The 120,962-nt window shown below is 42.0% G+C and overlaps 6 protein-coding genes and 1 long non-coding RNA gene across 60 annotated transcripts; 2 read left to right on the top strand and 5 right to left on the bottom strand.

Moving 5' to 3' along the window:
- Nucleotides 1-4,402: 4,402 nt before the first annotated feature.
- gucy1b2 (guanylate cyclase 1, soluble, beta 2) lies at nucleotides 4,403-31,447 on the bottom strand. The gene is made up of 17 exons (XM_051943355.1): nucleotides 31,257-31,447; nucleotides 30,028-30,101; nucleotides 29,824-29,918; nucleotides 27,265-27,425; nucleotides 26,989-27,088; nucleotides 24,403-24,587; nucleotides 24,142-24,253; nucleotides 23,290-23,393; nucleotides 23,048-23,149; nucleotides 17,974-18,064; nucleotides 17,315-17,511; nucleotides 14,613-14,736; nucleotides 13,860-14,008; nucleotides 13,288-13,434; nucleotides 12,824-12,978; nucleotides 11,802-11,983; nucleotides 4,403-7,604 (listed from the first exon to the last, which is right to left on the bottom strand). The coding sequence occupies exons 1-17, from the start codon at nucleotides 31,257-31,259 to the stop codon at nucleotides 7,432-7,434; spliced, it is 2,154 nt and encodes a 717-aa protein (XP_051799315.1). The 5' UTR covers nucleotides 31,260-31,447; the 3' UTR covers nucleotides 4,403-7,431.
- A 1,425-nt stretch (nucleotides 31,448-32,872) lies between these two features.
- LOC110957779 (protein SON) lies at nucleotides 32,873-51,387 on the bottom strand. Of its 50 annotated transcripts, none has more exons than XM_051943312.1 (25): nucleotides 51,252-51,387; nucleotides 50,155-50,361; nucleotides 48,091-48,125; nucleotides 47,404-47,603; nucleotides 47,082-47,236; nucleotides 46,701-46,891; nucleotides 45,706-45,955; nucleotides 44,840-45,033; nucleotides 44,248-44,400; nucleotides 43,787-43,962; nucleotides 43,358-43,492; nucleotides 43,119-43,205; nucleotides 42,667-42,876; nucleotides 41,484-41,594; nucleotides 40,883-40,999; nucleotides 39,875-40,022; nucleotides 39,404-39,472; nucleotides 36,502-37,536; nucleotides 36,097-36,402; nucleotides 35,859-36,028; nucleotides 35,655-35,756; nucleotides 35,386-35,521; nucleotides 34,981-35,252; nucleotides 34,524-34,946; nucleotides 32,873-33,996 (listed from the first exon to the last, which is right to left on the bottom strand). In XM_051943312.1, the coding sequence occupies exons 1-18, from the start codon at nucleotides 51,335-51,337 to the stop codon at nucleotides 37,397-37,399; spliced, it is 2,664 nt and encodes an 887-aa protein (XP_051799272.1). In that variant the 5' UTR covers nucleotides 51,338-51,387; the 3' UTR covers nucleotides 32,873-33,996; nucleotides 34,524-34,946; nucleotides 34,981-35,252; nucleotides 35,386-35,521; nucleotides 35,655-35,756; nucleotides 35,859-36,028; nucleotides 36,097-36,402; nucleotides 36,502-37,396. The 50 variants fall into 50 exon arrangements, with proteins under 50 accessions (XP_051799272.1, XP_051799276.1, XP_051799273.1 ...); XM_051943316.1 differs by having other exon boundaries at nucleotides 35,893-36,028; XM_051943313.1 differs by lacking the exon at nucleotides 35,655-35,756 and having other exon boundaries at nucleotides 35,386-35,589; nucleotides 35,791-36,028; nucleotides 36,097-36,266; nucleotides 36,301-36,402.
- LOC127532188 (uncharacterized) lies at nucleotides 48,153-49,139 on the top strand. 2 transcript variants are annotated; one of them, XR_007939579.1, is made up of 3 exons: nucleotides 48,153-48,573; nucleotides 48,649-48,693; nucleotides 48,844-49,139. It is a non-coding gene; the product is annotated as an uncharacterized LOC127532188 (long non-coding RNA). The 2 variants fall into 2 exon arrangements; XR_007939578.1 differs by lacking the exon at nucleotides 48,844-49,139 and adding an exon at nucleotides 48,724-48,780.
- Nucleotides 51,388-61,213: 9,826 nt separating the features above from the next.
- Nucleotides 61,214-67,458, bottom strand: LOC110957780 (NACHT, LRR and PYD domains-containing protein 12-like). 4 transcript variants are annotated; one of them, XM_051943389.1, is made up of 7 exons: nucleotides 67,307-67,447; nucleotides 66,355-66,430; nucleotides 64,506-64,651; nucleotides 64,093-64,266; nucleotides 63,560-63,733; nucleotides 62,634-62,807; nucleotides 61,214-61,860 (listed from the first exon to the last, which is right to left on the bottom strand). In XM_051943389.1, exons 3-7 carry the CDS (start codon nucleotides 64,619-64,621, stop codon nucleotides 61,842-61,844), a joined length of 657 nt encoding a protein of 218 aa, XP_051799349.1. In that variant the 5' UTR covers nucleotides 64,622-64,651; nucleotides 66,355-66,430; nucleotides 67,307-67,447; the 3' UTR covers nucleotides 61,214-61,841. The 4 variants fall into 4 exon arrangements, with proteins under 4 accessions (XP_051799349.1, XP_051799347.1, XP_051799348.1 ...); XM_051943387.1 differs by lacking the exon at nucleotides 66,355-66,430 and having other exon boundaries at nucleotides 67,307-67,458; XM_051943388.1 differs by lacking the exon at nucleotides 66,355-66,430 and having other exon boundaries at nucleotides 67,319-67,449.
- A 6,688-nt stretch (nucleotides 67,459-74,146) lies between these two features.
- On the bottom strand, nucleotides 74,147-84,915 carry LOC110957771 (NLR family CARD domain-containing protein 3-like). Its single transcript, XM_051942364.1, has 8 exons — nucleotides 84,908-84,915; nucleotides 79,296-79,368; nucleotides 78,914-79,133; nucleotides 76,974-78,759; nucleotides 76,699-76,872; nucleotides 75,551-75,724; nucleotides 75,239-75,285; nucleotides 74,147-75,118 (listed from the first exon to the last, which is right to left on the bottom strand). Exons 1-8 carry the CDS (start codon nucleotides 84,913-84,915, stop codon nucleotides 74,523-74,525), a joined length of 3,078 nt encoding a protein of 1,025 aa, XP_051798324.1. The 3' UTR covers nucleotides 74,147-74,522.
- Nucleotides 84,916-86,666: 1,751 nt separating this feature from the next.
- Nucleotides 86,667-90,994, top strand: LOC110957783 (dynein light chain Tctex-type 1-like). Its single transcript, XM_022203984.2, has 5 exons — nucleotides 86,667-86,843; nucleotides 87,357-87,398; nucleotides 88,543-88,666; nucleotides 88,884-88,961; nucleotides 90,563-90,994. The coding sequence occupies exons 1-5, from the start codon at nucleotides 86,808-86,810 to the stop codon at nucleotides 90,634-90,636; spliced, it is 354 nt and encodes a 117-aa protein (XP_022059676.1). The 5' UTR covers nucleotides 86,667-86,807; the 3' UTR covers nucleotides 90,637-90,994.
- Nucleotides 90,995-90,996: 2 nt separating this feature from the next.
- Nucleotides 90,997-110,333, bottom strand: LOC110957784 (cytochrome b-245 heavy chain). Its single transcript, XM_022203985.2, has 13 exons — nucleotides 110,192-110,333; nucleotides 109,392-109,484; nucleotides 106,485-106,595; nucleotides 105,691-105,775; nucleotides 104,658-104,806; nucleotides 102,953-103,134; nucleotides 102,141-102,273; nucleotides 101,977-102,069; nucleotides 101,100-101,353; nucleotides 99,378-99,540; nucleotides 97,297-97,443; nucleotides 95,613-95,737; nucleotides 90,997-94,637 (listed from the first exon to the last, which is right to left on the bottom strand). The coding sequence occupies exons 1-13, from the start codon at nucleotides 110,234-110,236 to the stop codon at nucleotides 94,520-94,522; spliced, it is 1,698 nt and encodes a 565-aa protein (XP_022059677.1). The 5' UTR covers nucleotides 110,237-110,333; the 3' UTR covers nucleotides 90,997-94,519.
- Between the last annotated feature and the right edge of the window lie 10,629 nt (nucleotides 110,334-120,962).

The raw sequence follows: 120,962 nt of genomic DNA, 5'->3' as shown, positions 1-120,962 counted from the left end.
AGGAAAACTAGGATCATTCTGCAGTTACTGTCCTCAACAAGCAGCAGGTGCTGCTGTGAGCTTCTCCCCCTCCCAGAGCACAGGCTGTCAGTCCAGTAACCTGCAGCAGTCCCAGTGTCTGATTAGAGGACTCATCACTCTGCAGCCAGACGGCAGGTGAATCACGCATATTTTTGCATATTTCTCAATTATTCGCATACTTTGCAACTTTCCACAATTTCCCCGCATAAAATGGCATAAAAACCCCGCATATTTATTTGCATAATCAAGGATTTTTGTCTGCGTTTTTCTGGAGGGTCTATAATGTGGATCCTGCTGCTGTCTGAAGCTGCAGGTTTTTAATAAACTCAGACTACAAACATCTGGAACAAACTAAACGCCCACTCCTGTTAACATTTTGTCTAAACTGGATAACATTTATTATTAGTGAGTCTCATTAATCTGACCTGTTAGTCTGTTTTCATCACAGGAACATTTAATTTTATGTGCATTACAGTTTGTGATAATTCAATTCTCCGTAGTGATTCTGGATCCCTATTGTTGCAGAAATCTGGAAAACTCCTTCCCCAGATGTACACCTTCTAGTACATAGCTTTTGACTACATTTCATTCCAGATGTTCACAGATCTACTATACAACTTTTACGGACTAGTAAGCCTCATTCAGACTGCAGGCAACCCGACACATTTGGATGCCGTCAGATTCATGGAAAACAGTGCACGTCTGAAAGTGGCTTAAGTATTCCTGGGAGATTTAGTTAATGAGTTCTGTGACTGTAGAAAATGTCTGCATTCTGGTTTCATTGGTATCAGACTGACCTCAGTTTCCTTGTCTCTGGAACTCTTTATTTGCCGATGCAACGGCATTGTTGGAGGCGTGCTGAGCTTTCTCCGAGTGCAGTTTAACAGCAACATCTCTCGTCTACCTCAGGATGGTGTGAGATAGAAGGACAGTCAAACAGCTGATAGAAAGAAGTCTGGTCAGACACAACATGGTGAAGAGAAATCCTAATATCCAAGAAGATGAAGCTGGAAACTTGGTGACAGTCACTCCTGGTGTTCTTAGTTACCTGGATATTATGTTAAATGAACACGTGACATTGATGTAAATACACTCATACACTTTCCTGCTGAAATTCAGATTAGAAGATTGATTCTGCTCTCATGACTGATGTTTTACAAGCAGATTATTTTACTTTGCACATAGAGAAGAGATAGCCCCTACCTACCCCTCTGAAAAAATAAGTTTATTTTAAATTTTTGTAACGGGCACAACATGCTACTTGGTGAACTATGCAGATGTTGATGGGGCTGTTTTGTACTGACATTCTACTACCTCTGTTTCTAGTTTTTATGCTAACATAATAGACAAATACATCTGAAATGGACCAATACTCATGTAGCTCAAACTTGCCCATCCTGCGCAACACTGACATCCATTACATTAAAATAAAAATCTTTCAGAGAACTACAAAATACAGTAATAACTCATTTAAGGCCACTGCATTAGCTCATGAGCAGCTGGTACCAACAAAACAGGGAAGTCTGGTGTATTTCTGAACACTTGTTAGCCAGCTAACACGATTAGCATTAGTGAATGTGGATTTGCACTACAACAATTAGCCACTTTGCTAGCGCCATTAGCTCGCTAACGTCATTAGCACAAGTCAACTGGATTAATAATGCTGCAGTTTAGCATAACGGCTAGCATTGTTGGGCTGGAACCGAATTCTTGTCTACTTTCTTAATATGCCACTGTTCTGTCATGTTTATAGTCCACTAAGGTTCACATATTAGAGCGCTATTAAATATTTTCAGGTTAATCTGTGGCTACATTTTATTATTTGGAATTATTTGGATTTCTTGGGTTTCTATCACACTGTAAAATCTCTTGACCCTGAGATGACTCATGTTGTGAATTTTCATCTTTTAAATACGACTCAACTAAATTCTTCTCTGAAAGTGTTTTTTTTTTTTTTTGCTGTGGCTTTGAGGAATTTTCAGGCAAAAAATAAACATGATTTTAATTTTTCTAAATTGGAGATGTTGTTTTTCTGTTTCCCACTCATCTGCTTTAAGTCCTCAGCTGTGTAAAAACAGAGCATTTATTGTACTGTAGTGTTTATCTCAGAAATATTCTACAGCATTTCATCATTTACATGTACAGTATTAGATATGGTACCCATTAGTTAGTTTTTAAGCGTTTATAACCAGTTTATTCAAATTCCTTAAGCAAAAGGGAGAGCGGTTGTGTGAACATCTTCTACATATAATTTTCTATTATTGTATTACATAGTTTAAATAGCATTATTTCTCCCTCTTTGTCATTAAATCCCAATTAAAATGAATCACTATCGCTTATGTTGTGGGAACTGGGATTGTTTACGAGTTTCCTCAGGCAGTAATAATAATTTAATCATGCTGCATGTATTCAGTCCAACAGCATATTGCCAGCTGTAGTTCAGAGACACAGAAGGATATAGTTTGAACACTTGACCCATCTGAGCACTTCGCTAAAGGATGAATTAAAGTTTGTCCACCCGTTGCCATGCCAACTTTACCAAGAATTTAAAAAATCCAATGGACTGCACAGCTCTAATAAGACCTTGCTTAAAGGCATGAAGGCTCAAATAACCATTTCTGCTGCCAGATTAGTGTTCTGATACATACCACTAAGTGTCTTAACAAAGCTGTGCAACTACACAAAACATTTCAGCAACCAAAATACAAACTGAAGTTAAACTAAAGGGTTTACACCAGCAGCAGGCCTCCTTAAACTACACAATTACTATGAAATCATAAAACCAAAAGACTTTTAAACTCCAAATAACTTGAACATTTTGCACAACCCACCTCATTTGCAGTTTTTCCACTTTATCTTGATTGTTGAGTGTTCTTTTTTTTTTTTTTTGCACTGTTGTTGGGAATGAGAGATGCAAGCATTTCACTGCCAGTAATTGCTTCATGTAATTTCTAGTATGTGACAATAAAACTCTTGAAATCTTGAATCCTGAAATCTTGAAACTCTTGAAATCATCAGAAAACACAACTACAACCAAGCTCCATACATCAAACCACATGAAGTGTGAACTACAGCATTAAAAATGACTCGGTGCATAATTTACCTCACTGTAGATTATTTTAAATTCATTCAGGTTAGAAACATAACATGCTGCCTTTAAAATAGGAGTTAACTGCAGTTCAAGAAGTCATCTTATAAGTTGGGGAAAAGTAAAACTGACGTGGAGTTAAAGGAACTGAACTTGAGAAAACAAGTTAAACTGACCTAAGACATAAAATTGAATCAACCGATTACATATGTAGGGCCTTCTTTGCTGGCCTAAACTCTATCAAAATCACTTATGTACATTTTTATATTTTCACATAAACCTTTTCACATTATTCCCAGTAATTTATTCTTCATTGTTTCTGAGATGTGGCGCTTCCAGGAGTGTATGTTTATATTTGAGGTTTTATCCAATCATGTTTCAGCTGTCATTTGTTGCCATGGTCAAAGAAATCTGCCCCGAGGCGCCTGCGGTTTACAATACCTCACAACGAAACTGTTGCTTTAGCCAATCACGTTTGGAGTTGGTGACTTCAGGGTCATCCAGCAGACGTGCGGTAACGTCAACATTTTCTCTGATTGGATGGACGGTCAGACAGTTAGCCAAAGCTAGCGATTCCTACCTGTAGCGGCCTAAAGTTAAAACTTTATCGTAAAAGTATTAATAACTGTTTTTAAAAAATCCCACAGTGGCTGACAGAGAAGATACTGTTTTTGTCACAGATATACTTAGAAAGCCATTTTTTTTTAATTGGCGGACATTCCAAGAAAAGCTGGACATTGTGAGAACAATTCGCCCAAGCCTGAAGCTAGTAAGCTAACAGGAGTCGGGAAAAGGGTTGTCCGTTACTTCCGGTTACTTCCGGTTGCTTCCACCTCAGTAACTGGGAGGCACTTTGGCTTAATTTATGTCAGAAATACAACTGGACAGACCAGACTTTCAGCTTTAGCCACGGCTGTCTGCATATCGGAGTGACTGAACTCTTCCTGAGCAAAGAAAGGAGGGATTTTGTGTTCAAATAATCACAAGTTTTGGTGAGTAAAATCAGTAATATATACATTTATGTCATTTTATTGGGTTAAGAATGATGCTCCTGCTTGTTTTAATTGGGTTTCTTGCTTTGGAAACGATGCACTGTCCTGTTATTCTGCCTTTCCGTATAATATTAATGATTTTTATTAAACATGGCGTCATAATGAGGGTATTTGGAGGTGGTCTGACTCTGGTAGGACTCCACTATCTGTGTACAATCCACAGCACACTACTGGTTATAACTTAATGAGCTGAGTGAACTCACATTTTTTAGTTTAGTTTATTTGAAAGGGGACACTGCAATTTCATAAAACACATGATCACACATGGTTAAAAAAGCCAGAATTAGCCAGGAGGCTAGTTTTCATCTGTAGTCCCCTGGCCATGACATAAAAGAGCAGTAAAATACATTTATAAGAGAGAGATGTGTTTATTTAATGAACGCATCATTCTAAGAAGTCATGTTTAAAATTTTAATGCGATCTGAAAACAAAAATGTTGACATTTTAAGTGAAAAAAAACTAGAAATGAGCAGAACGCATGTATTTAGATTTAGTAAGCTAAACTGATGAAGCTATTTAAGAGGTTTTACAGTTGAGATTTTACATCTACACTGAGTAACTGCACAAAGAAGGAGAGACTTTATGACCACATCACATTAAAGGAACAAACCTTGCAAAAAGAAACCAAATCTTAGAGACAAATACCAAAACTGAGTCATCAGATCTCTGATCTGTGTTGTCAGACCATTCTGCTTTACAGAATAGTCTGACAACACGTCATTATCATTCATCCATAGGTGACAAAAAACACTTTATAGTAGTATGTAGTAGTTCTTTCAACCAATCAAAGATGAGGAGAGAACTGACGTTGACACTGACGTTTAATTCAGAATCTGAATCTGAATTAAAATGGATAGAAACCAGTAGGGCTGCCTACTGGACAAACGAAAACTTTAAATGTTCAGCGTGGGAGGTTACTGAAGGGGATTTTAAATGGAAGTGAAGGAGAAAGAAGTGAAGCAGATGACAGGTTTAAACCTTCAGTCCTCTGAGTCAGACTATCAGATCAGGAACAGTTCATCCTAGAGAAACCAACATAAAGATCTATCTATCTATCTATCTATCTGTCTATCTATCTATCTATCTGTCTGTCTGTCTGTCTGTCTGTCTGTCTGTCTATCAGCTCAAACAGTGAATAATATCTCATTAAAGTCCTTCCTCTGGGCTTTCAGTCATCGACGTAAAACTAATCTCAACGACGTCTGACGTTCCTCCTGAATATTGTGCAAGCATTTCCTGGAAGTCATTAAATCCAACACCAGGACTGTTTCATTTAGTTTTTAGTTAAAGCTTCATATCTAATTTTAAATGGTGTGTTTGTGTTACAGTTTGTGTGTTGTGAGTTTAACCCCGTAAAGCCTGAGGCTGTTTTTTCAAACTTCCTCCTATAAAGTTGAGTCAGTATCAGAACAACAACCAGGGGCTCCACGGAGAACAGACACCAGGGACAATTTAGAAACGCAATTAGTCTCCTCATCGTCATCAACAATGAGTCAATAAACAGGGATGTATTAAATCTGTAACTTCACCACATTAGCCTTTCTCTGGTTGTAAGTGAGATGAAAGATCACATTTAAATACAGAAAATCAGAAAATAGTGTTTTCATGGTGTTTGCTGCCAGTTTGTTGTTTTGTTATTCAGATCCACAGCCCTTCACTACTGTATATTATTATCTCAGTACTTTATTAATTACAGATTATATTCAGACAAACACAGCATAAATCTGACTAGTTTCTGTATTTATAAAGCAGGATGAACATGTGTTTGTGTGTGTTTGATCCAACAGCTTACATAAGAACTCTACCTCATCTCTGACACTAACAGTGTGTCATTATGGGCTGGAGTGGACTGATTTTGGATCAGCCATTATCTTCTTACACAACCCACTACAGTGAAGAGAGTCTCGGTGTGTGCTCCTATCTGTGTGTGCACACACTCGCATTACTCATGTGCTTTTATGGCGTTGAAGTCATTTCTAAAAGCAGCCACTAATAAAGCAGAATGCTCTCTGTCAGCAGCTTTACCGTGAAAAGTCTGTTTCACAACAACTATTCTGACTGTGAAATGGAAGAAGCTCTGAAGAAAAGCTGATGTTCAGCAGCTCTCTGTGTAGACTGGAGTTAGTTATATTAAAATAAGACACGTTTAAAGATGATTATCTGAATGTAAGCAGTGGTTTATTTCTGGTGTAGTTCTGCTGTATGTAGTCCAGTCAGCCACATGGGGGTGTAATAACCTAAAGGAATGCAGGTACAGACTCCAGCATGGGTACAGTTATTATAAAGATCAGATGATGGAGAATAGATTACGTTAATTAAGCTCAGTGAATTCACATCAGTTTAGAAACATCCGTGTTTTTATCTCCGTCACAGTAAAATCTGTTTGGCTGCAGCTGGAAAAAGGACAAAGCTCCAGAGATCTGATGGTTTCAGACTGAACCGTGTTTTTTATCGAGACGTTCCAAGTGTGTGGATGCAGACATCATCTTCATTCCGTTCAGACAGCCCTCCCAGTCTGTCCACTGTTACTGAGCTCTGGTGTCGCTGGACTGCAGTCAGAGAGGCTGCATTAGTTTTAATGAAAGGATGGAAGCAGCGTCTGCATGTCCAACAGTCTGAGCTGTTGTTGTTAATCTGATCCCTGACTGCATCAGAGGGACTGCTGGACAAACTCGTTTAACTCTTTATTCATGTTGAGGGTAGATGTTAACATCCTTGTAAAGCTCAAGTAAACTTCTCATCTGCAGAAGTTCTTCTTGTCTTGGCCGTCTGCTCGCCCCACTGAGCTGGACTTACCTGCGTGCCACTGTAAAACTAAGATAAGCTGTTTAGTTTTAACCCTAAAACTAAGATAAACTGTTTAGTTTTAACCCTAAAACTAAGATAAACTGTTTAGTTTTAACCCTAAAACTAAGATAAACTGTTCTCAGATCTGTATCCAACTAATGGGGAGACAGATAGACAGATGGATTATGGGTTGGTGTCATCTCTCTGTGTTTGAGGTTAATTACTCAGAATGATGCAGCTTTGGTAAGTGGACATAATTAAAGGTTATTTTACCTCTTCGGTCTGCACATGTTCCATTTAGTCATCATGTGTTTCTGAATTACAGCTCTGATCTGACAGATGAACCTACAGAGCTGCTGTTTGTGCTGCTAACTGCCTTTAGTTCCATAGTAAACCCTACAGATGTAGTCACATTTAGAACTAAAACTAGTCTGTCTCTTTTCTCTGTGTTGTTGGAGGAGCAGAGTCCTACAGCAGCAGCAGTTAAAGTAAGACACAGAGTTTGCTGTTATTGTGTGTCTGTTTGTTGTAGCTGCTCTCATTGGTGTCGTATGGGGGGGTGATATCCCAGGAAAACGGGGTGATTCCATCTGAGCCAGAGTTGTCCGGGGCGATAGATGAGCCTCTGCACTCAGCATCAGGTTTCAGATCAGGCTCTGAAAGCAAAACACATTGAAGGTTTGATGTTTAATGAACCAAAGTACTGCAGATAAAGTCTGTAGCACAACGAGTTCAGCTTCAGTGCTTCTTCTAAAAACAGATCACTGATGTTAAATAAGGACATCAGAGTTATCAGTTAAGAGCAGCAAAGAGTCACGTAGGTGAACAGAACTTTTTGTTTTTACTCGGCAGAAACAACAAAGGCATCATTTCACTGAGACCATGACCACCGATGTTCCACTGGTTCCCACAGTGGATGTACTGGTTTTCCACAGTGGGTGTACTGGTTCCCACAGTGGGTGTACTGGTTCCCACAGTGGGTGTACTGGTTCCCACAGTGGGTGTACTGGTTCCCACACTGGGTGTACTGGTTCCCACACTGAGTGTACTGGTTCCCACAGTGGGTGTACTGGTTCCCACAGTGGGCGTAATGGTTCCCACAGTGGGTGTACTGGTTCCCACAGTGGGTGTACTGGTTCCCACACTGGGTGTACTGGTTCCCACAGTGGATGTACTGGTTCCCACAGTGGGTGTACTGGTTCCCACAGTGGATGTACTGGTTTTCCACAGTGGGTGTACTGGTTCCCACAGTGGGTGTACTGGTTCCCACAGTGGGCGTAATGGTTCCCACAGTGGGCGTACTGGTTCCCACAGTGGGCGTACTGGTTCCCACAGTGGGCGTACTGGTTCCCACAGTGGATGTACTGGTTCCCACAGTGGATGTACTGGTTTTCCACAGTGGGTGTACTGGTTCCCACAGTGGGTGTACTGGTTACCACAGTGGATGTACTGGTTACCACAGTGGGTGTACTGGTTCCCACAGTGGGTGTACTGGTTACCACAGTGGATGTAATGGTTCCCACAGTGGGTGTACTGGTTCCCACAGTGGGCGTAATGGTTCCCACAGTGGGTGTACTGGTTCCCACAGTGGGTGTACTGGTTACCACAGTGGGTGTACTGGTTCCCACACTGGGTGTACTGGTTCCCACAGTGGGCGTAATGGTTCCCACAGTGGGTGTACTGGTTCCCACAGTGGGTGTACTGGTTCCCACAGTGGGTGTACTGGTTCCCACACTGAGTGTACTGGTTCCCACAGTGGGTGTACTGGTTCCCACAGTGGGTGTACTGGTTCCCACAGTGGGCGTAATGGTTCCCACAGTGGGTGTAATGGTTCCCACAGTGGGTGTACTGGTTCCCACACTGAGTGTACTGGTTCCCACTGTGGGCGTAATGGTTCCCACAGTGGGTGTACTGGTTCCCACACTGAGTGTACTGGTTCCCACAGTGGATGTACTGGTTCCCACAGTGGGTGTACTGGTTCCCACAGTGGGCGTAATGGTTCCCACAGTGGGTGTAATGGTTCCCACAGTGGGCGTAATGGTTCCCACAGTGGGCGTAATGGTTCCCACAGTGGGTGTACTGGTTCCCACACTGAGTGTACTGGTTCCCACAGTGGATGTACTGGTTCCCACAGTGGGTGTACTGGTTCCCACACTGAGTGTACTGGTTCCCACAGTGGGCGTAATGGTTCCCACAGTGGGTGTAATGGTTCCCACAGTGGGCGTAATGGTTCCCACAGTGGGCGTAATGGTTCCCACAGTGGGTGTACTGGTTCCCACACTGAGTGTACTGGTTCCCACAGTGGGTGTACTGGTTCCCACAGTGGGTGTACTGGTTCCCACAGTGGATGTACTGGTTCCCACAGTGGATGTACTGGTTCCCACAGTGGGTGTACTGGTTCCCACACTGAGTGTACTGGTTCCCACAGTGGATGTACTGGTTCCCACAGTGGGTGTAATGGTTCCCACAGTGGGTGTACTGGTTCCCACACTGAGTGTACTGGTTCCCACAGTGGGCGTAATGGTTCCCACAGTGGGTGTAATGGTTCCCACAGTGGGCGTAATGGTTCCCACAGTGGGTGTAATGGTTCCCACAGTGGGTGTAATGGTTCCCACAGTGGGTGTACTGGTTCCCACACTGAGTGTACTGGTTCCCACAGTGGGTGTAATGGTTCCCACAGTGGGTGTACTGGTTCCCACAGTGGATGTACTGGTTCCCACAGTGGGTGTAATGGTTCCCACAGTGGGCGTACTGGTTCCCACAGTGGGTGTAATGGTTCCCACAGTGGGTGTACTGGTTCCCACAGTGGGTGTAATGGTTCCCACAGTGGGTGTACTGGTTCCCACAGTGGGTGTACTGGTTCTCACACTGGGTGTACTGGTTCCCTAGGCTTCCCTGAGGACAGGTTACTCTACCTGCTGTTTCTTTAGTCTACATTTATGACATCGTGTTGTGGACCAGCTAGCACCAACATCCCTGCATAAAGCTGTTAATGAGCCGTTTATGCTGCTGGACCACTGATGCCTGTTGCCATGGTAACACACCAGCATACCTGATTTAGAGAGTTTGAGGAGCTCATCACTGGGAGAGAGGGATAGTTTCAGAGTGAGGAATGAAGCGTTAGTCATGTAAAAAACACAGTGTGTTCTGTGAAAACTGTTGGTTTTATTTGGAATCATTTGATCCTGTTTGAAACTCAGAAAAAAGTGGAACATCTGAGTAATAAAAACTGCAGGTTAATTATCTTTAGGGAACACATCACCAGAGGGAGACATGATGTTTAACAAACAACCCACAAGTTCATCTATGGCCCCGTAGTCCACCCGTATGGAGTTATTTTATTTCCTGGTTGTGACATTTTTCTTGACTACATTCATATTTTGCAGTGTTTTCCCTCCAAACCCTGCCTTCTCTCTGTTAGCCTCTGCTTGGCTGTAGATCTGCATTAGATCTCCTGTTTCTGCAGTAAAACGTCCTGAGCTTCAGGTTGGAACATCTCTTCCTGTTTCAAACTTCTGCTGTAGATCTGTGTGGAACAATCCCCGACCATCAGAATGTCTGATAAGGTGTTGACCAACGAAATCCTCACCGCCTCCTCACTGATACGCTCACTTTGCTTCTTATACATCCCATAATTAGTGTTTAACGGGGTTCAGCAGATCACTGGCAGCATGAGGACCTCAGCTAAGTGTTTTCTGTCTCCAGACTTAATTGGTCGGGTTGTTTGGGAATCCGTTCTTTGTAATTATGATGTGTGATCTGCTGAACCCCGTTAAACACAAACCGCCCATCAGGGAGGCCGTTATAAACCTGCCTGACCTCATTTTCTACTCCAGCGAGGCGATGAGGAGCAGCTATTATGTGGAGCTGTTAGGCTAAAAAGAACAAACACTGGGAGATGTTTTGGAACCAAAAGTCCTACAAGAAAACAAGTGGAGCAGATAGAAGAAGGTCTGGAGGTTAAACTCGAGGAGATCTGGTTTCTGTTGATTTCGGACCTTTTCCAGGAAGATGTGAAAAAGCAAACATCTACCAAAGATCTGAATGTCTGAGTGCAGATAAACAGTCTGAGTAGTTTTTTATGCAAAGCAGAATGAAAAACAAAGAAATCAGGCTCTCAAATAGATTTTCCTGAATAATAAGTGAATAAAAATGTTGTAGAAGTCCAAGAAAAGAAGAAATAAGCTCTCTGTATTCAACAGCATCCCTAACTAAACTGATATAATTGTGTGTTGATCACCCTTTAAGAAAACAGATTGCATCTCTTATTAAATTCTCCATTTCTTTCTTGAAGCAGCATTATAAATATGTAGATTAATGAAGTGAATTAATCATTCCTCATTACATTGTGGGATGAAGGCCACAAAAGATGTTGATAAAAACATGAAATAATAATAACTGGACCCAGAACTATTTCTGCCATCTTCATTAGGAGATAAACCACACACTGCTGTGTAAAGTTATTTCATTATTAAGGAATACCACAGGCTGGTATAAATCAGTATTTATTTCTGGACACACAGAGAGTCCTCTAGAGAATCATAAACTATACGTTTGCTTGTTAAAGCTGATGTTTCTGTGGGATTTTCATTGTGTTCATTGGTCATAATCGTTCATCAGACTATAGAAGTAAGTCACAATTTATCTTCTTCTGTGGGATTCTGTTTATTGTAAGGGAACATATTTATTTTAAAATCAGAGCCGGTTCTGCTGTTGAGATGTGTTTTTTGAGTGGTTGTATTGTAGAAATGCTCAGCCGTCCTGTTCATCCCTGTGCTCAGACGGGGGTTACACCGTGCTGTCCGGGCAGCTTTAACAGTGATTTTTACACTATTATATATTATTTTTGTTACCTTTACTGCTCTGACCATGAAGCTCCTCCCTGTAAAGTCGGTTCCCTCCGTCCTCTATTCCCATGATGCCGTTTTCCGACAGCAGCGGGTTCCCCAGCAGGAAGTAGGTGTTCATCTGGCCTTTCCCCTTCACCTCCACCTGCCCTCGCTCCTCAATGTGGAACCCTGCATCCTTTAGCTCTCTGAACATGGGATCAGGTGGTGAACAGAGAGTTAGGATGACTAGAGAATACCTTCCTTACTTCAGCAGAATGATTTGTACCAGAGCAGCAGCTTCCTGAGCAAACAGAGGGATTTAGTGAGTTTAATGAGCCGCAGCTGAGTCTGAAGCAGGAAATCTCAGTGATCTCCATAACATTATTTACACTAAAGCTGCTCAAAGACAGATGGAGCATCAGTTACACCACATGGCATCACTAAATCTTATCTGCTTTAATTCATGCCCTCCTAATCATTTTTAGGATACCTCATAGATGATCACCACTTAATGCCGGTTAGATTTCTGTTTGAATTTATAGGCAAACATCATGACTGCTGCTTTTTAAGCAGAATTCATTGAATATGGACCACAGACCGATCACAGACTACCTTAATGTCATTTTGGAAACTGAAAACTGTGAATTTTTAGGATGTGGACATTCATCTCAGTGGACTGTGATGCCTGCAGTGGAGCTACAAGGAGCTGGGAGAGTCACTGAAAGTTGAATATGATAAGCAATTAGGTCACATGAACAATAAATAAACTTTGGAATAACTTGGAATAAGCAATACTTTTAAAGAACCCTTTTGCTGGAACATTTGTCTGGATTCATATCACGTCATAAACTCCAGCACCACCAGCTGCAAGGTAAAACCCACAAACCCTAACCCATTCCTGCTCAGCCTTTCACAACAGTTCCTGTTATGGCAAAATCTGTCCATTTCAGATTACTGCTACTAACCTTCATCTACCGTAGATAATAATAATAAGAGAGATTTAAACTAGTACAAACTCAGCAGCTGTCTGGGCTTTAGACACTCACCTGTACGTGGAGGAGCTCAGGTGAATGTGGTCAGGGAGTCCGTGACTCTCCATCCTGGAGGCGGTGTTGACGGTGTCTCCAAACAGGCAGTAGCGAGGCATCTTCTGGCCCACCACCCCGGCTAACACAGGGCCGGTGTGAAGACCAACTCTGATCTGAAACACAGCACGTAGATGTGAGCTAAATGAACACAATAGTGGTCGAAATATTACCAGATTCACCTCAGAGGGTGGACAGAGTCAAATAAAAGTAATACTGGGAAACAGTAGTGGAGGAACCTGACTTCTGATTTTAGATTTCCCGGCAGACTGCTTCCTTTCACTGACTTCCTACTTGTTAACTATAAACTATTACACAGAACACAACCTGGCATCTCCAACCAGAAGCAGCAGTCATGATGTTTGCCTAGTCCTAGAAGATAATCCTTCTCCAGGTCTTATCATCAGTGGTTGGTGAGTCCTGACCTGTATGGGTTTTCCTGTTACGGGGTTGGTGACTTCTCTGGCAGCGATCCTCATCCCCAGAGCGAAGTTGGCCACTCTGTGAGCATGAGTCTCTGTGGGGACTGGAACGCCACCAACCACCATGTAGGCATCACCGATAGTCTCAACCTTTAAACCGTTTACCACGAGGACATTCAGACAGGATTAGACTGAACAATGAAAAATACAAATGTACAAAGATCCTGACCATCTACTATATACAGCATCTGACTGAACTAAACACTGAAGCAGATATGCAAATACACCTGCTGTTCATCTCTAAACCACCATAACTGCTTCAGGTTTCACTAGATCTGATGACAAGTTCATCAAATCTTAAATTCACTTGGATGTGTCACTAATGGATCTGAGATGTTTCAGATTCAAAAAGAACGTTTAATGTAGATCCATATTTAGTAGAAATACCACTGAGCCTCAGGTTTAACTGCTTCACTGGTCAGTCATGATCATTTATAAATCTGAACAGGGTTTTTAGATTGTGAATGTGGAGCTCAGTACAGCAAACCTGTAGTGGAGCTGAGAAATGACAGTACCTTGTAGATGTCATGTATGTTGGTGAGTCTGTCAAACTTGGAGTACATGGAGTTGAGCATGTGAACGATGTGGATGGGCTCACAGGCAGCACAGATGTTAGTGAAGGTCACCACATCACTGAACAAGATAGTGCAGACCTCAAACTCCCCTGGAAAAGACACACTTGAAGTAACTTTCAGTAGACTCTGTTTGGTTTTTGTTCTTGGAGACTTTATCCATCTCATCCCAGAGTCTTTATCAGTTCTGTCTGACTGGTGGGGAGTCTGAGGTCTGTTTTCCACCCCCAGATCACATGACTGTGCCACATTAACCACTCATGAGTGAAAGCTTGTGAAACTATCTAGAATAGATGTCAGGACTGTGTTATGAATGACTGCTGAGGTGTCATAGACTCCGTCAAATCTTACGGACGATTGTTCCAGTTTGGCTTCCTTGAGTTGTTTAGTCTCCCCGACATATATATTCTTGTGTCTCAGAGTGTTGCTGGGCTCTAAAGGATGTGTATTTGAAAGTTTCTCAGACTTGTTTCTGACTTAATGAAGGTCCAGTTAGGAGAGCTACAGGTTTAATGTCTTGGGTCATTGATGGGTAGAAGGGAGGAAGACTCTTGGATGAGAAGTGAAACATCCAGAACCAGAAAGAGACGTTCAGTAGCTTTTAACTGGAGCACAAAGGATTACCATGATGACTGAATCTACACTGTGACAGATCAACAGACACATGCAGACAGCTGGGTTAGTAAACAGACAGACCTGCTTCGACTCGCTTCCCGTCTTTAAGCTGATTAGCGATGTGGCGTGGAAGCATGGCATACAGAAGAGTCTCCGTCTTCTGTTTCTCAGCCTCCAGGTGCTGCGACAAGATCCTCAGTTCTTCCTACACTCATACAGAAGACCTTGGAGTGAACCATCCATCCATCTATACATCCGTCCATCTATCCATACATCTGTCCATCTATACATCCCTCCGTCCATTCGTCCATCCATCCATCATCATCCACCCATCATCCATCCAGTCATCCATCCATCCATCCCTCCATCTATACACAGCTTCTTATACACCAATGCAGACGTGCACTAGCTTCAGAGAATTAGTCTCACTTCTAATCCTTTATCATGTCTTTGTATTTTGAAGATTAATTTTTCACCCAAACTTTTCATTAAAGTTGTTTTATGGGTTATTCTAGTTTGACAAATGACACGCTTTTCCTTATAGTCCCTGCTATGATTAATAAATGTTTGTAGATAACTCATTTTCTTTAAAAATGCTATTCAGACAAGTTATTTTATTTTAGAAGTCAGTTTTTTGCAAATATTTCCTTCTTACTTAAATGTAGTCAGACTTCAGGCTGACATGTAGATTTATCGTTAGAGATGTCTGACTTCCTCTGGGTATGTTTCTCTGGTTGTGTTTTCTTGTATGTATTTGACCTTTTGTGTTGTATAACCACTTTTTTTTTTCCTCTTTCTGCTGTGCTTGGGCTTCATTTTCATTTCAGTTCGGTCAGGGTTAGGGTTAGGCTGCAGCGTATTAATGCATCCACTGCACAAAGCTGTATTTATGAATATTTTATTGGGGAAAATTCTGCAACAAGTGGAACCAATGAGGAGCCTCCAGCAGGGTAAAATGTCAGCACAGTGCCTCCAGAAAAGCTGAGATGTTGTGACTTATTGGTGTTCTGCTGAGTCCATAAGGCTCTGAGGGTGGAACGGACGTAGATTTCATCATCTCTACACGGACACTTCTGCATAATTTATGTCTACGTGGACAGTCCGACTACAGTAAACAGGCAGTAGTGTGAACGCTCATCGTTAAAGTGTTTGTGCTGAAAATGTACATACAGCCTGTACCATATGTATACTCTGTAGACTTCCACAGCCAAGAAGAGCAGTATGAAAACAACGACGCATTTTAGTTCCTGTAGGTGTGCACGTCTGCGTCGGTGTATAATCAGGCTCAATATGGCAGCCATCTGTAGACAGTCAGGTTCAGGATGACCTCTTTGGATGAATGTAGGAGCTGAATAAACAGCAAATGTGGCGTAGATGTCGTGACGTCACCCACATTTATCATTTTGAAGCCTTTAGTTTGAAATTTGGCCATATCATTTTAAACCAGCAGTAATGATCAAGTGTTAGGTTTGTCTGACAGTAGAGACCTGTAAATCACAAGGTAGCCCCGCCTTGAAACATACCCTGCGTTATCCTCTGTTTTACTCCAGATGGGACCTTAATTAAGTAAATGAACATCATGCTATAGTCAAGGAGGCTTAACAGCAGTGGATGAGGGCATAAACTCATCAGGAAAATGTTTATTCAGGTAATAAATCAAGGGAAAAGTCGAGTTACTTTCCAATAGACTGAGCCGGAGCAGTCGCCCCGTGCTGGCTGTTTGACAGAATACAGGTTTATTGGACTTAGAACTACATCTTTTCTATGCAGTGGGTGGTCAATTTCCTGCTTTATTTTAATTGTTGTAATTGTATCCATAGAAAGGCAGCAGCAGTGCACGAGTTAAACTTCACCATGAGAGTCTTTAGTCAGAAGAAGCAGCCTATGATAGAGGTTGATGGAAGTGAAAGTCCTGACAGAACATCTCATGTCTGCTGGCTGCAGGATTTCTACCTGAACACCTTTCCTCTCCTAGCCTAGCCGCGCTAGACAACCCACAGCAACGAATTTAATTCTCTGCCAGGGTGGGTCTAGTTACCCTCCATAAGGCTCGAGGCTGGATTCTCCTAAAACTGGCCGGACCAATCACCATGAAGTGTAGAGTCAGAAGGCGGGCGTTACTAAGTGACGACAGAGGCGTGACGATTCTGACAGAAACAACCGGAAACAATAAACAGTTATCTTTGGACTCGGCTTTGGCCACAGCCCTTAAAGATTTGAAGCTAAAATTCAACTTGAAAGATAAACAAAGGACGGCACTGAAGTGTTTCATTGAGAAGAAAGACGTATTTGGACTTATGCCGACGGGATATGGCAAATCCTTAATATACCAGTTGGCTCCGCTGGTTGGGAAGCTAATGGGACTTAGCCACAATTCGCCGGTGCTCTCGGAACCTCGGAACTACGTCAGCCTAGTCGTTGCGTTGATTGGTTGTATACCTACCCAATTGCTGCAGAGGGATTTGATAGACAGCCTTTTAGCCCGCCTCCCTCCCTGTCGAGCTTCCCTAGACCCTTGTGCCGTCAGAAACATGGGTCTAGCGTGGCTAGGCTATTCCTCTCCCTGACTGTGTGCTGTTTCCACACCACGGTGACACACAAATGCATTAAAATGTGAGTTCCAGGTAAAATAACTCCAAACTAAAGCAGGCTGGTAGAAGGTTTTAGATGTTGGCTTCCTGACAGATTTACTGAACTGACACTCAGCAGGGGGGTGTATAGTATATCTGATATTTTGGTACCAGAATCGATTGGAGATCTAAATAAACTAAAAGCTGCTCTACCTTCTTCCTCTCCAGCTGGTTGGTGAGCTCCATCTCAGCCAGACGTTGCTGGTTGAGAAGAACCAGGTCTCTGGTGACGTCGTGCTGAGCGAGGTCAGCCAGGTGAAGGCCGACATCCTGAAGCTCCTGGAGGCTTCTGAGCTTTGGAGAACAGAGATACAACATACAGCCAAGAGACTCCATCCACAGCATCTGACCTGCAGGTAAATGGAACACGGGCGAGTTAAAAACAGAACTCATTTCAGATCTTTTTCTTGGTTCCTGACCTTCCTCTCCACAGCTTTGCTCATTTTTCTACTTTTATTTAATCACCTACACATAAAGTCAATGAGCTCCTCTGTCACCAAGTGGAAGTTTTGGTTTGATTCAGAAGATATTTTAACAAGTAGCTCTTCAGTTCTGAGGACCTCCTAAGGCTCGACCTCCTCACAGACAGATCCTGCAGGTAATTTGCTCATTCACACAAGTGTTTTTGAAAAATTCCGCAATCATGAGGTTATTTAATTATTTATATTTTGTTATTTTTTTTCTAAACATGACCTCTCTCAAAAAGTGTTTTTACTAAGATAAAGCTGATGTTCTTAGTTCACTTCTTTTCATATTGAGCCTCACAGTGGAGTTCGTGTTTCTGAAAGGTGATGCTGTTCATTAGAACCCACCTCTCAGTTTGAGCGTCTGTCTGTCGCTGGAGCTCTTCAACACAAACTGACTGTTGATGAATTTCCTGATGCTTTCAATGGTCAAAGTCACCTGGAGGACAGGTAGAGGCCATGCAGCAGAGGTTTAGTGTTCCTGACCCATAGCTTTAGGAAGGAGAACCGTCTCAGCTGAAGAATTTTAAAAACTCCACACATGTGATGCCATCTGTGTCACAGTGCAGAATATTTATTTGAATAAACCACAAGCAGGTTATTAAAAGACATTGGTTAGGAACACCAGACCCTTCTCAGGTTTGGACCTGTTGGTTGTGTCCATCTGTAAATCTGCATCACGGCTCATTGTAAAGAAAAAGAATGTCAGAACTACAAAAAATCTGATTGTGAGATTTCTTAAAGATGGAAAAGAAACCAGGAAGGTCAGCTGAGATGGTTCTCCTTCCTAAAATCAGTGAAAGAATCAGGAGGATCCACTAATCAGACCTACAGCGTCCTAAAGAAGACTAAGTGGACATTTATCAGTGGAAATCAAAGATTGTGTGAAGAACAGTGTATAATGCCAACCAATGGATGTCAACCAAAGGAAAAAACAACAACTGTAAAATGAAACCTTTCATTAGAACATGAACAGAAGCCTGGTGATTCACTGGGAGCAGATTTGTCAGTTTGTTGGGACCAAGATAAATGAGTTTGTCTCTGATGGAGTCCAGTTGTTTGGTGTGAACCTGACCAGGACTGAAACAGTGAATGCATGGAGGTGGAGCTGTGACTGGATGGGGCTGTGACTGGATGGGGCCGTGACTGGATGGGGCCGTGACTGGATGGGGCCGTGACTGGATGGGGCCGTGACTGGATGGGGCCGTGACTGGATGAATGGAGCTGTGACTGGATGGAGCCGTGACTGGATGGGGCTGTGACTGGATGGGGCCGTGACTGGATGGGGCCGTGACTGGATGGGGCTGTGACTGGATGGGGCTGTGACTGGATGGAGCTGTGACTGGATGGAGCTGTGACTGGATGGAGCTGTGACTGGATGGGGCTGTGACTGGATGGAGCCGTGACTGGATGAATGGAGCTGTGACTGGATGGAGCCGTGACTGGATGAATGGAGCTGTGACTGGATGGAGCCGTGACTGGATGGGGCTGTGACTGGATGAATGGAGCTGTGACTGGATGGAGCTGTGACTGGATGGAGCTGTGACTGGATGGGGCTGTGACTGGATGGAGCTGTGACTGGATGGAGCTGTGACTGGATGGGGCTGTGACTGGATGGGGCCGTGACTGGATGAATGGAGCTGTGACTGGATGGAGCCGTGACTGGATGGGGCTGTGACTGGATGAATGGAGCTGTGACTGGATGGAGCTGTGACTGGATGGAGCTGTGACTGGATGGGGCTGTGACTGGATGGGGCTGTGACTGGATGGAGCCGTGACTGGATGGGGCTGTGACTGGATGAATGGAGCTGTGACTGGATGGGGCTGTGACTGGATGGAGCCGTGACTGGATGGGGCTGTGACTGGATGGGACTGTGACTGGATGGGACTGTGACTGGATGGGGCCGTGACTGGATGAATGGAGCTGTGACTGGATGGAGCTGTGACTGGATGGAGCTGTGACTGGATGGGGCTGTGACTGGATGGAGCTGTGACTGGATGGAGCTGTGACTGGATGGGGCTGTGACTGGATGGGGCCGTGACTGGATGAATGGAGCTGTGACTGGATGGAGCCGTGACTGGATGGGGCTGTGACTGGATGAATGGAGCTGTGACTGGATGGAGCTGTGACTGGATGGAGCTGTGACTGGATGGAGCTGTGACTGGATGGGGCTGTGACTGGATGGGGCTGTGACTGGATGGAGCCGTGACTGGATGGGGCTGTGACTGGATGGGGCCGTGACTGGATGAATGGAGCTGTGACTGGATGGAGCCGTGACTGGATGGGGCTGTGACTGGATGAATGGAGCTGTGACTGGATGGAGCTGTGACTGGATGGAGCTGTGACTGGATGGGGCTGTGACTGGATGGGGCTGTGACTGGATGGAGCCGTGACTGGATGGGGCTGTGACTGGATGAATGGAGCTGTGACTGGATGGGGCTGTGACTGGATGGAGCCGTGACTGGATGGGGCTGTGACTGGATGGGACTGTGACTGGATGGGACTGTGACTGGATGGGGCCGTGACTGGATGAATGGAGCTGTGACTGGATGGAGCTGTGACTGGATGGAGCTGTGACTGGATGGGGCTGTGACTGGATGGAGCTGTGACTGGATGGAGCTGTGACTGGATGGGGCTGTGACTGGATGGGGCCGTGACTGGATGAATGGAGCTGTGACTGGATGGAGCCGTGACTGGATGGGGCTGTGACTGGATGAATGGAGCTGTGACTGGATGGAGCTGTGACTGGATGGAGCTGTGACTGGATGGGGCTGTGACTGGATGGGGCTGTGACTGGATGGAGCCGTGACTGGATGGGGCTGTGACTGGATGAATGGAGCTGTGACTGGATGGGGCTGTGACTGGATGGGGCCGTGACTGGATGAATGGAGCTGTGACTGGATGGAGCCGTGACTGGATGGGGCTGTGACTGGATGAATGGAGCTGTGACTGGATGGAGCTGTGACTGGATGGAGCTGTGACTGGATGGGGCTGTGACTGGATGGGGCTGTGACTGGATGGAGCCGTGACTGGATGGGGCTGTGACTGGATGAATGGAGCTGTGACTGGATGGGGCTGTGACTGGATGGAGCCGTGACTGGATGGGGCTGTGACTGGATGGGGCTGTGACTGGATGGAGCTGTGACTGGATGGAGCTGTGACTGGATGGGGCCGTGACTGGATGAATGGAGCTGTGACTGGATGGAGCTGTGACTGGATGGGGCTGTGACTGGATGGGGCTGTGACTGGATGGAGCTGTGACTGGATGGGGCCGTGACTGGATGAATGGAGCTGTGACTGGATGGGGCTGTGACTGGATGAATGGAGCTGTGACTGGATGGGGCTGTGACTGGATGGGGCCGTGACTGGATGGGGCCGTGACTGGATGAATGGAGCTGTGACTGGATGGGGCTGTGACTGGATGAATGGAGCTGTGACTGGATGGGGCTGTGACTGGATGGGGCCGTGACTGGATGGGGCCGTGACTGGATGAATGGAGCTGTGACTGGATGGAGCCGTGACTGGATGGGGCTGTGACTGGATGGGGCCGTGACTGGATGGGGCTGTGACTGGATGGAGCTGTGACTGGATGGAGCTGTGACTGGATGGAGCTGTGACTGGATGGGGCTGTGACTGGATGGAGCCGTGACTGGATGAATGGAGCTGTGACTGGATGGAGCCGTGACTGGATGAATGGAGCTGTGACTGGATGGAGCCGTGACTGGATGGGGCTGTGACTGGATGAATGGAGCTGTGACTGGATGGAGCTGTGACTGGATGGAGCTGTGACTGGATGGGGCTGTGACTGGATGGAGCTGTGACTGGATGGAGCTGTGACTGGATGGGGCTGTGACTGGATGGGGCCGTGACTGGATGAATGGAGCTGTGACTGGATGGAGCCGTGACTGGATGGGGCTGTGACTGGATGAATGGAGCTGTGACTGGATGGAGCTGTGACTGGATGGAGCTGTGACTGGATGGGGCTGTGACTGGATGGGGCCGTGACTGGATGAATGGAGCTGTGACTGGATGGAGCCGTGACTGGATGGGGCTGTGACTGGATGAATGGAGCTGTGACTGGATGGAGCTGTGACTGGATGGAGCTGTGACTGGATGGGGCTGTGACTGGATGGGGCTGTGACTGGATGGAGCCGTGACTGGATGGGGCTGTGACTGGATGAATGGAGCTGTGACTGGATGGGGCTGTGACTGGATGGAGCCGTGACTGGATGGGGCTGTGACTGGATGGGGCTGTGACTGGATGGAGCTGTGACTGGATGGAGCTGTGACTGGATGGGGCCGTGACTGGATGAATGGAGCTGTGACTGGATGGGGCTGTGACTGGATGGGGCCGTGACTGGATGAATGGAGCTGTGACTGGATGGGGCTGTGACTGGATGGGGCCGTGACTGGATGAATGGAGCTGTGACTGGATGGGGCTGTGACTGGATGAATGGAGCTGTGACTGGATGGGGCTGTGACTGGATGGAGCTGTGACTGGATGGGGCCGTGACTGGATGAATGGAGCTGTGACTGGATGGGGCTGTGACTGGATGAATGGAGCTGTGACTGGATGGGGCTGTGACTGGATGGAGCTGTGACTGGATGGGGCCGTGACTGGATGAATGGAGCTGTGACTGGATGGGGCTGTGACTGGATGGGGCTGTGACTGGATGGGGCCGTGACTGGATGAATGGAGCTGTGACTGGATGGAGCTGTGACTGGATGGGGCTGTGACTGGATGGGGCTGTGACTGGATGGGGCTGTGACTGGATGGGGCTGTGACTGGATGGGGCTGTGACTGGATGAATGGAGCTGTGACTGGATGGAGCTGTGACTGGATGGGGCTGTGACTGGATGGAGCCGTGACTGGATGGGGCCGCATGAGTATTAAAAGTGTTGGATAGATGACGTTTAGAAATGCTGCAATGAATATCAGTGGATGCACCCAGATACTGGTCTACTGGTGTCCTAGTCTCCCACTGAGTTCACTTCTGTTGTCCTAAAAGACAGGAAGAGGCTCTACACTGAGTTGGAGCTGTGAAGTTGTTCAGAGAATTACATGACAGTCTTCTTTAGTTTCTCCATCTTTTGTGAAGCTACTCACAGCGTCAGGTTGTTTCTATGCATGTTTATGTTGGATCTATTAAGGAACAGGAAATAAGGACAATTCTTCTTTTTGTTTATGCAAAAGTTGCGGGACACTTGGTTAAAGACTCGTTGGTGCTCTCATATCACTAGTACTAAGGTGTGTGTGTATATATATATATATATATATAATATTAGTAAGGTCAAGGTCCTACAGAATACATCTCTTATATATAAACTGCAGTAGCTGTGGTTCTGCTCTACATCACTCCTGCGTTTTCCTCTGCTGGTGTATTTGAATGGATTCTACCTACGTCTGTCTCTATGTCTGACCTGTGGGTGGAGAATGGAGAAGAACTGGTCCAGTTTGGCCCCTGGAGCCTTCAGACCTGGAACAAACTTCTGGATGTTCACTCCTGTCTGCTTTACCTTCAGCTAATAGGATAGATAGAAACTGAGGAAGACATTCAGGTGGCTGGAACACATTAAGAGTTTCCATATTTAAAATGTGCCAGTGAATTAAAAACAACAAACTCCCACATTCTTCTGATCTGCTGAAGGACATAAAGCCTTACATCTGCATCAAAGATGACGTGGAAAGGAAAAGCATTGCAGAAACATCGCTCTTCCATCCACAGTTTTTCTGGGTAGCATGGAGTGAAGGTTCTCTGGAGGATGTCTGAAGTAAATTAAGGACACAGCTGAAAAACATTCTGTGAAATGGTAGTTAAGGAACAGAATGTAGACATCTCCAGCAGTGCTTCCTTTTGGTTGTGTTCCAGCATCTGTTCTCCAGCAGACTTTTTTCCTGGTTTAATTACTGTTCTACACTGCAGTGTTCATCTGAAGAAAAGTCTGATCTTTTTTCTGCTGAAGAAGTGGATGCAGCATGGCCCCAAAAAAGTATTTGGAAAGTTAAACTATCGACAAACTTCCTTGAGGGTTTGTTTAAGAAAATGTGGTAGATGAGATATAGAAGTTAGAGGAAATTGCTAAATTTTATATATTGTATTTATAACACCCACAGTTCCTCTGCTAGAGACTCTGGGAGGTTTAGGATAACTGACCAACGCTTATTACTGTGGAGAAATCAGCAGAAATCAAAAAGACAAACGAAGTGAGGGTCAGCAGGAAGCTTGGTCTTCATTCTCCACAGTGGAGCTCAACTTCAAAAAGTTCTAAAATAGACGAGCCGAACAACATGCAGAGAAAGACAAGAACATGTTCAACCTGCATGGATGTGAAAAATTAGAATGAATTTAAATGAGAAAAAGACTTCCAGTCAGACTGAAGCTACCGTAGATGAACTTCTACCTGCTGATGGAAGGATGTGATCTAATATTATTACCAGCACTCCTGCATGGTTTTAGGTGAAGTTCTGGAACTGTTTCCTGATAAAGCTGATCTTCTTATGTAGAACCTCTGACCTCTCTGTGAGAGAACCACAGCTCTGATCAGCTTCCAGCCTCTCCTTTTCCCCGACAGGGATGAAGTCCTGACTCTCAGTTTCCTGTAGAATTCCTCCTGAGAAAAATCAAACTGGGACAAAAAAACACACACAGACAATAATAATGCAACAAAAAAACAGCAAAACAGACTGTATGAGGGGGTGGTTAAACACCGGTGGAGGAAACAGGATCCAGACTTGTAGAACAGAAACCGTTTGATGGTTTGATTTATGAACTTACTGGACATCCACCGACACCCACTACTGGTCCACTGGTCTTCTCCCGGTCGCTGGTCTTGCTGGTTTGTTTGACAAGAAATACAACGTGCTCCTTCTTCCCAGTGCGCTCATCTTCTTCACACTGGTTCAACACCTCCATGCTCACATTACTGTCGAAGAACTCTCTGGCAACCGCCTCCATGATTCCTGGAAGACGGTAAAACAGACACAAGGAAGTAGTGAGACATCAGTGTGTGGTCAGCTTAAATATGAATATTCAAATAAAAAACAATTAAAGAAGTCATCGAGCAACAATCGTATTCAGTTATTCTGATGAACGTTTCTGAAATTATGCACTTAAAACAACCTTCAAGTGACAGTTAGGGGAAAAATGAAGAGAAAAAATTAAATCTTGTTTTTTCGTCAGCTTTGCTAATGCTAACAGGCTACATATGAGGTTCAAACTGAGGCTACAGTTTGCAGTGTTGTGCTTATTTAGTTGTGGGTTTGGGGTCAGCATACAGTTCATACCAGCAGCTAGTATACCAATGTTCAACGTCATTTAGTAAATGACTCAAAATCACACAGCCTGTCAATACTTCATTATTTCTAAGTTGAACAGATGGGTACTACCTCCTATCAGCAATTATAAACAAAGACTTTAGGACCACTCTGTTGGAAACAAAGGCTCCAAAGTAGTGCAAATAAAATGCATACACGTGCAGTTCCTGAACAAAACTGAGCACGTATACTGCTGGTCAGAAGTTTTAGAACACTACAGTTTTGTTCAGTGAATATCTTGAAATGGTCCAAAGGTAAGCAGTGAACTTCCAGAGGTTAATAAAGGTCCGGTTACCCAGAACTGAACAATAATGAACATTTCAGAGTTACACAAAAAGGCCTTTTTCAGGGAACAGAAATGGGTTAACAACTTAAAGCTGTTCTGCAGTAATGGAGGTAGATGAAGCCTTGAAAGTTGAAGTTATCTTTTCTAGATTCCTTCCAACCCCCTCTGTCTGCAGAAAGTAGAGCTGGAACCCACCGTGGAAGCCTCCAGAACATTATTAGAACAGGAAGTACTACAGAAAGTAGTGTTTTTTAATTGGTCTTTCATTTCAGAGAACAGCGACGTTATCATGCAGAATTTACAGTAAAGACTGGAAACACTGGGGTGTTCTAAAACTTCTGACGTCGTTTGTCAGATGAGACCAAGATAAACGTGTTCAGCTCAGATGGAGTCCAGCAGGTTTGGTGTGAACCTGGCCAGGACCACAGTGAATCAATGAACAGTCCTGACAGTGAAGAGCAGAGGTGGGAGTGTGGTGATGTGGAGCTGAATGTCTGTAAACGGTGTTGGGGAGATTAACTTGATAGATGCAACATGAATGTCTGTAGATACACCAGAGTACTAGTAGACCAAAGACAGCCAGTCTAGATGTTTGGAAAACAGGAGAATTCCAGCATGATGACCTCCAGAATCCAAACGTTTCTCCCTAGAGTTTCTCAGGAGGAACATTAGATCAGAATGTCTTCACTGCATGGACATGTATGACTAAAAGGGTGTCTGAACATCAGGGTCTTCAGTTTGTCTTTTATAATTACTGCTAATCAAATTATACCATTCTGATGAGTCCTCATTATGACCACCCTCCACCTGTCCACCAGGTGTGCTGAGCTGAGGGAGGGAGGGTCATCAGCTGATTGATCCACACCTGGGATCCAGAGGCTCAGCTGATAAAACCTCCCTCATTCTCCATCCAGCTCTCTGACAGAAGCTGCTTTATGACTTCAGTTTGGGACTTTAAGGACGGTTTGGGTTGAGTTTATTTTCGGGTAAAGTCTGTCTGGATGTGGGGACCAGCTTCTAGTCCTGTAGCTCCTGGTTAGATAAACTTAACTTTCCAGGTGTGCATCAGGTGTCTGACCTGTGGTGTTTCCACAGCGTTAAGGAGAAGCTCGGTCTTCCATGCTACTCTGCTTTCACATGTTCCACCAACATCAGTCCCATGAAGGAGTCAAGTGTTCAGACTGAGCAGAATGTTGAACCAGGGTTGGCAGTAGAAGCCTGGGTTAGTTCTACAGTCCTTCTGCTGCACATTTAAGGCTCAGAAAACGTGGTGTCTGATGCCTGTTCCAGAGAAGCTGGGCTGTAAAATAGTGTTTATTAGATCTGAGTAGTCCTCTGGTCTCTGATCTGTCTCTTAAAGTTCTTCTCCAGCAGCAGGAAGGAGATGCTGGGTTGTTCCTTCACCTCCAGGAAGAACTGAGATGAATTCAGCTCAGTGCTTTATGAATACTGTTAGCAGGGTTAGCATGCTAACTCCTCCACCTGTCCACCAGGTGTCTCTGTCTTTTGTGTCCAGAGGTGAGGGAGGCTCATCAGCTGATTGATCCAGAGGCTCAGCTGATAAAACCTCCCTCATTCTCCACCCAGCTCTCTGCTTTATGGCTTCAGTTTGGGTTGATTTAGTTCAAATAAATCCATTTTATTTACCACACAGTCTCCCTGTTTTGTTACAGTTTTTGAGCCCAGCTGTAGTAATATTTACAACTTGTTAGCTGAAGTCCAGACAAAGCTTTAGAAAAAAATCAGTCTGTCAGCTTTTACCAGGTACGATGTAGAACAGGCCCCTCCGGTCAGAGTAGTAGTGAAGCAGCATCTCCCCGTCCTCTGTCGTCTCCACTCGAAAAGACGGTGCATTCATTTCCTTGAAAACAGGAGGTTTGATTCAGATAAAGAATAAAAACGATAAAGAGCTGCTGGTTAAACAGATGGTGGACTGGAGTAGTTTGCTGAGATAAAGAGGGAATATCTGTGTCAAAAATAAAACACTAAAGTGTTTGCTAAAGAAGGATAGTTTATTTCAGGGATGAGGTGTCCTACCTGATAGGACAGAGCCAGGTAACTATGGAGAGCGTCCAGATTTCCAATGAATTCAATGAGATTTCCTCCCAGTGTCCTCAGCATGGTGTCATAACCCGCTTCCTTACAGAAGTTAAAGAAATGTTCTCCAAAAAGCTTCAGAAACACATCAGCAGAGATTCCTACAACATCAGAACATGAATAGAAACGTGTCACGTAATGTTGGATTATAAACACATTAAATCCATATTTAATTATTTCATGTCTGGCCTCGTTGTCCACCTGTCAGCGGTCAGTTATAGATGGTTCCCAGCTTCAGACCACTGGGAAGGTCTTAGAATTCACTCCTGAACAAACAGTTCTTGACAGATATTGTTTTGTTTGTGCAGCTTGTCCCAGACTCCACTAGTTGTCACATAATCAGACCTCCCACTCCACCTGTTTGTCTTCTTACAGCAGCAAATATTCAATTAGCGCTCATTCCCAGCAGTCTGTAGAGTGGAGATAATCAGACCTTAGGGAAGACCTGTACCATGTGGACATCCTCTGGATAAACAATTCCTGTTCTGGTTAAAAGGGACCCAGTGGTTAAAATCTACTGATTTACCTCAGATATGATCAACAAGGCTGGCTAACCCTAACCCATGATTAGCTGTTGTAGAAACCATTTAGGCAGGAATACTACACCGTGATCCTCCAGATATTTCTGCTGCTGTTATACAGAGGAATGAAATTACAGAGAATTTACATTGAACTGCTTTTTTCTTCTCCAAGTATGATGATATGCGAGTTTAAATAGGTTACCTGTAAATCATTTTAGGGACATTTTTGACAACCTTTTCACCAATAAATGAGGTTTATACAAAAAATTGGCAACCATTATATCAATGGTTTTAACCCTAACCTAAATGCAACTGAACAATATTTTCTGTCCTCATAGTCAGAAAACATGGAGCATAAAAGCCATGGTACCATCTATAAATGTCATCTCCACGACGGTTGCACTCATTCAATCCATATTTATCGCACTCCCTCCTCTGTTCTTTACTGTCAGGACCATGAATTCAATGTGGTGGTCCTGGTCAGGTTCTCACCAAACACCTGGACTCCATCTGAGCCCAACAAATCTGTCTTGGTCTAATATGACCTAAGAATGTCCTCCTAACATTCATCACACTTCTTTTTTATTATTTATTTATTTTTAGCAGAGTTTAATTTTACAGTTTTATACTGAAGAACAAGGAATGTGTTTTTTTTTTTTCTTGGATGCCTTCTGCAGAGGATGACTTTATAAGCTGTCAGATTTCCATTTGTAGTTGATGTGTCTGAAGCTCCATCTGCTTTTCAGAGAAAGAAAACACGTGGAGCTCTGATTAGTGCTACTTTGACTCCTTCTAGACCTCCTGATCAGTGGAACTATGACTCCTAGACCTCCTGATTAGTGGAACTATGACTCCTTCTAGACCTCCTGATCAGTGGAACTGACTCCTTCTAGACCTCCTGATTAGTGGAACTATGACTCCTTCTAGACCTCCTGATCAGTGGAACTATGACTCCTTCTAGACCTCCTGATCAGTGGAACTGACTCCTTCTAGACCTCCTGATTAGTGGTACTATGACTCCTTCTAGACCTCCTGATTAGTGGGACTATGACTCCTTCTAGACCTCCTGATCAGTGGAACTGACTCCTTCTAGACCTCCTGATTAGTGGTACTTTGACTCCTTCTAGACCTCCTGATCAGTGGAACTGACTCCTTCTAGACCTCCTGATCAGTGGAACTATGACTCCTTCTAGACCTCCCGATCAGTGGAACTATGACTCCTTCTAGACCTCCTGATCAGTGGAACTGACTCCTTCTAGACCTCCTGATTAGTGGTACTATGACTCCTTCTAGACCTCCTGATCAGTGGAACTGACTCCTTCTAGACCTCCTGATTAGTGGAACTATGACTCCTTCTAGACCTCCTGATCAGTGGAACTGACTCCTTCTAGACCTCCTGATTAGTGGAATTATGACTCCTTCTAGACCTCCTGATCAGTGGAACTATGACTCCTTCTAGACCTCCTGATCAGTGGAACTGACTCCTTCTAGACCTCCTGATTAGTGGTACTATGACTCCTTCTAGACCTCCTGATTAGTGGTACTTTGACTCCTTCTAGACCTCCTGATCAGTGGAACTGACTCCTTCTAGACCTCCTGATCAGTGGAACTATGACTCCTCCTAGACCTCCTGATTAGTGGAACTATGACTCCTTCTAGACCTCCTGATTAGTGGAACTATGACTCCTTCTAGACCTCCTGATTAGTGGAACTATGACTCCTTCTAGACCTCCTGATTAGTGCTGACTCTGAACTGCACTAATCAGGAGGTCTAGAAGGATGGATGCATCCTTTCCATCTTTTAGAAGTCATACCGTGATGTTTTTCTGGTTCCATGTGGAACCCTGATACAGTCTATAGTCTGCAGGACCCATTACTATAGACCCAAACTCAGAGAGTTCTGGTGTTCACAACTCATTTTATAATCCTGTTTCTGCAGTTAGGTTGATTAAAGTCACATCTAGAAACTGGATCTTACCCAGCAGTGAGCAGACCTCCTGCACCAGGCTGATGGTGAGAACATCATCATAGACCGTATACGTCATGAAGGAATCCTGGACTCCTGGCAGAGAACTTCAGAAAAACAATGATCCTGAAGAAATCTTTGTGGTGTTTACACGACTGTAATCCTAATCTTTAACAACAGTTAGTTAATTACAGTTAGACGTGAATAAGAGCAAACCTGAGTTTGTCCCAGATCTCCTCACCAAACCTCTCTCTCACTAGAGACTGGAGGCAGCTGTTGATGAACCCATACTGCAGAAGAACAGACGTTTATCTGTTCAGCCATGTTCTAGTTCAGTTCAACAAGCATTTAACAGCTCAAAGTACATCCATGAGTTTAGATTTACTGACTCTTCTGTTCAGTTTAAACAGTCAAACATTAAATATAAACAGTCATACATAAACTGGCTTCTGGGGTCTGGAAAATGTAAAATACATGATCAACAAAATGAATTGTGTGATTTATGACATTCTAAGTATAAAAGTATTCATTCTCTTAGAATAAACTTCTGTGAGGATATTTAAGCAACGGCGTCTGCATGGAGAATTTACTGGGAGTTTATTTAAAGTTTAGTTTTTAGGACTTTTTGTCAACAGATCTGACTCTTTGAAATGCCAAAGATCTGTTTGTCTAAATGTTTAGATAAATATAGACTAACCCGAACCCTCCCCAAACTGTTGGAGCTGGTGAACGCCCACACTGACAGAATAACACGCGTGTTAAAATTCACTGTTTATCTCCTCTCAGATTTAACTGAAACAGACTGCAGACAGAATCAACAATCAATCCTTAACGGACTGCAGACATCTGAAATACGCCCACAGAGAAGATTTAAAGTCAACTTTCTGACCTTTTACTCGCCTACATTCTGTAGAAGCTGCCGGAAAAACCTGGAGAAAAACATCAGCGTGACGTTCACGAACATTAACAGAGATGGAGAAGCTCACGACTAAAACTACCGGCTTCAACAAATACCGTCGTTATCGGGGAGAACAGAAAAGCTCTCATCTTTGGGACGTAAAATGCTGTAAAATCCTGTGCAGCTTACAGAAACTCCATTTAACAGCTTTTTAATGCACAGAGATGAGATGAAACATGAACTGATAGCTCTAAAACCAGCAGATGTCACTGCTGCTGAGCTTCAGGTCACAGTGAACGTCTCCTTACCAGATGTTTTTCCTCTAACCCAGATGCTTCACAGCACTGATAATCTGACATCCACACCAATAAAAACAGAACTTAAAGTCTCACCTTTAATCCCTGCAGACTGTAAATATTGTTTTTAATATAATTTCTTGGACGTGGAACACGTTTATTTCACCCTTTTAAATTCTTTGTCAGTGTTTAATGCCACATTCCTCGCATATAAAAACCTGATTCTGACTAAAATAAGAAGACCAACTCACCATGTTTGATGTTCTCTCCCTGATGTCTTCAAACGTAATGATGTAAATGTAGAACAGACTTCACACCATCCTGCCTCGCTCTCTCTTTCTGTCTCTTGGGGTGAAGAAAACCCTCAGAGAGGAAAAACTGGAGGAAACCTCAGAGCAGCCGTGATCCTTCCTCCAGGATGGACTTTCAGTTCAGAGCAGATTTACAGTTTAGATGGGGGGGGGGAGGACAAAACTCTGGAAGTTTATTGGATGAATAATATGATAAATGAGGGAAAGAAGTGCATCCCAGGTTGAAAAATGACCAGTTCACCACCATTAAAACAGAGGCTAGCTACAGTAGATGTTTAACAAGCACATGAACACTCAGGACAGATGAACAGAACGCAGAACTTCCTGCAGGATGATCGTTACAAAAGCACCAGAAAGACGCCACTGTGAGGACTGAAACTGAGATGTTTTATCCCCAATTAATGAACGTATGTTTCAGGTAATAGAGCAGGTAAGCTAGCATGTTTCACACATTCTGAAATAGTTTATGTAGGAATCTTCCAAAGAGAGTGATAGTTTCTTCCTTCTGACCCGGTTGGTAATCCGTAAGTTTCTAAACTCACTCCATTTGACTGAACTGAGATCTGTTATAACTGAAGGTGCTGCAGCAGTAAGCTGCAGTCAATTCCAGCCATTTTCAGTACAAAAAATCACTAATATTCTATTTGTCAATAAAAATATGATGAGGAATACAGGGAATATTGGACGCGCATCGCGAGGTGCATTTCCTTGAAAACGACCAATTCGTGGATTTTATACCGACTTCAGGACATGTTTTGGACAAAATAGTTTACTGGCTTGTGTCATCTGATGTAAAAGGTTGGATTATGGCCGTTTTTTGTGGAATATTTTCATCTGTGTGTAATAATGAACCCGGAAATGTGAGTCGCTCTGTGTACGTTAAAGCCGTGTATAGAGAACGGATGGATGAATATTCGTTGTTTGTCGGACAAATGTGTTTTTCTCACCCGCTGTGGTAATCGCATCTGAAAGTGGTTTATACCGGCGGATTCATGAGAATCTAAGCTTTCCATCGGCGTATAGTGTTTGTATAATCGTGTTTGCAGTTTCAGACATTTAGCAAATTGCTTATGCAGATCTCAAAGTGTACCACAGGTGGGACACTGAAGCGCAACGGGTTAAAAGTCTTCTTCAACCTGAGCTTCTATAGCTGAGGAGCTGTAACAGATGACGGTGTTGGATCATGAAGGTCTGACATTATTGGGCTTCATCATAATTTCACAGCTCCTACTTAGAACATTGTTTGGTCAGACAAAGATAAGTCAGTTCAGATGTTTGGTGAGAACCTGACCAGAGCTGCCACAGTAGATGTATGGTCCTGATGGTGAAGAACAGAGCTGTGGTGATCTGGAGCTGTGAGAGCCAGATATGTTGGAGAATGACATTTATAGATCTGAGGAGAAACCAAATCCTGGCTGAGAACACCACTCTACTAAGAAACACCTAAACATCAGGGAAGAGTTCTGCTGAAAAAAACAAAAAACTGTAAAGAAAGAAAGTTCACATTCAGCTTCATCATCGATGCCAAGAAAGACGACGTGACTTTCTCTACTATATAACATAAATATACTCTTTATTTCTGTTTACATATCTTTAGGAGGCTGAACTTCACCAGCCTTGTTTTGAGGAACATCTCAGGCCACAAACGCATCAGGACCAACGGAGAACAAAACACTTTGATTTACAGAAAACTCTGCAGTTACCAGACCAGCTCTGCTGAGACCAACCACCAGAGAAACTAGTGTCTGAGAATAAAGTATTTATCAGCTAAAATGATGCTACCATATCAAACATGAGTCATATTTACATACATACATGGGTCATACAGACAGACAGTACATGCACACATTGTCCACTCTAAATGCACTGATCCTCTACCAGTCCCAACCACCTCCCCCGTCATAAACAAATGAACTCATCGCGTGTCTACAGTGTTTGTTCTGAGTGGAAATAATGGACGGACAAAAAAACGACAAAAACTAGGATCAAGAAGTTAAACTAAGCAGAAAAGGTGGTTTTCAGGGCAGATGTTTTGACCCCTGGCAGCTGGAGAGGCAGAGTTTGATTTATTAATGTCTCAGGAGAAGATCCACCAGAGCCTCAGAGATGCAGATTTATCATCTCCACAAGAATCTGAGCACCACCTAACTGAACACCATGATGGACTCCACTACACGGAGTAATAGTGTGGAATACTGGAACATGTATGAAGAGAAGCAGCAACAGCTCTGCAGTCAGTCCGTCCACCCTAACAAACAGAACAGGACCTTCATTAAGACGTGACGATACTCCTGGTAGACGTGGACACCGGTGGACACCGGTGGACACCGGTGGACACCGGTGAGGTCAAGTTGTTGCTGCTTCTGGAGTCCACTTGAAGGACTGTGATCCAGCAGATTGTAAACTCTCTACTGGCTGTAGAGCAGCCGCCACATGGACTCAGACTCTTCTAGAGATGATGAATCTGTTCCATGTGGACTCTCCTGGACCTTCAGATGTGTAAAGTCGACCGTGGCCATCACCACCACCACACCGGTGCTCTCCTGACTGACAAATCAAAATGTCTGCTGTGATAAAACCCTCTGGGCCAGTCCAGTGGTGTTCATGTGGAGAACAGAGGTCCAGTAGAAGCAGCTGTGAAGACAGGACCGGTGTAGAGTCCTGGTCCATCGACAGGAACCTTAGAGGAAATAAAACGCGTTAGAATGCAACCAGCTGATCAGTAAGCCGTCATCAGTAATTAACAATAAGCACATCGACCTCATTAAATACGGTAGAAAAATACAAGGATCCTAAATAAGCAACATAAATTCTGTGCATTCTGATCAGAACTTTAGTGCCGTTTCCTTTATTTTGCAGAGAAAAATCACCCAGAAGCTCCTCTGAGGGTTAAATTTGGCACCTTGTCTGGAGTTTAATCCACAGGTATTTATTACTAAAACTTCCTTTATAACTATAATTCAGTTGTTTGAGGAAGTATCACAACAATCAGGGCTGAATTTAAATCCAACATTAAGATATTCTGCATGTCTCAGAGTCATCAGGTCCCACAATTAAAAACCATCTGATCTCAGTGGATGATATTAGAGGAGGATGAGGAGTTGTTATTTAGGGATGGTGAGGATGAATTAGACTCATGAAAATAGACTTCATGGTGAGCTGTATTGTGTTCTTAAAGTACGGTGAATAAATGCTGGTCATTTCTACCTCTCCCAGAGCCTGCAGGGCCACAGTAGCTGCCATGGCCTTAGCATGCTTCTTATTGGGACTGGCTGTCTGAGGCTGGTAGTCCACTCCGTTCACCGTCACCTGGAAACAACCACGGATTCAGAAACAGCATGGAAGCATCAAAGAAAACAATAATAATAATAATAATGGATTAAATTACATAGTGCTTTTCTGTTCACCTAACCCGAATCCATCATTCATTCACTCACACATTCTCACTCGGGTGGTGGTAAACTACATTTGTGGACACAGCTGCCCTGGGGCAGCCTGACCTCCAACCACCACCAACGTTCATACACCAGTAGAGTAGCTGCAGTGGAAAACCTCAAACATTTACCCAAAAAGACTTAAATCTGCTTTAAAATGGGGCTGTGTCATTAAGTACTATGACTCCTCCTACACCTCCTGATTAGTGGAACTATGACTCCTTCTAGACCTCCTGATTAGTGGTACTATGACTCCTTCTAGACCTCCTGATTAGTGGTACTATGACTCCTTCTAGACCTCCTGATTAGTGGAACTATGACTCCTTCTAGACCTCCTGATTAGTGGAACTATGACTCCTTCTAGACCTCCTGATTAGTGGAACTATGACTCCTTCTAGACCTCCTGATTAGTGGTACTATGACTCCTTCTAGACCTCCTGATTAGTGGAACTATGACTCCTTCTAGACCTCCTGATTAGTGGAACTATGACTCCTTCTACACCTTCTGATTAGTGGAACTATGACTCCTAGATCTCCTGATTAGTGGTACTATGACTCCTTCTAGACCTTCTGATTAGTGGAACTATGACTCCTTCTACACCTTCTGATTAGTGGAACTATGACTCCTTCTACACCTTCTGATTAGTGGAACTATGACTCCTTCTAGACCTCCTGATTAGTGGAACTATGACTCCTTCTACACCTTCTGATTAGTGGAACTATGACTCCTTCTAGACCTCCTGATTAGTGGAACTATGACTCCTCCTAGACCTCCTGATTAGTGGTACTATGACTCCTTCTACACCTTCTGATTAGTGGAACTATGACTCCTTCTAGACCTCCTGATTAGTGGTTCTATGACTCCTAGACATCCTGATTAATGGTACTATGACTCCTTCTAGACCTCCTGATTAGTGGAACTATGACTCCTTCTAGACCTCCTGATTAGTGGAACTATGACTCCTTCTAGACCTCCTGATTAGTAGAACTATGACTCCTTCTAGACCTCCTGATAAGTGGAACTATGACTCCTTCTGGACCTCCTGATTAGTGGTACTATGACTCCTTCTAGACCTTCTGATTAGTGGAACTATGACTCCTTCTAGACCTCCTGATTAGTGGAACTATGACTCCTTCTAGACCTCCTGATTAGTGGAACTATGACTCCTTCTAGACCTCCTGATTAGTGGAACTATGACTCCTTCTACACCTTCTGATTAGTGGAACTATGACTCCTTCTAGACCTCCTGATTAGTGGTACTATGACTCCTTCTAGACCTTCTGATTAGTGGAATTATGACTCCTTCTACACCTTCTGATTAGTGGAACTATGACTCCTTCTAGACCTCCTGATTAGTGGAACTATGACTCCTTCTAGACCTCCTGATTAGTGGAACTATGACTCCTTCTACACCTTCTGATTAGTGGAACTATGACTCCTTCTAGACCTCCTGATTAGTGGAACTATGACTCCTTCTAGACCTTCTGATTAGTGGAACTATGACTCCTTCTAGACCTCCTGATTAGTGGAACTATGACTCCTTCTAGACCTCCTGATTAGTGGTACTATGACTCCTTCTAGACCTTCTGATTAGTGGAACTATGACTCCTTCTAGACCTCCTGATTAGTGGAACTATGACTCCTTCTAGACCTCCTGATTGGTGGGACTATGACTTCTTCTACACCTTCTGATTTGTGGTTCTATGACTCCTAGACCTCCTGATTAGTGGAACTATGACTCCTTCTAGACCTCTGATTAGTGGAACTATGACTCCTTCTAGACCTCCTGATTAGTGGAACTATGACTCCTTCTAGACCTCCTGATTAGTGGTACTATGACTCCTTCTAGACCTTCTGATTAGTGGAACTATGACTCCTTCTAGACCTCCTGATTAGTGGTACCCTATTCACCTGTTCTTCACCTGTTCCTGCAGACTCTAAAACATCTCAAACAAACGTTCTGCTGCAGGCGTGAACACAACAGTCTTCGTGCACAGCAGGAATTAGGTGGGATGATGCTGGTTTTAGAGGTAATCTAGTTCCTACACAGGCATATTGGCTAAAACTCTTTTCTGGATCTCGTTTTGGGGTCTAGAGGAGCTTTTATTTCGCTCCTCCAAGCTTTTCAGACAAACAGAACAATAAAAGTGGACTTTAAATAACTGGCTGCTGGTAATCTGTAGCTGATCCACACTCAGAATGAACAGGAAGATCTGAGATGAATTCAGCTTCAGCTCCATCAGCTTAGTGCTTTATGTATACTGTTAGCAGGGTTAGCATGCTAACTCCTCCACCTGTCCACCAGGTGTCTCTGTCTTTTGTGTCCAGAGGTGAGGGAGGCTCATCAGCTGATTGATCCAGAGGCTCAGCTGATAAAACCTCCCTCATTCTCCATCCAGCTCTCTGACAGCAGCTGCTTTATGGCTTCAGTTTGGGTTGATTTTGGTAAAATAAATCCAATTTCGTCACCACACAGTTGTTGTTTGATGTTTTTGAGCCCAGGTGGAAGAAGCAGAACACGTCATAGCTGCTTGTTTTTGTGGGTCTACTATCATGGTGATTTCAGTGTTGGTCCTGTCTCGGTTCAGGCGTACAGAGGAGCTGGTCTGAATCTTTAAGGAAGAAAGTAAAAATGAGTTTAGCCTTCAGAGAACATTTAAATGACCCACCTTGAACAGGAAGTTCTTGCGGTGGTCGGGTCCGCTGTGATGAACCATGACGAAGTCCGGCTGCATGATCCGCCTCTTATTACACAACTCAATGAGAGCAGAGACCGGGTGCTTCCCTGTGTGGATAGAAGACCAGAATGAGATGAAAGAGACCAACAAACAAAGTGTTGAACATTCATCCGGTTTGACTTTCCCATCCAGTGCTTCACTGTGTTTAGGAAGGATGATGATTCTATGTGTTTTTGTGGAATCTTTGCCTCTTTTAGTGTTGGTTCTGTATCTCTTTGTGGTGATTTTGTGTCTTTTTTTGGTAATGTTGCCTCTTTTTGTGGTGATTTTGTATTTTTGTTGTGATTTTGCTTCTCTTCATGATGATTTTTCATCTTTTAGTGTTATTTGTGGTGACGTTGCCTTTTTGTGCTGATTTTGTCTCTTTTAGTGTTGGTTCTGTGCTTTCATCAGACTGAAGGTAGAATCTGGAGGTCTGTGAAGCAGAGGGCTGAACCTTTACTACTAATGTGGGTCTGGGTCCAAATTATGAGACCTGAACTCAGCTGTTTGGAGGAACTTACACAGATAAAGAACATTCTAAAGCTGCACTGACGACTGTCAGACATGCAGAAGATCAAATTAAAACCTGACGTCCTGTCATTTTAAATGTCTGCAGCTCCTGCCTTGTATGTCATGAAGGAATGGAACATGATTGTGTTTTCATGTGGAACAGAACATTGATCAGTAATTCCCATCAACCTCCAGCTGACTCTGATGTACGGTTTCCAACAGAAGTGATGTGATCAGAATCTGCTCTGGTCAGAGGAAGGTGTTCTACTGGATTAAAGTCATTCTTTGTCAAAGTTTTCACCTTTTTCCTCTGAAAACTGGATTCAGAGGATGCAGTTTAGGCTGATCTTTGGTTTTCATGCTTCAGTATTCACCTCCTGTTAAACCTCTACAGACTGAGAACTTTCCAGTATTCTGGTTTATCTGCTGACATCAGTGGTTCCATCTATAGATGACGTCTTTTCCACTCATTCAGCTCCGTATCATCTCAGTCTGATGTTCTTCACTGTGACATGGACACTTCAAACATGCTGGGCTTTATCTGAGCTGCTTTAGTCACCATGTTCTTTTTCTATTCCTGGGCTTCGATTTTATTCTTTATCAATGTTTTGTCTTGTAATCTGATTCCCACCGATATTCCCTGAGCTGAATCTGATGCACCGACTAAAGGTTTAGACTTCTGGCTAAATAAATAATCTGTTGAAACTTAAGGGAATGATTTTAGTTTGTTTTAGTGAACAAACATCAAAGACATTTAAATGAGGGTTAGGTTTAAGGGTAGGATAGTTTACATCTGTGACCTTTAAGTCCTCCATCTTTACTTCTGTTATTTATAGATGCTCTAACAGTCACAGAAATCTCCATGAAGTTTAGTTCATAAAAGCAGCACAGCTCACATAAAATAATTTAAAGGATGCAGAACTGAATTAACATTAATGTGCTGCGTCATTTTCATCTTCTGATGTTCAGTCTCGCTTATGGATCAATTATAGAAGGACTGTACTCACTAAGAGTTTGAGGAGTCGATTTAATGTGAGATTAGACAAAGATCGACTGAAGTTACGGTGAGGAAAGATTCTATCTTTATAAAGACTGAGCTCTCTGGTTCCTGGTTTATGGATGCTGCTATCACAGCTTCAGTTTTATTTCATGATAAACTTTTCCTACTTTTAGTCACAGCGTTGAAACAACCACCGATCCAGTAAACTTACTGCTCTGAGCTTCCTAAAGGCCGAAATATCTCTAAATGTTGTCATAAACTCAGAAACCGTCTGAACATGTGCTCCAAAGCTGGCTGATAGATTTAGAAGAGGTGGAGTGTCGAGCAAAGTGCTAACGGTTAGCAGCGTAATCATCTAAAACTCTGTTCTGTTTTATCTCTACAGGACATCCAGGTGTGTGTTCATGCTGCCGACCCGTTACCCATTAGATCCTTGGTTACCACCAGTCCTCCGGTTTGTTTCTGTGGCTTTTCTCCTTCAGCAACCAGACCTGAAACATAGAAATCTTTATCAGCTTCACAACAACCATCACAGACAGGATTCTAATTATTCATACAGTCCTCTCCTTTATCAGTAGAACACGTCAGTCTTCCAGTGTCGGCCACCATCTGATGATAAATTTAGTGTTTTCCTAATTAGAACGTGTCGGTGAGGTGTTGATTCTGGATGTAAAGAAGCACATTTACAGTATCAACGCCCCCCCAAAATTTAAATTTAATTTGTTAATGGTTTGGAGTAACTCTGACCAGAGGAGCTTCCAGGAGGCTCATAGTGTTACTGGTCAACATGAAGGTTTCTGTTCTGCCCTCAGACCATCATCTCCTTCCAAAGCATGTTGTCCAGCTTCATTAATAGAATCTACATCACGGCTTGGCCTCAGTATTCTGCAGACCTTTGCGGTCCACCTTGAAGTCGATAACGATCGGTTCCACGGTGCCCTCGCGGTTCCTCCCAAGGCCCTCTCCGGTCTTCCAGCCCATCTTCCTCATCAGGAACTCCCCAACACCCCCCGATACCGGAGCCGCCTTGAGGAACTGGTCCTAATCAGAACACAGAAGCATATTAGATCATCCAGGACCTGAGGTTCCATGAGGAAGGAAATCCATTCAGCTTCTGTCAGACCTCAGGATCCACAGCGAGTGTTTGTGTGATGTGAACTCAAAGGGTTTGTGAGAAAACTCCACAGGAAAACATGAATTCTGAAGGTCGGGAAGTAAAGTTACATCAAGTCTAGAACTGAATCTGAAGTAAATCAGAGGTTGGTTTTCCTTGTTTATTTATGCATCAAACAGGAAACGACACTTTAAACAGACGTCAAACCAAAGATTATTATTATGACTGATAACACTTCTGTTTCTTTGCCTTCATTGGGCATCGGTTTGAACACGGAGAACATGATCATTCCTGACCAGAAGTAGAAAAACTCCAAGTCATCAGCTGCTCTGTTTGTGGTTGTTTCAGTGAGAGGAATACAAAGCTGCATTGGACTAACAGGTGAAGAAAGACTGACTGTTGATTTGTGGACCTCAAAGGACTAAACCTGGAATCTGACCCTGTGTCTCCCCCTGGAGGTGGTGAAGGTAACTACACACACAGTGGATGGAGGTTTTTCCACCAAACTAATAGTCTGTCTCTGTTGCTCCTCTTCAGGTTTAGAAGTCAGTCTTTGGTTGATGTTATTGGAGCTAAACTGACAGGTTTTAACATCACTGTTTAAAGGTAAGATTTATTTACTGCCTTCTAGCTCTGATGCTGCTTTTCTCTGGATTTTCTCTCGTTCTTCATTCCTGTTGGTATTTTGTCACTAACACCTGAAAAGTCCAGCTCTGTGTTTTTATGGGATGTTCAAGCTTCCATCAGTGACTTCATGGAGGTTTTATTGTGTCTGCTGGTGTCTCACCTTCTTCAGCCAGGCTTGAGGTCCGCTGGTGGAGAGCTCCTCAGAGCTGAGAACCTGAGCTCCAGTAGAACCAGTGAACAGACCAGGAACTGTGTTGGACTGAGCCCAGGCGTCCACCTGCAGGAACACACGGAGATCAGATAAAGATCGGATGTTCATCAGAGGATCTTCATCTAATCATCCAGCAGATCCTCGAACCCTGAAAGCATCCTGTGAAAAAAAGACTGAAAAACTAGAAGTAAAGAGTGTTCCAGCCTCACAGGATGAACTAAAAGTAAAAAATTATTTTAATATAAATCCACTGATCATAATATTCTCCCCTCAGGTTAACATTTTATTATAACACACTATTTTTGTTCTTTTATGTCATTTCAAATGGCACTACAGTACTTTATTATTATGTAAAATCACATCTATACAGTAATCTACATGTTTAAATCTGCTGTTTCTGTCATCAGCCTCATCTACACCGCAGTGACAGAACAGACAGCTTCAGGTTCTTCTAAGGATCTAAAGTTTTCTCATGATTTTCTAATCTGATGTTTTTTCCAATGGTTTTTCTAGTGATCTGATGATTTTTTTTAAAGGGTTTTTCTCCTACCTGCTCCTGAGCCCGGCTGAGCATGCAGATGGCGCTGATGTCATAGGGGTTCTCAGCCAATCGCCTCTGAGCTTTGATCCTCTCGGTCACAGCCTGAGTGATGTCTACCGGCTGCAGAGAAACAGGAAGTTACAGACGGCGTTACACCTCCTGGTGTCTGGGTTTATGTGGTGGATCTTTGTTGAGGAGATGAACCGCTGACTAAAGCTGACTGAGGAGCTCCACAGCTCACCTGTCTGACATCACAGACGATTCATTCTTCTCCTGCCTGAGTCAGAGGTAAGTCGTTCATGTTTAGAGATGTTAAACTGTGAGGCGCTGGTTCCTTTAGTTGATTGTTTACATGTTAGTTAACTCGGGCTGTTGCTGGTCTTTAAGTTTGGCTGAGGAGTTCAGTTGTTTTCTTCTATGTTGTCAACTCTGTCAGCCTTTGTTTGGTTTTATTAGTTTCTATTAGATTTACCATCCGTCTCATCACCTTTTCTTTGGTTCATAACCAGAAACAGCTGGGCTCATCTTAGCATCTTAGCTTAGCATAGACCCTCAGCAGTACTGAGTTTCTGCACATTGACCAGGTTCACCAGCACAGACCTGAGTCATCAGTAATCACAGATCAATCAATCAATCGCCGTAAAGCGCAGGTAATCACAGGTAACCAAGTCAGAGAAGCTTACTAAACTCTGAACACTGGTTGAACACTCATACATGTTCATCAGGAAGTTTAAATATTCCACATCCTGTCCACTACATAGAAACTTTATGGTTTTTACATTTAAATATGAACTAAAGTCCATGCAGTTTAAATCAGTGGGTTTATAGTTTTATCTGATGTGTCTCATCATTCTGCTCAGATGCTCTAAATGGACTTTTGTTGCCTTCATGTTGGATCAGATCAGAGGGATGGACTGTCCTCATCAGTTTTCAGCTCTTCTATATAATCTCCTGGGTTTGGGATCGTCGTCCTGCTAAGACCTTTTTATTCAGTGTTTGTGTATTTCTGCCCACCACCTTCCACAGACGTCTTTCTTCAGTTCCATGGGACCATCAGAGACACGTTACTGCTCAGAACTATCCAAACATTCACTTATACTTTCAGGATCAGGAGTAAAATCATCCTTTAAGCTCTCCAAACCAAAGAAAGACCTAAAACACTGAAACAGTCTAAGTTCAGGCTGATCCTCACCTGAACCAGAGGGTCTGGAAACACTTTGTCTGTGGTAAAGCCCGTCTGTTCAGCTTCTGGTAGAACGACTGCTTCTGCTGGGTCCGACGATGAGGAGGAGGTGGTCGTCATGGTAACGTTGGTCACAGCCTTCCTGGAGGAAACTGAAGCTTTCTCTGTGGTTTTGTCGATGGGAACCCATTCTCCATAGACGCCCAGACCTTCTCCCTCCTGGACAGAGGAACACAGAACATCTCATGAATCAGTCGTTGGTCTGCTCAGACTTTCTACTTATTCAGGAACTGGTGATTTTATTTTACTGTCAGTGGGGACGTTTTAGTTCCATCTAGTGGCCGCTTAGAGAACTGCACTGTAAACCAAAGCTGTTAGTTTAAATTCAGCTTCATCAGCGGTTTGTTGTCTGAAACTAAACTTTAAAACCTGCTATAAAATCCTCATGAACTAATTCTGACCTTCTTTCGATGCTGTGATCCTGAAGATACCGGAAACTCTTTGGCCATGCCGGCATCGCTGCGGACCGCTGGACGAACCGTCGTGTTCTGGAGGACAGAAACCGTGTTGGAGGGTTAGTCATCACTGTACCGCTGTAGAACACTGCAGTACTTCTATCATCTATACTACACGTGTGTCTTCTAGGAGGTAGAACGTCTCCATCATTCAGAACATCACAGTAGACTTAGAGGGACGTTACGTTGATGCTGAAGCTGATGACTTTCTGCTCTCTGAGGGCCGATCCTCCAAACGGTTTCCCATCATCCTCTTCATCTGAAACATGAGGCAGCGCCACGGGCAGCTCTCCGGTACTGTCCACGATCATCTGACACTTCTGCAAACACACAGGAAGTCACACGGCTGTAGGTTCTGGTAACCCTCAGAGTTTTGGTGAAAAAGCAGCTGGACTTCTGTTTGAGGTTCTTGCAGTTTTTGTTCTAACTCAGGTTTTATTCTGTTTTATTCTCAGGTGTTTTAGTAGATTTCTTTAGCAGATCCTCTAATTCTACTTCATCAGTGAGCAGAATTCTGTGCTGCAGTAAAAATTCTGCCTTTTAAATCTGAACCTACAGCTCTGACCATCACACAGCGAACTGAACGGTCGGTTCTGTCATCTGTCCAGCCTTACGTCAGTGAACTCCTTGATGCTGATGCTGTTGGCCTGCTTGGCTACTTTCCTCTTCACCTCCTCCAGAGCAGCGATGCTGGCCTGAGCCGGACCAGGAGGAGGTTTGTTGGTGATGGAAGGCAGGGGCAGCAGCGACGACAGAGTCCCCATGTTGGACAGAGCTGCCGTCACCGTGGCTGGAAAACAACCAGAGATAAGTGAATTAAAAACTGATTAACCTGCATAGTAACACTAAACAACCCATTTAAACTATATTACATCACAAAAGTGTGAATGATAAATGTCCTAATATCATGGAATAGACCAGTTTTCCAGGCAGCAGGACTCATCCCAGCCTCCTAAACGCCCTTCCAGCTGAATTACCAGATCTGTGACTCAGCTCCAAGTCAAACAGAGCAGAATAACTGAGGATGAACAGCCCAGCAGTTAATAATGGATAATAAAGGTAACAGAAGCCGTACCAGCAGTCATACTGGCCATGGCGGCGTTCATGGCCATGGTGGGCAGAGCCAGAGGAAGCACCGTGGACCTCAGGCTGGCAGGGATGGGCATCCCAGCTTTGGCACACATAGCAGCAGCATTAGCTTTGGCAATCTCCAGCAGCTGCTCTTTATCTGGGAACAAACACAGAATGAGCAGAAACATCAGGGAACTGATTTACAGACACATAAAATAAAACAAGAAGCACTACAAAGGACTGTATTAGATTAGTAACCACTTTAACAATCTGGAAGTGTTCCTGCAGAGGGTTTAAGGTGTTAGATGTTTAGTGGTGAACGCAAAGAGAAACTAGTGAGACTAAATTTATCAGAAAAATGATAAATCAAGGCAGAAGTCTGACTCCTTGCTGTAACCAGAGGAGTCGCCCCCTGCTGGCTGATGGACAGAATGCATCCATCTGTTTCCCTCTGAGGTCAGATTATTCTGGTTTATTATTCTGGTTTGCTTCCATTCAATTAAAGTTAAAGCAGACTAAATAAATATATTGTTTCACCACAGTGGGACAGAAAGGTCAAACAGTCAGTCTGACTTCCATCTCGGTGTTTTTCTGACCCAGGTCGCTGATGCGCTGAGGGCTGGTGCTGGAGCTGCCGTGTTTCCTGGAGGGGGATCTATTTTTCCGGAGGATGAGGACGGGGGAGTGACTCGGCTCTCGTTTCCAGCGGTCCCTCTGGCTGTACGCGACCCTCCTCCGACTGCGAGACGCCGACCGAGAACGAGACCTCCACGACTTCCGCCCTCCAGACCTGCACACGTTAAGTGATGGTAAACCCCGTTAGAGCCTCTGGTCACATACGTATTTATACAGGGGTAGGGTTAGGCCACGCCTCTCTCACCTGGACAGCTGTTCACTAATGAAGCTGATTACTGAGCAGTTCTACTGATTATAACCCAGAAATGATTCTACTCAGACCTACCAGGAAGAAAGTCACTGTTTGAGGATGAAAACACTGAAAACGACGTGCCTCGCCTTTAATCCCCAGAGTTTGTCGTTTGCTCTAAACAACTGGATTTGAAATGAAGAAATAAACGAAATAACAAAGGATTTGAAAAAGACTAAACAGTATAGTAGAGAATGGAAAAGTTTTCTGTGATCTCAGAGCAAAAACCTCAGAAATATCATTTAATTACTGAATGAGCATTATTTAACAGAAAACGGATTTTAAAACTGTAGTAGAGCAGATTTAAAAGAACTCATTCATACTTGGAGATCTGCATGATGATGTGAAAAACACAAAAACCTTTACCAGATGAGAAGAGTAACTAGAAAGAATGAGCTCTTCTGACATGATTTATTTGGGCAGGACCTCTCCACGGTGCATCTCTATGTTTGGTTTATGGGAGAGAACTCCACTCCTCTACCTGCTGTTTGAAGATCAGAGATTTTAAATCACTAATCAGATTCTAAATCACTCCACCTGGACCGGGATCTCTTCTTCAGGGAGGAGCTCCTGGATCTGGACCCCCTCCTGTAGCTCCGACACGGAGACCTGGACCTCTTCTGCTTCTTTGAGGACTTCCTGTTCCTCTGTGGAGACCTGGACTGTTTCCTCTTCTTCTTGGCTGCTGTTTTAACTTCGGCTGGAGGACACTTTGGACCTTCTGCTGGTTTACTCTGGAGGAAGCTGGGCTCTGTGGAGGTGGACTGGGAGGTTCCACAACCTGAGGCTTCAGGAAACACCACAGAGACATCAGAAGAACTGGGAGGTAAACAGCATCCTAACCCTAACCCATTCAGGCAGCTTTACAGAACACTGGGGTTTGATATGGTTCCTGTTTGGAGAAGGAATAGAATGAGAACACAACCAGCAGCATTTTAGACAGCGTTAGACAGCGTAACAGGTCGTTAGACAGCGTAACGGGTCGTTAGACAGCGAAACGGGCCGTTAGACAGCGTAACGGGCCGTTAGACAGCGAAACGGGCCGTTAGACAGCGAAACGGGCCGTTAGACAGCGTAACGGGTCGTTAGACAGCGAAACGGGCCGTTAGACAGCGTAACGGGCCGTTAGACAGCGTAACGGGCCGTTAGACAGCGTAACGGGCCGTTAGACAGCGTAACGGGCCGTTAGACAGCGTAACGGCCGTTAGACAGCGTAACGGGCCGTTAGACAGCGTAACGGGCCGTTAGACAGCGTAACGGGCCGTTAGACAGCGTAACGGGTCGTTACGCTGAAATGCGCTGGCGAGAGCCCTGTGGTTGTGTTCTCATTCTATTTTCTGTCCTGACAGGAGTTCCTGAGGCTCATAAAAGGTTCAAACCTCCAAGTTCCTGCAGCAGAAATGGCCCCGTGTCCTTTTAATCACGTCAGCACACGTCTGACGCTCTGATGCAGACGGCAGACGTGTCAGCAAAGTAAGACTTCTTTTCTTACTCGACTGCCGGTTCAAAAGTAATGCCAAACCAAGTCCTACCTGGTTGTTCTGCTGCTTCTCCTTTGCTCTCTCCTGGTTTTTCCGGCTGATCTTCTGTTCTGGACTCGGTCATCTCCTCCAGCCTGATGTTTGCTTCGGTGGGTCTGAGGTCCAGCTGAGGCTGAAGACGCTCTGAGGGACTCTTGGTGGACCGGAGAGCTTCATCCAGATCCCTCCTCTTTTCTGAGGAGCTACCAGCAGCAGCATGAAGTCAGGATGGAACATCAGAACAAGTTAAGCATGGAGAAGGTTTAAAAAGTCCTGGATGACAAGTTGAGATCATCACCATGAAAGTATTGTGTAAAAACATCTGAACATCCTGCAGGAACATGAGTGACCAAACCTATTAACTTTTCTCATTTCTCTCAGAAATCTCTCTACCTGGAGCGAGTCCTGCATCCCGGAGACCCGGATCTGGACCGAGTCCTGGACCTTCGGTGGAGGTGTTTGGAGTCGGAATGTGAGCGAGAGTTGGAATGTGACAGAGAGCGACGACCGAGTCTTTCCTCATCTGCTCTTCCTTGATTGGAGCTGTCCTGTTAGGGAAAGACAGAAAGACTAAAGGTAAAAGACTTTCTCCTGAACTGATCCAGATGAGCTCCTCCATGTTCTCACAAGCCTGATCCCAGACGTGTGTTGATACTGAAAGCAAAGGTGTAAACATGGAGGAGAGTATCTGAGGAACAACCTGAGGACATCTTACCTGTTTGGGGATGATGTCTGGAAGCTCCTCCTGTCGTCTCAGAGGTAAGCTTTGACCACATTTACTTTCTCTCTGCTTTGACACGAACGCCGAGTCAGAATCTGACGAGTTCTCTTCACCTTTCCTCCTTTTCTTCTTCTTCTTCTTCTTTCCTGTGGAGTGCTGCTTGTGGCATCTGGATTTACTCTCATGATCAGCGCCTACACAGACAGTTCATCAGTTTTAACAGGTTTATAACGGCATAATAAATAAACACACAGGTAGATGGAGCTCAGGAGGCTCCAACGTTTACAGAAACAGCTCCAATTATCGGCCTTTTCAGTCCGTTTGGTCCAACAGCGAGTCAAAACAACAAACAGTCAGTGGTCCAGAGGTAGAAGAGTCTACATTTATTATTTATCTATCTGCTGAACTTTATAGTAAACATGAAGACGTTAAAGAGAAGACCAGTGAGGACCAGAGAGCATCATTCCTCTCATACTTTAACCAATCAGCATCTGTCTTCACCAGTTTTAACCAATCAGCACTGAGACCTGCACAGGAGAGTTTTAGAGCTGCTCAGAGGTCCATAACCCTGGTGAGGCTTTCTCCTGCCCTGAAAGAGGATCTACAGCTGGATCACATTCAGAGGTTTGTTCTGTCCTGAAACGACCCTAATGATGCTCATAGAGACCTTAACGGACTTACCTCGCTCCTTTCTGGCTTCTGTCGGTGTTCCTCTTCTATGAGGCAAACATAAAACCTGAGTTAGGCACATTTGAAAAGTAGAAGTTAAAGGAGAATTCAGCTTTGTTTCAGTCTTTCATATTTCCCATTAATGTGACTCTAAGTTTGACGCTAACTTTGATCTCTTTGCTTCAGAGATTCAGGGAAATTAAGAGTTCCATGAAACAGCAGTTTAGCTCAAACTCCCAAACATCTGCTCAGTCTGACTCCGTGGAAACAGATTTTAGATGCTTTCTGGCTGTATGGAGAGCTGAGCATTCAGCCTGAACAGTATCTGTCTTTCCTCGGATGTTGGGACGACGACAGTGATTCCTGCAGCTCTAGATCCGTCAGCTGTAGATCCATCAGCTGTAGACTCATCAGCTGTAGACTCATCAGCTGTGGACCCATCAGCTGTAGATCCATCAGCTGTAGATCCATCAGCTGTAGATCCATCAGCTGTAGGTTCATCAGCTGTAGATCCATCAGCTGTAGATCCATCAGCTGTAGGTTCATCAGCTGTGGACCCATCAGCTGTAGATCCATCAGCTGTAGATCCATCAGCTGTAGATCCATCAGCTGTAGGTTCATCAGCTGTGGACCCATCAGCTGTAGATCCATCAGCTGTAGATCCATCAGCTGTGGACCCATCAGCTGTGGACCCATCAGCTGTAGGTTCATCAGCTGTGGACCCATCAGCTGTGGACCCATCAGCTGTGGACTCATCAGCTGTAGATCCATCAGCTGTAGATCCATCAGCTGTGGCTCCATCAGCTGTAGATCCATCAGCTGTGGCTCCATCAGCTGTAGACCCATCAGCTGTACATCCATCAGCTGTGGCTCCATCAGCTGTAGATTCATTAACTGGACTTCCACAGCTGATTTCTCTCTGGACACGTGGCGATTTTAAAGCCAGGCATCAACAGCAGAGCACAGAAACCCGATCAGCATCCAGAGGTATGATATCTCTCAGGACTTACTGTTGTCTCTCTGGCTCCATCCTGACTTCTGTTTGGTTTATCACCTCATAAAGTGACAGAAAGGACCCTCTGTCCTCCTCATAACGCCCGCTGTGTTCTAACCCTGTACTGTGTGCTCAGTCTGATCTAAACAAACCAGATAAATCAGCACACGTTAGATCATTCTATGTTTCTGAAGTCTGCGCTTTCCTTCAGTCAGACTGGAAACTCATCTTTAAAATGATTCATGTAAAAATCTCTTCAGGAAGCTCTCCTGATCCTCCTGCTGAAGACTGTTCTTTGTTGACAGCAGAGAGTAAAGTTAGCGAGACTCAGCAGCCACATAGACGTTAAATACGCAGACTGAAACAAGCTGAAATCCTGCTTTAATGGTAAAGAGGCAGTTAGTCACAGATTCCTGCTTTTAATGACAACATTTCCTCAGCTCTTCCTCTGTCTGTCTGCTGGTGTGTCTTCACACCCTGTTGGTGTTTTTGTAGAAGCATCAGCATCAAACCCAGAGTTTTGAGTCAACAGAAACCAGGACTCGGCCTGAAGGCTGCTAAAGTTCAGGACCAGCAGGAATCTGAATACAAACTTAATCTGAACTCTGATTTTAGGACATGAATATATTTCAGCAGTGGGAATAAATGCTGAAAGGATGACATTTTTAAACAACAACCTGCAGAATGGAGCTGAACAGAAGATTAAAGCAACAACAGAACATTTTCTAATGTTTACTGACAAAGATGGAAAAGAAAAGGCCTCAAATGTGTTTCCTTTGGGTTGAAGCAACACAAACTGTCCTGTTCAAAGTGATCGCTGTGAAGATAAATCCCTTCTGGTTGCACATAATGAACAAGTTATTATCCAGAAATATGTGATTAATTGTAATTTAACAGCGTTGCTACTGACTGGCCTGTATTTCTGTTAATATTCCACATATAACGTGTTTTCTGTTGATATTCTACAGATAAATAAGGTATTAATACTCTACAGATAACGTGTTTTCTCTGTGGGACAGGAGGAGATACGGAGGAACACTGGAAGTGTAGATGTTAATCTGATGGATGCTCTGAAGCTTCACCTGCTCTGACGTTTGCTTCCTCTCTCCACTTCAGCTCCAGACTCACAGCTGCTCTCTTTGTCACGATTCCTCTTTTTCTTTTTGCTTTTGTGCTTTTTGTGCTTCTTGTGCTTCTTCTGTGAGCCTCTGAAGTCTTCGTGTTTGTCTGAGGTGCTTTTATCTGCTGCTGCTGCTTTCATTTCCCCAGAAGGAACCGCCTCAGCACCGCTGGAGGACCATCAGACAGAAAAACACACGTTATTACTGCTGGTAGAACGCAGAAACATCCAGAAACACACGTTATTACTGTTAGTAGAATGCAGAAACATCCAGAAACACACGTTATTACTGCTGGTAGAACGCAGAAACATCCAGAAACACACGTTATTACTGCTGGTAGAATGCAGAAACATCCAGAAACACACGTTATTACTGTTAGTCCAACACACTAAAGCACTGCTAGAAGACTACCAGACAGAGAAACACACCATTACTGCTGGTAGAACACAGTAAACCTGCTGCTGGACCTGTTATTGGACAGAAACGTCCAGAACATACAGATCTAGGAGGACTCTGGCTTCTTCTAAATGAAACTAAGCAGAAAACATCTAATATTTTAAAAACAGCCTCCACACTTCTACTTTTACTCCAGAACAACAGCTTCATCTTTAACCGACTATTTCCAGCTGTTTCTGTGTTTCCACCTCAATAAGTCCCACTAATGTGTCTATTCCAGCTGATCTAATGTGTCTATTCCAGCTGATCTAATGTCTTTATTCTAGCTGATCTGATGTCTCTCCTCCAGGTTTCTGTCCTCCAGCTGATGGTTCAATCTGCTGTTTAACTAGCGGCTACCGTTAGCTCGCTGCTAAGTGCAGCTCCGGAGCTCAGGTTTTCTGTTCGTTTCTCTCCTCCAGGCTGTCCTACTCCTGCTGATGGATAACTGTGATGTTTAACTATAATACAGAACTATGAGACATGTCTGTAACAGGTTAGCTCGCTGCTAGCTGCAGGGCTAACCCTAACCCGGAGCTCCCGGAGGTTTTCTGGTCGTTTCTCTAAACAATCCTCAGAACTATGAGCGACTAGAACACAGACGGAAACAAACCACCACATACTTCGCTCTGTCTTCATTCTGGTCTTCAATCTCTCGGATTTTATTCAAAATAAAATCTTGGAAAATTTGCTCTATATTGGCCGCCATGTTTTGGTGTGCATCTCCTTAAAAGTCCGGGTAGAAACTGTTCACATGTCAAAGATTCCGGGTGTCAGTTAAACCACATACATGTATAAGGCATGTATAAGGCATGTGTATGACATGTATAACACAGATGGACGTAGCAACCGGTCCTGAATAATGAAGCCAACCCGGAAGTGTGTAAAACCTGCAGTACCACTGCTTTGACAGGTTCTGGATCCAAAAAACTCCAAACAACTAAAACATGAAACACAGCTTTTCTACAGCTCAGGATTTTTTCTTTTTGTTGGTTTTCATGGTTAAAACTAGAGATCAGGTGTCTGATCATAAAATAAATCAATATTGAATTTTATGAAAAGCAGCAAAGTTTTAGTGACATCAGAGGGTGAGAATACTTGATTGACAGGTGGTCTGGGATAAATTCTGATAAAATTGTTGGTTTGCTGGTATTTGATATAATAACTGTTAGTTTATTTACTGGTGGAGCAGCAGAACATTATCCAGACAGTTTTTCTGCCTCTTGACTGGTTATAACTAACTTTAACTAGTTTTCTACCAGCAAACACGGAAAAGACTCTGATAGTTTGGTAATACCATTAAACTGGACTCTGCATCACTGCGAGCTTCCAGACCTGAACCAGGACGCTAAACAGCTTCAGTTTCAACGTCAGCTCTTTAAAAACCAAAAAGGCTCAGTTCAAACTTCTGATTTCAGCATCTCATGGTTTCTTATTGCTGTGTTTCGTAGACAGAAACTAACATTTCATCTGTGCAGGATTTAATTAATGTCTCTGAAATTAATGAAATAAAATGCTGACCAGGTTGAAACATCTGGCATTTAAGGAACGTATAAAATAAGACATCTGGAAATCCGGCTTTTCCAGAGAATCTGTAGCTTTGTGTGCTACATCTCACCTTTTGGTTTCTTTTCTTTCCTTCTCAGAAATGTGCTCAAAGGTTCATATAACGCGCCCTAAAAGCTAAAACAGAGCTGCCTTGTGATACCTGAAGAAAATTCTGCAATCAGTTTTAGAATATAAAAGTAGCTCCATAAACGGGTCTGAAATGATGCTGAAATATCAGATTAATGTGTGAAAATAAAACTGAAGTAGTTTGGTAGTCCACAGTCAGACTGAGGTGGAAATAAAAACCATCTCCAGGAGTTGTGTGTGTTCTGACTTTTAACGTCAGGATATTTTATTTCACATGTGAGCCCACATCTGATCTGTGTGGGAGGTGTCAACAGGGCGACCAAAGCACCTGGTTGTTCTTTAGAAAGTGATGAAAATGTCCTGGTTCTCATAGTTTTTCTTTGTTCCACTAACCCAGGTAAACTTCAGCATCATCTGAGGATCTCATTGCTGGGCCAAGTGTCCTGGTTTTCACTTATTAAAATCTGGTCCTCCTGGGTAACGGTATCTTCACCGGCCTTTAGAAAGCTGTGTGGATAAAATCCTGAGTTTCCCAGTCATTGTTTGCCTTTTATACAGCCGCTGGCAGCACATGCTGATCAGAAATGGACTGTAAGTCTTTGGAAGTCTCTTCCATTGGAAGAGAGTTCCAAAGCTTAGGACCATACTTTTTATACCTTGCCCTGGGGACAACCAAGGAGGTGTGGCTAGACGAGCGTAGAGTCCTGGCAGGTTGGTAAATTGCCAACAGCTCTGAGATGTAGGCGGGGGGGCACACCCGTTTATGGCCATAAGTGCACCGGAAGCCAGTGGAGCGCTTGAAGGACCGGAGTGATGTGCGAGTATTTTGAGGAGTTGGAGATGAGACGTGCTGATATATTAAAGCAAAGGTCCAGAACACCATGATGTGTGGCCTGAATTAGTGTGATTTATGTTGATGTGACCTGGTAGTTTTATTAGAGTCTGCCTGTAATGAATAACTGACCGTCAAATAAATTCAGTACGGTTCAAAAACATTTATTAATAAATAATATTTGATATAACTGAAAATAAAGTGCAGAACTTCAAAAAATAATAATGACTGAACAACCTGAACCAACTTATGCACATCTTTAGCAATAAAAAATTAAATCTTTGGTCAAAAGATTTAAACAGTTGAACACTTTTGTATTTTTTTCTGTCTTCTATCACTCCCATTGTATCCCTGCTGCTTAATGGGAGAACTGAGCTGCCAGTATTCTGAATTTGTTCTGAACGGTGTTAGAGTTGGAGCTGATTGGTGAGTCTGGAACCAGATTTAGTTTCGATTATGTTCATAGTTGAGAAGCTGGCTTCCAGCTGTATGTTGATCCAGACATGGTCAGCATGTGCAGAGCGACTTTCCTCTGGGTGTAGCTTATTTGTCTTTCTATTTTGTCTGTCCTCCTCTTGTCTGTCTCTCTCCACTATTTTCTGAATGCAGAGCTTCGATGTTTAGCCGCTAAACTTTAGCAGCTGCCATGGAGAGACTTCATTGGCTGAGTAACATCGTATGGGATGTCTGAACTCGTATCTAATTGGTCTGTGTGTTTATTGAGCTGATAAAGTAAGGCCAGAATCACTGAAAAAGCTGCTGGTGAATTTAAAATCCCGTTACAATTTACTGATTACAGGTCCGGGGGAAGCTGTTGACCAGCGGCCCACCAGGACAGATGGACAGTCCCCCCCTGAACAGGATGAACATGTCTTGTTTCTGAGAGTTGGTATTGACAGTAAAACCACATGTGCAGCAAAAAAAAAAGAAATGTATTGATTTACATTAATTGAAAAATGTGCTGCTTTTACCGCTTGTGGACAAAGTCCCGCCTACAGGATTGTCTGATTGGCTACATGCCCCAGGTAATACCCAATCAAAGACACTGATGCTCATTCAATGGAGACATCTCTGGAAAGTCAGGAAAAACGCAGGAAAAATGCAGGAATAAAGCAGCAGCTATAAGAGCAATGTCATCTGTAAAACATCAGATTAATGGAGTTAAAGTACGATATTTATCTATGAGATGAAACTGGACAGAAAAACTCACCTTAGTTCAGGTTCCACATTCAGTCCAATTAGATCTGAAGAGAAGCGGACAGTAAAACGACTGAATAATAACCTATAAAAACATGACGCCTCACTTTAGAGCAATAAAGTTCCACCAAACCAAACTCTGTTGTCCTGAAGCTGCTGACTCACATTAAACTGCACAGTGTTCAAAGTCTTTAAATATCTCCACAATAAATACTCATTTTCACTCAGGAAGTTTAACACTAAGAATCCTGGGGCCGTATCGGACCCTCTGGTGGGCCGGTTTTGGCCCGCGGGCCGCATGTTTGACACCCAGCTGCTGGTGTTTCCTGTGTTTTGCTCCTCCTCCGACCACCAGGTGGCGCCTCCTGGTTTGGACTGAGGCTGTATGGGAGGAAGTGATGCTGATTGGTCGGATGGTTTGTGAATCCAGGTGAGCTGAATCAGGTGTGAACTAACTGGCAGAAAGTCAGAAAAAGTCAAATCTGAGAATAATGACAGAAAGTCAACAGCTGAGTCATTTCTGGTAGTTTGTTCAAGCAGAGACAAACTAATGCTGGTTTGTTCTGCATCGTCTCTGCGCTCCTTCATGCTGGAGTTGATCTAAACTAATGATTCCTGGGCTGCAGGTGTGTACAGCTTTACATATTTCTGATGAGAATATACTGTAATCCTGAAGCACTGTGAGAAGTTTAAAATGGAACAGAGTCTGAGAACAGCCAAAGACAGAAAGAAAAGCTGCAGGGACATCATTGATCTGCTCATCATCATCACTGTTTGTCCAGAAGCTGCTCAGATGTAGGAGTCACTTTATTTCTCATCATGTTTTCCTTTCATGCTGCTCATAAAAATACTGATTATTGGATGAATAAATAATCCAGTTGTCATGGTGATGTGGATGATGAATTCAGTAATCTCACATTACGTCTGATCCTTATGGCTGAAAGCACGTTTAGTTTTATTTATTAGTTTTATTCTTTCTGCTGCTGGGACAATTTTAGGAATAAAGAACAAACGTAAACTGACTTGAGATGATAAATAGGAGGTTTTAATCAGTGACACAAAGGCAGATAGAATAAAGGAAATGATTCTGAAATCACTGTAGCTGTAAAAGCTCAGATCTTCCTCTCACTGTCTGAGCTCCACAGGATCTTCTGATGCTGCTCTGGGGCCTCTGGACAGATGATCATGAACTCCACAGATTTTTATCTGAGATCATCAAAGTGTGACAAACGTCTGTTTTTTTCAAAACGACGGTGGAGTTGGAAAATAAAAGCCAGTCTAGAGCCAAAACTAGAAGCAGCTGGACGCAGATTAAAGAGAATTAAACTGAATGAAATGTTCTTCACTCATCAGCAAAGAGAAGAAGAAGAAGCTCTGCAGCCTGACGGTGAGTTTCACCATGTTCAAAACGACTGCAGCCAGATTTGGTGAGAAACAGTCGGTGTGATTATTTCACTGCAGCTGCTTCTCCAACCAGCTGACAGATCATCAGCAGAATTATCAGACATGAAACAAACAGATGTGTCAGAATCTGCACTATAAGATAACGAGTAAAATTAATGTCTGAATTCATCTTTAAACTGCCTGTTTGCATTCAGTAAGTTGTTATTGGTTTATTTTGAAGTTTGCTGGTTTGATTTCTGGTGTTTTTCCAGGCTTTGATGAGCTTCTCTGTAACAGGAAGAGAAATGTACAGTTTGTTCTGTAACTCTAAAAGTAAATGTGAATGAAATGTTCTTCACTCATCAGCAAAGATTGTAGCTGCACAAATCCACATTTAGCAGGTATTTCTATCTACGCTTTTACCAGGTTTAAGGTCAGACCACAAGCTAATCAGCTTCCACACTGAACTAAGCTGAACTCCAGAAGACAAATCAGCCTTTTAATGTGATTTCGTTGGACTGAACTTCTTGGATCTTGGTCTGGATTTTTCTCCAGAAGCTCTGAGACTAGTGAAGTCGTGTTAACCTGAGTTTCTGCTGACTGGTAATAAAACCACTCTGTTGTTTTAATGTTTTCTAATCATTCTGTAACCCTGGACTGTTAACTGCAGGAAGTAAAATTAGCTTAGACGTTCTGGACGTAAAGTGAACTCAGAAACAGACACAAAGACGAGCAGCAGCGCCCTCTGCAGGTCGTAAAGAGAAATAAAAGCTTCTATCCAGGAACGAACGAGGCCCGACCCTGCTGAGCTCCTGACATCACACGTTTTAGGATAAAACGACGTTAAATAATATTATAGAATAAATATATATAATTTCTGTCTCAGGGATGTTTTCATGCTGAAGGTGAAAGTTTAATAATAAGTTGTTGTGTAACAGCAGAGTTAGAAACTTAAAGTAAAATGAACCTGAATTATTGAGTTTTAAATGACAAGGACATTAAATTTAAACTGCTAACCATGAATCCAGCTAGATTACCTGTAGGGATGTTCAGACTTCTGTTTTCTGTGAGAACTGTAATCATGTTTTACCTTTAATGAGGAATTAAATGGATTAATCTAAGTGATCAACTCTGACCTGATCAGAGGAGGTTTTCATGGATCTGATAATGAGTCCTGCTGCTTTGGACAAAACTGGTTTTAATACAAAAACGCACAGAGACCAAGCTCATCAGCTCATACAGCATCATCGTGTTTTATTGGTTTAGCTTTTTGCTTTCAGATGATGAGTTGGTGAAAACAGCAGCAACCAGGTGGAGTTCATGCTGCTGCAGGGTTCTACCTTTATATGTCTATACTTGCATAGTGCACAGGTAAACCTCCTACACATGAAACATCAAAATGTTTTTTGCCGAGACGCTTTTCCTCATACTGACAGGGAGGTTTCTGTCCTTTCCCGGTTTTACATGCAATGACCTCAAATGGTTTAGGGCTCTTTATAGTAGCTCTATCTTTCTGTCCCTTACAAATGTTTTCAACATCACTCTCTTTAGCAAGGACGAATGAATTTTTTCTTTACACTTATCGCCAACATAGACCTTTCTCTCTTCTATCATTGCATCACATTTTTGATTAGGCCCGTCATAGATGTGCTGTCTTTTGAAATCCGCATAAGATGCTGCTTCTGTTTGTCCAGAGACGAGGAGCAGCGTCAGCATCAGCAGCAGCAGCATCCAGCAGGCAGACAGCATCTTCATGATTCCTCTGTAGAAGAGAAACAGGATCATTCTGAGAGGTTGAGGGTTTCATTCAGAAAAATTAATAACATTGAAGTGATGGACGTCTGATCTGCGCTGGCAGGAAGACGACAACATCTACAGAGCAACAAGTCCACCACATAAAGTCTGTGAACATCAGGCCTGCCTCAGAGGTACAGAGAAAAGGAAGTAGTTTTCAGGGTTTAGACGATGGGCTCTTGATTTGTAATTCCTACTTTAAGGATGTGATCATAGAGCGAGTTCAGTCTCAGGCTAGAATGCAGTAAAACTAAAGGAGAAGTTTGTTTTTTCTTTTTGTCGAGGGAAGTCATTAACATACAGAATAAATAAAATAGAACCTGGAGGGATCCCTGCTGGACAACCTCTGCAGATTGTTTCTTCTCATTTAGATCAGGACTTTGGTGAATTAATTTACAGAATTTTAAAATCTTAATGTTGTCAGAAGCTTCCTAAATGTAAAAACTCTGCTCCAGTAAACCCTCTTCATCAGTGAAACTTCTCATGTGTTAAATAATAGAAGGGTTTGCTGAAACCAGACTGCATCAGTGTAATTTTCCTCCATTTGAAGGAGAAACTGGCTGATCAGAGACTAATTGTGCCGTTTCAGAGGCTGTCAGGAGAAAACTAATGGATCTCTGATTGGATGAGTCGTCTCTTCTCCTGCCAGATGTTCTAATGTTCCGTCTGAGAGCAGCAGCTGGTCAGGTAACGTTTCTGCTGAACACATTCACATTTTCTGTTCATCTGCTCTAATCACAGACCTTCATTAACAGAGTTTTATATCCAGGACGCTGACAGATCGAATCAAAGTTCAGACAGAATGAAGGAGACCATCGACTACTTTAAACAGGAACTTTTACTGACCTGATTTCTTTGTCCAGTGATGAGAAGTCGGTCGAGCTCGCTGGATTTGTCTGTTGGAGGCAGCAGCCGGTGAAGAATCTTCAGTGAAGGAAGTTCTCTGAAGCTGCATCCTGGTTGTAGAGCCTTCATTATATGGAGTCCAGGTGGACGGACAACATCTGAAATTTGAATGAAGGTAAATGTTTATCTGAACACACATCAGTTCTACACTTTCTATGTCAGATATGTTAAATGGTTCATGCAAAGCAGACTGGTTAGGCAGGTTGGTGCAGTTTCCATTATTTAGTGTTCTTTATAGTCGTTGCCTTGACGACGGTAAAGATGCAGCTGTAAGGAAAACTGAAGTCTGAACACGGAAGGTGATCAGCGATAAAACTGGAAACCGTTTGACCGTTGGAGAAGGACTGATTTGAATACAGAAAAGACCTCATAAACTTCATATCTAACTGAGATAGGCAGCTCACTGTTCAAGATATGTAAAGTCAAGGACACGTTGACAAAACTCCAGTAACCCTACACTGATGAGCCGCCTGCATGTGAAAAACTACTTTGTCGTATTTATTTCAAACATGGGCAGTCAGAATACAGACCAGGTGTTCTGTTCTCTGCTGTGGAGATGTGTTGCTCTAAAAACGTCATAGTCGTTCTAATGTACACTTTTGGTGCAGCTTAGACACATCATCAGTGATGACTCCTGGGTTCATTGGGTGTTTGGGGTCTCACAACATCAGACACCCTCACCCAGGCGACCCAGCCGGGGTGATCAAGTCCCGGCTTGTGTCTAAGTAGCATACGTGGTCCACGGATCGCCCCGCTTGATCCACAGCCATCTGGACACCTTTCCTGCAGCGTCAGTGATGTTTCTGATGACTTTTCTGTTGTGCAGTCCCTTCACTCCCAGCATCTTGAGTGCCCTGATGAGAGACTGGCTGACGAACCCTCTGCACCCTACCTCCATGGGGTTACATCGGTTCCTCCATCCCCTGCTTTGGCATTCGCCTGCCAGCTCCTCGTACTTGGCCCTCTTCCTCTCAAAGGCCTGCTCCATCTGGTCTTCTGAGGGAACAGTCAACTCCAGCAGGACCATTTGCCTTGTTGTTTCTGACACCAGGACCATGTCTGGCCTGAGTGTGATCACTGCGAAGTTCTGTGGGAATTTGAGCTGCCTCTGGAGCTGCCTTGGGAGGACATCGTTTAGCGTGTCGCTCTAAAAACATCATATAGCATGTCACCTAAAAAAGCCATAGTATATATTTATATTAAACTATTATCATGGAACACAACTCATAGCTAACATTTGATCAACTGTGTTTTTGCTAAAAAATATATTTGACATCAGAAAAACGGCTGCATAGTGAAATAAATGAAGTACATCTGTTTATCATCATCACATTTATGTTCAAACTTGCCTTTTCTGTAGAGTCTGAAACTACTACTACTAATAATAGTACATTTTATTTGTAAGTGCCTTTCTGGACACACAAGGTCACTTTACAGTAAAAAACAAATATAACAAAGTAGATAAAAACCATACAAGAAGACAAAAACATACATAAAGATAAAAGCATACAGTACATAAAGAAAGAGGCAGCGACAGAGAATGAATCGTCCTGAACATACGAGTTTGGATTTGAAGAGAGACAGAGTCGATATTACGAATGACCGGTGGGAGTTTGGGAGCAGAGCGGCTGAAAATATAACAATGAAAATAATGCTAATTTTATCAATCAGTTAGAACAAGGTAGGCTGCACAGTGGGTAGTGGTTAGCACTTTGGCCTTGCAGCAAGAAGATCCCCGGTTCAAATCCCGGCCTTCCTGGGATCTTTCTGCATGGAGTTTGCATGTTCTCCCTGAGCATGCGTGGGTTTTCTCCGGGTACTCCGGCTTCCTCCCACAGTCCAAAAACATGCTGAGGTTAATTGGTTACTCTAAATTGTCCGTAGGTGTGAATGTGAGTGTGATTGTGTGTCTGTATATGTAGCCCTGTGACAGACTGGTGACCTGTCCAGGGTGTCCCCTGCCTTCACCAGAGTCAGCTGGGATAGACTCCAGCACCCCCCATGACCCTAGTGAGGATAAAGCGGTGTATAGAGGATGGATGGAGTTAGAACAAGGGCAGTGCCCCCCTGTGGCCACATGTGGTAACTGCAGCAACATTAAAGTTAGCGAAATTACAGATAAGCAACGTTTCCAGTTACTTCTGACAAAAATAAAATCCTCAAGTAGCTTTTAAAATAAATGAAGTTATCTGTAAGCTGTAGTCGAATTTTTTTTTTAAAAATGTAGTGTTTTACTACGAGATTGTGTTTAACTTGATCACTACTTAGGACTTGCTAACTAGCTAGCAACAGCAACAATATAAAGTAGATGAAATTACAGATAAGCTGCATTTCCTGCTCCTCCTTCAGAATAAAAGATTTTAAGTCTAATTAAACTTTAATTAAATCTATTACAATGTCATTTGTTTGATTGGTCGGCGGTGGATGCAGCGTTTCTGTGTAGGCCGATGTAGGAACTTGATCATGTTAAATAGGAAACAAGTGAAGTTTCTGGAGCTGCAGTTCTTTGAAGAACAACTATGACATGAGTGGAAGACTTTTACAGACTGACATTGTGAACAAAGTTGAAATTTGTGTCAGATAAACTTCTCCACTTGTCCTGATTGTGTTTTTTGCTGTCGTGTTTTTAAAGTTTAAACCATAAACCAGCCGCTCACCCGGAGAATCCTCCTCTGCTGAATGATGAAGTAAAACTCAGGATTTCTGCCCTCTGGTGGCTAAAGTGTGGAAGTAGAACAACATGTTTATAAAGCAACACAACTTCTCTATGATTCAAATACGACTGAAATGATTGTTATGAAAAGTGTTCAGTTTTTTCATGCAAGAAACAAAACTGACTGCTGTGAAGGAGTTTATTGGGAATGAACCAATGAAAACACACAATGAATTACACAAGATAAATACATGAATAAACAATGAAACTGGAAATGAGACTCCAAGTGGGCAGATATCAGTCAGAGAGTCTAAGATTTGGGTTTTCATCTCAGAATCTGAGTCTGTGTTCATGAACCAGCCTCTGTTTGCTGCATGGAGCTGGAATTACCGTAAACCTCAGACTCACCTGACTCTCGATTAGTTTGCTCTTTCGCCGTTTAGGAAGGCTTGAAAATTTTTGCACTATTTGAGGAAGTTTCTCCACAACACAGCTCCACCTAGAACCTAAAATATCTTCAAGTACAAACGATTCAAGAAGGAGCGGAACAGCCCGACATCTGAACAAGATCTGAACAGAGCAACGAAAACAGAGTTCATCTGAAGGTTTCCTGATGATCTTCATTTTGCACAAATCCTGTCTGGAGGAGCTGAGAGACTGCTGTCAAACATCTGCTTCCTCTTGTTGTTTGTGTTCTTCTGGTCTGAACTGAGGCTTTAGTTCTGCCCTCATGTCTCAGTTCAGACCAGAAGAACACGAACAACAAGATCTTCATATCTGGGAGAGTTCTGGGAGTGTGATGGACTGATGAGACTAAAAAGTGGACCTCCATCTGCAGAGAGAAGAAGAAAGAACAGAGGATATCAATGAGTTTGATCAACAGGACAAAGAGCAGCAGCTTCATGTTAACGTGTTGGAGTGAACACACTGTCAGCATCAGGTGTGTTTCTCTGCACATTTCACTGCAGTCCACAGTGGAAACAAACTGCTGACAGTCATCAAGCTTCATTAGGGTTAACCCTGACTCACTCATGGATTTACTGCTGCTCCAGCTAACTAGCTATCCCTGCTAACAGTCTCCGAGTGTCCATCAGCATCTCATCTGCTCCTCAAACATCAGCTGACAAACCAACATGGAGGCTTGTGTGGCAGACACAGGTCCAGATGTGAGTGCTGGACTTAGAGCTTCTGGTCTGCAGGCTTCAGTCTCACTGATCTCAGAGCTGTGACAAACATCACACTGATCAGCTGATCACTGTTGGAATGAGACAACAAACAGTGAGATCAGATCTGATGGACACTGATGAAGGAGGAGGACCACTGTCTCTGCACATCTGGAAGGCTGTCAGCTGGAATCAGCTTTATTTCCTCAACACATCAACACAACAACAACAGTCGGCTTCACATCCATCAAACACACCATGACAACAAGCTTGTGGCTCCTCTGATTGGCTGACTGCTGTCTCTGTGTTTCTGTCTCCATTCTGCTCTCACAGCTTCACTGAGAAGCTGCAGGTTTACAGGAGACACTGGCTGTGACTGTTTCCACTAAACACAGTGTTTGTCTGTTCACTCTGTCAGAGACTGATGGAACCTTCTACTGACCTCAGAGTCTGCAGGCTGCAGTCTGGACTCTCCACAAGATCAAGCAGCTCCTTCATATCTGAATCCTGCAGGTAGTTTCCTGTCAGGTCCAGATGTTCCAGATGTGAGGGGTTGGACTTCAGAGCTGAGACCAGAGAATCACAGCTGATCTCTGACAAACAGCAGCGCCACAGTCTGAATAAAGAATAAAACACGTGAGTTCAGGAGACAAGTTCCATCAGGAGACGAGTTTCATCATGAGTTCAGAGCTGAAGAAGCTTCAGAAGGTCCAAGTTAGGGTTAGTACAACCCTCCCAGCAGCTGAAGCCAACAGGATGCAGCTTCTAACAGTCCAACAGAAGCAGTGAAGAAGAGCTCTCATTAATGACATGTGAATTGTTGGGATCTCCAGGAAAAGACGGAGTGACTTCAGCTCTGAAACTCTGCAGCTCCACCAGTGGATCCATCCACACAAACTCATGCTCTGATTGGCTGAATAAAACTAGACGAGGAAAAACACTGATATTTATTTGACTTTCTGCTCAAAATGGTTCCAGTTTGTCCACTGTGAGAACGTTGAGTTTTCTCTCACAGTAAACAGAATATTTTGGTTTTTAGACTGAACAAAACCAGACATTTGAAGACGTCACTTTGAACATTCAGTTGATCCCGCTTTAGTTCGATGAACTAAACTATTGAAATAACTGACAGCTTCATCACGGTGAATTAATTTCTGGAGGATCTTTCTTGTTGTACTGAGCTTTGAAATGTGCAGCTCAGCATTTCTCTGCCACAGTCAAAGGAAGAGAAACAGACAAAAGAAAAGAAAACAGACGTTCCCATGAACATCCTCAGTAGAACATCAGCCTGATGGCTGCAGTTTAGAGTCACCACAACTTTACATCACATTCAGCATCTCAGCACACAAAGAAAACATGATGTCTGACCTCAGAGTCTTCAGGATGCAGTCTGGACTCTCCAGAAAACCACACAGATGCTTCACTCCTGAATCCTGCAGGTTGTTCTGACTCAGGTCCAGAAGTTCCAGATGGGAGGGGTTGGACTTCAGAGCTGAGCTCAGAGAATCACAGCTGATCTCTGACAAACAGCAGCGCTCCAGTCTGAATAAAATATGTGAGTAACAGAATGACTGCATTGATGATCCATCAGATGTGTTCAGGTTCTGAATGTGCAGCTCAAAGTGCTCTTCTTTAGTCACTTCAGCAGAGTGACTTTGTCCTTCTCTTATTGTGGATCATCATCATGTCAGCACAACATTCATCCACCTATTCATGTCCACGCTTCAATAACATCTGCTGACCTCAGTCCACTCTCTCGCCACAGGATCAACATCAAGCAGGACTGTGGATTAACCAGTAACCCTAACCCATTTCAGGTACTTACTGTAGATTTTCGGGAAATATCTGAACACCCTTACCCTGAAAACCAGGAACTGATTAGAAGATAGCCCTAAACTGACCTGAGCGTCTCCAGTTTACAGTTTGGACTCTGCAGTCCAGCAGAAAGATCTTTGACTCCTGAATCCAGCAGAATGTTAAAGCTCAGGTCCAGATGTTCCAGATGGGAGGGGTTGGACTTCAGAGCTGAGGACACCACTTCACAGTGCATCTCTGAGAGTCCACAGTTAGAAAGTCTGTCATGAAACATAGATGACAAAATACAGTATGAAAGAGGACATGCCAAACCAAAATGATCAAAAAATACTTCACTTGACAAGATGTACAGGCGTAAAGAAGTCGGGTCATCGGGGGATTTCTGCACAGTTCAACAAACTGAAGCATCTTCAGATTGTTTTCAAGAAATATCTGAAAACCCTTATCCCTGAAAACCAGGAAATGATTTGAAGATGTTGAACACAGTGAGAGAACTGACCTGAGAGTCTCCAGTTTACCGTCTGGACTCTGCAGTTCAGCAAAAAGAAGCTCCAGTAACGAATCTGGCAGGTTGTAGTTTCCACTCAGGTCCAGTTCTGTCAGAGCTGAGGCCATGACTTCTCTGAGAGTTCACGGTTAAAAAGCCTGTAATGACAGGTGACAAAATAAGTCCTTATGAAAGAGGACACTTTGATACACTTTGTCCTATCTGATGTGAAAATACTTTTCAAGACGTCCTGTTTGACGTATTCTTTACATCAGCTGATCTGTGTTTGAAACTGCATTCTCACCAACCTCTTTCACACTTTGAATCTTTGTTCTGTTTAATCTACAGATGAAGGAAGAACATGTCTCACTGACTACGTTTATATGCCATCAATATTCGGGTTAAGGTCAATATTCCGGTTTCTGAAACATTTGGAATAACCCGTTTACATGGATAAACAGACAGTTACTCCTGTTGTGTGACGCTGTGCTGCTGCGTGTGGGTTTCTCCGTGTCTGTTTACCTCTCCTTGTGTATTTCTGGTGAGTCGCGCACCAGACACGGATACAAGTCGTTGCTGTACTCAGAATACCAAGATTCCTTTCGGATGAAACATGCGCAGAACGCAAACTAATGTTTCTTTCTATGGGGATATTCCGATGCGCGTTTATGTGACGAGATATTCGGGTTAGAAAAGGAGTAACCCAGGGGTCTTATTCGGGTTTTTAAAGACCGGAAAATGAGCATATTCGGGTTTTTGCGGGTGTTTACATGGTCGTACGCGACCGAGTTATTGCTAGTATTCCAGTTAAGAAAGGGTTATTGACTGCATTTAAATGTAGCCTGTGTGATCTGGTCCCTCATCTGACTTCACAAGGTTATCAGGAGAACATCTTTTTATAAAAACATTTACTGTGACTCAGGATATTATGACTGAGTTGAGCTCAGTGAACTTTACAGATGATGAAGTCTCTGCTGTGGACCAGCCGCTGTCAGCTTCAGGGTTAGGGTTATATTCCCTAACCTCATGGGTTATATTCAGTCCCAGAGTCTGTTGTGTTCTAATTCTGGTTGTTACTGTCTGGAACAATAACACAGAAACACTCTCGCTTCACCTCCATCACTCAGTCTGCTGTCAAATGCTACACTAATGAAACTGATCACTGAACAACACCAGACCTGAACTCCATTAAATATGAACATCAGGAAATAGTCTGTGTGGACGACTGCTTGAACTTTTGTCGTGGGATGCTTTGACATCCTAGTTTTAGACACTTTAAATGTTGGTGTAACCCTGAAACAGAGACTGAAGCCTTCTACTTCTTGACTTTAGAAAACATGCAGGAAGTCTACTTATCAGTGTGATAAGCAAGTGAATAAATATTTAGCTTATGTTTATTCACTTGCTCCCAAAACCCTCAAACATCATGAAGTATCTGAAGGAATGAAATATTTTATTAGGGTTAGACATTCAATCACATTAGACAATTAGACTGACTGTGAGATGACCAAATTCATCCTCCACATCACCATAAAAATAGTTCTATTCGTATTAAACCACCCAGTTCTCCACTAAAACACTGAGTTCACTCATTCAGCCCAGTTCAAACAGAACACTCTGACCAGCAGAGACGTCAACAAGCACCACCATAAAAGTCCTGTCTAACCGCTGGCTGCCATATCAGGACGCTGTTTCATAACCATCGCTTTATTGACACTCCAAAGTTCAGATAAAACCGGGATGCCAAACAGGTTGTGTGAGGTGCTGAAAGCGAACAATTAAACTAATGAAAGACAAATGACTGTTGAGATTCTGAACATTCTGAGCAGCTTGTTTGTGACAAAGACAAAGGTTCACTTACTGAACTTCTTCGTTCAGAAAGGGCTTTCTGCTTCCTTCATGAGCTCAACGATCGTCCTTCTTTAGCTCCATGTCTTCTAACATTGAAACACCTCAAATCATAAACCAGTTTGAACCTGCACAGCTCAAAATCAGCTTTTTATGACTTTGATGTCAAACACAGAAACAGCAGCTCTTTAAAAACCACTTTGTTTCAGTGAGTATGAGCAGCAACGTCACAGAATTCAACAGACTTTTTTCTTTTTTCCCAGTCAGAGCCTGTTAGTGGAAGTGGTTAGCAGATCAGAACATCTTCTGTTAAAGATTGTTGCTTTGGTGCACCGTCCTGCTGATCCAGTCAAACAGAACTTTTTTAAAGAAAAGAGGTTAAACCTACTAGGGCTTGTAAAACTCATAAAACCAATCACTAAAAAACTAATTAAGAATTGAATGTAAAGCCAATTAAACGTTTGGGTGCAGGGGTCGGCAACCTTTAACACTCAAAGAGCCATTTCCACCTGTTTCCCACAGAAAAGAAAACACCGCAAAATCCTTTTGGCATTTAAAATGAAGACAACACTGCATATATCGCTTTTTACCTCTATACCCTTGTTAATCAGTCGTGATTTAATTAATTACAAAGCCTCTAATTAGATTCATTTTTTAATTATGTCCTTCCACTAATATTTATCTTACCTGGTTAATGTCATTTTTGCTCCTGGACCTCATATGTTGCGTAATGTTAGCTGGAAATCAATATTTTGCGAATGTCTATTTAACTTGTAAAATCTGTTTATCTTAAGCTAATAACTTTTCTCCGGTAAGTCGCTGCCCTATTTTCCAAGACGACACTCCTCTGACTCTCTGACCTGCTGCCTGGATTCTGTACGTCACATCGAGCCGTGTTCTTGCGAGTAACGTGTATTACCCTGTCAAAGAGTAGATACTGAGCAAGACAGTTATCCGGAGTTTACCTCAGTACTCACGAGTACTTTTGACTCAAAGACAAGACGTGTCTTTCTTGGAGTGGAGCTTTAAGGAATGAAACGTGTGGGAATCGGAAGCTCCGTCTCTGCATCAAGTTTGCGCTCTCATGTCCCAGGGGAAAACCGCAGCACATCCGGTGGAGTGACACGTCAAAATAAGAGCGGTAATTTCACAATAAAACTCTATATTAAAATGCATTGAAACGCGCCTGAAAGGCAGAACAATTTATTTTCCAAAGTTACAGGGAGCCACAACAGAGATCTGAAAGAGCCGCGGGTTGCCGACCCCTGGGTTAGGGGAACAGGTGCTGTTTTTGTTCCCTATTGGGTCCCTCTAAAAGACCAAAACATAAAACAACATAAGGATTAACGAGGATTAAAATGAGGACAAAAATGAGTCACCGGTGGAGCTTAAGATCATAGGGCAGGGCCCATATTTGGCAGGAGATTGTAACTGTGACTGTTCCTCTTTTTGTTTTACAGGTTCCGGGTCGTGCTGGACGGAGCAGGAGTACAACCAAGTACAACAAGGATTGGATGGATTCTATGTATGTAAAGTAAGTAACACACATATAATGTTTCCACTCCATCCGGATCAACCCCCCAACACTGGCTGTGGATTCCTGGTGAAGACGCCTTCCATTAAGGTCAGTATCTGTCCGAGAGACTTCAGGCACGTACCATCATGAAGACCAGACATGTCAAAATATAACAAAATATCAATCAAAGATCATGTAAGTGCCTTACAACATATTCAAGGTTAATGCTACACACATTTAAGTTCATAATCATGCAATAAAAACAAAACATTTGTTTGAAAAAATAGAAAAGTAAAAGCAATCCACTCAACATCCAAACACATTTCATTAAAATCAAGTGAACAAATAAACACATGAACACTCTCGCTTCACATCTGAGCAAATAGCAGTTGGTTAGAGTAGGATAACCAACTGACCCTGACCCTTCCCTGCCCATCTACACACTGTTTGAATTTTACTACCAGCTACTGTATATAATGCAGGTAGTCTATCAATCACTTTCAATGTTAGCAGGCAGTCTCTGTCTGATGTATCATCCATTTTATCCAGCTGTGTGTTATCTGTTCGTTGTCCTCCACCCCCTCTACCTCTTCTGTCCCTCTCAACTCCCCTTCCAACAGCAGATAAAGAGATCATTATACCATGATCGTTTTGGTACTAAGAAGATATCCCCCACATCATCACACAACCAGCAGCCTGAACCGTTGATACGAGGCAGGATGGATCCGTGCTTTATGGTGTTGGGGTTAGCAATCCACTCTGATCTGATCTGATCTGTGTTGTTTATCACAATGGAACCTGAAGACGTGTGTTGCTCATTTCAATGGAATGTGTGTTTCAGTCCGAGGAACCTCATGTAATGTTGATAAAGGGGCGCCAGTGTCTAGATTCTGATGGATAGGGCCTTTTGGGACCCACAGAGCCTAGGGGCTTGATCGGAGGGGATATCCTGTTTTTACCAAAGACTTTAAACACAAGTTGTGATCTCATAATATAAAACTGACTGATGGTCCATTGTCCAAAACTTATTATCAAGTCAGTCAGTGTCAACGGATGTATCCTGCACATCCCGGACGTCTCAGAGAAACCATGACACGTCTAATTCTGACCATCTGAATGGTCACATTGGAGATTCAATGGAGACTCATCAGACCAGCACCGTTTTTCCATCTTCTGTTGTCCAGTTTTGGTGAGTCTGTGTGAATTATGGCCTCAGTTTCCTTTTCCTAGCTGACAGGAACCCCCTGTGGTCTTATGCTGCTATTGCACATGGTCTACCTCTGTTATTGCTGCATTTTTTTCCTTTACATGCACATACCACTTATGTGCCATTACTGTTTCAACCTCATGTGTATAATATTCTTTAAAAAAGTAACTACTGTGTATATAGTGTTCTCTGCATTTTTGCACTGTGTGTTAATTTGTGCTAATTTCAAGCAGTAAACGTGTGAACACCCTAACCCTGAAACCCGTGGATTTATTATTATTTGAAGAGTTTATTTGCAAAAACGGATAACTCCATTTTTATACATTTTCAGAAAACTTCTTTTTTAATTTTGTACTTAAGATAATAATCAAACTAAAGCTGAGTGGATTTGACTCAGTAGAAAAATACATGACAAAGAGAAAAAATAAAATATTATTATTATTATGTCAAGTAAACAATAAAAAATAACTTTTCTGCAAATTTATAAAACAGAGTTATCTGTTTTTGCAAATACACTCTTCATTTATTCTTGTACTGCCTTTATACTTTTTCTCATTCAGAGTTGCTGTAACAGTGAACTTTCCCCACTGTGAGGTCAATAAAGTTTATCTTCTTCAAGGTTGGACGTGTTGTGATTCAGAGATGGCGTTCTGCCAGTGGTATTCAGAGATGGTTTAACCAGTGGTTATTTGAGTTCCTGTTGCCTTTCTATCGTCTCCAACCAGTCTGCCCATTCTCCTCTGACCTTCACATCAACAAGCTGCTCATTGGATGTTTTCACTTTTTTCAGACCGTTCTCTGTAAACCCTGGAAATGGTTGTTGGTGAAAATCCCAGCAGATCATCAGAAACTGACCCTAACAACCATGCCACCTTCAAAGTCCTTAAATCCCCTTTCTGTCCCATTCTGATGCTCCCTTTGAACTTCATGAATGAATGCACTGAGTTGTGGCCATGGCTGCACTTTCACTTTGCAGATAGAAGATCTCCCGGTTTGTGTCCCTCCTGGGCCTTCCTGGGATCTTTCTGCATGGAGTTTGCTTTGTGCGATTTATATTTTGTATTATATAACCATTTGTATGTTTGTCTCAGTGTGCAGCCCTGTGATAGACTGTTACCTGTCCAGGTGTACACTAACCCTTCACCCTCAGTGAGCTGGGATAGACTCCACCACCAATTGTAACCGTCATGGGAATTAAACAGTGTATAGATGATGGGCGGATGGATGGAGGTGCTGCCGTGGGATTGGCTAATTCGCAATTTTTGTTAGCAAACAATTGATCAGTAGTACCTAATAAAGTGGCCGATGAGTGTAGTTAACCCATCTAAGAACTTATTCGTGTGTGTTTTTTTTTTTTTTTGGTCTGTCTTACTTGCTGTATTTTACAGTTTATTTGGAGGTTTCTGGTTAAAATCTTAACATTTTGTGTTTAATCCGTGAAGTGAATTTGGTCTAAAGTCTGTATTAAGCACAAAAAGCAGTGTAGTAGTTTAACCCCTTAGTCCCTACAGCCCCCGCCGGCGGGGGCTGTAGGTGCCTCAAAAACAGGCTCAGGGACTAAAAGGTTAAAGAAAAGAATTCTGGGGGGTCAAACCAGTCTGTATAGTCTCTACAGATACAGTCTGTATCCATAGTTGGTATTTTTTTGTTGTCCATTTTAACTTTCTGTTGGATGCTGTTTCACCTTTAGGGCTGTACGTCATGTTCTATATTGAAGTCTGAACCTGCTGTTCATCTGTAGTTTTCTGTTATTCTACCAGTCGCTGTTCAGTTGTTGCTGCCGTCTGTCTTTGTCTTGTAGCTTTGCTGGAGTGTTGAATGTTCTGGTTTTGGTTCTTTGGCAGGAGTCTAATCAGTGTTGGCTCTTCAGGTTCCGTTGATGGACCGGGTCATATTCTTTCCTCTGCTTGTGAATCTCCTCAGACAGGTCGTAGTAGAATCTCACTGCAGGTTTTTGTATTTACTATCTCTGTTTCTAGCATAGACTACCTTCAGTTTGTCCGTGTGGTTGAGTGACTCCATTATTAGCATTCTTGGTAGGGAGTTAGCGTCTGTCTTTGGTCCGACCCGGTGTGTTTTCTAAGGAACTCCAGCGCTCTCTGTCGCTCCACACTATCCTTAACCCTAACCCAGGATCGATGCTGCTGCTCTCATGTGCAAATGTGGAGCAGATCAGAACATGTCACCTGTCTGCAGCTTCACTCTGCTCATTCTGGACCTCTGTGTTCTCTCCTCAGCCTGATGGACCAAGGAAGGACATCATGGAGAAAACAGAGGCAGATTGTCTCTGGCTGACACCAGACCTTCAAACCAGGTTTGAGCAGACTGGAGCAACCTAACGGTGCCAACAACTAGTCTGCTGGACCTGGCAGGTAAAATCCATTTATTCATGCTTGTTGTGTGTGTTGCTTCAGGTGGTCAACCTGTGATCTGATCTAGTTAAGGTGTTCACAAGATTTACGTTGACAAACAAATAAATAGACAAATAAGGAAACAGGCGAACAGGTGAGATGTTCCGATAAATGTATCGCAAATGTGTTGAGTCTCTGATAAATTTATAGATGTATAACGGATAGATAAATGAACATAACTGAATAAGTCATCAAATAAATGTAGGAACTACCTTGGTGAATCTCCCGTCTCGTCTGTTGACTGGGCAGTTTGATTGGGAAGTCAAAGGCAATGCAGTGGCCAGTACACATTATCAGTGCCTCTGTAGTCTGGTTTTAATATCGTCGTTCCCTTAAGGATTATGTTTCTGACTGTTTGGTTCCGTTTCTGATTTCATTTAGGAGGCTGGTTTGATTGTGGTTTAACTCTTTGTTTTTATTGTGCTCATATTGGCTGAGGGTTAGCTGGCTGAATTGGAGAAAGATGTAAGCAGTTTGGGTTAGAATGATACAAACTGGGCAGTCATTTTAGACAGCGTTCTTTGCTGGAGTTGGATCTTATCTGATAGCTTCAGGGGTTGGTGGATTATAGCTCATAAAAAGGGAAGTCCTGTTCAGTTTGCAATTAATGCAAGTAAACTAAAGTCTGCAGCAGAGGCTTGTTTCTGGGACTTGTCGGGCCCTTGATTTCCTGTTTTAGCCTAATAACAAACAGATCCTGAAAAAGTGCAGAGTTCTGGGTTGGTAAAACATCTAAAACAATTTCTTCTTCATTAGAACTTTGTTCTGGGCAAAACAAACCTTTACAGCTGTTTGGACAGAAAGTCATATTTTTGGGTGGACTAAACATTTAAAATGACAATTCAGTTGTTAGAAAATTGTTGTGAGTGGACTACACATTTAAAACTACAACTTGAATGATGAAAGTTTTTTTGAGTGGAATAAACCCTTCAAACTATATACATAGACAGAACGTAGTTTTTTGATGGAATAAAACGCCTGCAACTCTATACTTGGACAGGAACAAATAATTCTAGATGGAATAAACCTTTGAACAATACCAACTTGGACAGATGGTCGTATTTTTGCATCAAATAAACCTTTAAGACTATCTACATAGACAGGAAGTAGTATTTTTGGTGAACTAAACCTTTACAATTGGGCAGGAAGGACTATTTTTAGGTGGAATAAACCTTTCAAACACAAAGTACTTTTACAGAGTGTGTGTGTGTTTTTTGTTTTTTTTTAAAGTCAAATAAGCAGAGGCTCGTTTCCAGAACCACATTTCTAGGACCCTTGTTTGCCTTTTTTTCGGGCCAAATAACAGTTTGAGTTTTATCAATGGAGGAACTGAGAAAGTGTCAAGCCCTCATTCTCTACTATATAAAATAACAACCATAAATTATGAAACTATGAAATATATCTGAAAGTTGCTGTTACGATCCAACCTCTAGGGGTTGGCTGGATGCAACAAAATAACCAGATGGTGTTGGTTTAGGTTAAGGGATTTATTGCTTAGTAGCAAAAAGAACGAAAAAGTGACAATAAAACACAAGACTGGTGGGTGTTGCTAAAACAAAGAACGGAATAAAACATAACGAAGGCTAACAGAGTTTGTAACTAAGCTAACACAAAGAAAACAACTAAACTCCCTAGCCAAACCGAACTACAGAAGCAACACCCACCACCAGGAACAAAAACTAATACAAAAGGTGTGCAAAACAAACTAAACAAAACTGGTGCCTCTGAATAAGTGTACATACTGAGCACAGTTCACAAAAGCTCAAAATACGAAGTGGCTTCTACACACAGTTGGCAAACTACGAATTGGAGCCTCAGTCTCCACTGAGATGTAGGGCTCCACCCCAAAACTAAAGCCGCCAACAGAAGGTCAAAGTTGTCTGTAGCACCCACCACAAGTACTTCCAGACCGAAAGACCATACAGTGCAAAGAGGCACCAGAGTGGACTGGTCAAAGTACCACCCACCAAGACTAATGGCATGGTGGAAGCTTTATAGGTAGCAGGTGTGGTGCCTGGCTGCCTCTGATTGGTCCGAGGAGGAGGAGCTGGAGGGTGGCCCAATCCGGATGGTCGAAGGGCGGGGAGAACCAGACTGGAGTGCAGGTCGTCATCAGCTCTGTGTCATCAGCTGAAACGGCTGGCAGCTGGGCTTCCAAAGACTCTGCAAAAGCCACAGCTGAACCCACACACAAATTTCTCCCACACAAAGGCCCAATAAAACACCACCTCAAAACGAACGGCACACCAACACTGGTGGCCGTAACAGTTGCATAAAAAGTAGTAATAGTAAACAGTAAATTATGTAAGTAAAACAGAACAATGACACGATACAGACTTTAACCCTAAATGAAGCTTTTTTCATTCTGTTGTGTTTTCCACTACAAATAATGTGAAAATAGTTTCTGTACATGTGCTTTATTTAAGAGTTTTTGGGACGTTTTGCATTTTACAGATTGATAGTTTCAACAGTGTAGAAGCAGATAGGAGGGATGAGAAAGCAAAGTTCCTCCACGGTGCATTTACATGGTGTTTAATTTAAAATATAAGAAATATAAGAACCAAAGCTCTGAGAGCCTCTGAAGCATTTTCTGCTCAGAGGTTTTACTTCTTCATTCAGTTTTGGATCAACACAGTTTTAAATTAGTGAACTCTGATCTTCTCTGTTTCTGCCTCTGAAACTTGTATTTTCACCCAGACTCCTTTTAGCTGCAGTTCCACCCAAACATCAACCTCTGAACATTAATGTGGACTGCTGACGTCTAAATGTTGTTGTAAAGGATTATTTCATTCACATTTTGACATCACACACAGGTTACAGTCTCATTTGGTGATGATGTCACAAAGTGAAAAATAGAATCAGGATGAAGTCTGGATTGACACCAAACTCATGTTCACGGTTCATAAAGTCGTCTTTCCTTCTGTAGATCACTTTCTAACAGAAACTGATTTATTACGTGAATCTGAAAATGTGTTTTTAACCAACAGAGACTGAACTGTCTGTTCAGGGACAGTTTGTCTAACAGGAGGAGATTCTGTTTGTTAAACTCAACACAGAGAAACCCAGGAACCAAACAATGGTTTCTCAAAGTCATTGTTACTCCCAAACCTAAACCCAGGATACAGAGGTTCAGTGAATGTGGTGTTGAAGGTGTGGAGGTGGATCAGAGAGTCAGAGGAGACTCTGTAGAAGGACAGAGTTCCAGCAGGAACGTCCACATAGACAGCTACTCTGTCAGAGACTTCAGAAAGAAACACTTTCATTGCAATACGTAGACTGGAAAGCAAGGATGCAGAGGTGTGTGATATTCTTCTGTTGTTGTGCCAGACAGAGAAATCACCAAGATCAGTACAGTACAGACACCAGGACTGATCATTTCTTCCAAACCTACAGTATTCACCACCTCCTCTCCTTCTGATTCCTCTGTAACTCACAGCTACATCAATCTCTCCACTCCATTCGACCTCCCAGTAACAGCGACCAGTCAGACCAGTTGTACACAGCAGCTGACGCTGGACATCAAACCTGTCTGGATGATCAGGATACGACTGAACTTCTGCCACATATGTTGCCTTGTTCTTGTTCTTGGACAGTTTGAGGTTTGTGTTGACTGTGTTTGTGTCGACTGTCAGTTCACAGGAATCTGATGGAGAGAACAAACACAACAGCTGATTTTATTGATTTATTTATTGACGGATCATCTGATTATTACTGACACTTTGATGAGAAGACATTTTTAAGAACCACATGAAAACACACTTACACTTCCTCAGACCTGGTGTCATCCATCGGACTCCAGCAGGTTCCATCCTGAAGGAGGAGACAGTTTGAACTGATGAATAAACTTTCCTCATCATTGACTTTCCTCTTTTCATGGAGCTCAGCTAACAGTTGACTGTTGGTCCTGCAGATGTTCCACTAATATCTGCTGATTCTCTTCAGCCAGTGTGGATGTGATCAAAGCATAAAGGCTCCTACATGTAACATTGATATCCAGCATGAAGCACAAAGACACACTGATGGACAGAGGACATGTTGGCAGCTTGTTCCTCCTCTATCAGACGTCTGTCCATACCTGAGAGTCTCCAGTCTGCAGTGTGGATCCTCCAGAGCAGCAGACAGCATCTTCTTTCCTTTCTTTCCTGGATGGTTGTAGCGCAGGTCCAGCTCTCTCACAGTGGAGGATCTGGAGCTCAGAGTTGAGGCCAGAGAAGCACAGCCTTCCTCTGTGATCAGACAACCTGACAGCCTGCAGACACACAAAACAACACACATGACAGAAACTGTGACAGAACTACTCTGACATTAGTGGTGTTTACAGCCCAGTGCTAACATGATGACTGGACCAAACTATTTATCGTGTTTTCATTTGGAACAAGTCAGTAGTTTCAAGGAAAACTCCACAGGGCGTCTTAAATGATAACAGACCTTACATGTTCTCTCCTCTGTTGACTTCAGTGATTGATAGTCAGAGAATCTAATGCCAAAGATCAGCAACACAACCAGTCCATAAATATGACTCATAATATAAATATTACTGCCACCTAGTTGACATCAAATTCAAGCTGAATGCTCTGCAAGTGGTGGAACAACAGGGTAGAGACTGCATGTGACTTCTTGAGGACTCCTTCATTCAGTGTAAGAAGAAAAAATCCAGCCTGTTTCATCGGTGTGTAGAAATCTCTGACCTGGAATCAGTTGTCTTCAGAGACTCAACCATGAATGAGTTCAAACATCTCAAGCTAGTTGTAAAGAGATAGCTGAGCCGAGCAGAGGTCTGACAGTTTGACAGTAGATCTAAAGTCCTTGGACAGACACTTGTACAGATCATGGATAACACTGCAGTCTTGAGTATCCAATGACTTCAATTCCTCTGATTGTTATTTCATAGATTTATTCTCAGTCTTTTAGAAAAACAAAATCTGCTGGTTCAAAAATATACAGATAGAAATGCTAATATTTGGCTGAATGTCTTTTGGTCATTTTCACCTTAGTTAAACGTTTTGTAGTCATTCATAAGCTTCTGCTTCAGTTCAACTAAATGTGTTGGTTTTCTGTCACAGATTTGTTTTCATAGGTTGTTTATGTTGTTTCAGTCAGGACTTTGGGGAGACCAGTCTGAAACCTTCATTCTAGGCTGCAGTCACCTCAATGTTCCATCACTGAAGTACAGGAAAATGGATGGACGTCTCATTTAAATGGTTAAAAATGAATGATCCTGACCTGAGAGTTTCCAGTTGACACTGAGGACTCTTCAGTCCGACAGAAAGCAGCTTCACTCCTGAATCCTTCAGGTTGTTGTTGCTCAGATCCAGTTCTATCAGACTGGAGGACTCTGAGCTGAGAACTGAGGACAGAACTTCACAGCTTCTCTCTGAGAGGTTACAGCTGCTCAGTCTGAGGAGATAATAATAGGAAACAATCAAGTTAGACTTGAACTTTTCTGAAAGATTGCCGTGTATTCATCAATGACTATGTGGAACTCTCTCTGTACTTACAGAGCTTTCTTTGAAGCTTTGACCACTGGCAGCAGCTTCAGAAGAACCTCCTCTGAATCAGAGTATTTCTTCAGGTCAAACACGTCCAGATGTTCTTCTGATGACAGTAAGATGAAGACCAGAGCCGACCACTGAGCAGGAGACAGTTTATCTGTGGACAGACGTCCTGATCTCAGGGACTGTTGGATCTCCTCCACTAGAGAAACATCCTTGAGTTCATTCAGACAGTGGAACAGATTGATGCTTCTCTCTGCAGACACATTCCCACTGATCTTCTTCTTGATGTATTCCACTGTTTTCTGATTGGTCTGTGAGCTGCTTCTTGTCTGTGTCAGCAGGCCTTGTAGGAGATCCTGATTGGTTGGCAGTGACAGACCCAGGAGGAAGCGCAGGAACAAGTCCAGGTGTCCGTTTGGACTCCGTAAGGCCTCGTCCACAGCTCTCTGGTAGAAACGTGTTGGATCAGGTTTGTTGGAGGTCTTTTGTTGTTGTTCTTCCAGCAGGTTGATTCCAGAGTTGATGAAGGTCAGATGGACGTGAAGAGCAGCCAGAAACTCCTGAACACTCAGATGGACGAAGCAGAACACCTTGTCCTGGTACAGCCCTCTCTCCTCTTTAAAGATCTGTGTGAACACTCCTGAGTACACTGAGGCTGCTTCCACATCGATGCCACACTCTGTCAGGTCGGACTCATAGAAGATCAGGTTTCCTCTCTGCAGCTGATTAAAAGCCAGTTTTCCCAGAGACTCAATCATCCTCCTGCTGTCTGGACTCCAGTGTGGATCTGTCTCAGCTCCTCCATCATACTTGACCTTCTTGATTTTGGCCTGAACCACCAGGAAGTGGATGTACATCTCAGTCAGGGTTCTGGGCAGATCTCCTCCCTCTGTGGTTCTCAGCAGCTCTTGCAGAACTGTAGCAGTGATCCAGCAGAACACTGGGATGTGGCACATGATGTGGAGGCTTCGTGATGTCTTCACGTGGGAGATGATGCTGTTGGCCTGCTTCTTATCTCTGGATCTCTTCCTGAAGTACTCCTCCTTCTGTGGGTCGGTGAACCCTCTGACCTCCGTCATCATGTCCACATAGACAGCAGGGATCTGATTGGCTGCTGCAGGTCGTGTGGTTATCCAGAGGCGAGCAGAGGGAAGCAGCTTCCCCCTGATCAGGTTTGTCAGCAGCACATCCACTGAGGTGGACTCTCTAACATCAGTCAGGACCTGATTTTTCTTGAAGTCCAGAGGAAGGTGACACTCATCCAGACCATCAAAGATCAACACAACCTGGAAGTCTTCAAAGCTGCAGATTCCTGCTGCTTTGGTTTCACTGAAGAAGTGATGAACAAGTTCCACCAAGCTGAACTTTTTCTGTTTCAGCACATTCAGCTCTCTGAAAGTGAATGGAAACATGAAGTGGATGTCCTGGTTGGTTTTGTCTTCAGCCCAGTCCAGAGTCAACTTCTGAGTTAAGACTGTTTTCCCGATGCCAGCCACTCCCTTTGTCATCACTGTTCTGATTGGTCCATCTCTTCCAGGTGAGCCTCTAAAGATGTCTTCTGCTCTGATGCTTGTCTCTGCTCTGTCTGCTTTCCTGGATGCTGCTTCAATCTGTCTGACCTCATGTTCATCATTGACCTCTGCAGTCCCTCCCTCTGTGATGTACAGCTCTGTGTAGATCTCATTCAGAAGAGTCGACTTTCCTGCTTTAGCGATGCCCTCAAACACTCTCTGGAACTTGTTCTTCAGGTCACATTTGAGTTTACGTTGACAAACTGGAGCAAAAAGCTCTGAAAGAAAACACAATAAAGAAAATCATGAAGTGTTTTAACAAGTACACATGATCATTTCTCTTCCTAAAGAATGAATCTGTGAATATATTTGCAGACTTCAGTAAATATGTTGTTGATCCAAAAGGTTCAATCTTTACAGAAATCCTCTTACTGCTCTGCAGACGGTCAGCCAGCTTCTCCTGCTTCATCCTCCTCAGGAACAACACTGTGATGTGATGAAACATCTCTCTGCTCCTCGTCTGTTCTTCATCCTCCAACTCCTCCTCATCCTCTCTCTGACTCTCTGAGCATTCTGGGTAATCTGGACCCAGAACCTTCTGGATCTTCTTCAGCTCTTTCTTCACAAAAGTGCTGATGTTTTCCTCCAGCACCTGGAACAGAGAAATCAATGGATGAGTCCATCAGAGTCAAATCATGGAGCCAAACATCAGCTCCATGTTGGACACACTGACAGTCCTCTGATCTACAAAGTTCAGCATGGAGACGTCTGTGAACACAACAGATGGAGGAGTAGTTGCTGTACATGTACACACCATGAATATGGAGTCCAGGTCATGCTGCTGTTCAGACTGAATCCTGGGAATCTCTGAGCTCTCCTCATCTAATCTGTGGACATATAAGCAACAGTTAACTCAAAGTCAGAGTTTAACCTGAAGTTTCCTCATGAACAACACATCCTGCTTCGTAGTCCAGTCCTCTGAGCTGGATATGTGTTGGTTTTAGAGTCATAGTTACTTATATAATGAAATAACTGGTGTCTTGCAAAGAGAAATATCAGAAGAGTTCGTCTTTTAGAGGTATTTGAATCATTCTTCAAGTTGTTGAATTACTGGAGTTCACTTCATTAGAATTCTTTGTAGATAAACTCTTGTTTCTGAGATTCTTACAGACTGACCTTTGTCTTTGTTTAAAATTAAAAACAAAATCCTTTGATTCATTGCTCTTTAGGGACACACAGCTGGATCCAGTTTTAAGAGGATCTGATCTCTGATGGGTCCTGAAAGACAAACAGCTCTGGTAAAATTATAAAGTTCATTCTTCTGTCAAGTTTTCTTTAGATAAAATTCTGAGTTGTTAAAAGGAGAATATTGACTATGACTGACCCACCTTTGTTTAAAACCAACAAGGAAACGCTTTGAGTCATTGCTCTTTAGGGACACACAGCTGGATCCAGTTTCAGTTTCACCAGATGCTGGTTTCTCATTGATTCTGTTAGGCAGAGAAGAAAAGTCGCTTTTAAATTAGACAGTGATGGAGAAACTCAGATTTATTTTATTATCCTAGAGTTGAACTGGTTTGCAGGATTTGAAACAGCAGAGAAAAATTCCACATTTCAAAAAAGTTGAGTCCCCTTGAAAAAGAGAGAGACTAGTGATTGAGGCCACCAAGACACCTATGACTCCTCTGAAAGAGATACAAGCTTCAGCTGCTGAGATGGAAGAGGCTGTTCATTCAACTGTCATCTGTTCTTCACCATTCAGCGATTTATTGGGGAGTTTCTAAAAGAAAGGCACTGCTGATAAAAGGTCGTATTAAATCTGAACTAGAATTCACCAGAAGGTATGTGGGAGACTAAAAACCTGTAAGAATGTTCTTTGGTATGATCAGACCAGCATTGAGGTTTTTGGCCATGAGACTAAACACTGTTTTGATACCAAACCCTGAGCAATATCACAAACGCGCCATCCAAACTATGAGGCACAGTGGTAGCAGCATCATGATGTCAGGCATGGTGGAGGCAGCATCATGATGTGAGGCATGGTGGTGGTATCATGATGTGAGGCTTGGTGGAAGCCACATCATGATGTGAGGCACAGTGGTAGCAGCATCATGATGTGAAGTATGGTGGTGGTATCATCATGATGTGAGGCACGGTGGAGGCAGCATCATGATGTGAAACATGGTGGAGGCAGCATCATGATGTGAAGCATGGTGGAGGCAGCATCATGATGTGAAGCATGGTGGAGGCAGCATCATGATGTGAGGCATGGTGGTGGTATCATCATGATGTGAGGCATGGTGGTGGTATCATCATGATGTGAAGCATGGTGGAGGCAACATCATGATGTGAAGCATGGTGGAGGCAGCATCATGATGTGAAGCATGGTGGAGGCAGCATCATGATGTAAAGCATGGTGGAAGCAGCACCATGATGTGAAGCATGGTGGTAGTATCATCATGATGTGAGGCATGGTGGTAGTATCATCATGATGTGAAGCACTGTGGTGGTATCATCATGGTGTGAAACACTGTGGTGGTATCATCATGGTGTGAGGCATGGTGGTAGTATCATCATGATGTGAAGCACTGTGGTGGTATCATCATGGTGTGAAACACTGTGGTGGTATCATCATGGTGTGAAGCACGGTGGAGGCAGCATCATGATGTTTCTTGGAAGCAGCCCTGAAGGCTTGTAAAGGTTGAGGCTAACATGAATTCATCAAAGAAATCCTGGAGGACAACCTAATGCAGTCTGTCAGAGAACTGAGAATGAAGGGAAAGTTTGTTTTCCAGAAAGACAATGAGCCAAAACAAACAGCCAAAGCTTCACAGAAATGGTTTAAAGACAACAAGGTGAATGTTGTGGAGGCCGAGTCCAGACCTCAATCCAACTGAGGATTAGTGTCTGGACCTCAGAAGGGCGATTCACTCATGACTTGACCTGAATTCAATGTTGAAAAGCAATAAAAGGTGAAAACTTCCAAGTGGGGTGGATACAATTTAAAGTCCCTGAATGTGAATGTGTGCCTCTGAACCAAACGTCTGTATAATCAGTGTAAAGCTGGAATCCGTCACGTTATAATGCTGCTAACAGCTTACCTCTCTGCAGTGGAGGGTTGTTGTCTTTTAAAGCAGCCAGACTGGTCTCTGTCCTCACACTGATCCATGTTTCTGAATTCACATCAGCTCATCAACACTTTCTACCTGCAGAGGAAACACATCATTCAGTGGTGCATCCACTGAATCCTCCTGTTCATCATGTGTGCTGTAAAAAGATCAGCTGGCCCTGAACTGACTGTCTCTTATGTTGTATTTCTATCAGGTGGATGCATTCAGTCAACATTCTGAGGCTGAGGAAGCTGCACTGTTCTTCTACTATCAGTCCACCAGATGGAGTTGTGGAGCTGCAGTGAGGTAAAGAGCAGCTCAGCGTCACATGATGAACAAACATTTCATCCACTGACTCAGTTTGACCGCCTCTAGGAGTTTAACATCGAATATTTAACTGGTCCAAAGATTCACTGATGCATAAATAGTCGTTAATTAGCTGCACTACAGTGAAATAAGAACAAATTAGACTCTCAAAGTAAACTGTTGTGCAGTTTTCCATCAGTGTACCTTGAAGCAGTTTCTGATTCCTCAGTCAGTTTGGTTTTTGTAGTTTTGACCAGCTAGTCGCCTCCAGCTGCCTGCTAAATGCTTCAGGACTCAGAGATGAGCGCCTGTAACAGATAATGTTGTTCTGTTTGGTTCAGGGAAAGAAGAGACAGGAGATGTTTGGACATTCTGTATTCTGTTGGTATTTACTACAGAGAATATTCAATCAATAACAATAAGTTCACTTTAAATCGGGCAAAGATGACATTTAGATCCTGAACTTTGGGACAGTGCCAGACCTAAATGCACTTTGATGCAATACCATATTTAAATATATGTAGTTTAAAGTTTATCAACCTTTAAGTGTACAGTTGTCAGTTATCGATAATCAGCTGCATTGATCAGTAAAATAAGTATTTAGCATGATTAATAGTTGTCTGCCAGCATTCCTGTCCTGCATACTTTCCAGTCGCGACACTTTGTACGTCATGTTTTTATCTTCCTTGTTCTCCATAAAACAACCTGTTGACTGAAGCAGGCGGGACGTGATTGGTTCATTTGAGCAGCTGCAGTCACATGACGTGTTAATTACGTGACTTTGATCTGAGCTTGAAACCAAAATCAGATTAACAGAGAAAGTTATGATGTTCCTCAATTTAATGATTTTTTTATTTGTCATGTTTCTTTGAGTGTTTTGAAAAGCACGATACAAATAAAATGCATTATTATTATTATTATTATTATTATTTACAAAGTTAATAACCATCTTCTGTTTTCTCTACTTGGGGTTTTAGTTTCTTTCAAGCAGACTCACACAAAGAAAGTCTAAATGTGTCAAACTGTCCTGATCACGTCATTCCTCATCTGTTCTCACATCTGTTGCTTTCAGCCGTGTCGGTTCATTCATTAGTTCACCCATGTACAAATTTATAATAAAACAATCACTTTTCAGTCAAACACAGTCAACTTCAAGCTGCTGATATCACAACATTAACACGTAGAACCTTTCTCTAGGATTTATTCCAGTATTTGTTCTCTTAAACTGTGTTCAGAGATTTAAATCTGTGGAGTCACATCTCTGTTGAAACTGAACTACCAGCAGTTAGAAAAGAGTTTAAAGTGTTGTTTACTGACCTTCAGACGGAGAAAAGACGCTGCGACACGACGACTCGCAAAGAGACAACCTGGAAAACAGGTAAGGTCGTGATGTCACTGTTGTCAAGGCAACAGATAGCCGGATGAGCTCTCTGTCTGTCAGAAATATTCTGATACTTCATCAAAAACACTTTTTTTTCTGTGTCTCATTGTAAACATAAAATCACAATAAATCAAAACCTAGACAGTTCTGTACTTCTTGGTGAAGCCATTAGTGAGCTTTTCTGATTAATCAGGGACTCCTCTGGCTGAACTGCAGGCAGAGAGGCGACAAGTCTGAACAGTAGTAGTTAGTTAAATATACACCGTGATAGAGCCATTTTTTCCTCCAGTGTTGGTAACACTTGTGAACACTCACATAAATATTATAAATGCTAATTGCATTTTCCCCCCAGTTTTTGTAAAATAGACATTCAAAGAAACATAATTATTGTTTTAATTTTTTATGATTTGTGGTGTTATCAGACATTTCTGAGTCCTCTCTCCTTCTTCATGTTGTTCTATTTCCACAGAGTAACAGGACTTTAGATAGTGGTGAAAAGTGAACCCACAGGGAGGGAAAATGTTAGCCTCGCCGCGCTAGACAACCCACGGCGCTCTAGGAGCCTATTTGTTGCGCTGATTGGTTGTATACCTACCCAACTGCTGCAGAGTGATTTGAAAGACAACCTTTTAGCCCGCCTCCCTCCCTGTTGAGAGTTCCTAGACCCTTGCGTTGTAAGAGCTGGGTCTAGTGCAGCTAGGCTACCAAAACCCAGCACTGATTTAGCACTGACAAAGTTGAAGGAAATAAAGGGGGGGGGGGCAATTTTTCTTCTGCAAATTGATGGCAACACCTTTGACCAATCACACTTGAAGCACTTTTTGCACTTACTACAGGTTTTTCCTTCTGTCTGAATTCTTGCTTGTGTCGTACGTCGCTTTGGACAAACGCGTCTGCTAAATGAAATGGTAGAATTGTAGCCACAGTGGACATATAGCAGTGATGATTAATCATTCTGACAGCTGCAGAATGTTTTCGTGTTCAGAATGTGAACTTTACTCAGAACCAGTTCCACCAGTCAGAAGGCATGTTCTGGAGAGATGGAGGTGTGGCCTGTTCACAAACATCCATTTCTACACAGCAGAGAGCTGCAGAGGTGAAGTGAAGGACACATGGTTGTCTCTTCTGTCTGGGGATCATTTCCACGTGTTTGAGCTGGTGAAGCTTCTATCATCAGCGTTTTATGGTTTGATGCAGCAGCTGATGTTTTCTGACGATCAGAGGTGGTTTACACTGAAATATCAGCTTGTAAACAAACAATCCTTGTTCACTGCATTCATAGTTCAGATGCTCCTGTGCTGTGACAACAACAGAGACAAATAATACTGTGGAGAAGTGTAGCTTCCAAGTGCTGTAGAAATGATTTAAAAAAGATAAAAATAGGAGCAAATATCTGTAAAAAAAAATCTGATTTTATCTCTAAACTCCACCCTCACGCACTGTAAAGAAATGTAATGTTTTCTTATTATTTGACAAGTCTGACAGTTTTGTTGTGCATGGAAATAAGAGATAATGATGTTCTCAAGAAGGTGAAGTTTCACTAAATCTGAACATTTGTGTCACTGACTGTTTTACTTTCTCTTTTGTCTTTGTGCTGCCGAGTGTTTCTTAAACTCTTCATGCTCACACCGGATCATCTTCACTCATCAGATTTTTAAACACTCAACTTTGAACGTTTCTTGACCAGTTTTAAATGTAATTTCTGAAACACTTCACTGTTATTTCACAGCTTCTCTCTGTTTGTTCAATTACACATCATATCAAATGAGATTTTCATTTTGACTGTAAAAAAACAGGCCAAAACAGTTAGTAACATTCACATCAAAAGTCATTTTATGAATAATTTGTTCTTTTAGTGTAGCTCTTGACCATAAAATTCGACTTTTTCTATGATAGTTAAATCAGGAATGGTGTCATTATGGGGCGATGAGAATCACTGCGTGAGGTAGGTAACGTTAGCCGACAACTTGTTAAATATATTTTTTGATTTTGATTTGACTCGAACTGTAACTCCTCGGTAGTTATTCGCCCGCAGCAGGGATAAAGCATCTTCAGTTAATGCTAAGTTAGCTAACGTTATTCACAACGCCTCTCACCCCCTCCACCAGAGCAGCTCCTTCAGTAGCAGACTGACTAACTAACTAACTACTGCTGCCACCATCAAGGAGGGAGCACTACCACAGGTCATTCATACCTGCTGCTGTCAGACTGTTAAACAGCAGCAGCTCAAGGTCTTTTAATGTGTATATATCACCTGTAAATAATACTGGAAATTTTCAGATTTTTGTTGATTTGTGTGAACTCTGCGTGTCCCACTTTTCCCCTAATTTGGGTTTCTTTTCCTCTTTACTCTTCTAAGCATAACTCTAAGCATATATATCTATATATATATATATATATATATATATATATATATATATATGTGTGTGTGTGTGTGTGTACATATTTTTCTTCTTTATTATCCTTGTATCAGGACAAACCATATTAATTTGCTGTACAAGCTTCGGGGGAATTTCCAGTGAGTTTCATCATCATGAAACATAATGTTGGTTATGGTCTGCTGGTTCTGCTCAGGACCTCTGCATCAATGATGATTTTGAGTAAGCTTGTGTTAGTTGACAGATGCAGCCTATGGATGGTGCAGTGGTTCTCAAATGGTCTATCTTCAGGAAGAAAAACATTTTCCCTATCATCAAGTCGTGAGCCAAATGTTTAAACCATTCAAGCTTATTTCACAGAAAAATAGCACAGACTTGTCTTGTTAATCGGTTTGTCTTTGACTAAAAGAATCTTGTTTTGTCACCAGAAAAATGGCTTCAGCTAAAGCATCTGGTTTTGTTGCCAGAAAAAAAAAGTAAAATTTCTGTATTTTTCACCAGAAACATTCCTGTTTGCATTTATCAGTAATGGTTGAGAAGTCGAGAGTAAAGTGCACAAGTAGGCCAAATGCATTACCGCAGTACATTTCAGAGGGTTAATCAACGATCTAGACAACAACATAGTCTGATATTATTGAATGGTTTAAAGAACTATTTAGGTTTTTTATGTGAATAAGTGCTGAATATGTTTTATTTCTCGCACACTTTGCGCACTCTCATGAATGCTTTGTGCCCCAGGTGTGCCCCAGTACAGTATTAGGTCTGGTGACGCCCCTGTGGCCGCCTAATATATAAACACATTCAGCCTCCTGTACGGGAGAGAAACTGGTTATAAGGACAGTTTGGACCTTCACTTCACAGTAGAACAGGTGCACCAACACTAACTGGAAACTACATTTTACGACTGACAATCAGGTGAGTTCTCCTCTCGGTTCTGTGTCGCTTTTCACACCCCAGACCAGCAGGGGTCACCGGCCGCTTCCATCCCTCCGTCTCCGGGTTAGCGTCGTTCTCTCCGGCAGTTGTTGACTGTGTTGACAGCTGGCAGGAACTCCCGACCGGCTCCTGTTTTTCTCTGCGAGAAAACAGTATTTTTTCCTCATTTCCCCCTATTGTAAACAAGGACATTGGACGGCTTGAAGCTTCGACACATGCCCGGGATGGAGGATTTTCATAACGGCAGCGAGGTTCGTTCCTGAATCCACTTTCTTGGTTCCTAACGGTCGATGCTAGCGAGCTGAGAAAGCTAACAGCTAGCTAGCTAAACCAACTAGCCGCTCCCATCATTAGCTGTGATGTCTGATGCTAACTCTGCTGCATTCGGGGTAAAATCACGACATCATTTCTTTTCTTACGTCCAGGATTATCTTATGTTGTTCCTGGCAGTTAATAAGATGTTAAAAGTGGCATTTCAATACTCATTTTTACTTAAATCTTTAATATTACACGGGATTGTTGACTGTCGTACTAAATAAAATTGATAACGTAATTATTTTTGCACGTTTATAGTGTTTATGTATGATGTCAAGAATTCACTAATATTTTTAGCATTCAACAATTTTGAAAGTGATGTTGAAGTGCACATATTATCTTAATCTCAAATTTGGTGTGATTTCGATATTTTTGGTTGTGTTTTTATAGAAATGTGTCTTTATTTGACCGTTTTCAGTGTTAATCTGAATTTACTCACTTTTTTTCAGGGCTCATTCAACTCAGATGAAGCTGATAGCGTTGTTAAAGAGGTAATATTAACACTTTAATTATATTTCCTACATATTTATTCCTTTTAATTAAGTCACTTAAAGATTCTTCTTGTCGCGGGGTGATATAGCTTAAAGATTATCGTGATAAAAATGTTTAGTTTCAGTTAATATAGGCAGTTATTGATCATGTTTTAGCAACTGCTTTTTTAGAATAACAGTCAGGAGAACTAAGTCAATTCTGAATTCAACCACAACATAATTTTCCTGTGCTCCGTTTCAATAACATGTTTACACACATTTTGCCACTGAAGTAGAAAGAGAAGCCAATTCTATATTTGTGTAAAATTATGGACTGCTGATATTAAGCGTAAACCTTGTTTTCCACTATGTTGTTAAGGCGCAGAAGATTTAAAACCCAGTGGACCTTCAGTGTTTAGTCGGTAAATTTATTAGTTATTGGCTGTAAACAGAATATTTTTGGGTTATCGACAAAGCGAGACGTTTGAGGACGTCATCCCGGGTTAGTTTAGTTTACACCATTTTTTGATGTTTTTTTTTTTTACAACACGCAACAAATCAATTCATCAAGAACAGATTAATCACCTGGGATTTGCTTATTTGTAGACATAAAAGTTGAATAACTGAATTAAACCACAGAAAAATAACAAAAGTAAAGATGTGTTGAAAAATATTTAATATGCAGTTTGTCGTAACTGTGCTGTTTGCTGCAGGATGCATAATTTGACTGTCTAGAAGAAGGAAAAACTTGCATTGTGTGCACATTATTAGGCCGTCACTGCTTTTATATTCATGGCCCATTATGCAGCGATGCATAATGGGCCGTTTTACATTTTACTCATCTTTGAGATCCTAAAATTATAAGTCCAGACCAAAACATGAACAGATGATGTTTTTTTTATTTGTATATTTTTACTTTTGGGAAAATAATGTGTTCTTTTGCTGAATACCGGGTAGTTTATTTGAGAAAAATCAGTCCTTAAACATTTAAATTCGTAGAGAAAGGCTCCTACTGAAGCGCCACTGTGTCTGCTGTGCTCAGGTTTTCTCAGCGATGTAATGCAGGACAGTGTTTGTTCTTTCTTTAGTCCCCCCTGGTCAAACAGCACCCAGTGACTTCCTCATGACTCTCAGCACTGATGCTGTCTGTGTGTGTTTGCCTCAGTGCATCGAGAACGTGGTCGCCGGTGACGACTACAGCCAGAGTCAGGTGAACAAATGGACGGCCAGCATCGTGGAGCGCTGCCTCACACAGCTGGTCAAAATGGGGAAACCCTACAAGTACATCGGTACGTTCCCCTCTCTGGTGTTCTGTGTGGATTTTACTGTGAAAATCACCTGATCAATAAAGAGGAATGACATTTTCAAACTAGCAAAGCATGAAAGCCACGATGTGCAGCTTTAGTCTTAGTCTTTGTTCAGGAAAAAGAATAAACAGAGGCTTTACATTGACTAAGAGGAGTTGAACATAAAGATGACAAACTCACAGAGCTTCTGTGTGAACAGTGACGTGTGCTGTGATGCAGAAAACAGGAGCCGGCCTCCACACAGCGAACTCCTGCTACTGGGACACGGCCATGGATGGTAAGGAAGCAAATTTAAACAATTCAGCCTCGTTCACAATCAATCATTTAATTGTTGAAGCAAATGGAATACAGTGGATGTTTCTCTGCATGTGGATGAAGCTGTTTTCTTCCTCTGACACTGGAAATGTGCTACAGAGTCTGCTCAGTGATCTTTAGAAATTTAAAATGAACCAAGCGCTTTCTGGGCGATTATTTATCCTCTGATATTTTTATTCCTGTGGGCTCATTTATGACTGTAAATTGAAGTCCTGCATCTCTATGGAAACTAGGGATGTGCGCGACTAGTCGTTTAATCGTTTAACCGCCTACTCATTTATTAAACGTTTAGTATTTTACTAATCGGTTCAACACTAGTGCCTGACGGCTGCCGTTACGCACAGACGCAGCGGCACTTTCTGTCTCAGTGGACGACTGAACATCTTCATCAGAGGGTGAATATTCCTCTTCAGAATATGAGTAAGCCATTACTTGACAAAGTACTTTGTCAGCGTTGACCAGACCTCTCGGTGAGTTTTCTCACTCTAAAATGTGCCGTCTTGCGCTCTGATACGCTCCGACGGCGAGTCTCGTCTCCTCGGTTTTCAAACTCTAAACTCCAAAACTTTGAATTAAAACACGCCCACAACTGATGCTCAGATTGAAGTTCCAGATGTCCGCCATCTCCTGGTGTACAGTACATGAGGCACACGAGGCAGTATATTTGAAGCTATGGCTTGTTATGTTCAGCAATGTTGCTTGTCACAATATTGCGACTTTGGCGCTTAAAGGGTTAAATTGTAAGTTTTCCGAACCTACTAGTCGCCAATAAAATTAGCGACTAGTCGGTTCGGAAATTATTCGAAATTCCCATCCTTAATGGAAACAACACAAGCATGAAGAAGCACAGAGAACTCAGAAATGTGTTTTGTGCAGTTTGACACACTTGGAATGAAACAGAATGAAGTCATTGTGAGAAAATATCACGGTTTTAACACTTGGGTTTGGGAAATGTGGCCAATGGAAGTCCATGTCACACGTTGTGGAACGCTGAAAATCCGACTAACTTCTGTTGTCAGTTTCTGGCTCTTACGTGTTGTAATTTGAGATGTCTTTATCTGTCTGGAATGCCAACAAGTTCTCCAAATATAGCAAAGAAAAATATTTAATCTCAGGAAACATGGTAGTCTTGCAGATTGTGAGTCAATGAGAAACAGTGAAAATCTCAGGTTTGTTTCTTTCATAGTTCCTGACGTTCAAACAGCCTCTAATTTATTTTACTGAGCGAAAAATCTGCTGAAAGTGAGTCGACGGTCTGTAGAAGTATTTGATACATCAGTGTGAAATTTCACAGATGCCTTTATCCATATTTTATGTTGTAAAAAATGAGGTAAATCAGAGATGGTAAAACAGAAATAAACATGAAAAGATTAGCCATGATTCAGGGACCTCCTCCTCTAGCTGATGTTTCTTATGATGAAATCAGATAAAACTTTATTGATCACTCAGCAGCCAGAAATCAGCGAGCTATAATAGAAACCAGCCAATAAATCTAAAATAAAGCTAAAATAAATCCAGCTTCCTCAGGTGATGTGTGTTTTGTTTTTGTTTTTTTGTCTGCAGGAAGCTGCACGGTGAGATGGGAAAACCGCACCATGTACTGCGTGGTCAGTGTGTTTGCTGTGGCCATCGCATAGAAACACTCATGAACCGCCGAGCCAGGACTGCAGTTCAGTCCGGCGGTCAGCAGGGGGCCTCCAAGGGCCACACAGTCCTCATCCGTACAGCTGTGTTCACCTGACGGCTCCAACAGCTGCATCGTTTCCAGCCTTCAGACGCATGTGTCAGCCTCATGTGTGTATTTATGTTGTGTTGCCACTGCAGTGCTTTAATAACGTCACATTTACGCCCAGCAGCATGCCGGCAGCTGTAAACAACACATTCTGTCCCTCTTCCTCAGTGCTTCATCTGTTATTTCAGTCATGTCTGTGAGAGAACAGAGACTTTTTGTACCCGGAGCTGCAGGATAATAAACATGAACAGATTTATGAACAAGATCGTGTTATTTTTTTCTTTTATTTCTTAAAATCCCTCCATTTCCACTCAGCTTGACATGTTTGTCTGTTTTCAAATGTGGACTTTTAAAATCGTAAAGAAAACCTTCAAACTTTGATGAGTTATGTTGAGCAAATATGTGATCAGTTTGAGACTTCCTTGGATTCCTGCTTCACGTTTTCTGCTCAGCTGTTGGTGAAAATCTGAAATGTCTAAAAACAAAACAATGGAACACACAACTGAACTTTTTCTGCTCCGTCCTTCAACACAACAAAAGACCTGCATGAAGCTGATTAAATCTGCTTCTCAGACAGATGAAAGGAGATGAAGTTCTGGATTGTGGGGAGAAACTAAAATGATGACACAGCATCAGGGAGTTGAAACATGGAGCTCTTACTGCAGCCTCTGGTTTTATTCAGTAGTTCCATGTGTGAAGATTAAAGTTTATTACTCAGTTGGTCGTGAGAAAAAAACTTCTACTACATATTTCCTCCTATTGTTGTAAACCGGTACAAATGTCCTCCCAGTACATCGACTGTTTGTATGATTCTTTTTACTGATAAAGACAGTAAAATGTTAAAAATAAAGTAAAAAATACAAGGAACTGGTCACGTTTCTTCTTGGAGGGTTTTTTTGGACCCTCGCTGCCAAATTTAGCTTAATTTTATTTGTCTTCATCAACATATTAGGATGCTATCGGCTGTTTTGTTTCAAGTTTTAACTCTTTCATTTTTGAACCCACATGACAAAGGCTTCATCCATGGATGCCGTTTCCATGACAACTGAGCAAACTGTGGGCCGAAGCCCTGTAAGTGTTCCAATAAACGGACCTTGGACCAGTTACTGAGGATTATTTTTAGAACAACAAATCTGTTTGTTTGGGAAACAGTCCGACGCATAAACACTTTTAGTCCGCACTGATAAACAGAATCTGTACACGTGAGAAACTGCATCCTGAACGTATTTGTTTCTTAATAAATGAGTCGTTCATTCTGGAGACGTTCTGGAGCTGCAGATTTCATTTTGCAGCCTCTTTAGAATGCAGGCTTCATGCCATCACGTTGTGTTTTAACGTTATCATCATTAACCGACACATCTGTAAGCGTGATTTCTGCACATATATGTTCAAACTTCTTTGCAAATTTTACATACAAAATAATTCAGTTTTTCAGAGCTGACAGGAAATGATCTGAAGGTTGCTAGTTGCTCATTTTCCTTCCAAACAAGCTCAAAAACAATAATAATAATAAAAAATCCATGAAACCTTTAGCCAAGATCCATTTTGACAGGACAGAGGTACAACATTGTAAAAAATTAAAAAAAAAAAAAAAGAAACCACAAGTTAAAAACGGTGGAATACTGTAATACTTCAAACAGTGGAAATAATGACATAATTTCAGTAAAACTGTAATTTTACTTTCACACTTTGTAAAAGAAAGTAATTACTATTAGTAAAAATCCAGATTTTTGATGTGGACGTTACTGATTTTTTGACTTAAATACTGTTTAAAAAACTATATTTACAATTTTGGCCTGATTTTTATTTTTTTGGTTTGTATCATGTAATTTATTATGTTTTATCTTAAATTACAGATCATATAAATTTATATGTAATTGTTAAAACCAAACAAAAATTGTAGCTATCAAAAACATTTTTGTAATTACAGAAAACCGCTGAAGCAGAAAGCATGGAGGAGCTTTTTTAGATTTGTGCTTTTCCTGTAAAGTTTCTGCTGTTTTTGTTTGTTTTGTTTGTTTTGTTGCTCCTCTGAAGCCGCCAAAGCTTTAACAACACTGGAGTCCCGTTGGTTTATTCTCCTCTTTCGTTTTGAGGAATCTGATCTGAGACTTTCAGTAACTGCTTCTGACAAAACCCCAAATGGAACAAATGAAAAAGGAAGAAATGTTTTGAAACCAGCAGCTTCTCTTGTTGTCGTAACGCAAAAGGAGAAGAAGGGAATGTGGAAAACACCACAGGGCTTTTTGAGCAACAGCTGGGTCTTTACAAAACGTCTGTGGTGAGAAACGAAGAGGAGGAGGAGCCTGCTGAGCTGCCAGATGTTCCAGATGTACAGTATTCACAGCCAGCTCTTTATCTGAGCAACAGGCTGCTTCTGGCTGGAAATGATAGAAACAAGAGACAAAGGGATGGTGAGAGGTCGCTTTAGAGAAGGTAGTGCTACATTTGAACTTTGTTCACTAAATAGACCCTCCGGAAAAATGTGGGCTAAAATCCTTGATTATAAATAAATTTACGGGGGTTTTATGCCATTTTATGCGGAGAAATTGCGGAAAGTTGCAAAGTATGCGAATAGTTGTGAAATATGCAAAAAGATACAAAATATGTAAGAACTGGGAAAAAGGTGATTCTTCTACATCCTGTCACTAGGCTTCCCTTTTCCCTTCCGTTTTTTCCTCGCTTCTGAAGTGCTGCAACACGGTTGATTTTCTTCGGTGCTCCAGAACGATGTTGCACGGTGTGCTAAAAAGTTTCCCCCCACTTTGGTGCAGTAAATCTGGGTCCTGTTTAGCCCGGTCTCTGGCTGAAATATTCGTAGGTAAATGTGATCTTTGAGCATTCTTGTTTTTCGTCTCTGGGCACCGCTCCGCATCAGCTCGTGCTTCGAGTGTGTGTGAATGAACTGATGACGTCAGGCCGGGCGTCACATAAAAACTCACAACTCCATTTATATCGGTTATAGTTTTCTCATTTTATGCGGAAATTGTGAAATCAAGCGGGACCCGCATATTTCTCTTGTTTTTCGTGGAAATGTGAGATTCTTGTGGGAATTATGCGCTGTTTTATGCGGCCTTTTGGGAAATAATTGACCCCCGCATAATCAGCGGCATTTTGGTGATTAATGCGGGAATTCATAGGATAATCGCGTTTTTCTGGAGGGTCTAACTAAAAATGCGACGACCAAAATTATTCATCCCCCGTGAAATAGTTTGAAACGTTTCTCAGAATGCAGCTTCTTCCCAGTCTCCATCATTTGGATTATTTCTACACTAAAAAAAGGGGAATTTTTTAGCCTTTCCTCTCAAATGAACCATGATGCAGCTTCATTTGAAAGAAAACCACCTTGAAGTGTTGAATTTTTCCAACCTAAATGTTTGCTTCACCCACATATAAACTGTAAAACATAGTTTTGCTTTGGTGTCTTTTCAGAAAACTCTGCATAGTGTAGTAAAGTTTAGCAGAAATGTGTAGAAGCTGCATGAGACCGTTATAAGGCACATGAATGATTTGGAGCTTTCCTTTTTTGTTTAAAGTGTTAAAACCAAACCAAATGAGCATCTCTAACTCAACCTCTTACCATCTCTTGTTTCTTATTTTTGTCATTTCCAGCCAGAAGAAACCCATCAGTCAAATAAAAACTCACTATAAATAAAGATTCTGTCGTGACTGTGAATAATTTAACTGTAGAATCTTCTACATTCAGTCGTTTTTGGTGTGGAACGTGGAAGACGTTTGCTGTAGAGTTCTTCCTCCGTCGTCGCCGTTCAGCCGTTGGAGGTTTTATTCTAGAAGTTCTCCTTGTTGAAGATGAACTTGACGTCGTCCTCCGAATGCGACATACACTGTTTCTCCAGAGATTTTCCCAGCTGAGGCGGACCGCACAGGAAGACGCCAACTTTGGTTCTGCAGATGCAAAATAAAATCAGTAACTTCATTCATCACAGCTCCATGGTTGTGGAGAAGAACTGTGATCAGCAAACATTTAGAATCCACGTACCGCTCATTCTGCATCCGTACTTTATTTTATTTTATAATTCATCACAATCCCAGTTACAGATTTACAGTGCTGCATTTAGTATAATATGAAAAAAAAGCCTAAAAATAATCGTAATAAACGCAGAAAATGGCCCCTCTCACTGGATTATCACTCAAAGGTCAGTGTGTGTCTGCTGCTGGTGATTTTCATTATTGATCCGTTATTTGTTTGAAAATAGAAGGATGTGAGCATTAGTGAGCCAGAGCAGCACCTGAACAGAGTTTATGTCCAAACCTCTAATTATTAAAAAAAAAAAAAAATGATTGTAAAGATTAAAAAAAACAAGATTTTAAAAGATGAAATTCAATCATTAAGATTTTCTTTTGTTGTTAAAGACAACATTTTAAAGAATGAGGAAAAATTCAATAACATTTACTAATTTAAACCTGGATATGTAAATTAACAATATTCTTTATATATAATACTTTATTTAGATGTAAAATTTGTACTTAAAACTTGAGAAATGTTCTTAATTTAAGCTCCACCACCGTTAAGATGTAAAAACAAACAAAAAATCAGTTAAATGTTCCCCTGTTTTACTGTTTAATTACAGAAAAATGTTAGAAGAACATTTATAAATTCTGACTTCATTTCCGAGAATAACGACAAACATCTGTTGCAGCTGTAGCGGTGTTAGCATTAGCATTAGCATCAGCTGTAGTAGTTGTCATAGCAACAGAAATAAAGCAGTAGCTTAAGCTGTGATGTGAACAGGAAACAGGAAAATGAAACCTTTTAACTGATTAAATTTGTCCGTATAAATTAGCTTCACTCTCACGTTCCCAGTTTGTTGTTTTTGGCTGAATGTGGGAAAATGAGACCCTACAAAATAAAAGCCTCACCCCGGGTGCTTTGATGCGATGTTGGTGAATTCGTTGTCCCAGTTGGGTTTCCCGTAAAGAGTCTTCTGTTTGAGGCCGGTGATGGGATCGTTCTCCGCCTCGTGGTGGACTCGGAAATGAGCCGCCTGGTGGAGGAAAAACAGAGAACGTCGTTTTTCTGGAGAGGAATGAGCGTTTATAACACAGGAAGGATAAAAACGTCTTCAGAACAGTTTCCTGAACTAGTTCAAGAAAAATGACAAAAGTTTAAGGTGTTTTTTTTTTTTTTACGTTATTCCAGCCCGATCTCACGAGGATTCGTGAAACTGTCACGTAAATTTTTGTTTCGGTTTCGTGCGCACCAACACAATTTCGTCATGTTTTTCGTGCCGCTCACCACGAAATGCGCACCAATGTATTTTAAACGGCGGACTTTTCGTGCCACTCAGAACGTATTTCAAAAGAATGTGTATATTATATTTTTAATGTAAAACCGTGGCGAATCCAACGCTATATTTTGCATGACATCGTCCCTAACCATAACCCTAACCATAACCCTAACCATAATCCTAACCATAATCCTAACCATAATCCTAACCATAACCTAACCATAACCTAACCATAACCTAACCATAACCTAACCATAACCCGGTGGTACACTTACCAATTTGCATAGGAATTTCAAGAATGTCCGGCAGCCGCAAACGCGATCACACAAGCAGTATACGCCGATGGACAGCTTAGATCGTCATGAATCCGCCGGTATAAACCACTTTCAGATGTGATTACCACAGCGAAAAACATTTCGTGGTGAGCGGCACGAAAAACATGACGAAATCGTGTTGGTGCGCACGAAACCGAAACTAAAACTTACGTGACAGTTTCACGAATCCCCGTGAGACCGGGTTGGTTATTCCAACATGCAAACATTCTGCCAAAATACGACAAAAATAAAATGTAAAGATTTATTTCTGGATTTACTTTTTTACATTGACATCCGTTAATTCATTCAGATTTTATTGTTTTTACTTTTGGTAGTTTAATTTATAAGATTATTTTTTAAAAACTATTTCCATGTGTGGAAACCTAATTATATAAAATAATTTAAAGTGAATTTGCAGATGAATTTTAGTCTTTTTTTATTCCAAAAAAACCCTAAATGTTATTTTAAAAAGTAATGATTTAATGACTTTATTTACAGTGACATGTTGTAAATATTATTTTACATTATCTTTGTCTTTTTTGTACTTTTATTGATATTTTCATTTATTGCAAACATCAATAACAACGTACCTGCTAGAATTAAAATAGTTTAAAAGCAGCAGAACCTTAAAAACATTAGTTAGAACAAGAAAAAGATGATGTTGTTTGAACAGAAAAAGTTTCTTATAATGTGATAGGGTTCAGGTTGTAATTCTGTGAATAATCTGAATGAACTCCTTTAAAATGAAAAACATCTGAATATAACAACAGGTAGTTTCTGTGAGTGATAGCGGTCCATTTATCTGTTCTGGTTTTACACTTCACCTTATTTAGACCGAGTTAACGGAACATTTGGAGCCAGGATTCCAACAGAAAACGTCCTTTTCAAGCTTGATTTTAGAGGAAAAGGACACGAAACAAAGTGACCATAGAACATCTGAGCTAAGCCATAAAGATATCAGAGATCAGGTTTGATCAGGGTTAGAACGTCTTCTGTCCTCACCTCGGCCTCCTTCCAGCGGGTCAGGTAGATGTTGTAGCTCAGGAAGTCGGTCACGTCCCTCTCGGCCATCTGACCCTCCAGAGACTGCAGCAGGTCAGCGAACCACTCGAAGGCCTGCGTCTCCGGACACAGCCAGTAGAAGTAGATCTGGGATTAAAACACAACAACAACGTCCAGATCCTTATTTCAGAGCTTTATCCTCAGTGAGATATCTCTAAAATCTGACTCTGGACGAGAAGGTTTCCTGTTGAGCGCCGAGCAGCACAAAAAACATGAAACGGAGTTTATAATAATCAGCGTTGGACCAGTTACTGAGGACTGTTTTTATAAATTATATATTCTTGTTTTCCTCATGTATTGATGTAAATCTTCCTATAAATCCTGTATTTTACTGTATTTTTGCTGTCTTATTGTAATTTACCTCAACCATTAATTACTGTATAATTTATTAGAATTCTACAGTAAAAATGAGGTTGAATGTTTAATCAAGTAGCTAGATTTTTCAGTATTTTGCTGCATTTATGCCACTTTAATCAACATTAACTGTAATTTTCTTTCTCAAATGTCTAAACTGTGAATTACAGAAATATACTGTATTAATGACTAAGAACTAAAAACTCAGTTTAAGATTTTTAAAAAAAGCATACAGCACTAAAACATGTTTAAATTTGTATGATAAAGTCATATTTCTATGGAGCCATGTCTGACAAACTGTCTTCTATTAAATATACTTAGAAACCAAGAAAAAACATTTTGTTTTCGTCTTCAGAAATGCATCAGATTTACTTTTTTTTTTTTTAATCTGTTAAATTTGGCTGCATTTTAACAGGAATTTAATCAAGTAGCTAGATTTTTCAGTATTTTGATAGCCAAGCCGCGCTAGACAACCCATGGCAACGAATTTAATTCTCTGCCAGGGTGGGTCTAGTTACCCTCCATAAGGCTCGAGGCTGGATTCTCCTAAAACTGGCCGGACCAATCACCATGAAGTGTAGAGTCAGAAGGCGGGCATAACGAAGTGACGACAGAGGTGCGACGATTCTGACAGAAACAACCGGCGCACAATAAACAGTTATCTTTAGACTCGGCTTTGGCCACAGCCCTTAAAGATTTGAAGCTAAAATTCAACTTGAAAGATAAACAAAGGACGGTACTGAAGTGTTTCATTGAGAAGAAAGACGTATTTGGACTTATGCCGACGGGATATGGCAAATCCTTAATATACCAGTTGGCTCCGCTGGTTGGGAAGCTAATGGGACTTATCCACAATCCGCCGGTGCTCTAGGAACTACATCAGCCTATTCGTTGCGCTGATTGGTTGTATACCTACCCAATTGCTGCAGAGGGATTTGATAGACAACCTTTTAGCCCGCCTCCCTCCCTGTCCAACGGTCCCAGACCCTTGTGCCTTCAGAATTCAGAACATGGGTCTCGCGCGGCTAGGCTAGTATTTTGCTGCATTTATGCCACTTTAATCAACATTAACTGTAATTTTCTTCTTCAAATGTCAAAATTGTGAATTACAGAAATATACTGTATTAATAACTAAGAACTAAAAACTCAGTTTAAGATTTTTAAAAAAAAAGCATACAGCACTAAAACATGTTTAAATTTGTATGATAAAGTCATATTTCTATGGAGCCACGTCTGACAAACTGTCCTCTATTCAATATACTTAGAAACCAAGAAAAAACATTTTGTTTTCGTCTTCAGAAATGCATCAGATTTACTGTTTTTTAAACAAATCTGTTATAATTTGGCTTCATTTTAACAGGAATTTATTAGCTAGCAGCAGAAAGAGGCAGTTTTTGTACTTTAAAAGATGATTTAATGAACATCATGTGAGCTGCAGAGTCACTTTGAAACGTATTTTTCTGTGAATTTAAATCAGTTTCTGTGTTAACGTGGGCTGTTCTCATACAAACCGAGAGCTTCTCCTTTACTTTCCTCTTTTAAACTTCATCTGTTGGAAGCTACAGTTGAAATAATGAACTCTGTTAGAAACGTTCAGATTTCTTCTCCTCCTGTGATGCGCTTAAAGGATCTCCTCATCGTTTTCTTCGTGTTGCGTTCCCTCTCACCTTCTTGGTGAAAACCTCCTGGTTGTTCTGGATGCGTTTGTACCACACAGACTTGAGGATGGAGGCGAAGGGCGTCACTCCGATCCCCGCTCCCACCAGCATCACCACCTCGTAGCGGAACACGTCCTCGCTGGCGGTTCCAAACGGGCCGTCGATGGCCACCCTGAGAACAGACGGAGAAGCTGTGAAAGGCCAACGCTGGAACAGAACCAACGTTTGACACACGTCCCCTGTTTCAATCAATTATACACCCCCTGTCAAAAGTTTTAGGACACTTTCTTATTCAAATAAATTAAAACCTGTCCTAAAACTTTTGACAGGGGTGTAAACAGCAAGTAGCAAAATCTAATAAAAAAGGACTCATTCATTCTAAATAACAGGCCAAACTGTAAGAAATCCACATCAAAAATCAATATTTTGTCATTTAAATGTTACTTCATTCTCATACAGTGTTAAACTGTGAAATTATACTTTTTTCCTTTATTTAAATCAGAAAAAGTATCATTGTTTTAGAGGCATTTCCTGTTATTTAAAAGAGAATTTATGTCTTAAGAATTGAAAAATGGTAAAGAAATTTTTCAAAAGGTTTTCCCTGTTTTGTTAAATAATACAAAATATCCCATCAATTTTCACGATAAAGAATATAATGTCCACGTTAAAAATATTTTTATCAGTATTAATTAATCATTTTACCACGTTTGACAGTAAAATTCCTCTGTTTTTTTTTTAATAATTCTGTTTATTTAGGACTGAAAAATGCTAAATATTTTTTGAACTGTCACATTACAGATTTTTCCTGTTTTGTTCAATTATAGAAAATATCCCATCAATTTACACGATAAAAAATGTAATGTCCACGTTAAAAATGTGCATTTTTATATTTTTATCAGTAGGAATTAATTATTTTAATCCCTGTTAATTCCTATTTCTATTTACTTAATTCAGTAAAATTCCTCTATTTTTTCTGTGAGGCAAAAAATAATTGTTTATTTAGGACTGAAAAATGCTAAATATTTTTTTAACCGTCACATTACAGATTTTTCCTGTTTTGTTAAAGATAACGTCAATGAAAATGGAATATTATGCAAAAAGTATTAATTTATATGTTGACTATAAAAAGGACCAAATAAAACTAAGTGTAAATAATGTTCACATAAAATCAGTGTTTTTTTCCTTCTTTTTTGTCGTTTGACAGTAAAATTACATTTTTTTAGCTTATTTTAATCAATGAAAATATCAAAATTTTACAGATGTGTTATCTGAAAGAAAAAAATGTTTATGAAGGATTGCTGTTGAGTCTAAATGTTGAATGAATGAATGTTTTCTACATGTAGAACTCTTGTTGGTTTCCTTTCTGTGCTCGTTTGGACTGTCGGAGCATTTTTGAATCTCCGTGTTTCAGAGGAAGCAGCTCTGGATAAAAACCTCCTGTCACTGTTTGGTCTGAAGAAAACAGAAAAATGCTCCAACCTGCACAGCGAGGCCACCGACGGGAAACTAATTGGTTGTCTGTGGATAGTATTGTTTGGTTTCTACGGTTTCTCTGCCTCTCTATTCTCTGCTGAAATGAGGGAACGGAGCTCTTAGAATGGAACAATCGAGGCTTTAAGTCACCCTTCCTGCCAGCTTTTCAAAGCTTCAGGGAGGCGACAATCGAGTGCAATCAAACGCAATTTCAGCCACAGTTTCCTCTTTTATCAACCCGTTTTCCTGTCGTCGTACTTGGGCATTTTCCAGGCCTCCTGAGGCTCGTTGCTGTCTCCTCCACAGGCCTCGTACAGCGCCTGAGTCCAGTCCCCGACGATGCGGATGTGGGCGCTGAAGTAGTCCTCCTCCGGGGCCGAGGTCAGGGTGAAGGGATGCCACTCCAGCCTGGAGACGGACGGACACTGGATGAAGACGTACTGACCCACCTCCATGTGGAAGCCCTTCCTCTTCATCTGCAGCTCCAGAGTCTTGGACGGATGCATCACCACCTGTGGACCACAAACACAGGTATTAGAATGAATGTTAGGGCTGTTTGTTCAGCTTTGACTGATTCATCACAAGTTTTAAAACCAAATAGTGATTTTTTTCGTAGTCTAAGCCCAAAGTGACGTCAATAAATTGCTGGTTTTCTCTGTCAGCATTGTAAAAATACAGATGTTTGATGCAGATGTTACTCGTTCTTTGTTTCAAATAGTCAAAATGCAAATTAATTCTTTTTCTGTGATTTTACCAAACAGGGAGAATCAGTTACAATAACAGTAAATTGTTAAAACAGTGAGTTACAGTTTGACACAAACTTTAATGTTCACATTTGTTTAATAGTGGATTTGCACCACAGTTGTGGAATAATCTTTAATAAACTCTTAAACTACAAACTTTCATGTTCATTAATGAGTTTAAGAGGATCATAAATAAGACACTGAAGGAGGAAGGTCCATGTTTTTCTGGAGAAGTCCTTGAATATCTCATCTGTTTATTGTTTTCCTGTTTATTTGTGCGTCATGTGTCTGTTCTGTTTCTTTTAAATCTTGTATGGCTGCTGTGTAAAATAGATCTGAATGGGACTTCCTGCTTAGATAAAGGTGAATAAAGTAAAACAGAGCGTACAAACCTTGGTGATGACCACCTTCTGATGGGATCGGTAGAGGCGAACGAGTCTCTCACACAGGTAGAGGAACATGGGGGCGACCACCCACTTCCACGTCTGAACACAGAATATAAACCATGAAACAGGATTCTCCTCTTTCTCTGTTCATGTGTTGAAACGAGGCTCACCATCGGTGGGTTTCCAGCAAACACCGGCACCGTGCAGTTGGACCCGGGTTGTCCCCACTCTTCAAAGCGATCGGCGCACAGGGTGGAGTTGTGCACGAGCAGATCTTTGTTCGTCTGTCCTCGAACAATGCGCCTGAACACACAGTTAAATAACACTGAAATATTACTGTAAGTCAGCATCAGAGAGGGCTGAACTCATAGTTTGGTGAAGGAATGAAGAATTCTATCACAAATATTAGAGTAGAACATTTAAATAGAACCGTTTCCATCAGAAAATCCCACTTACTCAGACTTACTTATTTTGTATTTAATATCCTGTAAACGTGTAAAACTCCACCAGTAATCTCAACGACCTTCTAACTGACATCAAATGCTGAACGTCTTGCAGCTTCATCATGTCTTAATGGAGATTTTTTATGGCTTTGCATCGTCATGTTTGGTCAAATAATATTTATTTCTATTGCTTTGCCAGTGACTTGCAGTATTATCTATCTGTAAAACAGGAACCACTCGAAAATCTGGACATCTTCTAACTTCTTCTCCACCAAAGTATGGCTTTTTTGTTCCCTCTGTGTGAACCAGACTCCAAAGCCGTGGCTCGGTCTAAATCAAGACATGTTTAGGTTATTCTATCTACGATCATCAAGGTTCTTCTGCTCCACCGTCTGTGATTTACTCAGAACCAGTAATGGTCACGTAGACAAACGTGATGATTTGCTGAGTTAAGGCTCTCATCCAGACCAACTAATGTGGTGATAAAAGAGCTGGTAGCTGCAGTAAAAGACGTGAACGGTGCTTCTGTGTCGTCTCACCCAAAGCCGTGGAACACCAGGCCGATGAAGAAGATGACGAAGAGGTGATGCGTGTACCAGAACACCTCGAAGTAGGACCTGCGGATGACCTCCATGGACGAGGTGATGATGAGGATGAGGGCGAGCGTGATGGCGACGCCCGTCAGCCCGGCGATGGTGGTGAACATGACGATGGTAGGGTTCTGCACCAGAACACACTTCACCCGTTACACTCCTTTACTCACATTTGGGCCTCGTGTGGAGCGCCTCCAGGTCATCTCACTTATTTCCTTTTTAATCACACTCTGCTGCAGGTCATGTTTGTTGGCCAACTTCCCTCGTGTACTAATGACGGTTTAGTCATACTTCCTCTAACCGCTGAGGCTGAGTGCTGGTTGTACGGTTGAAATAAAGGGTAAATACATTAAGTGTTAACAGTAGAGGAAACTCAAGCACTGAAGGGACTTAAATGGTTTACATGCAGGCGGCAAATAAAGCTTCAGGGTTGGTGAAGTGTGAAAACTGATAAAAGGTGTGTGCTGAAGTGTGAACACTGGAGAAGACCAGTAAAGGAGATAGATGAGAGAAGATAGACGATGACATTTTTTTGGTTCTTTAGAGATAAAAATTTGGGGCCTGAAAGTGATTGAAGGGTCATTTTAAGTGTGTCTGTGTGGAAAAGTGATCAGTAAACTCCCAGTTATTGAATATGAGAGACATGAAATGTTCTTTTTAAAATTGTAAATATGTGGTTGTTTTCTCATATCAGGATTGAGGTTTAGGTAGAATTTTGAGACTTTCACGTTTTCAGACCTGGAACTTTTTGTATTTTCACCCTCAAAAAATATCTGTGAAGGGATTTTAAGGGAATCTCCAGAACTAAAAGTCCCACAGTCATGAAACTGAACAAACTGTTTCCAGCAGATCCAAATCCAGCCGCAAATTCTATTGATCTCAGAGGATTTGAAAGTCTTTTGGTAGGAAATGTGAGTATACCATTTATATACACTTACAGGAACTTTTTGGGGCCCAATGCCACATTGTCTGAAAACTTAAAACTGTTTTCCATTTTCAAGAACCAGTAATTAAAAATGTGGTCTCTGCTGGAAATAATCAATCCTCAAACTTCATTGCTGTGGGAGTTTTATTTCTGAAGATCGAGAAACATGAAGTTCTGCCAAAATCTTTTACAGAACCCGCCAAAAATACTGAGTAAAATCAGTTTCAAGTTTAAGATCTTGATTTTGGCGAAAGTATAGCATAAAATGTGAGTTTATAGGAATAATTTGAGCATATTTAATCTGATATTCAGAGTATTTCAGCGTTTGGGCTGCAGCGCCATATCGATGTTAAAGGTGTTGCACACTGACTTTTAGTTTAAAATATGAGAAGAATCTGCATTTTTTTCTCTCTATTCTCAATGTTGTAGTTTTGAATAAATGCGTTTCGAGGCAACATTCTGGATCTGCAAAGAGGAAGTTTCCCAAATGACAAAACCTCAAAAAACGAATATGCCAAAAGGAGAAGTTTGTGAAGTAATTCTGTTTCTTTGTCACCAACACTATATTTAGCAACAAGACAGAACGGGGTTTTACTCATTTTTGCAATACAAGAAGCATCCAACTGCACTGAACCTCAGAGCTAACAGGCTGCATACCTTTAATTTAAGTAACTCTGTAAATGAAGATATGAATCTGAGCTAGTGTTCTCTGTTGGTGTATCTCACCGTCTCGTTGCTCCTGATGGGGTTGAGAAAGGAGGCATTGTCTCCGTTCCCGATTTCAGACAGAACGAAGGTCAGGAGGCTGCTGTTGCGATTCAGCTGCGCGTCCATGAAATACTCAAAGTTGAACAAATGTGCAACAATGTGCACGGCTGCAAGAAATGAGAAGTAAATTATGGCAAAATATCCTTCATTTATGGCAAAACGTACTAAATGAAATTAAGGAGTGCTTTAAACTGTGTTGTACCTCGAGATTCTATCATAGATAATAGACTCATTTTAGAGACTACATTTGCAGCTCTAAGCGTTTTTTCAGACTTTGTTTAGGTGTGTCTAACCTTCTACACTAAATTTCTAATTCAAGAACAGTCAGTCAGTATATTCCATGTTTTATTTTGTAGGTGAACAAGCAGAATATCGACCTTTATCTATGAAGAAACAAACTCAATAAAATTACAGGGAAATGGAAACTGAGGAGTACCGCAAGGCTCAATCATAGATCCTCATATATTTGATTTCACTCTTACATCCATACATGTAAGGCATGAAAATGATTATCTGGAAATAGTAGCTCTTTGAATTAACTTCAGTGTGATTATTACATCAATATCAACCTCACGTGGCAACTGAAGTAACAATAACATTTATTTGTGGAGTATCTCACGGCGTACCACTAGGCCCTCTTGTATTTTATATCATTTTGTATGTGGAATAGTAAAATAATGATGTTTATGAACAAAATAAAAGTAGCTGCTCCTTGCAAAAATGTAGCACCCCCAGGCCCTTCCTTGGTCATCTTGTATTTATTATTGATTATTATATAATCTATAAATGTAAAACCAGAATCCACCAGCAATCTCAAAGAACTATCTGACTGCAGCATTAATTACATCAGTGCAGGAAAATAAAAAGTCTGAATAATGTTTTTTATCACATCTCCTGTTAATCTCAGTGCCAGAAGTTATTGCGATCTCAAACTGTCTAAATAATAATCCTGTTCTCTTGAGGTGATTAATGCGAGAGTGTCAGACTGTACCTGTATGGAAGGCGATCATGTAAGCCACCAGTTTGTGAAAAGTGATGTTTCGGTCGAGTTGACGAGCTGCTGTTCGGCTGCAGCACTGAACACAAACAAGACAAACAGGGATTGTAACGTTAACCCTCTGAACTTCAAGCACTTTAATATATTTCTTTATCACTGTGGGCTCATTTTGCACTGCTATATAAAGACCTAAACATCTATGGAAAGAGAGTATAGAGAAATGTCTTCTGTCATACTTCAGTAAGTTATACTACCAATATCAAAATAACTTTAAATCAACATTGTTCCGGGTGTCCACAGGCGGCTCTAAATGTTTTCGATGTTTTACTAGTTATGTGCCTGCAATTCAGCTGAAAAATCTGTTTTTTGTTATCTATTGCTCATAACTGGGTCACTCCTAGCTTAATGGATGAATCAAGGAACACAGATTGATTAGTTTTTTTACAGAATCTGGTTGCTGCAGACTTATGTTTTTTGAAGAGACATTTACAGTAAAGTGAGCTTGAATAAATGTCATTTATTTAGATTTTTTAAGAGAACAGTAATATGTTTTTGTTCAAGTTATAGAAGATTACCGTCTGTGGCTCTGCTTATTGGGCTCAATTTTTCAACTCAGAGGTTTGAATTAATAAATTAATGAACAGCGACACAAATAAGCAGAAACTAATCCACTCAAACATGCGGCTGTTGGCAGATGAATTCAGCCCTCTGATAGTTAAATGACTTTTCTAGCAGTTGGATCCTCCGTTGACAGGAGATAAGTGCATGTTGTGTTTTTCTGTGGATACCTGGATGGATCCTCGGAGGAAGGAGAGGAGGTTTCGGCAGACCGGCAGCAGAATGAGCATACAGTTGAAGTTGAGGCAGGCAGCAGGAGCTCTGGCCCAGGGCAGGGCATGCTGTGGGTTCCAGAGGGTTACTTTAAACTGGGTTTAGTGCTTCATACGTTCTATCATCATCAGAAATCATCCCAGTGACTAGAATTCTGAAACCTGACAGCTGACAGTAAAGAAGAACTCATAAATCAAAACTACGAAGTGAAAAACTTTATTCTGGAATTGCATCTATGAATCGTTTTTAAAACGCTGGTGTTTTATTGGAGGTTCGTAGACGTCTTTGGCTGTCAGTTCTCAAATGCTGCTCTCCTTTCTTTTTGTTTGGGTTGTCCTGGCAAATTGGATTTTAAAAATAGTCATGTTTATCATAAAAAAGAAGAAAAAAGGAACACTCTCTGACTTGTAATTCTCAATGTGTTGATATAAATGAAACACAGTAATGAGTTTAAAACATTATAAACTGAGAATGTGCAGCCCAATGTGGAAACTCTAACCGCCAACCAGACTCTTCAACAACCTTTTCATGGCCATTTTTATTTTTACATTTTTTTTTTACGATTGAGAAAAACTAGGAAATACACTACTGTTGAAAAGTTTGAGGTCATCCAGATAATTCCATGTTTTCCATTAAACTCCCACTTTTATCCATGTGCTAACATAACTGTACAAGGGTTTTCTAACCATCAATGAGCCTTTCAGCACCATTAGCTAACACAATGTAGCATTAGAACACAGGAGTGATGGTTGCTGGAAATGTTCCTCTGTACCCCTATGGAGATATTCCATTAAACATTTACAGCTACAACAGTCATTTACCACATTAACTATGTCTACACTGGATTTATCATTCATTTAATGTCATCTTCATTGATTAAAAAACTGCTTTTCTTTCAAAAATAAGGACATTTCTAAGTGACCCCAGACTTTTGAACGGTAGTGTAAATCAAATTCAAACACGAAAGTCCAAGTTGTTCTTCAAAAAGGGACAGATTTTAAAATTTATTTTAAAATGTAAAATATTAACTTTAATTTGGGCAACATGAAGACCTGAACATGTGTGCCTGCAAGTGGAAAAATGTAAATTTAAGTTGAATAAATGATCTAATTTGAATGTTTCCAGTCACAGAAGCTTATCCAGATGTTTGTTTATCTCATCATAATCACAGTGTATTGTAATGCAGTTACTGTACCGTTAAATGTTGGTGAAAATGGACATTTATATCAGAATATTGTGCACTAAATGCCATTCAGTCTCAACTCTTTAATTTAATGATTCATTTTCTGACTCTAATCTTCTGAAGCTTCTGGGTTTTTTGAATCTGTGAGAAATAAAAGTTCTGAAAACAGGTTTGGAGCAGCAGTTCTCAGGACCGTTCCTTATCTCTGTGTATTTAATAGCATTAAATTCAGAAAAGCAGACCGTAAACGCCTCGCTGTTTCACTTCTGCCGGCCTGCAGCCAGCTGTGACCGCAGAGCAAACGTTCACTACGTCAGCGTTCCTTTGTGAATTAAAGGTGGCGTCGATAAGGGGTGATTAGCGGGGCAGTTAGCGGGGCGGTTAGCGGGGCGTGGACGTCTTCCTCTGTTCCACTTTTAGACTGCTGTTGTGGAAAGTCCAGCTTTTCTTTACTCAGCCCAGTATCACTAAAACAGATCTGCACGGTAATAGATATCTTTATTTTTAGAATTTCTCTTTCTGTGATATCTAACATAAACTGGCTTTGGTCCTGCTCCTTTATGATCGCTGCACAGAGCAGTTAAACTGAAATACAGATCCTTTACAGCGCAGAGAACGGATAGAAAATACTAAAATATTAAGTGCAAGAATACGGTAAATCATGTATTTATGAAGAATAAAGGGGGACATAAAATCCTATAAAAAGGAGGCAGATGGAAGTATTTGTGCAGTGAGAGCTGCAGCTATAAGGCCTGTATGAGGGAAGTCATTATCACACATAGCCTGTTTGACCAGTTTATCAGAGTTGGATAAAAACTGTTTTATGGACTTAATGGATCAGGTTCATGAATTTAAACGTCACATAGTTTCAGTTTTACAGTGAATTCATATAAATGTGGAAGAGAAGTCGGTTTATTTTCTAATCCTGTTTGTATTTTGTGCTCCGTTCAAACTGGACTCTTTAGAGAACATTAAAACACTCGAAACACAACGATAAGATATTAAAAGAAAACACTAGTGGAGGCAGTGCAGCGTTAGAAAGAGAAATGACATCAGATTAAGAATGAAATGTGATTTAAAAAGCTTGTGTGTACAGGTGGTTTTCAGGCTTTCTGTTCTGACAGTCTGAATGTATGTAAGCATATCCCACATATTTACGTCTTTACAGGCTTTTATCTAAAGGAAAGGACATCATTTTTAGGTTACTTTTTGCTACCAATCTGCATCAGATCTGTCTGTCCAACACAAACCTTTTCTTTTTTAAATCCTACAAGACAAAGAATCTCTTCCTGTGTTTGATGCTGAAATCCGACGACTTCTTTTGACCTGGAAGTTTCTTGTAATTGGCTCATAATTGCTCAACTGCTCATTGCGAGCGTGGAAACCACTTCTGTATTCTGCTGTTCAGTTTACCACAGCAGAGGGTGGGCTTCATAATGTCAGAACCTCCGACAGCTGCTGCTTTTAGAGGAAATGAAACAACCCAGGTCCCCTTTCTGACTCCTTTCATATTTACCTACAACTTTCAAAATAAACCATCTCAAAGGGCTTTTAGTAATCAGATCAGGACCTCATAATAATAGAACAGAAGAAAAAACACACAGCTTTCTAACTGATCGACTAGATGAGAGTTTTCTAAAACCACTGAATAAATTCTTATTTCTGCAGCGGCCGGACTCACCCCCAGCAGGACTCTGGTGTAGAACCACTTCTGGACCAGGAACCTCATGTAGAACTCAACAAACAGGTAGGCGTTGATCCCCAGCCACACCAGCTGTAAAACCATCCAACACATGCAGCGTTACGTCGACAGGGCTCAGAACAGAGCAGAACAAGGATCTGATCGAATGCTTTCACACCAGGACGCCCTGAACCATTCCACTAAACGAGTCTGTCCAGGGCCGTATTTCAAAAATAAATGAAGTTTTAGTAGGAACTGAATGTTTTTCAGCAGCTGCAGTCACACATGCTGAGGATTTAAATGTTTGCTGATGTTTTTATGGCAAATTAGATGAAAATTAAAGCAGTTTTTATTCTGAGTGGAGTACAGAAATTAATCAGAAATCAGATTACAGCAGTGGTTCTCTGCTTTGAAGATCATATTTTTGTTTTCCAACTCATTTTGGACCATTTATTCACAGTTGCTGGCAGATTTCAGCCGACTGTTTGCTGGATTTTTATTACCATAAACCAACTGTGACTCCTTCAACCGAACATTTTAATTTACTGTGAAAAATACTGACAAGAAAGAGAGAGAAATATGAAAGAAAATGCTTCAACAAACTGGACAGAAGGAGTAAAACCTCCAGTAAAATCATTAAAAACCAGAATAAAATAAAACCTAAACTAAGCGGAGCAGCATCAATCAGTGTTGATTTGAATCAGAAAGTACCTGAACAGCAGCTGGAATTATGGAAACATTTGGTGCAGCATGAACAGAAAACCCAATAAAAGCCTGAATTAATGAATAAATGAACTCACAATTACAAAGATGGAGAGTCCCTCGTTGGCGATGAAGTTCCCCATGGTGGTGATGAGCAGAGAGTCTGAAAGCAGACAGAAGGAAGCAGAGAGTGAAGAGCGCCGCGGCCCGCTTACTCATTTATAACCTTTGATATCAGCAAATGAGGAAGTGGCCTTTAATGGTTTGTCAGAAGGAAGGAGTCTTATTTCCTCCTCGGAATCCTTCAGACTCTGACGGCTTGATGGAATCTGGGTCAGTGATCTTTGAAACCTTTACACAAACAAGAGTTACCAAGAACAGACAAGAAGGTTTATGACTTTAAAATGTTTGGTTTCAGATAATCCTGATCCATCAGCTGGCTCTAAAATCACCAGATAACAGTTTAAAATGCGATAAAAAAGCACCATAAAGCAGCAGATCTACATGATGGAATGTATTCATTGGCCAGCACAACTTATATCCAGTTTTTTTTTGGTCGTTTTGTTGGAATAAAGTTAAAGTTTCTGTGATTTTTGTGACCAGACGTACGGGGGCAGCAGGAACAATAATGCTGCATGAAACTATCAACTTATTATCAGCAAAATGTGTGGCTGAAATGCTGCTTTTAATTCATCCTGTTCTACATCGTGCATGTTCCTCATGATAGAGCAGCAAACGTACATCTTTTACTTGTTCTATTAGAGCTTTTACAGAAGTAAAAAATCAACAAACTATGAATGTTTGTTGTGAAATCACAGAAGATCCTTTAGATTTTCCAGTTTTTAAGGGTCTTTTAGCTGCAAAATGTAAAGAAAAGTATAATTTCTAGCAAAAAGCAACAATAAGTTTTAAAGTTGTGCAGCCTGATGTGTAAATAAGTGAAAATATGAATCCTATTTCTGAAGTTAAAGACACTTACGCTCCTAAAGTTTAATCTGGATCAGGATGTCGATGCTGGAGCTCCAGGTGACCGTTGAGGAGGAACTTGACGGTCGATGGTGACACTGAGAGTTTTTCAGCAGAGGAAGTGGCCGATTTGTAAACGCGAAGTAAAACTGAAAATTTTTAATTGCCACACGCTTCCTCTTTCAGGAAGACGGACAGAAACCTGAACACCTGAACCAGGATTTTAATTCAGTTTCACACCAGAAGAGGAAAGAGATTCTGTTTTAGCAGAAAGGTGGAGGTTCTGGTAGCAGATCAGCAGCTTGTAGGTTTTAACCCCAAGTGAAGAAACGAGCTTTCAGCAGACCTGCATGTTATTATCCCCCGCCACCACAAAGTGAAAAGGGGGATATAGGTTTGGCCTCCGTCCGTCCGTCTGACATGAAGGGGACAGCTTTTCTCAGAAACTATTACAGCTAGGATTACGAAATTTAGTGTGTAGCTTCACACCATGGACACCTTGATCAAGTTCGAAAATGAGACCTGTGCGATAATATTTAACAGAGTTATGGCCCTTGATCTCTATTTTGGATATAGACTCATAGACATCACATGTGGGGGGGGGGGGGTATTGATGACCATGTCGTCTTGTTAAGTCACTGTGAAAGAAAGAACATAGATACATGCATGAACTCGCAATAGTCTGGTAGTTTGGGCGACAAAAATGACTGTAAAATAACAAAATGCAGTCATTTTCCATGAATAAATTACAGCTCATCTTTAATTTGACTCGTGATGATTCCTAAGAACAAGAATCTTTAATAACAGTCAGAACAGTTTAACACAAATAATGAGACCTAAAAGTGCAGAAAAATGTTTTTTTATATAATTTTATGTCACAATACTGGAAAACTAGTAAATCGTTTCTGATCTGTTAATTTTACATAATATTGATGCAACTTCACATAAAAACCTTGTTTAATGAATAGATTTTAATTTTAATGTTGACAGATATGTGCACCTTTAAAGTGATTAAATTCACCTTTGAAAAACCCCCAGTTATTAAATAATAATCAGAATTAGACCAAAGGGCTGCTGAATTTACATCAGATCACCTTTAACATGAGCTTTTACATGGAATTTATTCTCTAGTTCAGGTTTTTTTATCAGATCTTTAATGGTATAAAATGCAAACACACCTTTAAAAAATTTGCTTTGACCTTTTTTAAACCAAAAAAGTCAAACAGTTCTTAAACAAAGGATTTAATTATAATTCTAACAATAAACTGCTCATTTTAAATCATTTCATCATTACATATTTCATCCAGTAGAAATCCATTTTCAGTGTTATTTTACGTTGCATATGAAAATTCACTGCAGAAAAATTAATGAAATGAACAGACTTTTTGTTTTAATTCAGGAATAAAATCCTTAAAACTCAAACACAGACTTCTTTCCTTTTAATTCACTCCAAACAGCCATAATTCTGATTTAAAATGTGCTACAGTCACACGTTAAATTAAACCAACTTATGAAGTTTTAAATGTTTTAAATAAAATCATGCCATAAAATTAAAAAAAACAATCAAGGAATAACCGTCATAAGGATTTCTGAGTTTGATCTGGGTCTAACGCTGAAGCTTTCAGCACAATTACACAGAAAGAAATCCGTTTTTTAATGAGGATTACTGACAATTAGATCGCTGTTGATTGTTTGGGGGATTTAACGTCGGTGCTCACATCACACCGACTGGAGTTAAATCTTAAAAGACTCGCATGATGTGAGCCTGGCCTTTTTAAAAGGTCTCTGAGCCTGAACTGTTAAACACCAGGAAAGTGTTGGAACGCTGCTTAAGATTCAAGATTTAAGACTTTATTCACCATCTGAGCAGAAATAGACGGTCCAGGCTCAGCAATTAAAATAGGAAGTACAAAACAAAAACATTCTGCACGAGTTTCAATGGATAAAATACTAAAATATGCCAAATAAATATGAATAAAAAGGATCGGTGATGTGTCCAGGAATGTGTTGAACATAATGCTCACATTTCTGTTTTTCACATTAATCTCTCTGTGGTGAGGAAACGACTCAGTTAAAAGCTTTAAAAGCAGAAACCAGGTTTAACTAATACTGTTTTATGTTCCCACTGAATGTGATTAATTAAATAAAGATGAGTGTCTGAAGAGGAGCGCTGCTGCCACCTAGCAGGAATCACTGTGATCAGTCAGAAGAGAATAATGGTGAGCTTTCAGTGAGAACTAGCTCCAAAATACGAGTTTAATAAGGCAACAGAGGTCTTTTTTTTCTGAAGCTTCCACTGATTTAAACCCTCCCAACGATTCAAGAACTAACACAGAAACCAGTTTATTTATAGAAGCGATATAAGCCGCAGAGCGATTAAAAAATACAACTGCAATCAAAGTGTTTTTGGTCAATGGGGAAAACTGAATGAAGTTTCCTGAAATACGGACTGTCCAGTCTGAGGAATATTCAGCATTAAAACCATCAGAACACAAAATCACAGGAGAGTTTCTGAAGAAGAACAAAGTGAATCTAAGAGCACACCTTTGGGGTATTTTCAAGAGAAACATGAATCTACAGAGCAAAGAGCAGTTAAATAAATCCTCTGAAGCGTGTCTGCTGAGGAGGATTAAATCCGTCATCAGAAGTAAAGGAGGACACACAAAGAATTAAAGAGAAAAGATCAGAATAATGACTTTTACTGTCATGAATCTGAACGGTTTTTAACGTTAAATCTCCTGTCCTACTTAGCAGTGACTCAGTTCTGAATCATCTGACTGTGAATTCCTAGAAAGCATCTTTTGCTCTCTTTACTTTGAATCTTGTAGAATATTCAGTCATCTGAAAGTGATTACTTTGTGCTCTCGTTACCAGGAAGAAGAGGCTTAGAACAACTAAATGACTAAAATGCCTCTTTGTCTCCATTTCTGATCAGATAATTAACCCTTTAAGCTTCAGTCAATTCCAGCCGTTTTCAGTACAAAAAATCGCTAATATTCTATTTTTAAATTTAAAAAAATACGAAAAATACGGGGAATATTGGACGGGCATCGCGAGGTGCATTTCCTTGAAAACGACCGATTCGTGGATTTTTTACCGACTTCAAGACATGTTTTGGACAAAATAGTTTACTGGCTTGTGTCATCTGATGTAAAAGGTTGGATTATGGCCGTTTTTTGTGGAATCTTTTTTTTGTGTGTAATAATAAACCCGGAAATGTGAGTCGCGCTGTGTACGTTGAAGCCGTGTATAGAGAACGGATGGATGAATATTCATTTTTGTCGGACAAATGTGTTTTTCTCACCCGCTGTGGTAATCACATCTGAAAGTGGTTTATACCGGCGGATTCATGAGAATCTAAGCTTTCCATCGGCGTATAGTGTTTGTATAATCGTGTTTGCAGCCGTCGGACATTCTTGAAATTCCTATGCAAATTAGTAGGTGTACCGCCTTCGGTACACTGAAGCTTAAGGGGTTAATGCATTTTCCCTCACAGGGATCATAAATGTTTAATCAGTCTTGTGTGCGATCTGTCCATCACAATCTAAATAGTTTCTGTTAACTGACTTCACTTTGACATGAAAGAGTCTTTTTTAGTCTAAATTATTGTTAAAAAAAAAAAACGACTTAAAATGACCGTATGAGTGATGAATGCTTTTAATAATCAGTGTGTGACTCCTGGAGAATAATGTGTGTTTTGTGTCGGTTTCCTGTGCTTCTGAGTGTCGAACAAGCAGGCAGACGGTTGTAGAAGCGAGAGGAGAGAATGTTTTATTCAGGCTGAACACGGCGGAAGTTTAACGGCAGAGAGACACTCAGCAGATGTGACAGAATGAGTCCAGATGATGTGTGTGGCTGCTGTGAGATGTTTGGCATCATGTACATCTAATCCTCAACACGTCGGCGCTGGTTAGGACATCTAAACTTACTGGGTTTACTGGGTTTACTGGGATCCGGTCATGACACGCCATCTGTTCCAACGTCCATCATTTGTTTGAAACTTTTTCAAATCACATACAGCATCAAAGACCACCTTCATCTCAGAACGACCTCTGGGGCAGAACTTAGAAGTGTGGAGGACTTTCAGTACCTAGAATCATGGGTCGAATCCACACAAAAAGACCTGAAAATCAGAAAGGCACTCGCTTGGCAAGTGCTCAACAAGATGAGGAGCATCTGGAAGTCTAAGATGTCGCGGGATACCAAAGTCCGCCTCTTTCGGGGTGACCGTGGAATCAGTTCTACTCTACGGATGCGAGGCTTGGACAATGACATCGGCCTTAGAGAAATCTCTTAATGGTTGCTACACCCGTATGTTGAGGGCAGTCCTCGATATAAAGTGGTTTCATCACATGCCGAACAGCGAGCTTTATGAGGGAATGAACAAAGTTGGCGACACGGTGGATGGTCGGAGAATGCAGCTGGCAGGGCATTGCTTTCATCACAAGGAATTACCTGCCAGTGACCTCATCTTCTGGGCACCAATGCATGGGAATAAGACAAGAGGGCGGAGAAGAATAAATTACATCAATATAGTGAAGAGGAATACTGGAGTTGAGAGTGAGGGGGAGCTGGCCACGTGTATGATGGACCGCCATGTCTGGAGGATCCATGTTGGAGCCCGGCTGAGGCCGCCGTAGTAGCAGTTTTCAAATCAAACTATGGATTTCTTTAAAAAGACATTTGTGACATTTCAGCCTGAAACATTAAATAGTTTGTGATAGACTGGCCACTTTATTAGGTACACCTGTTCACTTAGCTAATCAACCAATCACATTTCAGCAACTCAGTGGGTTTGTTCAGGTAGACGTGGTCCAGACAACCTGCTGAATTTCAAACTGAGCATCAGCACCCATGAAGATGTTCTACAGCAGCAGAAGACCACAGCGGGTTCCTGTCAGCTAAGAACGGCAAACTGAGGCTACAGTTCACACAGACAGACCAACACTGGACAACAGAAGATGGAGAAACGTTTCTGGTCTGATGAGTCTCTATTTAGCTTCAACATTCAGATGATCAGAAATAAACAACATAAAGCATGGATCCATAAAGTTAGACAAAAAACAACAACAAAAAGAGATTAAAAATGGCAAAAAAGACAACAAAAAGATTAAAAATGACCAAACAAATTAGACATAAACACCGTAAAGCACTGATCCATCCCGCCTTGGATCAATGGATCAGACTGCTGCTGGTTTCATGGTTTAATGGTTTAACGGTGTGGGGGATACCTTCTTAGTACCAGCTGATCACGGTTTAAACCCCACAGCCTCACCATCTCCATCCCATAATGACCACAGTGGACCATCTTCTGATGCTACTTCCAGCAGGATAATGCTCCACGTCACAGAGCTCAGATCATCTCAGGCTGGTTTCTAGACCATGATAATGAGTTCTCTGTTCTCCAACGGCCTCCACAGCCACCAGATCTCCATCCAGTAGAACCTTTAGATGTGGTGGAACAGGAGATTGGATCATGGATGTTCAGCCGACAAATCTGCAGCAGCTGTGTGATGCTATCACACCAATGTGGACCAAAACCTCTGAGGAACGTTTCGAGTACCTTGCTGAAAGTATGGCACCAAGAATTAAGGCAGTTCCAACCTTTTACCAGCAAGCTGTACCTAATAAAGTGGCCAGTGAGTGTACATAAGTAAATATAAATAAACTATGTGTTGCACATTGAAATCTGAGGTCATGTTTGAGTGAAAACATTTCTGGACTTAGTAAAGACTGAAGCTGGAGCTTTTTATTGTTATATGATGTTATTTATTTAGCAGCAGAGTGATAAAATAAATGGCAGACAGGTGAACGAGAAATGTGTTTGTGATGCGCTGCAAACAAACAAACTTAGTCCCTGTAAAAGTGAGAATGCAGTTCAGTTGTATCAGGATGTGATTTCTTGGAGAATGGGCTCAGAGGGCTTTACCACGAAACCAGTTCAACGTAGTCATGCTTTCTTGGTTTCAGTCAGTCTTATGACTCTTCTGCTGCTTCAGCCTCAGGTTGTTTTAATGGAGAACAGTGAGGAACATAAAAATGTACGACAGTAAAAATAAAAGCTGCTGCTGTAAATGATGCAGGACAGGAATGCCGGTAGAAAACTGTTAAACGTGCGTTAATGTATTTATTTTATCCATCAGTGCAGCTGAATATTAAAGCTGTTAAACTTTAAACTACATTTATTTAAACATAATATTGCATTGAAGTGAATTTACAGCCATGGTCATAAGTTTGGACACAGCATGACTTCCTATGTCTGTTTTGACGTCTATTACAGAACATAACTAATATTTTTTGACAGCACCAGTTTAATTAGTCAACAAATCAACAAGGGATATAATATTATCAATAAATTCCAACAATTGGAACAACTTTGTTCCCAAAACATAATATTAGAAGAAAATAACAAAAACATGCAGTACTTTCACAACCGAATTTGGTAAGAATAACAAAATGACACCAAACTCTTTTGATGTTTTTTTAAATATGAAACTTAATATAGTTCTCAGGAGTTGTGTACTGTATTGTAAGTGACAATTTTGTGGTATTTTCTAAGATTCACAAGCGTCATGGTGCTTGTGTCCAAACTTATGGCCATGGCTGTAGGTCTGACACTGTCCCAGAAAACACGGAAATTACTTTATTAGTTTCCAAACCAAAGTGAAACTGAAGCTGCTGATTGAATATTCTCTGTAATGTACTAATAAGTCTGATCTGTGTTCTATGAGCTGCAGGGCCAGTGTGTAAAGGGACCAAACATAAAAACATACTTATAGGATTTCTGCGTCTCCACTAAATGCATGCAGGTTCCCATGGCAACGTGATGCTTCCAGTGTGCGGAACTACAGTGAACTACACGGCTTCATTCTGTGGTTTCAGTAACGTACAACTCAACATGTTTACAGATAAAACATTTTCATATCGCTCATGAATAAACGTCTGGAAACATCTTGTTGAAAGGGCGGTTCTTCTTCCAGTTGATTTAAATCTGAACCTCTGCACAGAACCTGGACCAGGTGAGCTCCACAGACTAACTTCTGGAGTCTGCAGAATAAGTAGCTCAGCATTCCTTGGAACGTTTCCATGTTTAGTGGATTTCCAAAGTGATGCAGCCTCATTCTTGTCCACGTTATGGAACATGACAACGTGGTTTGATGTGAGAAGGTGTGAGTGTGTGCTGATGTTAAAGTAAATCATTCATCGTCCCGCTGGTTTGCTGCTCCTCAGTGGAACGGTAATATTCCAGCTGCCTCCCATCCTCAGCTCTGGCGCTTATGTAAAAGGTAAGAAAGTTAGCAGCAAATGGTAAATAATGAAACCTGCTGCAGGAGTGAAGGTTAAAGAAACACTCACATGGTGTGTAATTTAGACAAAAGGCGCTCTAGTGATTTTCTCCTAATCCCAGGGAAGGGATTAGATTAAATCTGTTGTGACATCACTGCCGACCCATTTCACAAAGCACAATCACAAAGTGCTGTACGAGCTGCAGTTTGAGATGCTGCAGCCGAGACCTTCACGCTACCCAACCAGAACCTCAGAACCAGGACCTGGATGGTTCTGCACTGGGGGCCACATTCACCACCAGGAGTCCTTCTAAAAGGCTCCAAAGCTTCTTATGTTCGAGTTTCCACTGATTCTCAAAGCTGCTGAAACTATGACCATTAACCCTCGAAAGTCCAAACACTTCCTGGGGTTTTGTTCATTTTTTTTCTCACTGTTGGCTCAATTTTACTGTAATATGAAGTCCTGAACCTCTATGGAAACAGTTTGAGTCATTTCAGACAGCAGTGTTTCTGTTGAGTATTTGTTATTCGGGGCCACAAAACAGTTGGGAGGCTCGGGAGTTTAAATAATCACGTGGAGCTCTTTTGGCCACTTAGCTTCATTGAAAAGCTGAACTCAAACTCAACTCTGCCTTTGAATTCCTCACCGATAGGAAAACAAAAGTATTTGAATCCTAAAGAAGTCTGAGGGATGAAATGATTTCTTTAAAGATGAGGTTAAATGAGTCTGAAACCAGATGGAGAAAAAACGCTGATGGCCTCAAAGCTTACAAGAACAAACGAGTCCTGATGATACAACTGGACCAGTGTGGAGGCAACCAGCAGGACATGAACAATGAGATCCATCAGCTGGGGCCTCTTGGCTCATCACTGTAAATGAGAAATAGTTCTCAACTGATCTTACCTGGTAAAATAAAGAATTAAAAATAAATAAAAATTCTTGGAAGTTGGAGGTGGAAGACACGACTTCCATGCTGGAGGAGGATGTCTCCATGTTGACCCTGGAAAAATTTACAAACGAGGACCTGATTTCCAAACTGCAGGTCCAGGTTGAGTCTGGAATGGTCCAAACTGCTGCAACCAGCTTCCACTGAAGCTTCCTGAACTCCTGCTGTAGGTAGAGAAATCCACAGAAGAGCTGGAGAAGTTCACTTCTGTCCAGAGAGCAGCAGGATGAAGGCTGCTGAGCCTCAGGAGAAGGTTCAAGAACCTGCATGAATTTCGATGAGAAGCTGCAGGAGGTGGAAAACAGGAGCTGTGAGATCCTGGCTGCAGCTGCTGTAAAACCTGCAGCAAATCTGCTCAACCTCAAAACAGACACAGCTGCTACACGAGCTCCAGAAGCTTTGGAGGCTCCAGAAGCTTTAGAGGCTCCAGAAGCTTTACAGGCTACAGAAGCTTTAGAGGCTACAGAGGTTCCAGAATGTTTAGAAGCTCAAGAAGTTCCAGAATCTTCAAAGGCTGGAGAAGGTTTAGAGGCTCCAGACACCAAAGATGGCAAAGATATTTTTTTGGCTAAACAACAAAGATCAAACAGTTGATGCTGAAGAAGAGACTCCAGTTGTTGACAGCAGAGCTGGAGGTGGAACAGACCGACCAGGAGGTGGACCAGACCGACCAGGAGGTGGACCAGACCGACCAGGAGGTGGACCAGACCGACCAGGAGGTGGACCAGACCGACCAAGAGGTGGACCAGACCGACCAGGAGGTGGACCAGACCGACCAGGAGGTGGACCAGACCGACCAGGAGGTGGACCAGACCGACCAGGAGGTGGACCAGACCGACCAAGAGGTGGACCAGACCGACCAGGAGGTGGACCAGACCGACCAGGAGGTGGACCTGACCAACCAGGAGGTGGACCTGACCAACCAGGAGGTGGACCAGACCAACCAAGAGGAAGAGCAGACCGGCCAGGAGGTGGAACAGACTGACCAGGAGGTGGACCTGACCAGCCAGGAGGTGGAACAGACCAACCAGGAGGTGGACCTGACCAACCAGGAGGTGGACCAGACTGACCAGGAGGTGGACCAGACCAACCAGGAGGTGGACCTGACCAACCAGGAGGTGGACCAGACCAACCAAGAGGAAGAGCAGACCGGCCAGGAGGTGGAACAGACTGACCAGGAGGTGGACCTGACCAGCCAGGAGGTGGAACAGACCAACCAAGAGGTTGACCAGACCAACCAGGAGGTGGAACAGACCAACCAGGAGGTTGACCAGACCAACCAGGAGGTGGAACAGACCAACCAGGAGGTTGACCAGACCAACCAGGAGGTGGACCTGACCAACCAGGAGGTGGAACAGACCAACCAGGAGGTTGACCAGACCAACCAGGAGGTGGACCTGACCAACCAGGAGGTGGACCTGACCAACCAGGAGGTGGACCAGACCAAACAGGAGGTGGACCAGACCATCCAGGAGGTGGACCTGATCGACCAGGAGGTGGACCGGACCGACCAGGAGGTGGACCGGACCGACCAGGAGGTGGACCGGACCAACCAGGAGGTGGACCAGACCAAACAGGAGGTGGACCAGACCATCCAGGAGGTGGACCTGATCGACCAGGAGGTGGACCAGACCATCCAGGAGGTGGACCTGATCGACCAGGAGGTGGAC

This window comes from Acanthochromis polyacanthus, chromosome 22 (genome assembly GCF_021347895.1).
Source record: "Acanthochromis polyacanthus isolate Apoly-LR-REF ecotype Palm Island chromosome 22, KAUST_Apoly_ChrSc, whole genome shotgun sequence".
NCBI lineage: Eukaryota > Metazoa > Chordata > Actinopteri > Pomacentridae > Acanthochromis > Acanthochromis polyacanthus.
The sequence above is the reverse complement of the archived record's forward strand: the minus strand, read 5'-3'. Positions and strand labels throughout refer to the sequence as shown.

What these genes read in the sequence shown, in the direction of transcription:
- gucy1b2 (XM_051943355.1), bottom strand. An exon ending in TGGGTGTCGGTGGATGTCCA is followed by an intron (nt 24,254 to 24,402) that starts GTAAGTTCATAA and finishes TTTTTGTCCCAG; the next exon opens with TTTGATTTTTCTCAGGAGGA. An exon ending in TCTCCATTCTCCACCCACAG is followed by an intron (nt 18,065 to 23,047) that starts GTCAGACATAGA and finishes CCTGTCCTCCAG; the next exon opens with GTGACTTTGACCATTGAAAG.
- LOC110957779 (XM_051943350.1), bottom strand. Translation starts at nt 51,337, where the DNA reads ATGGCGGCCAATATAGAGCAAATTTTCCAAGATTTTATTTTGAATAAA. An exon ending in TCAGCGCATCAGCGACCTGG is followed by an intron (nt 44,401 to 44,839) that starts GTCAGAAAAACA and finishes GTTTGTTCCCAG; the next exon opens with ATAAAGAGCAGCTGCTGGAG. An exon ending in CTTCAAGGTGGACCGCAAAG is followed by an intron (nt 39,473 to 39,874) that starts GTCTGCAGAATA and finishes TCTATGTTTCAG; the next exon opens with GTCTGGTTGCTGAAGGAGAA.
- LOC110957780 (XM_051943387.1), bottom strand. Translation starts at nt 64,621, where the DNA reads ATGGCCTCAGCTCTGACAGAACTGGACCTGAGTGGAAACTACAACCTG. An exon ending in GGTAAACTGGAGACTCTCAG is followed by an intron (nt 64,267 to 64,505) that starts GTCAGTTCTCTC and finishes GTTTCATGACAG; the next exon opens with ACTTTCTAACTGTGGACTCT. An exon ending in TGTAAACTGGAGACGCTCAG is followed by an intron (nt 63,734 to 64,092) that starts GTCAGTTTAGGG and finishes TATTTTATTCAG; the next exon opens with ACTGGAGCGCTGCTGTTTGT.
- LOC110957771 (XM_051942364.1), bottom strand. An exon ending in AAAGCTTCAAAGAAAGCTCT is followed by an intron (nt 76,873 to 76,973) that starts GTAAGTACAGAG and finishes TTATCTCCTCAG; the next exon opens with ACTGAGCAGCTGTAACCTCT. An exon ending in TGCAGACTGGAGACTCTCAG is followed by an intron (nt 75,286 to 75,550) that starts GTATGGACAGAC and finishes CTCCTCCTTCAG; the next exon opens with GATGGAACCTGCTGGAGTCC.
- LOC110957783 (XM_022203984.2), top strand. Translation starts at nt 86,808, where the DNA reads ATGCCCGGGATGGAGGATTTTCATAACGGCAGCGAG. An exon ending in ATTTTCATAACGGCAGCGAG is followed by an intron (nt 86,844 to 87,356) that starts GTTCGTTCCTGA and finishes ACTTTTTTTCAG; the next exon opens with GGCTCATTCAACTCAGATGA. An exon ending in GAAACCCTACAAGTACATCG is followed by an intron (nt 88,667 to 88,883) that starts GTACGTTCCCCT and finishes CTGTGTGAACAG; the next exon opens with TGACGTGTGCTGTGATGCAG.
- LOC110957784 (XM_022203985.2), bottom strand. Translation starts at nt 110,236, where the DNA reads ATGGGGAACTTCATCGCCAACGAGGGACTCTCCATCTTTGTAATT. An exon ending in ACACCAGAGTCCTGCTGGGG is followed by an intron (nt 106,596 to 109,391) that starts GTGAGTCCGGCC and finishes TGGAACCCACAG; the next exon opens with CATGCCCTGCCCTGGGCCAG. An exon ending in CTGGTGTTCCACGGCTTTGG is followed by an intron (nt 102,274 to 102,952) that starts GTGAGACGACAC and finishes CTGTGTGTTCAG; the next exon opens with GCGCATTGTTCGAGGACAGA.